Raw genomic sequence first — 113,898 nt, forward strand, 5'->3', positions numbered from 1 at the left:
CGTTACTCTAAAAATCGAAATCTGACATCTAGAATCGAATGCATTGATTACTTGTGAATAAAAATCATCATAAATTAATAAATTCGATTGACAAATGTTTCAAATCCGTATCGATTAATACTAAGAGCAATTAACCTAAAGAGTACTTGTATCGAGCGTATACAATTTACATATATTTGTTTCTCTCTATCTAAAGAAAACGTCGTATGAAAGAATGAGACAGCTTTAGACAACAAGCTACGTTTCAACATAGTCATGGCACCATTTTTACTATAGGTACGTATTTAGATAGATAGAAGGTGATAGTGATGGGATGTGCTTCAATCGATAAAATCGTGAATGTATTTTGCATTTACGGTTTCGTGAAATAATAAATAATAAAAAAACAAAACTTATAATTAATTTCAGTTGAATACATTATTTGTTTAATCCTACGTATATAATAAATGCGAAATTATGTGAGAAGGGATGTTACTCTTTCACTGCGGAACCGATTACAATGAAATTTTGTACATACACACATATAGGTTAGGTTTTATCCCGGAAATCCCACGTGAACGGGAACTGTGCAGGATTTTCTTTAAAAACGCGGGCGGAAAGTTAGTACATTATAAAAGAAATTTTAAAACTTGAAATGTAATTTAAAATAAAGAAGGAAATGATGATAAAGTTAAAGGAGTGAGGAGAAAGGCACAGTCAGCATGAAGGAATCATGCAGCATTTTAACAAGTTAATAAAAGGACAGTCTTAATGAAAACATTTTCCTAACATCCTACCATGGACGAATATAATCTAGATCTAATCTAATCTAATCTAATCTAATCTAATCTAGATATTTATTGGGTCCATGATCCTACTAATAAATCGAAAGTTTGTGAGGATGGATGTTTGTTACTCTTTCACGCGAATACTACTAAACCGATTACAATGAAATTTGGAAAAATTACTTTTGATCCCGTAAATCCAACAGGAATGGGAACTATGCGGGTTTTTCTTTGAAAACGCATGTATATTAAGTATGTATTTCAATAGTAGTTTCTCATCTATGAGAACTGTCATTTAATCAACCGTTTAATTTTCACATAGTTACACATTTAAAGTAGGTAACTTATGTGTAAAAAATTTCAAAATTAAAATTCACTCTCTTTAATCAAATGTATTTATTATCTACAGGAACAAAAAAAAAACGTAAGCGTAAGATTGCACAATTCTTCTAGAGTATCCATCTTGATAACACGTAGGCTCGAAATGCAGTGAACACAATATTGCAAATTGTGGCGGCGTCCAATCAACTCATGTCTCACGTTTTATACCCATTTTTTATTTAGCTCTGGAAATCTAAAACAAAATGAATTTATTAATAATCTGAAAGAGAAATTAATAAACAACAAACGAAAACTAAAACACATAGTGCAAATAAAACAACCACGTGGTATGTTTTATTTTCCTGCGGTAAAAAATTTACATCTATTATTTGCAACAACAACTACATATAAATCTGATTTATGAAACAAAATAAATAAATCAACGTTAATATGAAATAGATTTTTTGTCATAAATCGATAATATACGCTAGATGTGTTACAACACTACGGTGGTAAACAAAATGCCAAACGTGATATTATTGTGACGTTTTTTAAAAATTATTTCATTATTTTATATTCCACAACCCCATAAAGTGGGTAAATGTTACAGTTACAACATAAAATTACAAAAAAGCGCTTGATAAAACCTTCAAATAGGTTTAAAACATAAATATTTATCAATTTGCTGAAAATCACTTACCGATGGAAAGATATTTTTACATTGTTTTTATCCAAAACTCCCATTCGACTAGTGATAGCCGGTTGCTAAACATACAATAGTTATTTTAGCACACTGACAAATAAAAAGAAACACTGTACACTTTATATTTTCTAAATATTTCGTTAAAAACACTTGACGCACTGAGCCCACCAGCTGGTTGGAAAACAAACTGGCTGTTTTCCAATTACAGAGCATAATGCGACTCAGTGGCGCACAATGCCGAATTATGCTGATGCTTAATTGGAACGTGAAACGCAACAGCAGGTTGCGCTAAGTTCAGTGTTGAAAAAAAAATATTCATAGAGTTAGCAACAACCTCATTAATGTGTAAATAAAGTGGTATACATAATAATTAGTTGAAAACTATTTACGGTTATTATAAGTAATTTGGATTTTGATTATTTCATTAACATTTTTTTCAATGTTTTTACCTTCATCCATACTTATATTTATTTTTTTAACACAATTTGAATTAACTTTGATTATATCGAAAAAACTACAATGAAACGAAAGCTTTAAATTTTTTTCCAACAATTAATGATAAATCGATTGCACGCATCAATTCACGCGCATTAATTTTAAGAGTGCTCGATTGTGCGAAGCGTTGCTGTAGTTGGAACACTCAACGTTAAGCATTATGCCGCATAATGCGCTCTAGTGCTGTAATTGGAAAACGGGGACTGACTGCCGGCGCGCTACGTTTGAAGACAGTGCAGATACTCTATCGCTATCTCAATCTGGCTTATGCTGTTATTGACTAAGAGTAAGTAGATTAGAAAATATGTATTTTGTTCTGTCTTAATATAAGAACTCTATAGGTTAATTGCTCTTAGGATTAATACACTTTAATCGATGTTTTTAAGCAAGTTACCTCTCTTCGAAGATAAAATTGATAGACGTCAAATGTTGCCTATTAAATTGGCTCGACTATAATACCACGTTTTCTCTTACCGTTACCGTATGTTTTCTATCTGCAATATTCACATTTTTCTACACGTGTGACGTGTCTACCTTTTTTTTGATTTTGATTATCAATCTTATTATACTATTGTGACTTTGACAGACTTGACATGAAAATGGTTAAAATTTGACATTGACAATTGACACTTCTTTTTCTAAGTTGCTTTCTGCCGTAGGTTGGTGTTATTGTGATTACACTAAATAATTTTGAAATATCAATGAAATCTATTATTATTTGATGTGTTAATTGATTGAAAACCTTAAATACAGTGCTTGTTTATATTTTTTTGTTTATATTTTGTTTTCAGGACTTGTATCCTATCTCATAAAATATGGCAAAGTCAAAGAACCACACAAATCATAACCAAAGTGAGTAAATAATTTACTTAGTTAATTTTTAGCTTCATCGATAATTGATATATAATTCAACATATAATACACCACACGAAATCTTCTTTCAGACCGCAAGGCTCACCGTAATGGTATCAAAAAGCCTACTAAGTTCAGACATGAATCAACTCTTGGTGTAAGTATCTACGTTATTTACTTATGATGTGATATAATATCATATTTTATTCTAGCTTTTAATTGAAGGATCTACTTGTTATGTGTGTATGTTCATGCTCAGTAATTTGAGTTTACATATTTTGTAAACATTAAATAAAGCATTTATTTACCTATCATGTTTTCAAGTTGGGTCTTTCAACTGTTATGGTCTTGTATAGAACGATGGTTTTTTATTTACAAAGCAGAAATGTGAATTCAGTAAATTTTTGCACATGATAGAAAATTGTTGTACTTATATCAAAATAGGAGCAATGCATCACAATTACATATTATAATATCCTTTGGATATGTTAATAACCTAAAAGTTAATTGTTAATGATAACAATTATAATATTCAATATTATATTATTAATATTATTTTGGTTGCATACAAGATAAAATTTAGGAAAAGCTACAAATTGATTGAATTTTTGCTGTGTTTTTGCATAAAATAGCTTATCCACCCATCACTTGATGGATTTTTCTTTTATAAGCATTTATAAGCAAAGTCATGTATTAATAAAATATACTTGTTATACATTATAGTATTCTATAGAAATAAAGAAGAAACAAGAATGTAATTACACGACAAAGAAAACTCATTTATTAATATTATTTACAGATGGACCCCAAATTCTTGAGGAATCAAAGGTTTTGCAAAAAGGGTAACCTTAAACCAGCAAAACAATTGGCACGCGCAGCTGAACGCAAAGCTACCAGAGAAGCAAAAGCCAAGAAATGAATTTAGTATGTAAGAAAATAAAAAATTAAACTCATCTCATAGTTTCATTTACCTGTTCTGAGATAAATGTTAAATGAGACAAGGTAATAGACAGTTCACATTGGTGAATATTATATTATAGTCGAGCCAATTTAATAGGCAACATTTGACGTCTATCAATTTTATCTTCGTAGAGAGGTAACCTGCTTAAAAACATCGATTAAAGTGAATTAATCGATACGGATTTGAAACATTTGTCAATCGAATTTATTAATTTATGATGATGATTTTTATTCACAAGTAATCAATGCATTCGATTCTAGATGTCAGATTTCGATTTTTAGAGTAACGTCTCTGGTATTTAAAAAGAAAAAAGGTTTATTGACACAAAATTGTAGCGACGTCAGTTCTTCAATTCAGAAATTGTTTAATATGTTTAGTATGGTTTATCAGTAAAATGAAATCTTAAAATTACTTGTATCGGTTATTATTATTTTAAATATGTAATCATAATTGAAAAAAGTTAAGCAGTTCTAACAAAACGAAATATCATGTTATTCAGTGTTATTCTATGTCGTCGTTACTAGGTTGAATTTTGTTGAACCGTCAAATATTGCCTATTATAATGGCTCTACTGGGCTCTACTATAGATTTGGTGTTATACCAATCTTTACCAATTGACAAGTTGATTTTAATGTTGCCGGGATGTAACTTGACAACTTTTTAGCAAAGTGAGGAAAGCATGTAAAAAGTACTGAAACTTGACGCAAACTTCCCTCACTACACCAACAACTTGTCAAGTGGTCCCAGCTTGAACAAAAGAAAAGGTTGATAAACTTCCATATTTCAAAGCTTTTTTTGGGAATTACATTTCTAAAATTATTATTTTATATTATGGTATTCCATTATGTAACAATTATTGTGAAAATAAAGAAATAAGGCAACTCAGTAATATCACTAAATATTATAAAATAGTTCTCTGCCTGCTCCGACTGTCTGTTCACAATAAACTGAAAAATTATGTACTGCACCAATTTTCACAAATGGATAGGGTGATCTCCAGGATGGTGGTAGTACATGCCTTAGGTAGATACATAGTTTGTTGAATTTTACTGTGTAAACGATTTTAACGAAAAAGCTGTCCCCTTTGACATGTAAAATACTAGCTATCCGCCTAGCTAGGCTAGCTGGAATATACTTAGGAACTACATAATTTTAGTACGTTATTTTTGTCTGCAAGAGGTCTGGAGATAGGAGGCTTGGGAGACAAGGGTAGATTTATAATTTTAGTACGTTATTTTTGTCTGCAAGAGGTCTGGAGATAGGAGGCTTGAGAGACAAGGGTAGATTTATACGTAGGTACTTAATATCATGTTACCATAAACACCGTAAGTTATAATTTTCAATTTTCATACTGTATAATAGATCAAGAGCCCACGACGGCCAGACTTTCCTTTCTTTAGGAAAGTTGAAAGTTTCTCTGTATATTATGTCTCCGATACATGCTCTAAGTCCGATACAGATTAGAACGACTAGCGATTATCAAGTCTGGGTTGTGGTTACCTACTTTAGCAGGAAACAGGTAGTAGAGGTCTTAGTAGAGGTGTATAAAATTGTACCTAACTTTCATTATACTTTAAAAGCTAGATTTTATATATGTTACTTGGAAACTTATAAAAAGATGTTACCTCAAGAGCCGTACAGTTTTCATGGTTCTTACATCTTGCCAGACACATTTAAAAAATAACTAACATATCATCAAATTAACGCTACTACCTAAAAGTGTATCAAATATGAAATAACCCACTAAAACATTCGTTCCAGCCTTTTAGGACGTCCACCGCAGGACATAGGCCTCCCCCAAAGATTTCCATAACGACCACTCCCCTCCACTTTGATCAGGTCGTCTGTCCACCTCGTTGAAGGCCGTCCCACACTGCGACGTGTACGTGGTCGCCATTCGAGAACCTTTTTGCCCCAACGGCCATCGGTTCTGCGGGCTATATGCCCAGCCCAACGCCACTTCAACTTACTAATACGGTGGGCTATGTCGGTGACTTTAGTTCTTTTACGGATCTCCTCATTTCTGATTCGATCACGCAAAGAAACCCCAAGCATAGCCCGTTCCATAGCTCGTTGAGCGACGCGAAGCTTGTGCACCATGCCCGCGGTTAGGGACCACATCTCATCCGTATCCGTAAGTCAACACACACTGCCCGAAGACTTTCGTCTTCCGGCACTGAGGGATTTTGGACGAAAAGATGTTGCGAAGTTTCCCGAACGCTGCCCAGCCGAGTCGGATTCGACGATTGACCTCTTTCCCGAAATTGGACTTACCTAATTGGACGGTTTGTCCCAGGCTGTGGTCCCAGGTAAACGTATTCGTCAACAATTTCGAGAATAGAGTTTCCAACTGATACCGGAGTGGGCACAACATGGACATTTGACATGATTTTCGCCTTGTCCATGTTCATGCTAAGGCCCACTTGTTGTGAAACTCTGTAGAGGTCACAGGTATTAAAAATAATAGTATAATAAGTTATTACTTATCTTTTACGGGGACTTATGTTGATGGAATTTCATGTATCTCGATGACACAATAACAAAGTCATCGAGATACGTGGAATTCCATCGACATAAGTCCCCTTAAAAGATAAATAATAACTTTATTAAATATATTATACTATTATTTTTTAGTCATTTATTATAGTAAACTAATGTTTTTAGTGGGTTATTTCATATTTGATACACTTTTAGGTAGTAACGTTAATTTGATGATATATTAGTTATTTTTTAAATGTGTCTGGCAAGATGTAAGAACCTAAGGTAAGAACCATGAAAACTGACCGGCTCTTGAGGTAACATCTTTTTATAAGTCTCTGTAACATAGGTATATAAAATTTAGCTTTTAAAGTATAATGAAAATTAGGTACTTACTTACAATTTTATACACCTTTTACTACCTGTTTCCTGCCAAGGTAACCACAACCCAGACTTGATACCTAATCGCTAGTCGTTCTAATCTGTATCGGAGACATATACAGAGAAACTTTCAACTTTCCTAAAGAAAGGAAAGTCTGGCCGTCGTGGGCGCTTAGATTATAACCACAGTGTAGGTATAACTGAATAATACAGTTTTTTAATTTGATATTTTTGGTTTTATGTTATTCAAATGCAAAAAAAGCTTATCACTACATAGTAGTAGGTAAGCTAGTAAATTTATAAAGAATCCTACCATAAAAAAACAAAAATATCAAATTCAACAAAAAAAGGTCGTGTTCGCTCGTTACAATATTTTATTCACTGAAAAGTGTTTCGTCTCGGTAGTCGGTTGAGAATTGAGATGGTTTTGTTGCTATTTACCTAATCATCTTAAGCGCCTTATTCACGGTCCATTTGGACGTACGTCCCGCCAAGGTCATACACGATGCACGACGCAAAACGACCGTGAATAGTATTGACGTACGTCAATAATTATTATTATTATGTTGCTGGATGTGCACGATCAATTTTTCGTCCAGCGAGCACCCCCACCACCGCGAACGTCGTGCACATCGTGCATGCTCGATCGTGAATAGGCTTGCTGTACAGCAGTGAGCAGATTTGTCATGCTTGATGCGCGCATAGCGGCCTTGAGCTGACGTACAGCGGGGATGGACCGTGAATGTGCGTCGTGCATCGTGTATGACCTTGGCGGGACGTACGTCCAAATGGACCGTGAATAAGGCGCTTTAGGCACAAAACTGAAAAAATAGAATAAATTCGATCGCTCTTAACGGCCGAGTTTGTTAAGCATCCGCCCCGGATTTGAGCGAAAGGATGCGAGTTCGAGTCCCGCCTCATGATCGAATTTTTTCTATTCTTTATAAAATAATACAGTTTTTAATTTTTATCGTAATTTCTTACGTCCTAAATGCATGCTTTCGCCTTAGCTTTCGCTTTTAAGTCTTAAGAAAAAAATAACGATACATTATTCGTGAGATAGGTAGCCTTTTTTTTTTAATAGTGGGGAAATGTTCCAAAGATACCCACGGCCCCCGGGGAAGGAGCCGTGGGTTATTTCGGATTCTTACCGACTAAAACCCCACTGTGTTCCGTCGAGCCGCTTTAATGATGGGGCCGCGGGTATTGGTTAGAATTCTTCCGCGACCAGGTATTAGGTAGCCCAGGGTAATGCAATCAAACAAAATTCAGGTTCACCTTATCTACCATTTCTAGACGTCAATGATCGGTAGAGTCATGAAATGTTAACCATTTACCGTTGTGAAACCTCTCGCTCAGACCATTTTTGGATAGCTTTCGCGTATAGGGCTGTGGTATAGGGAAAACCACAGGGAACGCATCGCTAAGTGAAGGGTAATAGATTACATTTTTTCGAAACAAATATTTTTTTGTTGCACTGTCTAGTTATTAGAACCTTCCTATTTTTTACTTTTTGTATGTTGCAACTATAAATAACGTTATACCACATAATTATGGTAACATTAGAGTAGCAAATTAGGGGAAAAACATAGGTCAAAATCAATATCCGTTAATTCATAAGAAAATATGAACCGTAATGTGATAATTACAGAGTTTCTTTTTCGGTACGTATTTAATTTGGTACCATATTATATATATCTAGATATCATACATAAGTGACGTGTAATCATAATTACAAAAGGTTAAAGGACAAAGGTACTCTTTGTGGTAATCAAACATGGAGTAGGTACTGCAGGAAGTGATATAGTTGTTTTATTCATTATTGTTTGAATTTTCTGTTTGTTCTGAAACTTATAGCTTTTTATCAATACAAACAAGATATTATTTATCAATCAGAATCAATATTTATCACCTTATCATAAAAAGTAAGTAATTAATTATGTTTAATGTGTTTTCATTTGCTAATGATCTTACATGTAAAAACATATAAAAAAAGCTAAAATTCATTCATTAATAACATTTTCCATTTGACTGCATTCGTGTTTTAAGTTAAAACTATCTTTTGTTTAAAAATTTAATATTAACGTAGTTTAGTTGAAAACTAGTGTTGAAAGTGGTAGATATACCTAATATCTTATATTCAATTTTATTTTAAGAAAAAACAATGGAGGCTCCTCAGTGCCCCGTGTGTGTTCAGGCTATGACTGTGCCAATATTCCAATGCCAGTCCGGGCACAGCTTATGTAATACCTGCACCAGTAAGTTAACTCCACCGATATGTCCCATGTGTAGACAAACCATGACTCAAATGAGAAACTGGCAATTAGAAGACTTGGTGGCACAGGTACTTAAGATTTTATTGTATTATATATTTTTATTTTTTATATTCATATTATTTATATGATATATGAATATGAGTTAAAGTAGGTAGGTAAGTGTCTTGAGAACTCTTGAAGTGCTTGGATGATTTGAAATCATCAAATAACGACACAATTATTTTTAAACAAATAAAATGTTACAGGAATGAATGTAATGTAGTTTATCTTAATATTTTCCTTGTATTATCATTGCAATGTAAATTTGTTCAAATTATTTTGTATGGATATTAAAATGTATTATATCAATATTTACAGTCAGTTACACCATGTCCAAACAAGAATAAGGGTTGCATCATAAGATCAACAAAGAAAGACATGGAGGAACATCTAAAGGAGTGTATTTTCAGGATGCTTGATTGTCCACTTGGCAAAACATTTGGAACCTGTTCATGGTCTGGTAAGTTAAGTCTTTATCGGTTTTATCCTATTTTGTTTACTTCAGTTTTAATATGTTTTTATGTACAACGTTACATGCCATGCCTTAAGGCTTAATAGTATCCTGAATGTCTTTTGTTGCTAATAAATAGTATAAAAAAATCGAATTTTTCTTTTTTAGGAAAACACAAGGATTTAATGAACCACTTCCAAGAGTCTCACCCTCAAAACTGTGATAAAAAGCCAAATTCAGATATAACTTTTGAAAAAATTTCTACTACCTCTGATTATCGATTCCTATATTTGCTCCAACAGAACAAACAAGTATTTATTTTATCATTCAAAATTGACACTGTTCAAAAACTTGCTTATTGGTTGGTGCAATATTTGGGAACTAAAAGTGCAGCTATGCAAAATATTTATGAGATACATATTACAAGTTTGCAAAATGTAAAACGAAAGGTGGTGTTTGCTGATCACTGCTTCAGTGATTCATTGGATGTCAATGATGTTTTTCGTCAAGCCAAATGTGCTGTAATGCCCCTAATAATGTTGAATCATTTTATTGGAAATTCCAAATTGGTATTTCGCTGTTTGATTAAACGTAGAAGTAGTGAACCAGAGCCTTTGGTTAGTCAAAAACCAAATTTCATGAAAGGTAGATCTTTAAGTCAAACTAGACCGGGGCCTTCACAAGGTAGACCAAAACCTAATACTTATCATCAAACTAGACCGGGACCTTCACACGGTGGACCAAAACCTAATACTTATCATCAAGCTGGACCGGGACCTTCACACGGTGGACCAAAACATAATACTTATCAAGGAAAGCAGATATAACCACAAGGGAAACCTATTTATAATTTTTTCCTTCTGCCTTCTAATGAGCCATTTATTTTCTTCATCCTAAAGACTAAGTTAACTACATAGTAGGATGATAATATATACCAGAAGTTTTGTTATAACTTTGTACTAAGTATATACTTAGTAACTAGACTGCCTAGCCTCCTTGGTAAAATGGTTAACGCCTAAGCGTATCCGAGGGGTCTGGGTTCGATTCACGTTGAAGATGTACGCATAATGCATCTGACCCATACCCCACTAGGAGACATGGGACTTCACTTCACTTCTGTAGGATTAATAATTAAGTAATAAGGATTATGCATGGAAATCTGAAATTAAGCAGGCGATTATGTTCCTCTATATTTTTTGTTTTAAATTGTAAAATAAATTAAATCATAATTAAGTATTGTGTGTATGTATGTAGGTAATCAATAAAGCTGTAATCAATAAGATTTTGTTTAAGTTTTCGTATCTACTTCTGGTCCCTCATTCTATATTGGCTTAATTAATATAAGTTATACATACCTACATAAAATAAAATCTTAGGAAAGTCAAAACAGTACATACATTATAGATAGGGAGGCGAGGTAGCTAAATGGCGTAATTAAACGGCGCCGTCGAGACTTATCAAAATCGATAGATAAAATAATTTCGAAAAGAAAAGCTTCTATGGTAAAAACCATTTTAGCGGTGGGTTTGGCGTGTACGGATTTTCAAAAATGTAAAAAAAAAACAGTTACTTGGGCATTCTCGAGCGCGTCAGATATTCATACTACGTATGCCCCAAGTGCCTCTGATAACAACGGTATACTAATCTGCCGGTTTGCGCGGTGGGGCTAGGCATATTAATTCGTCAAAAATGCACAAAAAAAAATTTACTCGAGCGCGTCAGATTTTCGGAAGGGGTGTTAAGTAGGCCCCAAGGAAACTCCCCTTAAAAAAACTGACGATTTCGGCGTGACGATAAGTTATGATGAATTTTTGAAAATGCAGAAAAAAAAAATCCTTTTGAAATACTCGAGCGCGTCAGATTTTCATAGGGGAGGTTTATCTCGGTCTCCTGAAAGCATATTTTCTTAATCTGACAAAAATGTTGGTGGGTTCTCTTAATCTGACCGAAAAAGGTTTGAGAGTTTCTTTTTTTTAATCATCGTTATTTCATATCAATTTTTCTTAACACCCTCAGTTTTCGTGATATACTCAAAAAACCGGGAGTTTGAGTTTTTATGAATTATGATGCTTCAAGTCAAAAAGTTTTAACTTTGGACAAAAATGTAAAGAGACCTTTTTTGTGTAAAATAAAATTACCTTTTTTGTTTATTCAAACTTTTTTTTTGTAAAATCTATCGTTCGCGACTTATAATATACTGCAACGCGTTTTTCGGAAGACGAAATGGCTCCTCCAGACTTCCGGTCACGCGGAAACCGGCAGATTTTGTATTTTTAGTAAGTTTTAGATTATATTCTTCAAAATAAAAATAAAAACAATCGCGCTCGAGAATGCCGGATTAACGTTTTTTTTTTACTAGTTCGCGACCCTATAACTTGGCGGCGTCAAGGACTTATCGTCAGATTAGTTAAATTTAGTCTTAAAACACTAAAATCAACCCCCAATATCTTAATCTGACGCGCTCGAGTATTTCAGACTATCGATTTTTTTTTACTAATCTGATCGTCTATCCTGGGCGCGCGTCACTACTTAAAGAGCTAAATAGTTAACAAGGTTGTTCTATTAGGTCTAAGGTATCTCTCATATCTTAAACTGCCACGCTCGAGTATTGCAGAAAATTCCCCTCTTCGCCTCCCTATCTATTACATCTTAGCATTACATATACATTATTATTTTTTAAAGATATTTTACATTTACTTTGGGCGTGATCTACAATTTATGCCGAAGGCAAAAGTAGTTTTTAGAATTTTTGTCTGTTTATCTGTGGCCTAATCTCAAAAAATACAGCATGGGTTTTTATTTCCGATCCGTAGCCACAGAATTATTAAGTTGTGTTGTGATTGAATATGATGTTATAATATAGCTGTTGCTTAATGTGTTGATGATAATCTGTGATGATAATTATATTAATATATCCGAACATTAGTCGACCTACACCGGCGCGGCGGCGTGTTAATAGAATAAGACCAATAATTTTATGATAAATTTAGTGTATTAAAAAATGTATTAAAAATGGGTTGACTGGGAAAATCCTGGACGGGATATTTTTTATTAATTACATATTAAAAAATCTTTTATTTTCATTTTTTATTAATTGCAGTTTCGAGTTAATAAAACAATTTTGTAATAAAACAGCGCTGACATAATTTTTTTTCATCATCCTATCAATGGTCCGTGAGCCAGGAACAGATTTTATGACCAAGTTCCTCTCAAGCGGTAATTAGGTAGGTAATAAAATGCATCAAAGTATAGTATTATGAAGCCTCGTGAACGTCAGCTGGAGCTCGGTTGGGGGGAAGAGTTGTAGCCCCACGCACGTAGGAAAAAAAATACATTCATTCATTTCCTCTCAGCTAAATATTTGTCAAATTGTAGTAACCCAATATCTCAACGAAAAAAATAATCAGCTGGCAACATGGTGTATACGTCAGATTGTCAATGTCATTTGTCAATTATTGTCTTATTGTGTCAACTGTCATAGTAGCTGAAGTACAAAATACAAATAAAATTTCAGAAAGTTTATTGAAAAATGTTATTTATATTATAATAGTTTAATCGATGTATATATAATATTTAAATTATAGAATGATTTATCGACTAATGATACATTAAGAATAAAATATATAATGGATACTATAAACAATGTTATATGTGATTACAGTATATTAAAAGGCGATCCAGAATTTTTGATTTCCTTAATTAATAAATACGTTTTAGTGGATGTTCTTAAAAATGTAACATTTGCAGGATATGTGTTAGCTATTGATCCAGAGCAATATAGGTATACAATACTATTGTTACTAATTTTGAAGTACCTACTATATTGAGTTGATTGTTCATCCTTTCATTTGATTCACTATTTAATGTTGAAAAAACCACCATGAATGTGTGATAAAACCACCATGTGCGTTCCTTTGTAAAATATATAATAATAATTCACAAACAATGATCAATTCAATAGTTGTTTTCGTAATTTTTAGCAAAGAGGCTCATATTATGATATGGTTTTACATAATAATATCATCATCATCAGCCCATATACGTTCCCACTGCTGGGACACGGGCCTCCTATGAGGGTACAGGCCATAATCCACCACGCTGGCCAAGTGCGGGTTGGCGGATGACACATGTCGTCGAACTTTTTTAATTCTTCGACATGTCGGTTTCCTCACGATGTTTTCCTTCACCGTTCGAGCAGTGGTGGCTCAGTGGTGAGACCTCGAACTTCGAATCGATAAGTCCGTGGTTCGAGACCAGGCGAGCGCGCAGGAAATAAATTGATTTTTCAATTTATCTGCGCATGTTGTAACATCACCACTGCTCGAACGGTGAAGGAAAGCATAATAATATGTGTTTTACATATTATATCAAAAGCATTTATTTTCAGTATTGTTTTATTGGTATTACATGGAGATTCATATAGAAGAGTGCTTATACCAGGACATGCAGTATCAAACATCACAGAAAGTACTCCATCAGACATCAAACCTTTGCTTAACACAACCCATATAAACACAGAAAATGTATCAGGAAGAAAACTAAGGATTATATCTTGGTTCAAAAAGAACTTACTGCCAGTGAATGAGTCTGGTGATAATATTACCCTTGGAAATGCTACTATTTTACCACCCTATGGGCCAATGGATATTTGCACAGATAATCCAATAGTAGCCAATCAAGTACGAGGTATCATTATGAAAATGCCTGTTGATTATGCACCTGTATGAAATGTATAAAATTTTCATTGTACCCTGAATTATTTTGATATGAATAAATTGGTGTTATGTAAATATCATATTCATTTTAATAATCATATTCCACAAATAAATTTATTTAAGGCCAAGCCAAAAGTCAAAACACAGAGGGAATACCGCAACCAATTTTATAGAGATATGCTTAGGATTCTAACCATACAATCACAGAAATTCTTGAAGCATCATTATTACGAAAATAATTATTAGGTATATCATTGGCCAAGAACTTTAAAACTGATATTAATTTTATTCTTTAATTATTTAAGTTTAAACTGTTTATTATGTTGATTTCGCGACGTACAATGGGACATACATATTTAACAAAATCAATCAAGTACTGATGTACCTACTAAGTACCTTGATTTATTTGTTTTCATTCGTCATTAATATTTTATAATTTTATAATAAAATATTATAAAGGCGAAAGTAACTCTGTCTGTCTATCTGTTACCAATTTGCATGAAAATTTGGTATAGAGATATTTTAATACCCGAGAAATTACTTACATAGGCTACTTTTTATCCCGGGACATAGAATAGGTTTTATTCCGGAAATCCCACGGGAACGGGAACTATGCGGGTTCTGCGCGGGCGATGCCGCGGGTGGAAAGCTAGTGTTTTATATTAAAGGGGAAACATTAGAAAGTCTAGATTATTTTTGTCCACTTGATTTGACAATGCTTTGTACTAGGTAGCATAATCTGTGGCGTAGAAATTACTATACACACACATATGAAAAGATAATACGAATGACGTCATGATGCGTCGTAAGGTCGTAACTCGTATGATTGTAAATTTCAGTAGGTATACGTACCAAACCTACTTGCGGCAATAGACTTCTCTGTCTTCAGCATAATTTTGTGACATTCGTATTTAAACGACGGCCACCGATAAACGTGTATCATATTTCAATGCATAATAATAACATTGTTTTGTACAGAGTATTAAAAAATAAATTGCACAGTTTTTTTTAAGTATAGTAAATTTACAAAAATGAATTATTAAATTATTAGTCATTAATAATTTGGAAAAATGGGCTCTACATCAGTATCAATAAATAGAAAAGTGCAATATTTAGCGGGCATAAGCGGTAAGTGGCGGCTTTGCGATTGGCGGCAAATACGAATGTTATTGAGGAACTAATGTGAGTGCCATTATTTGTTTTGTTCTCAGTATCCTTCGCGTTTACATTTACCGGGGCTGCATTATCATGGCCATCGCCCGCAATTCCAAAGTTCAGAAATGGAGAATCAAATATTCAAATTACTGACGTAAGTTAACTAAGTAGGTACAGGTACGCGATTTGAAAAAAAAAAAGTTTTTTTTGTTTTCACATTTCAAACGTTTAGAATGATTACTGCATGCTTTCTAATATTTATTCAATTAGGTAAATAATATTACAATAAATATGGAGTTCCAACTTTTCTAACTTTCTGAATTAATAGACTTAGAGACATTATGTACGTATTTTAGGAGCAAAGTTCATGGGTGGTCGCTCTCTGTCCTCTTGGAGCTCTACCTGGTTGTTATCTTGGACAGATTTTATGTGAGGGAATTGGGCGACGACGGACTGCGCTTGCGGCGCTTTTACCAGGATTTTTAGGTGCAGTACGTTGATTCGTGATTTTAATACATTCTAGTTGCCATACCTTATAAAATGATCATCGCTACATTTATTCAAATTAACTCCTATACTAGAGTCGATTAGTTAAAAATAATCCTGAAAAAGTTACCAATTTTAATGCTTGACAAAATTCAAAATGCTGAGAAATTCAAATTTCGTGAAAGTAGTTAGTTACTGCATACTTACATAAATTTTGCAGAAACTATTCGAAGTTCGAACTATAATTTTGCACTGAAAATTTGAAGGCGACAGTACCATTTCCTCGCAATCAGCACATTAACAACGCCTAAAAGTGTCCTTTTATGTACCTATCTAATGTTCAGAATCACTGACATTATGTTGTGTGAAGATTAAATTGATTATACCTACATTTACAGCTCCTACTGCTATTTACTAAGATGCCGTGGATTATGTGCATAGCAAGAATAACGATTGGAATTGCAAATGGAATCACAGCCGTGGTAAAGAAACATTTCAAAATACGTAACTAACTAACGTAACGGCACCAGTCTTGTACAGATTAAGGAAAAAATTCAAGTTTTTTGCAAATTTCTCATAGGTTTTTTAATTTTATTGGATATTGTTTTTGAATACCTTTAGTTCAATGTTAGTTTAACATAACCATTGTTAGAAAAAAGATTACAATGCATAAATAATGAAGTTATTAATAAATTAAAAAACCACTTTTTTGCACCAGTGTTGGACAGTTAAAATCTAATGATGGACACCCAGTTTTGGACAACATCCAGTTATGAACACCCATTTATGGACTGTACCTAAAGTTGTTTCTCCAGTTATTTACACTTGGAGAAGACTTATAGTTATCAATAAAATGTTGCAAATGATGATTGGAATACAATAAATCTGGGATGTATTTATAAAAAATAGTATTTATTAATTATTTTGCATACTTATAATATTTTAAACAGTCTTAATTTCCATTTTATAGGAAAAAATTGGACAAATGCATCGTTAAATAAGAGTTGTGTCTGTTAAGAAAAAACAATATGGGTTTTCTATGATTACTCAATAAGTCAGGGATGAAAAATATAACTAAAAAAAGTACTGCCACACATCCATCCATTTTGGGAACTCTTCTTCTTCGTCGTATCACTCTAGTCAGAGTGAAGGGTGGTCAACATGAGGTTTGAAGGGTAGATGTTACCCGCTTCACGATGTTCCACCATATCTCTCTGTTTCCTGGCATTCCGCTACACTCGTGAAGTGAACCGCCAATAGCAGCCTTAATCTGATCGATCCATCGACATGGATTCCAAATTGTAGCACGAGGCAAAAAGCTTCTTTTAAACTGTTGTCAAGATAGTTTAGCAGCAGACAGTGGTCTTGGAAATTGGAATGGATCGCTATCCAAACAGTTCATCAGAGATGATAGATGCGTTACAATGCGCTTGTGGATGCGATTTATCTACGCAGTGATAGAGGATGAAGCGAGAACGAGTCGCACAGCAGATAATGACCCATTGTTCTAAAATATATTCTTCATGTTCAGATATATATTATGTTGTTGGACCCATTGAGCAGACCTTAGGACTTTTAACTGATAGTTTATTGTGCAAAATTATTCTTGGCACTTCAAATCCTTCAGCGGCTTTTGTTACTTTATCCCCATTATTAAGGGCATTGATTGCATTACCAATTTGTCGGGGAGTTTAATTTTAACAAAAAATATCAATGTCCATTATAGGAACCAAAGCAAATCCAGTCATGGACAATTGTTGTACAATATTGGAACCCTGTGTTCGAAATGGTCGTGATAGGTATATTATTAATCAGAAAGAAAAGACAATATAGAAAAGCGCATGTAATTAATATCTTAAAAAAAAGTTTAGTTTCGACATTTGTCCATAAATGGATATATCCATAGAATTAAATCCAGTTATGGACACTGACGAATTTTATTTAAACAACTTAACCTATCATGATACTAAATCGTGTAATATTTCGTACACTTAACTACTATAAATAAAAGTAATGTCAAATTTTGCTAAGATTTATACAAAAATTCTTAAAAACAAAATTGTGTCCTCACTTCCTTAACGATTTCCTTAGTAAAAACGGACTTCTTAGAAACGAGTCGCAGCAACTAAACACAAAGTTATGCCATCTTCAAACATTTTGTCCGAATAAGACGAAGTGTCGTATTTTGATAGTTTATGAACCAAACTTTTATTTTAAGTATTGCCAAATTATATAACGTTTATTTTGGTCTTATTATTTAAATTTTATATTTATTTTGTCCATTACTGGATGCTTGTCCACCACTGGTGCCGTTACCTTAATACTTACTTAGAACATTACTTTTATGATATTTTTTGACAAGTATTTCACTTACTTTGGGACCTACTGTCGTAATATATTATAATTATTGTAAAACATAAAATGGACAAATAAATTTATTTCATTTCATTTCAATTACTCTTATACCTACGCAAAAACATTTATTCAGATTTATATACCTAAAATTACAAATTTATAGATCATCACAATCTGAATTAGTTCATAGGTTTATTTTCACTCGGGTGCCATTCTATTGAAGATGAGAGAAGTCGCAAGTCCTAGTTACATCCAAACAAACATCCATATTTTACTTTAATAAAATACGGATGTTTGTTTATAGCTATCCTTGCGTCGTGTACATCATTTGATTAAGATGCAGATAAATTACAGGTGACAATGGTATATTTAACAGAAATAGCTGATAAAGAGATCAGGGGCGCTCTGGGAATGCTGACTCAAGTGATGATTAATGGGGGAAATCTCGTTATGTACGGAGTGGGTCCCTTCGTGTCATATACAGCACTTAACTCCATACTTCTCTCGTTGTCGGTTATATATGCCCTGCTGTGTCTCTGGATACCAGAGTCGCCATACTATCATTTGAAAGACGGGAGAATAGATGCTGCGAAGAAAGTATTCATGGTTATTAAAGGCACTAAAGATGAAGCGGTATGTATCGTACTCGTAATTATGTTCATCTAATAAACTTTAATGATGCCTATCTGAGAGTATCTAGATATAGATGTATGTAGGGATGTGTAGAGTACATAAAGTTTTGAGTCTTCGTTTTAAGATAATAATGAATAAAAATATATATTATAATATATAATATACCTATATTACCTATAAAGGCGAAAGTTTGTATGGATGTATGGATGTTTGTTACTCTTTCACGTAAAAACTACTGAACCGATTACAATGAAATTTAGCACACATATAGAGGGTAACTTGGATTAACACATAGGATAGTTTTTATCCCGGAAATCCCACGGGAACGGGAACTATGCGGGTTTTCCTTTGCAAACGCGGGTGAAGCCGCGGGTGGAAATCTAGTACCTAATGAATAAATTATAATTTCTAGTGGGCAAATGAACAATTGGCTATTATGAGGCAACATGTGCAAGAAAGTATGGAAAATAAAACAACTGCAAAAGAGCTTTTGACTAATTTACGATACCGAAAAGCACTGTATATTGTTGCAGGTATAATATTTCAAATTTTGATTAATCTATAAATTTATAATAATCTTGATCTTCTTTTAAAAATTATAGGAAAATACTAACTAAACATGGAAGAGTTATATGAAGGACTAAATGTACGTATAATTTTGAATAATAAAACTATGACCTTTAGTCTTAAACGTAGAAAGATAGAAAAATATAAACGTACCAAGTGTTTATCAAGAGATTTCGTTATATCCATATTACATTGATACTTTGTATTATAGATAAATATCGTATATAAGTATTGCTATCTTTATTTGCTAACCTTCACTAATATTTAGTTTTGTAGTGTATATTCTTGTTATATGTAATTTTTTTTTAATTACTGATTTGCAAACGATGCATTTTTTTCAATGTTCAATTTTATAACAAATATTTTGAGCAATTATTAGGAAATCAATTAATTATAATCAATTATTACGTTTAGTTTATTTGTCGAAAAGAGCTTTTTTCAAACATTGAAATATACATATGGAGACGACACCGCCTACATCATTTATGTTCCGCTCAACATACGCCATATGGCGTAACTGCACGCTCATTTTTTATTTGTTTTAAAGTGAACCACATCAAATATGCCTTCGTGTGTGTTACGATATTGCAAAAATAATAAATATAATACAAATAATAGGGAAAAGTGCAAAGGAATAACTTTCATCGGTAATACCTAACTATGTAGATAATAATTTTTAAAAATTCGTTAGAGCAAAAAAATGGCGCACAGATTTTGTTCGTGGTGTCTCCTCCATACGTAGTAATATTATCTCAATGTTTTCAAATGATTCTTTAAAAATTCAAATACAGCTAACAATGGTAGTTACCACCTGATTTTTTATTATTAAATGCTCAAAAGTTTTGTTTGTGTAGAAAATTTAAAGCACTACCTGTACAATATACCTACATACCTAGTAATGTAAATTATAATTACCTACCTACTTAAAATTGCATTTACATACTTAAATTCTACAAACAAAATGTGCCAATGAAATTAGTTTTGTATTAGTGGTAACTACTTTTGAAGATATAAAAAATAATAAATAGTACGGATTTTTTACAGCATTATTAAAAAATACATTAATTTTACCAACTTTTTGACATACGGTATCTGTAGATAGGTATTAATTTATTAAAAATTGTCCTAATAGGTCTAAAGATCCTACAGTACATGACGGGCCAGTGTGCGATTCAAGCGTACTTGGAGCCTATATTCCGTCAGAGTAGTTCTGTGTCCGGGCCCTATGTGAGCATCGTGTATGGCTTAGTCCAGTTCGGAGCAGGTAAGACGTCGTTTATACACTAGCTGCTCCGCGGGGTTTCACCCCCGTGATTCCCGTTGGTCGTAGCGTGATGATATATAGCCTATAGCCTTCCTCGATAAATGAGCTATCTAACACTGAAAGAATTTTTCAAATCGGACCAGTAGTTCCCGAGATTAGCGCGTTCAAACAAACAAACAAACTGTTCAGCTTTATAATATTATTAGTATAGATGTATTTGCGTGATACATAAGATATATATAAAAAAATATATAGATATATAAAATTTACTTAAGACAATAAGTTAATGAATAATGAAGTCGTTAGTATGTACGCATATTAGCAATGAATAATATAAGTATCTAGATGCAGATACTATTATTAGTTACATTATCCTTATACCTAGTTACCGAAATAAAACTCGACGTTCTTGAGAGTTGAGCTTAACTACTATATTATTATATCTTTGTTTTAAATGTTTGTATATACAAACGCTAACTACCTTATTTATGACTTTTATCAAATATTACATAGGGACAAGGCGCTGGTAGTATTCAATGTCTAGAGATAATAATTTATTGCGTATGGAACAAATATTAAGTAATAGAAACGCGGGAAATATGTTATATACGTCATTACATCGTCATTATAATTAAAGTGTTCAAATGTCACTTGAAAAAATGAGAAATAACAAAAATAGGTACTTAGTTAACTACCTAAAATAAAAATTACAATTACCGCACACTAAGCCGCACACGTACGATATCTGTATACCTAGTTAGTTATAATAAAAATAACTCGCCAAATGTGTTGATCGCCAAAAGCGGCGATATTACATTATATATTATATTATATATTTGTATTATTATAACTCAAGAGCGGCTCGATCAATTCGGCAAATTTTTTTAGCGATTTTGTCAAGGCACAAGACAGAGAAAACACCAAAATGGGACAATACGGCCTAATAACGTTTCCTGGGTCAGCTAATTATAGTTATAATCATATTCAATTTTTATAAAACGCCATAGGTTCCTATTATTGATACTTATCGATTGAAACTATTCATGAGCTATGGAGCTGCAATAATATACGATGTGTAGGAGTTTTATATAGCTGACGATAGTGCAGTGAACTTAATGCTTATATAAATAATTATTATTTGTTATCTTAATACTGTCTAGCGCAGTCTGGAGCTATCGTTGTATAATCTATACCTACATATAATAAATCTGTAGAAGGGTCAATTCTGTACATTGAAAATATTGAAAAAATAAATAGCAGGGGGTGTTACTGGATCGATACCAAACCCAAATATGTGAATAAAAATTTTTTTGTCTGTCTGTCTGTCTGTATGTGAAGACATCACGTGAAAACTTACGGTTCGATTTCGATAAAACTTGGTATAATTATACCTTATTATCCTGGACGTAAAATAGGATACTTTTTATCCTGGAAAAATACGTAGAAAAAAAAAATCTTAATTTTTCAGTTTTATCCATAGACGTTGTTCTGTAGAACCGCGAACACACGTTGGGTATTATTATAGGCCTAGCCGTATTTGGGTCCAATAGATATTTATAAGATGTTATTGTCAGAGTTACTCAAAATGGAGAAATAAACCACCAACGCGAAGACCGACATCCGCGCGGACGGAGTCGCGGGCGGAAGCTAGTATTTTATAAATTGCTTTTCTTTAAATGTAAATTCGTATCATATAAGCAGCCACGTGATTAAAATAAACAATCATTTTAAAAATCAATATGCAAATACAAAACCTGAGTTTGGTAATTAAAGTTTTTCAAATAACCTAATACCTATTAACTACAAATTTACTTCTGTGTACAGGTATTGGCGCAACATTTCTAACTGGATACTTCGGTCGCAGAATTTTAATGTTGATATCCAGTACGGGGGTTGCACTCTCTCTGACCGCTGTTGGAATATATTTCTTTTTACAAGACGCTTATCACCTTTCACCGGAGAAATTGACATCGATATCTGCATTGCCTCTAGTTGGTGTGATGGGTTTCAATATATTGTACAGTGTCGGTTTGGGTAACTTGCCCTATATTCTACAAGCAGAACTATTCCCTATAAACGTCAAAACCGTTGCATCAAGCTTAGCCACTATGATAGCATGTATAATGAACTTCCTCGTCACGAAATCGTATCAAGGCATCAAAGATGTGTTCGGACATTACACGGTTTTTTGGTCATTCGCTAGTATCGCATATTTTGGTATATTTTTCATATACTTTTTTGTGCCAGAGACAAAAGGAAAAACTTTGGAAGAAGTTCAAGATAATATGAAGAAGGAGGCGGTTGAATTAGAATTATTGAACAAAGATGATATTGTCAAAGCCAAAGAATAATAAAAAATGTATTATTGTAAGTTATGTGATTAAAAATTCAGATGTTTTTCGATGTTTTACTTTTGTACTATTCACGTATGCCTTCACATAAATTACGTAATACATGAAGAGCATAATTCTGATTTTGGAAACAATCTCGTATGTATATTGTACCAGATATTTGGATTAAAAAAAATTAGAGAATTATGTAACTAATGACATATTTTATAAATAAATACCAAAATCAGTTAGGTACGTTTTTTTTGCCTTAGATTTTTATTGCTATGTTTCACCCGCGCGCATAAATCAGTTACTTCCTTTTAATCCTAATGTTCCTGAGGGAATATCGGCATAAAAAATAGTCTAAGTTACTCCTCATAGCAACAGCTATCTGCTAGTGATGAGTCTCATCAAAATCGGTCGAGCCGTTCCTGAGAATAGCCGGAACAAACAGACAGACAAAAATTTGTAGAAAAACAATATTTCGGTATATGTACAGGTCCTTCCATATATGTATACATTTAGTAAACTCAAACACTAATTTATTCAATAAGACCTCTTTTAGAAGCACTTTCACTACATTACATATTTACCAATGTAAAAATAGTTTTTTCCATATTAAAAACAGACACTCCAATTTTATTATTGGTAAAGATTGTGCTCATAGTACAGAGCTTTACTACCAAAACTGCGTTGGACACGTGATCAACTAAACAAACGTAAATAAAAAACGCACACTGTGACCGAAACGATTTATTATCCAGAATAAAAATATGTAATACATAATACAACGTATTTATTGGCGACTACAGAGTTGAAGTTAATATTAAATTCTCTTCGAGTTCCCGTACGAGTACAGAGGGGCGAAGGGTGTGTCGGCGGGTTCGTCGCCGCTCTCTTCTGACGCGTCAGACTCGAACGTGTTGTCCGGAATGTCGTACAGACGGATCAGAGGCTTGTTCGGGTCCTTCATTATCAGATATTTGCCTGGAAAATTACATACAGTATACATATCAGATAAAGACTTTTAATACGTTTTTATTAGCTTTACCTGAATATAACCGACTCCTCTAGACTCGATTTTGAACTACTTAAAACGGACAGATTTAATTCTTACTCTGACCATTTATCAAGGATCAGTGAAAATACAACCATTTCATGAGTTTAAGCGTGTTTTTCATTTTTACCTATAATTATTATCTTGTTAATGAATGATCTATAATATTATATAGCTAATAAAGGAATAAAACAACGTACACACCTGCGCAGATCTTGCTTATTTTCTATTTTGGTAACTCAAACAGTAATTTTTATTATTTAATTGACGTTACTGAGTGTATGCCAAAATATATAAATAGATGCTATCATATATTGTATGCTAAAGGTTGCATTATGAAGGCAACAAGTTAGATATACAAAATACTTGACTGTGAAACATAATAAAAGAACAACCTGTAAAAAGAAGAAAATAAGCAAGCAACTTTATGACGCCGGAGGTGGGGACACACTCACTATGCATTTGATCATGTGATCTGGACATTTAAACATTTTCATGATACATCTCTATGACATATCAATGAAATAGCACAGTATGCTAACTCGTGCGGCTTGAACTGCTGCGTGCCGCGAGTTGGACATTGCCATGGAACGTTCTAGAACATTCTCGAACACTCACCGTCCTTCTGCTTCATGCATATGTCGATGATGCAGCGGAGGATGCCCCACGCGTTGTCCATGGACAGGTTGATCTGCGCCGCGAACTCGTGCGGTTTGAACTGCTGCGTGCCGCGAGTTGGACATTGCCATGGAACGTTCTAGAACATTCTCGAACACTCACCGTCCTTCTGCTTCATGCATATGTCGATGATGCAGCGGAGGATGCCCCACGCGTTGTCCATGGACAGGTTGATCTGCGCCGCGAACTCGTGCGGCTTGAACTGCTGCGTGCCGAGTATCACGTGCCGCGAGTTGTCGCGCACTTGGATACGGGACACGTAACCGAACTTGATCTGGTCCGAGCCGGCGAGCAGCGCCTGCAATTATACAAGACATTATACAATACAGTTTAGGATTTTTTTAACGGATTTTCACCGCACTCTACGGATTTATGGTACTCATTCCCATGATTCGGGCTTTAAAAAATGCCAGATTTGTAGAAAGCTTAATAAATTATATATTATTATTTATTACTATACAATTCAGAATTTTTTTAACAGATTTTAAACGTACTCTACGTATATATGTAACTCATTCCGAGGATAAGAAGGCTTAATAAATTTCTAGAAAGCTTATTAAATTATATAATAACACTATCAAGCAAGAATAGGGACGGACAGACAACGAAAGCGAATTTGTTTTATACCATGCATTGATTCATTGTAATTACCACCTTATTTAGCAGTAATGTTCAAAGTCTGTCTCTGTGAGTCTAGTATTAAAAAAAAATCCTACCTGAACGGTCCACTTAGCGAGCTTGCACGAGTTGTTTCTCAGCTCGTTAGCGAGTACAGCACCACGCTGTGTGTCGAGCTTCTGCCGCCATTCCACGCCATTAGCGAGCTTGGAGTCCCACTCGTTGAGCGCCTTGATCGTCAGGAACTGGGTCTCGTTCTGCGGCCCTTGCAGCACTGCATCGTGCTCGCAACGGGCTACTAGTACCTGGAGAATTAGAAGATTTTAGACCCAATTTCCATGGCATGCTAAGTCAATGACAGTGTAGTACAGTGATAACTGACGGATAATCTACGCAGATATCCTATTAATATTATAAACTAGCGGTCCGCCCCGGCTTCGCCCGTGGTACATATTCACGTTTTCTCTACATAAGAACCATCCTCGTACTTCAAGGAATATAATAAAAAAATTATTTAATTAGTTCATTAATTATTAGTTCTAAAGTTATGCGCTTACCAATGCATTTTGGGATTCATTTTTATATTATAGATGCGAAAGTTTATAGGTTAGTTTGTTACTCCTTCACGCTATAACTGATGAACCGATTTTCATGAAACACACACATATATTAACTTGGATTAACACATTGAAAACGAGGGCGAAGCCGCGGGCGGAATGCTAGCTTAGCTAATTACATATGGGAAGGCTGAAAATTTTAGTTATGGAAATAATTGGTGTGCGCTAAAATCAGCCCCTAAAAAATAAAAATTTATGTAGATCGGCCAAATGTCTGTTCAATCAATAAATAAATTAAAACTAATTTAATTTGAAATTTAGTTAAATAGCATTCAAATGCTTAACACGAGTCAGGATTCGAAACTGCATCTTTCACCATACTGGAGTAACGTCTGCCCTCTCAGCCACTTTATTTATAATTACAATTTATATTAAAAAAACAATGAAATTGGTTGTTTGTAAAGTAGGTTTACGATCGAGATGTTAACGAGATAACGTCTTATGATGAGATGAGACGCTCGAGATGAGACGGGAGATCGGTCCGTCTCTCTCTCGTTATACCTGCGATCGCGCTCGTGAGGTTTTGGTGTGACACAAGTTTCTGAACATATCACCCGACTAAAACGATTTTAAAGACGTTATCACGTCAATAAAAATAAAAAACAAAAAGTTTAATTATAATGTACTCACAACACCATTGTTAAGGTTCCACTTGCGGTAGCGGTAGCCGACGGAGGCCACCTCACCTTCCTCCTCCTCAGACACGAACGGGTTTGGCTCCGAGAATTTGAACTTGGGCTCGGTGGGTCCGGACTTCAACACCTGAGAAATTTATTTTATTATTTATTTACATCACATAGAACTTAAATTATCAAATAATAATTAACAATGAATAAAGGAATCACAATTCAATCGCTACTAACTTAAACCAGTAAATAACAGACACAGATTGATCATTCATCATCATCATCATCATCATCATCAGCCCATATACGTTCCCACTGCTGGGACACGGGCCTCCTATGAGGGTACAGGCCATAATCCACCGCGCTGGCCAAGTGCGTGTTGGCGGATGACACATGTCGTCGAACTTTTTAATTCTTCGACATGTCGGTTTCCTCACGATGTTTTCCTTCACCGTTCGAGCAGTGGTGATGTTACAACATGCGCAGATAAATTGAAAAATCAATTTATTTTCTACGCGCTCGCCTGGTCTCAAACCACGGACTTATCGATTCGAAGTCTAAGGTCTCACCACTGAGCCACCACTGCTCTGCTGCTGATTGATCATTAATTCCACAAAATATGCAAATATTAATAACAATTGGGTACTTTTTTAATATTTCACATAAAAAGTGAAGCTTTTGCTGCGTGCATGCCCACTGCACACATTATTCAATTGAAAACTATTATAGCATAAGAATAGAAAAAATTCGATCACGAGGCGGGACTCGAACCCGCATCCTTTCGCGCCATTCCGGGGCGGATGCCTGACCAATTCAGCCACTCGTGACCCGCCAGAGCAATCGAATTTATTCTATTCTTTCAGTTTTATGTGTCTTAGGGACACACCGCGAGCCAAGCATTTGAATGCCATAAAAATGCCACAAAAATATCAATTTCAAACTATTATAGCAGTTCTATTATACATTCCTCATTTGTACAAACACTATATTATAATACTGAACAACATTGAATATGAGTTTACACTAAAAGATCATGATGATGTTATAAATGCACTATAACTAAACATACCTGTTGACTAAAGTTATGGTTGATGAACGTGGCTTCAAGCGCCAAGTTCCTGGGCGAGTTGATGGAGTTGCCATCGTCCGCGGGCGGCTCTATTGACGTCTCGTTGACGGTCAGCAGGTCGAACTCGGTGTTGTCGCGCTTGTCCAGGAACAACTTGTCGCCTGGAGGAAAGTGAATTGTTTTTATCGGTTTACTAGCTTTCAGCCCGCGGCTTCGCCAACACACTTATTTCATATTTGCTAAATAAGAATACTTTGTAATTTTAACTTTTACATGTTTGATTTTGCGAAAATCTATTGTCCTTACGCATGTATAATCCCATAAAAACTCGTTTAAATAGCTTTGTTTTCAAAAATTAACAGAAAAAATACAGACGCGGTCACTTTTTGCATATTACTGTATAGATATGGATAACATACCAATCTTCTCCATAACAATATCCCACGAGTAATTGGAGCGGGTGCAGCACATGATCGTCGCGAGGATGGTGTCGGTGGCATACACCGTGCCCACCGTCTTGCTGAGGCGACGGATCACTGGGTCGTCCGTGGTCGTGACCTGACAATAATAATTATGAATATATAAATAAATAAATAATATTTCAGGACAATTTTCACACACGGCACGAGCTGATCCCATACTGAGCTTTTGTTTGTGTTATGGAAACGAATTGGCTGATAAACATTCATATATAATTTTAAATAAATACTTATACAGACAATCAACACCCAGACACAGAGCAAACATCTATGTTTATCACACAAATATTTGTCCCAGGTGGGAATCAAACCCACAACTTTGGCTTGGAAGGCAGAGTCACTACCAACTAAGCCAACCGGTCAGTTGAATATAATTTTGAACCGGTTGTAAAATCCGATTTTAATATTATATATGTATGCTTTTTCAGGTATGTAATGGTGATTTGAAGAAGGCTGATTGATTTTATCCAAATGCGAAAATTACAATTTTCGTTTCCATTAAACTATATGAAGAAATATATTTCTTATCACCATAAAAATTCTAAAACATGTATATTTTTAAGAATTTTTCTAAATTTGAATCAAAACATCCTTGGTACATAAAACATTTAATGATATAAATTTACACAATATTCAAGATATAACTTACAGTATGGAAAATCCTGTCAATACGCTGCAGCGGCTTTTCGTGTTTCACATTAACACGATCATATGTCTTGTCGTAGTACTCCAAAGTACCACAGCATGCAATGTCTTCACCTATAGATAACAATTATAATTGTCATATAATTAATAAAAAAAGACGTGTGGCACTCGGGGACTGCCGCGGTAAAACTATTGCATAGCATGCCTTCAAGCCACACCCTTGAGCCCGTCGGAGTGGGGAGCGTGAGGTTTTTTCGTTACGGAATTTCTCGATTCGGTCCCCGCGCTCAAAGCCCGTGATAGAAGCTATGCAATAGCTTAAAAATGTACATTGCATTTGTTTTAACATACTTCTGGTACTGTCTTTTATATATTTATATACACAGGTTTATTATGTAAATGTAAACAAAAAAGAGTTCATAAATTGAGAGTTAGAATATTACAAAATTCTTGATATTAATAAAGCTTACATTTTTGCTATATCAGTTAAAGAACTATTTAAAATTTATAGTACGCATTGGAGAAATCCAGTGTGTTGTATTCATTTAAAACAAAATCTTTATAAGAGTTGAGACATTTAACACAAAATCTAACAGATTCATTACTTTTGTATTTGTGTTAGTGAGATTAAAAGAAATTTACCTTCTTTAATTCCCGGCAAAGACAGTTTAGCAAGCCGAGGGAAGTCCATGTCTTCAATGGTCACCCATGTGGGTCGTACAGTGACAGAAGCATCACGGATTTTCATGGGAGCACCACGCTGGCCCCATCTCTTGCCTAGCTTGCGATCTCTTTGTTGCTAAAAAAGTTGCACTTGTTGTTCAATAGATAGTAAACAATAAAATGATGTCTTTTACAGGCATTAACTAACTTTTTGCATAATTTTTGTGGTATTATTTTTTTTTAATTATCAGTATAGATAATGTGAAGTAAAGAAGAAAAAAACTTTAATATGAAACCTAATCTTTAGTAATTTTCAAAAGTGGATGTTAACAATATCATACAATAAAATGGTTGTGCAAAAATGTGCAGTAATCAAGTATCTAAATTATGTGGCAGTTATTCAAAGAATAAATCGATTGAACAATACAATAATGTATTACTTATTTGTAAACAAATATTTTTACAGCTGATTTCAGTATTTCTTTCTTATGATTGGGATAAATCCTTACTTTGCTCAAAGTAGTCATGCCACCAGGAGTACGCGCGCCTCTGGCCCCGCGTCCCCTCTGTCCCCTGGCACGTCCACGCTGATACGGTGGTTTCTGCACTCGCGTAGTATCAACCAGGTGGAATGTACTCTCATCTTCATCGTGGAAGTACGCGTATGACGAACCAGCGCCGAACTGAGACGCATACTTATCTGAAACGACGCAGACGGTAAATCTTTCGTTTCATCAAGAGAGTTACGTTCACTTAGCATAACCTATAAATACGGATGTATTTTATCAATTGCATAAACGTAGTGCACTTAGGAACATAAATCTTTACTTACTCTGGTATTTCTTGTCCTGGACAACAGTCCAGTCACTGATTTTGCCCAATCTATCGCCTTTACTAAACGGCTGATAGGGCATGTCACGGAATTGCTCCGGCATCTCGCAAGGACCCCATCCTGTAGGGTTATCTTGTATTACGGGTGCAACAAACCGTATCGGCTCCTCGGCCGGTAATACGTGCTCTGACATCACGACTTTTAGTAAAACAATTTGGTATAATTGTTATTTTCATCTACAAATAAACTAAATCTGGCTGTGGCAGTGATGCCACACGACACTTTACGCGTGAAAGGAAAGAACAGACACAGATTATGTCATTCGAATTTCGATGTCATGTTCTTGTCAAGTCAGAATTTTAACAGGGTTGCTATAACAAAATTATTAAGCTAATATTTTTTTTTATGATAATTATATTTTTATATTTTAGCAACACTATAACATTTTTATTACAATTCGTATATGAACAATGTGAAAAGAAAACCTTTCAGGATTATTTTAAGCGATTTATTTCCAATATTTTCTGATTAACGTACGTTTCTATAAACAAAAAGACGAGTGGCACTCGGGGACTGCCACAAGGCGCTTTTTGCGTCGTGCATCGTGTATGCAGTATGACATTGAGTATGACCTTGGCGGGACGTACAGCCTAATGGACCGTGAATAAGGCGCTTTAAATTACATAGCATCTTATCATGCCTTCAAGCCACACCTCCGTGCCTGTCAGAGTGGGGAGCGTGAGGTTTTTTCGTTACAAAATTTCTAGATTCTGTCCCCACGCTCAAGGCCCGCGAAAGAAGCTATGCAATAACTTAAAATCTCCATAATCTTCAGAAATCAGACTTCATGGGTGGAAAAAGTCGCTTGAGAGTAGGTACTGAGACTGACGTACTGACAATACTCGAGTAAACAGCTGATTTATTATTATTTTATCTGTGTACAATGAGTAATGACATTTATTACTTGCTCTGTGGTGCGAACTGCGAGACAGAAAACTTCAAAGTTCAAAGTTTAAAATGTGATTCAAATTTGAAATTTGTTTTGAGTTGTAAGTGAAACAAATATACCTAATTTTATTAATCTCTGTTGTGATCCAATAATTAATAACAAGAATTTATGAAATATGGAAGAATTCGATGATGAATACAATCATAGCTTAGGACGATTTTATTTAAGTTTTTTTATAAAGTACAAGTATTTTCATTTTATAGTATTAGCAAATGAGTAGGTTAAAATATAAGTTTTAGTCTGCTTTTGCTTAAGTAAGCAGTATACAGTTTAAATTTATTTGAGATATTATTTATGTGTTATAATATATTTATTTTTTAATGATAGAATGTACCTATCTATTAAATTATATAAAACACAGAAGAGAAAGGAACCTATATAGTACCTATATAATAATATGTAGAGTCCTAGGTAACCTAACTAATAAAAGATCAACAAAACAAAAGCTAAAAAAAGTCTGTTACCTACTGGACTTTTATAAGAAAAATGCCTTATAGTGGTTGAAAATGGGAATAGGAAATTTGTTTTTGAGAATTACAGCAAACACTTAGAATAAAAATGTAATGTAAATTGTGTGCATGTTCTGTTAATGGCAAATAAAAAATATTAAAGATTTACATTATGTATTTGCACATTTGGAGGAGAGAAATGCACATATAAGATATGATTCTTATTTAATAAAATATAGCCTGTTACATCACGCATAATTTAGTTTTCTTTGATGAAACCATTTTTAGTGTATAATAACAGATAGCTTTGGAGCTTAGCTAATGATCAAAATGAAATGCTTAAAATAATGTAGGTGATAATATCCAAGTTCTCATTTAAGTACCTACTAATGTTTAAAGCATTGAAATATTTTGGTAGGCACAAGTCACACATACAATGACACTATTCATACACACTTATAAACTTGCATAGGAGAAATTAAATCTAGGAAATTAATCTATAGGGAAGGAGACATAAAAAAGAAAGATAAAAAAAAGAGGTAAGAGTCAATGTTTGCTGATCAGAGAAAGGAATTTGAATTTATGCATATCGCACACTTAAAACATAAGTGGCACTATACAAAAAAATTCATTTTTGAGTTAAGTACCTATGCAGTCAAAAGGCATAAAACGAAACGCTCCTAACGCAAAGATCCCGGTAGGTAGCTCTAATGCGTCAAATTTTTGCTAGATGTCGCTAGTGTCACTTATGAATTTGTCACAATTTGTCCGGTCGGTAATTGATAAACCGGCACTATGCCATTTCGCGTCAAGTCTCCGGTGGGAATCCTTGTCGAGGTGAGTCCAAAACTGGCACTTCGTGTAAAGTGCCACTTATTTAATTAATTTGCTTTCGAATATTTATAGTGACTAAATGCATAAGTGGCAGTTTGAATATAATGCCAGTTATTTAATAAGTTTAGTGTGGATTTTGTTTTTATACGAATTCAATAACGGGCATTTTCTTTAAAGAGCCATTTAATCAATAAATATGCTTTTAAATTTTCGCTGTGCGCAATTACATTAGTGTCAGCATGTCTGGTTCATTACATACAAAACAGGATTAATGCCATCCGACTACCAATAGATGCCGCTAAGTGTATCATTTTAACCAGCAAAAAATAAAATTAGATTTAATTGCAATTTCATTGCTTTTTATAATTTTTTACATACTTTTGTAAATGGAACCTACCTATTTAATTTCATTTTCGCTCGATTTTAACTAATTTTACAGAAAAGTTTATATTCAAAACAACGCCATCTCATGAAACTACTATAAACAAGTTATTCTCCTCCGATTTGGCGATGCTAAACGAATAATAGATGGCACTACAGACTTTTTACGTTACTTTTCACGTTTTTAACACAGACTAATAATAATATCACAGACCACAGACTAATAATAATATACTACGTTTTTAATACATAGTCTCATTGCCTTTGCCACCTATAAAAATATTGTAAATGGGTTAAAGCCGTTATTAATTATTACAAACTGCGTTCCTGTAGCGGCCTATATTAGTCACATTTAATTATATATAAATTATAAATAAATATTAAAGGACAATATTACACAAATCGACCTAGTCCCACAGTAATCTCAATTAAGGCTTATGTCGTGGGTACTAGACGACGATAAATATAATATCACAGACTAATAATAATATACTACGTATACAAATAATAAAATATTTTATAAATACATATATAGATAACACCCAGACCCAAAAACAAATAATCAAGAACATCACACAAATATTTGCCCTGACCGGGGATCGAACCCGGGACCGTCGCGTCGGCTCAGTAGGCAGTTACTTTACAACTGCGCCAACCGCGTCGTTAAGAATATCAAGAAATCATCATTAATGATAATAAATCGAAACTAAAGTTAAATACCTACCTACGTCATCTTGTTTTATTTTCTAAATAATCCTATCAGATTACCTTTATATGAAGTATGAACCAAAAAGTTTTGAGATTTAAACCGTAGAAAAGGTTTTGAATGATCCTTTGCGTTTTTTTTCTTTATGCGCCTAAAATTAAATATTTCGACATCGATTCCCATAAGAATGAAGTATTTTTAACAGACTACAAAAAAAAGGAGGAGGTTATCAATTCGGCCGGTATATTTTTTTTTTATGTATGTACACCGATTACTCCGAGGTTTCTGAACCGATTTACGTGATTCTTTTTTTGTTCGATGCGGGATGGTGTCGAATTGGTCCCATAAAAATTTTATTCGGATAGGCCCAGTAGTTTTTATTTTATGAGCATTTTTGTCTGTAGGTATTTGTAAATTTTGCAAGTGCAAGTTTGAAGTCGGTTGTTTTTAACGCAGTTATCACTTGTCCCGTTATAAAAAGTAGCCTATGTTCATCAGGTAGGTATAATTTTTGCTTCGAATGATGAAAGAATTTTTCAAATCAGTCCAGTAGTTTCGGATCCTATCCAATACAAACAAACAAACAATCAAATCATTTCTGTTTTGTAGATAAATACGAAAGTTACTCCGTCATAGTAGGACAAAATAGTGGGACCACGAGAAAATAGGTATTCCAGCACGCGTCTGAACCGACTTTGACGGAAATTTCGATATATGTACATACCTACGTTGAAAAAGGACATCTCAATTTTGTTGCATAAATAGGATTCAAGGGGTAGGAACAGGCATTGAATAAGGCACACGGTTGAAGCCGCAGAATGAAAGTTGGTAATTTATAAGATTAATTATTTATTGTAAAATAAACTACTTCATTTTACTTAAACATATTCTATTTATCATTCATTGACTTATCATAAACTTTTGAGTCTAGTACCTAGTTAAGTACCTATTATGTGAAAATTTTGAAAAAAATGTTTTCTTTAGGAAATTATTAGCATTAATTGATTACCTTGTCTTGTCATTAATTTATTTACCTACTTGGTAATAATCGGTCGAACACTTGTTTAAAGTTTATTTTCCTTGTCCTTTCCAGGTAATCTAAATTATTAAATTTTTACGGCGTTTGGACTAAGTTGTCTTAAATTTAATGTATTATATATAATTTAAGTGTTTAAAGTCTATTTTCCTAGGCTAAAATGCCTAACGATTGTAGTTGCCGTGTGGTAATAAGTGAACTCTTATGCTATATTCAGTGTAAGATTGATGTAATTGACGAAGTCAGTTTGCTTCAAATTTGTGAGGGCCAGTTTACCGAAGAAGAAATTGACAGTGCAAGGGCGATTTTAACAGATAACTCGCTCACCCGTCGTGGAGTACGAAAAGGTGACAACAAAAATAAAAGAAACCTGCAAGATATTGTAAAAATCCTCAAAGAAACTGATCCAGCGACTCTGCCTGTTTTCGTTGCCCGCAACATTAATAGACTTCCACCCGTAACATTTGATCACGTGGATGTAACCAGCCTCCTAAAGGACATAGTCCTCCTAAAAAAGGAGATCATTCACATCAAAAGTGATTGTGCGAAACAATCGGACGTCGATTCACTACGTAAAGAGATAAATCAACACATTGAACGCTCGAAACTTCCAACTACCAACGTGAGCGGGGAGCGGCCTGAGGGGGACGAGGTGCATCACTTGCCGGTGGCGCAGGCGCAGCGCGCCGCGGCCGCCGCTGCCGTGCCCGCTCCACTCAGTCAGATAAGGAGTGCTACGAGTAACGACGTGTGTATGACTAGGAAGCGTTTAGCGGGACGAACAGCTGATTCGTTACGCGCGCCTAACTGTGTAACTAATAAGCAAGAGGGTTTAATAAAGGAAAGCTCTGATAGGGATTTTGTACCGGTCACATATAAAAAGAAAAAAAAACAGGAACAGGGAGGGTCGTGCTGTAGTTCAGGAACAAGATTCTATTATCCAAGCCGCACCGAGAACCTTCTGTTTGTACGTTTCTCGCTTAGATATATCGTCAACTAACGATAAGCTCGCAGACTACATCAAATCAAAAGGTGAAAGCGCGGTGTCTATTGAACGTATTGAACCGTATAAAGAAACCTCTTTTGCTTCCTTTAAGGTAACAATTTTGTCTCATAAAAAGAATACGTTTTTAAATTCCGACTTTTGGCCGATTGGCATTGTTTTTAGACCTTATTGGCTTAAGAATAATAGTACATAATTAGAATATAATTTTAAAGCTATATAAAACGTTATTCAAATCAAAATGAAATTTGTTAGTTTCAATTGTCAATCACTTAAAAGGAGCATTGATCAAGTAAGATCATTATGCGATGAATATGATGTAATAGCGTTACAAGAAACCTGGCTACTGCCCCACGAGCTTCCTTTGTTATCTAACATACATCCTGATTTTTCAGCGCACGGTACCTCCGCAGTAGATACGTCTGCGGGGATTTTAATCGGTAGACCTTATGGGGGCGTAGCCTTGCTTTGGAGAGCCTCTCTGTTTTATAATGTTGATGTTTTTACATGTAATGACTCACGAGTATGCGCCATTAAGTTTCAACATAATGGTTACTGTCATATGTATTTTTCGGTTTATATGCCTCAAAATAATATTGTAATTTTGCCTTATTTTACTGATATTTTAGGCTCAATACATAGTTTAATTGAAAGTAACTCTGTTAATGTGGCTGTTGTATTGGGAGATTACAATGCGAATTTAAATACTTTATTTAACAATGAATTAATTGATTTTTGTGCTGATCACAATCTTATATGTGCAGATATGTGTTTTCTAAAGAATTTGGATAATGTTTTTACTTATGTTAGTTACTCACACGGTTCATGTAGTTGGCTTGATCATTGCATCGTCACCCCGCTCGCGTGGACGGCTTTAACTAATGTTTACATAATTAAAGATGTATTTTGGTCGGATCACAGGCCCTTAGTACTAGAATTAGACTTCGATATAATTGCTGTAAAGAGGTGCTCTGTTCTCGCGAACGGGTCTTTGAACCGAGTTGTTTGGGGTAGGAGAAGCAGTTACGAGGTTGAGACCTATAGATCATTATGTAATAAGTATTTGTCTGCTCTTGACTGGAATCGTTTGCGTTCGCTCGCTAGGTGTAATCCATGTTCGTGTCATGTGCATAAGGATAGTTTGGAACTTATTTACAATGAATTCGTAATGTCGTTGCAATCGGCCGCTGTGGAGGCGCGTTCTCGACACAGGTATAAGGGGAATAAAGGGTGTCCTAAGAAAACACCTGGATGGAATCAATTTGTAAAATCGGCTCATGATGATGCTAGACGCTGTTTGATGAATTGGTTTGAGGCTGGATCTCCTCATTCTGGTGCGCTTTATGATAGCATGAAAAAGAGTAGGTCGGTTTTTAAGGGACGGTTAAAATGGTGCCAGAACAATAAAGAAAAGATATTACTAGATAAAATAAGTAGTACTTGTAGAGAAAAACAGTTTTGTAAGTTCTGGGAGCAAGCGGGTAAATTAACGAATACTAAGATTGGAACACCATTTTCAATTGATGGTGAATCAGATAAACAAAAAATTACGGATATTTTTAAAAGTAAATTTATGCTTGGTTCTACTAGTCACACGCTTCTCAATGCGAATAGAAATAGCAATAGTATTGACGATTCCTTTTCTTATTTATCGGACCTATCTTCTATTCATATAGATGAAAAAACAGTTTACGACACGCTTAGAAAAATGCATTTGGGTAAATCTTGTGGTCATGATCACATTGCCGTAGAACATTTACGTTTCGGTGGTCCTTGGGTGGTAGTCTTTTTATCAGTTTTCATAAACGCCTGTATAAAACACGCATATTTGCCTTCTGCTTTAACAAAATGTGTTGTAACGCCCGTGATTAAAAGTAAAACTATGAGCGCAATGTCGAGTTCGAATTATAGGCCCATTTCTATCGCGACAACTTGCGCTAAACTAGTAGATTCGATTGTTCTAAATATTATTTCTAAATACATTTCGATAAACGATGCTCAATTTGGATTTAAAAAGCAAAGTTCAACTGATTTAGCTATTTACTCCTTGAAACAGACTGTAAATTACTACGTTACGCGACGGACTAAGGTTTATGCTTGTTTTTTGGACCTTAGTCGTGCTTTCGATCGTGTAAATTATGATATCCTATGGAGGAAGCTGGAAGAAGCGCGGGTGCCACCTGCTATCATTGGCTTGCTTAAAACGTGGTACACTACACAAAAAAATGTCGTTCGCTGGGGAAACTCTTGCTCAGATGAGTTTGTACTGTCATGTGGGCTTAGACAGGGAGGTCTGACCTCTCCTCTCTTATTTAATATGTATGTTAATCAGTTGATCGAGGAGCTCAGCCAGACCGGTGTCGGCTGCTACATCGATGGTATTTGTATGAATAACCTCAGCTATGCTGATGACATGGTCTTGCTGAGCCCCTCGGTTGGCGCGCTCCGTAAGCTCCTCACCATCTGTGAAAATTATGCAGAAAGGCATCACCTTGTCTATAACGTAGATAAATCGGTTGCTATGCTTTTTGGCGCAACCTCTAGGGATATCCACCTGCCTGTTTATCTGTATAATCAGCCGCTCAAATTTGTTAATTCTTTCCGCTACCTGGGACATATAGTTTCGTTTGATCTGACAGATGACCTCGATATAGACAGAGAGAGGCGTTCTCTGGCTGCGCGTGCTAACATGATCGGTAGAAAATTTAATAAGTGCGAAAGAGATGCAAAAATATTACTGTTCAAAGCTTATTGCACCGCTCTATATACTCCACAACTGTGGACAAGGTATAAAAAAGAAAATTATCGAATTTTTAGGGTACAATACAATGATTCGTTCCGAATTTTATTCAAACTACCGCGTTGGTGTAGCGCGTCTAGCATGTTCGCGGAAGCCCGCGTGCCGGTTCTCGATGCATTGATCAGGCATCGGGTTGCTAGATTTAGGAATATTCTTTTTACTTCTAGTAACTCGATTATAAATGCTTTAACGAATTTTGGTAGCAGCATCTTGGCATTTTATGCCCGACTTCTGCGTTAATATTATGATTTTTAAATTGATTCTTTTTTGTATTATTTCAATAACTGTGTAATGTAATGTAACTCTTGTATTTTATTTTTGTCTAACGGATCTTAGTCGTCCATTAATGTACATAATAATTCAATAAAGGATATTTTATTTATTTATTTATTTATTTATTATTTACAGTAGGTAATTAATTAATTTCGGCTTGAACAGACAAGGCCATTAGGTGAAGCGAGATTGCCAAATATGGGTGATCTGTAGATATACATAATCCACAAGGAAGCATCACATTTGCTGTAGCTTCATGGGTAGGTGAACGAAGTGCCTTAGGGTCAACTCACACCAAACCGAAATGTGTGAAATAAATCATTTTATAGTACACATTTCCTAGGAAATCTATACATTTCCTAACTAACAATCGGAAATGTAAAACATCTAAGATATTGGAAGGTACGCGGGACGAGGGGTATGTATGTCGCAATCGGATTGTATAATCCGCCGAATTACAAACGGCCGGCATTTTGTAATATGCCAAAAATTCGTAATCAGAATTTTTTGGTTTGGATAAGGGGGTGAGTTAGATTAAGTTCGTGTTTTTAAAACTATACAGAAATAGGAGCCCCACTTCGTGGGGCTCCGTCGGCTCGCGACCGTCTTTTTGTAGAATTTTTGAAAAAGACGAATTTCGGCATATTACAAAATGCCGGCCGTTTGTAATACGGCGGATTATACAATCCGACTGCGACATGTACACGGGGTCAGCAGGACGAGGGGACTGATTACTTACCAAATGAAAATTTGATTTGATTGAATATAAGTTGATTTAAGAAATGTTAATTAGTAAGATAATATGAACATAATATTGTTATTAGCCGGGGCGGACTGCTAGTTTATTATAAAAAATTGGTCTCATTCTATTATCACGCCGTTGCATTTCGACTTATATTCGGATCGCGCGATTCGGGCGCGATTCGGGCGCTATTACGGATTTTTACAAAAACACGCTGTTTTTCGGTACCATTTTAACTTAAAGCAATTACACGTGAGAACATAGTAATATTCAGCTCTACGTTCATCTTATAAAAATTGTACGACGTTATACAAAATTGTCGCTGAAATACGATTTTCCCAGCACAATAATCGCATAAAATGCAAAAAAATGGGGTCTAAAACGGTACCATTTTAAGAAAAGTAAAAGCCTAATCTATCTTCTTACCTATACATTATTGAGGGATATATAGTCCTTTATAGATTATGATATTTTTTTTGTATCTAAATCAAAATTTTATTTCAATTATTAGCTAAATTAAAAATACTTGTCGATTTCTTCATACATTTTGCTCTCGCGGGTCGTCAGACCGCGCTCAGAAGTGCTCTTGGAAGGACGGGTGTATCGCTCCTCGTCCCAAAAATAAAAACGAATAAGAAAAAGATTATTGTGCGTGCACTGTCGTTTTCGTGATTTGAAATATTTGATACTTTATAAGTAAGAGTAAACTGTATAAGTTTCATATTCAAATTATTTGTAATTTAAAATTATGTTTTAAAAATTACGTTGACTGAGATCCCCTTTTTTATGGGTTGTTGAACGGATTGGTGGGGTAAAGCAATTTGACAAAACTTAAATCCAAAATGGCGCCGACGAAAATTTTACATCTTTTCGTCATGGATGTCATTTTCATGGTTTTTGGGGTAGCTATTAACGAATATGAGGTCAAAACTAAAATCCAAGATGGCGCCGACAAAAAATTTACATCTTTTCGTCATGGGTGTCATTTTCATGGTTTTTGGGGTAGCTATTAAACAATATGAGGTCAAAATTAAAATCCAAGATGGCGCCGACGAAAATTTTACATATTTTCGTCATGGGTGTCATTTTCATGGTTATTGAGGTATCTATTAACGAATATGAGGTCAACATTATAATCCAAGATGGCGCCGACGAAACTTTTACATCTTTTCGTCATTGGTGTCATTTTCATGGTTTTTGGGGTAGCTATTAACGAATATGAGGTCAAAACTAAAATCCAAGATGGCGCCGACGAAAAATTGGACATATTTTCGTCATGGGTGTCATTTTTGTGGTTTTAGGTGTGTCTCTTTAAATGATGTATCTCTTTAAAATTATTTTTAAGACTGTCCCACTCACACTCTGTATAGGTTATAGCTTTGCATACGCTAAGTACGTAAAAAATACTTATAAAATGCCAGGTGTATCTTTTTTTTCAATTAGATTAATTCATAAAACTCTTTGTGTACACCCCGTAAATGCAAGAGTTTTGACCTCATATTGGTTAATAGCTACCCCAAAAACCATGAAAATGACACCCATGACGAAAAGATGTAAAATTTTCGTCGGCGCCATTTTGGATTTCAGTTTTGACCTCATATTCGTTAATAGCTACCCCAAAAACCATGAAAATGACACCCATGACGAAAAGATGTAAAAGTTTCGTCGGCGCCATCTTGGATTATAATGTTGACCTCATATTCGTTAATAGATACCCCAATAACCATGAAAATGACACCCATGACGAAAATATGTAAAATTTTCGTCGGCGCCATCTTGGATTTTAATTTTGACCTCATATTGTTTAATAGCTACCCCAAAAACCATGAAAATGACACCCATGACGAAAAGATGTAAATTTTTTGTCGGCGCCATCTTGGATTTTAGTTTTGACCTCATATTCGTTAATAGCTACCACAAAAACCATGAAAATGACACCCATGACGAAAAGATGTAAATTTTTTGTCGGCGCCATCTTGGATTTTAGTTTTGACTTCATATTCGTTAATAGTTACCCCAAAAACCATGAAAATGACACCCATCACGAAAAAAAGTCAAATTTTCATCAGCGCCATCTTGGATTATAGTTTTGACCTCATATTCGTTAATAGCTACCCCAAAAACCATGAAAATGACACCCATGACGAAAAAATGTCAAATTTTTCGTCGGAGCCATCTTGGATTTTAGTTTTGACCTCATATTGATTAATAGCTACCCCAAAAACCATGAAAATGACACCCATGACGAAAAGATGTAAAATTTTCGTCGGCGCCATCTTGGATTTTAGTTTTGACCTCGGGTAATAGCTTCCCCAAAAACCATCCACATTTGCAAAATATGTGTTTGCTCCTTAGGAAAAGTTCAGATTTCCTAGGTAATGTGACGAATCTAATTTATTTAATTCGGACCGTAACTCGGAATAACATACATATAACATACATAAATATTTTCTAAGAATTGTATACAATGCCGGATTTAATACATTGCCGGTAACATAATAATATGTATGATAATTCTTAAAAAAGTACATATTATTTTAAACATTTCTTAAAAAGCTTCTAAGTAGATATTGCATACAATTCCTAGAGGTTTTGTAAAACACACACCTTTTTTAAAGTTAGTTACTACTTACTAACATACTTATCACAATAATTGTACCTACCTAGTTACTAATCTTCTCTTCTTAATATATATAAATCTCGTGTCACAATGTTTGTCCTCAATGGACTCCTAAACTACTTAACCGATTATAATAAAATTCGCACACCATGTGCAATTCAATCCAACTTGAGAGATAGGATAGTTTAAACATGTAGGTACCACGGGCGAAGCCGGGGCGGACCGCTAGTAAAAGTATAAAAATGAATTTTTAAAATTCGTAATAAATTAAAAATAATATCAAGTATGAAGATGGTCTATAAAATGGAATGCGCTATGTTTACGTGAGCGTGATTTTTTTTTTTTTTTTTGTAAGGTGTTTCTCAATGTTAGCCAGAAGGGCTACTACATTTTAACGCGGACGCGGGGGTGAACTGAAGGTTCACCCTGGTAGCGACATGCACAAGGGCGTCCCCCCTTGACGGGGACCACGAACCTCGGCTTGAGCTGTCGCTTGAGTGGAGGAGGCCAGAAGGGCCCTAATCGGACGGGGTGAGCGTGATGTTCCCGCGAACCACGTGGCGACGTTAGATACCTAAATTTAACGCAGATTTGTGACAGCGTCCTTAAACCACTAGGATTTATATACAATTCCTTGATTTCATACATTTCTGGTAACATATACATAATTTCATTTTATTTATTTACATTAAATATATACATAATTACATACTGATATTATATCTACCAACTACCTATATTACATGTTTTAACTGATGTATTTATTTATTAGTATCTATCATATTAATAGAAATATATCTTTCACATAATATACTCATGTTAAATTATCATTATATACAATTCTAGACTGAAACTCCAATAGTCACTTGGGGTCACTGAAAATCAGTGGTGGTAAGGTATTAATCACATTGCCATCATATACTGAGTTGGCTCCATTTATCAGGTCACTCACTGCCACATTACAGTTCTTAGGAATAAGATTATTTTTATTTAATTATTTTTCTTTTTATTTCTTTTTGTTTTTCCTTTGTTTATAAATGTATCTCGTGTTGTGATCTTGACAATAAATGTGTTTTATTTATTTATTTATTTAATGTCTCTTACTGCATGCTTTTCATGCAGTTGTCCGCACCATATGTATTGTGGTCTTTGTCCATACACACTTTCTCCAAAGCCCTGCTTTGGTCATGTTTCATGTATAAGCTCCTGTATAGTAGTAAAATTTAATCAAATATTTAATTCTTATTTCTTGAAATTTGGTATAGTATTTTTTGTGTGATACAAATCAAAACCAAGAGTCAGGTTAGGTAGACTACAATTTACAAAACTGGCAGGGTTGCCATGCAATGGTTGGTGGTTAATGAAACACTTGACTCGACTGTAAGCTTGTATTGAACTGCTTAAACTGTAGAACAACAGGACTATATATTCTAGACGCACACATACAATAGATTACACACTACACTGTAAACTGTAGAATTAATAATAAAGACATAGTTCATTATATTTTGTAGTCTTTGATTATTTATACAACAGACTAGAAATAAATACTATGTATGCGATTATACCTATTCTAGCCATCCATTTTCGTGTTCCTTAAAATTAAGTACAAGTTATTAGTCAAAGGGCAACTTATTGTGCCCTTGCCCGTAATGCACTCATAATTTCAAGTTGAATGTTTGTCATTCTTTATATACCAAACACAGTCACGGCCACGGCGCTCATTCCATTTTACTGGTATTAAAACAGATGAAATCCTTCATGATCCCATATCCTTCTTAGTAGCAAATGTAGAAATCCCTTTCTTGTGTCTACTACCTATGTTTTTGTGGAGAATCGTATTATTATTTACATTTGGGATGGATTAATTCTTCTCCTCTCTTGAACAAATTTGTTATTGCGAACGTAAGCAATAAGTCTGTAATAAAACAATCTTATATTGGGTTACAAATCCATAAACCAATCATTAAAAATCATGTTTGTAAAAATTTATGTTCTGAGAAAATATCAGTTTACCATAATATAAAGCTTATTTTCTGCCTGTAGATTCTACATAACCTCACAGTCCATCCATAAACCATATTTAGCACTTATTTTTAAAATATTAGGCAACAATTAAAAACGAAAACAAACAAAGCTTCTCGTTTTGGTTTTGACAGAATCTCGTAAATAAACTGAACTAAATACCAGTCATAATAATGTACTCTGTGACTAAATAAGTCAGTTTACTTTGTTTATTTAAAAATTCGAGTAGGTATTTATTATTATGTTGATTGACACTTGACGCCACAGACTTGAAAATAAAAGGTACGTGTACATATATTTACATTAGTGCCATCTAGTAGCTCTGGAAGGAAAAGAACTTCAAGTCTGTGTTTAACGTGCCATCTAGTGTGTTAAAAGCAAAAGACCAAGAGATATAATCGAACATGTAGTACGTTTTTTCCCCACTGGCGCTTTAATTGCGCAAATTCATAGTGCAACTTTTTTTGTATGGAGTGAACCGTCTGTTGTATACGTAGTATATTATTATTAGTCTGTGGTGTCAGTTATATTATGTTAACTTTAATTAGGATTTTGTTTTTATACGAATTTAATAATAAAAAAGGCATTTTGTTTAAGGCTTTTTGTATTATACTATCATGGATCCGAAAAGAAGTAGATGTAGAAGTATAATAGAATTATCAACTCAGAACAATCAAAGAAAAAAAGAAAATGATGACGATGATGGATCTCAAATTACTAAGCATGCTTCTAAAAGAAATTCCGATATTGTTGAACCGCTTTCAACAATGAGTGCGTCCGATTTGAACATCATGAGAAGTTCATCCTTTAAGCTCTTATCACAACCAAACTAACACTGACGATGGTGACTTTTTTCTCGCCTCAGACGATGACAGAACATACTTTCCAATTTCCATCAAAGAAAAAATGCAGGAGATCAAACTCAAACTCGTCGTCCTCATCTTCGTCCTCAAGCACATCATCCAGCTTCAGCTTTGTCTATACAAAGGCCATAACCTAACCCAACTAATTACTCAAAGTACTATAGACACACGTAATAATTTCGACCCTTCTAATCCAGATGACGAAACAGAGAACCCAAAATGTAAAGTAAAAGGAATGACTAAATGCCAACCTCTTTAAAAATTGATGACATTTCCTTCACTCAGATTGTTGAAGTTTCTAATAAATAATAATCATCAAAGAAGTGATCATCTTCCTGCTGATTCGAATCTTAAAAGTGGTCTTGCTCCGAATGATGGTTATCTTGTCGCCTTTTCCAGCCCTGCTGATAACGTCGAAATCATACATTTTAATACAAATGACACAGGAACGATGAACGATACTGCAAAAGAAGCTCCAGTTCAGTAAGTTGATGCAATTACAAGAAAACGAAAAATAATAAGATCGTTACATACTACAAATATTGTGAAGATACTAAGAAATACAGGCAAAAAATATGTTTCAAACTCAAAACGTTTTCCCAGCTAAAATGATTAAGCAACCTTGTGGAAGTACATGTCGTCTGAAAATCGCAGATAGAATTTCTGAAGAGTCACGAAAACTTATTTTTTACTTAACAGAGATAAAGCCCAGATATAAATATAAAAAGATTAACTCCAATAGAAAACCGAAGAAGGTTAACGAAGTTACTGCAAGATTTTTACTGACTCATGATAATTAAACCTGCGTATCAAACGCTGATTTTTACGTAACTTCAACAGTTCCTACTTCGAAAGAATTTGACCTTATAGCAGATTAATTGAAATACCTCTAATAATTACTGTACTGATTAGTAAGTAGTAAGAACAAGATTTTAATGTTAACACTAGAGCGCTCGCGCCTAAAATTTTCCTTGAGTGCACGCGTGGGTTACATATGTCACCCATTACGACGCACTTTTTTTTCATAAAAATCGTAGTTTAAAGAGTAAACGAAGTACTTATTTATGAATCAACTTTATTTTTAAGTGATGAAACAAAAAAAATATCAATATTTTCTCATTTTACTTAAATTATGAGCTAAACATAAACGTCTGTGAAAAGTAACTAATTTTTTACTTATTGTGATCAATCAGTTGTTTTTACTTTGGAAACTACAAATTTGATAAAAATAATCATCTAATTATACAGTTTAGGAATAATTTGTTCTTATCCAATAAAATTTTATTTTCAATAAAAAATAAGTATGTCCTAGCACTCGAATATGAGTATTTTATTTGGATTTAAGTTACGATTATATATTAATAATTTCTTAAAAGTATAAATTTATCATAAGAGCAGTAAAAAATAAAAGGGGTATACTTGATTTTCACTCGTAATTGTATGATTTCAAAAACTTCCTAGAACGCTCGCGCGGGGGACATGCGTCACCCATGTACTTTTATATTTTCGCAGAGTACACTTCGTTGCACCAAGGAAGCTGTCACGCTGCTAAAATGTCCGGTGATTGATAGTCGGGGAATACCTGAGACAACAACACTCAAGCACGATTCTTTAAAAAAATATTTAGCAATATAATACACTGGGTGACCTATGTCCCCCGCGCGTGCGCTCTAGTGTTAATGTTATTTATGACAATACTTTTATCTAGATTCAAACAGACTTGTTAATTATGAATATGTGTGGTAATTTTGACCGAAAACTATGAGCATGTGCCAAATAAATATAATTCTTTATTATTTTAGTAATTCTACTGTTTTATTTCTCTCTTTGTTATTATTACAATGTAGGGAAAATAACATTTTAGGGCGGCCGTACACGGACCGCTCGAGCAGCTGTTAACGGCTGAGCGCCGTACACGGACGGCTCGAGCGGTCGGCGTCAACTGCTCGAGCCGTCGGTTGTTGACCGCTCGAGCCGTCGCTATCAACCGCTCGAGCGGTTGATTTTTTTGACTAGTCAAGTCATTGATTTTCAAGGGAGGAGCGAGCCGACGACGGCTCTAGCGCAGTTAACGGCTCGAGCAGTCAGTGTATGCCTCACGACCGCTCGCAAGCCGTCAACGGCACGGTGGAATTTCGTCATGCAGTTGACGGCTTGAAGCGGTCGCGACGGCTCGAGCCGTCACGTGTACGGCGGTGAATGAATGCCTATAGTTCACCGCGCGGTCGCGGCTTCAAGCGGTCGGTCTCAACTGCTTGAAGCGGTCCGTGTACGGCCGCCCTTAGAGGTCATTAAGCAAAAAGTTTTGAATAACTAGAAAACTATAACCGACACTATACTAAACATTTTTTTTAAATGTTTCTCCATTAATAAATAATCAATAATTTTATTGTTTGCCACTGGATACTGAAACAGCGTTAGTTAAACTGTTATTTTAATCCGATCACGAATCTATATTTGTATTTTTTTTAGTTTCATATCACCCATTCAATTTTTAAAAAATCTTAAAACGGCCGTACTGTAAAATTAACATTTTCGTTTAGTGCCATTTATGTTTTAAGGGTGCGATATGTCGTGGTCATATCGTAGATTTGATCATTTCATGATATGAGTGGCCATTTCACGAAATGGTCGTCATCCACATTTGGCCAGATCGTATAAAATATAAAGAGTCCATAAAATATTAAAAAATTTCAGAATAACTATATTCTAAAAACTTGTTTAATGTCATTTAAGTTAGTGCCGCGGCCGCGGCAGCGGCCGGCGAATGCCAGAAGCGAATCGTTTTTGCAATAGAAAACAATTAGGTTAGGTTAGGTTACACTTTGATAAACAACGCACGAGCCGAGCGAGCAAAGCGAGCGTGCCGCGGCAGCGGCCGGCGAGTGCCAGAAGCGGATCGCTTTTTAAAAAACAAAATAATTATAATAATATAGTAGTAGTTTCTTAAATTATTTTATTTAAGTCGCATTTTTTCTTAAATACATATAAGATATCCACATTTTCCATAGTACATAGTACCTCTTCGTCGTAAATTCTTTGCTATGACTTTCTTCATAATATTATTATTAAACGAATTATGAAGTTTTTAACTGCGAATAATTTAATTTTCGCCAGCGGCCGCCATCTTATCACATAAACACAGAGCTTGCAGCGCCTCTACCAACGATTAATGTAACTATTTTACGATATGATCAAATAATTTTGGTCATTTCATGAAAAAACCGTGCGTTAATTGGTCATATCGTGAAACGATTTCTTATCATTGATCTGCCCAAACCACATCATGATGTGGCCAAACTAAATTGGCCATTTCACGATATGCGACCATTTCGTGAAATGGCCACTCATATCATGAAATGATCAAATCTACGATATGACCACGACACATACATGGGCGTAGCTAGCCATGGGCTCAAGGTGGGGCAACAATAAAAAATAATATTATGTAACTAGCAACTGTATGTACCAAGTATGTACCCAAAGTTATATCCAGGTCTTCAAATGCCGGCGGCCGTACCGCCGGCATTTGCGAAGGCATTTGTGAAGGCATTCGCGAAGGCACTCGCGAAGGCATTTGCGAAGGCATTTGCGAAGGCATTTGCGAAGGCATTCGCGAAGGCATTCGCGAAGGCATTTGCGAAGGCATTCGCGAAGGCATTTGCGATGGCATTCGCGAAGGCATTGGCGAAGGCATTCGCGAAGGCATTTGCGAAGGCATTCGCGAAGGCATTTGCGAAGGCATTCGCGAAGGCATTTGCGAAGGCATTCGCGATGGCATTCGCGAAGGCATTTGCGAAGGCATTGGCGAAGTCATTCGCGAAGGCATTTGCGAAGGCATTCGCGATGGCATTTGCTAAGGCATTTGCGAAGGCATTTGCGAAGGCATTCGCGATGGCATTCGCGAAGGCATTTGCGAAGGCATTGGCGAAGTCATTCGCGAAGGCATTTGCGAAGGCATTCGCGATGGCATTCGCGAAGGCATTTGCGAAGGCATTCGCGATGGCATTCGCGAAGGCATTTGCGAAGGCATTTGCGAAGGCATTCGCGAAGGCATTTGCAAAGGCATTCGCGAATGCATTTTTTCTAGTGTAGGCACTAGAAAAAAAAAGTGTAAAGTAAAAAGTATCAGTGAGTTGTAGAACGTGTAACACAACAAAAGTGAAATTGGATAAGTTAGTGGGGTAACTAATTGGGGTACTATACTCATTTTTCTTACAGTTCATGTAACATAGAAGCCTCAGCTATTTTATTTTTTCGTGTGTAATTCGTTATTCGAATTATTCTTATTCAAAACACCTTATTGTTCACCTACCACACCACGAAATAGATCCAAAAATCTTCAGCCGTTTAGTCGCTGGGCATATGACACTTGTTAGTTGTTAGTCAGTCAATTTAGAGGTAAATAATACTAATTATAAAGGTCGCATTTTCTGTGTCGCCTGTCGACTTTCGAGAATCGAGTGTGGAATTTCTTACGGATATTAAGCTTAGTAGTTAGTAGGTACTTCAATTTTTATAATGGTTAGGTATCTACCTACCTTCCAGGTCAAAGCTAGAGTGGGGCAAGCGCCCCACCCTGCCCCACCGTGGCTACGCCCATGTATGCATATTTGATGATACAATGAAATTATATAGGTAGTATCTGAAGTTGTCCATAGTATAAGAATTTATAAAAAGAAAACTATAAAAAGGAAGAAAAGCTCTTTCATGAAAGGAAAGCATCCTAGGCAAGCAAGACAAGTATGCAGTCCACCAATATGATTTGAAATGAAATGAAATGAAATGAAAATGAAATGAAATGAAATGAAATGAAATGAAATGAAATGAAATGAAAATGAAATGAAATGAAATGAAATGAAATGAAATGAAATGAAATGAAATGAAATGAAAATGAAATCATTTATTAGGTACACCACATTGACACATAAAACATAAGTAACAAAATTAAAAAAAAAAAAAGAAAGAACAGAACGCAAAACAGAGAAAATAATAATAAATTTGTGTGGCGACCTAAATGGTGAGGCCCTCAGCATATGTCATGCCGACATGGTCGGCATAACGCTGGTTTTCAGTGCCCCCCACAAGACAACAGGGCAGAAGCCCAAAGTGTCCCGTAACCGTGACTATTACTAATAATACCTATACAGGAAAAATAATAAATAGATACTAAATAGAAACAAAAATCCTCTACAGAATTATACATATGAACATATAAAAACAAAAAAATTATAATAATAATAAATAAAAATAAAGAGAAATATATATATATATATTTGAAAATACATATAAAATAACATAATAAATAAATAAATAAATGTATATTAGCCCTATATACAACGCAACTAGGCTTGTTTGACGAATTCGCTTGTTTGACGAATTTCTCTGCTCTATTGTTGCCTCCTTTCTTACGATTAAAAAAGCCTCATCATCAGAGTTGAGAATTTTTTAATTCTTACACAGGATCCATCTCCATTTATCCAATCTTTCTGAAAACATAAAAATGTCACTAAAATCGGTTCATCACTTTAGGAGGAGTTCAGTGACAAACACACACACACAGAAGAAATATATTTATAAAATAATTATGTAATATGTATACTAATAGGTACTAATATTATTTTAATTATAATACTAATACCTATCTGTAGCATATACCTATATACATAGTTACTAGATATTCTATATTTTATGTATCTATTTTTTATTTCTCAGATTTCCTTCCATTACCTAGCTATTCGAAATACTATACTTTGCAAATTTGGTCAGTATAAACAAACTGCTTAGGCCTGCCTTGATACATGTTGATACTAATATTATTACAACCAACATTGTAATAAGCAAATTCTCATTGACTTGTTACGCGTCGATTGATGTTGACGCTTATTATTCAAATATTAAGTATTAAAATAGTATAAACGTAACGGTTTTTAGTAGATAAAATATCTCGTATTACATATTTTGTGTTTAATTCTGTACTAAGTAAGTGTATAATGTATATAATATTATATAAATTCTATTATATAAACTTGATGACGTTTATTTCGTTTCTCGTTTTACGATCTTCCTATTATTATGTGTTCTTTCGATAATTTTTCTGTATATTTTAGAAAATGGTGGTAGGAAGGCGATTACAATATTTGGTGGCTAGTGCAGGTGGGTAATATTAATTATAATATATTAATATTTATAGAATTTTCTTTGCGTTATTTCCTCAAAATTTAAAAATTAAAATTAACGAACTTCCGACCCTACATGGCACCGGCACGGGCGGCTCCTTTTGACTGATTTTCATTAGGCATATATAAGAATATTCGCAATTTTAATTCATCTTTCTACCCAAAAAAAAAATCAAAATCGGTTCATCCATACGGGCGCTGCAGTGATGCCACAGACGGACAGCCGACAGAGAGAAATGACATTGGTATAACTGCAAGACAATAAAATTATAGACAATACCTACTTATTAAAAATGTCTTATTAAATTCTGGATAAGGTATGCTTTTTTTAGGAGTGCGATATTATGTATAATCATTTAGCCACCGTCTTTGCTTATGCCATAGGTACATAAGTATTCGCTTCATACTTAACATTTATTTATTTGTTCTCAAATTATTAATTTCCTAATTGGATACTGATTGACCTATACTTATTCCTAGAGAGAAGACGACCTAGCGAGTTGAATTGGATGAATGGATGGGATGGATAAGTTTACTTTTTTACCCAACGATATAATATAAGAAGTATTCTATCGTTGTTTTGACCGGTACGAACCCAGGACCTTCCCGTAGTACCTACTAATTCATAGAAAACTGCTATAAACATAATATACAGATAATTATTATAATTTCAGTGTCACTGGCCACCGCCACTTTGGGCATGTCTTCAGTATGGTCTACGCCCGTGATACACAAACTACAAAATAACGAAACTAATATAGAAATGAGTGACGTAAGTCTATTGTTCATATCTTTCCCTTATACAGATATTGATTTAACGTTCTAATGACTATTGTTTCGTCTATATATATTATATTATTTAAATATTCTTTTAGCTAGGCCTCTGTCGAATAATTATATTGTTTGGATAGTATTAACTGCTCATTCGTGTTCTGATTTATTTATTTACAAGTAAGATTAAGTAGTGACGCACTAAAAGTTATAAAAAAAAAAATAATAATAATCCAACCATGAAAAATATCTAATGATGATAGGAATCCGTATACACGTACATTTATATAATTAACAAAAAAGATTGTATTCTAGCCACTTTGTCAGAATTATTATCTAAGGGTTCCTTATTAAAACGCATGTCGTAAAAAATAATATATGTACATGTATGTTTTGGTAAAAGCACTGGCTTCATTTCTTATCACTATAAACTATCGGTTTGAATTCCGGAAATAGTCCATTATCTTAAAAAACCCTATCTAAGTTATTTAATGTCATGTCCCTTATTGTAACTATTTTTAGAATATTATGGTTCCCAGTTACTAAGCATTTAAAATCTTTAGCTAGCGAAATTGGGTAATTCCCCTCATATATTCTTAGAAGCATATACCTATGGTATGCAAAATGGTAAACATTATCCGTTATCGTTGCAACTTGCAATGTAAATAATATGTTTGTATTTAGAATTATTAGGTGTTATTATAAGATTAAACAATGTAGCATAATATGTATAGAAGAACATAGTTGCAGATAATATAAGACAGGGATAAAATACTTTTATGCGTCAATACGTCGCGTCGCAGCGTAAAAGTGGGTGTTGATCTTGGTTCAAATCTCAATATCAATAATTAATTAACATTTGCGATCGCGTAAATCAGCTTTAACGACCGAAAGGATTGGAATAAAATTACACTCTTATCAATTTTCCTGTTTGGGAACATCTTCTCATTTTATATTGGGCACTGGTTTTTCTGTCTGTCCTTAGCATTAACCCTATATTTCATTCTCTTAAATAATCTTCGTTCATTCTTTCATTTTGTTCAATCGTCTTCTTTGCAATAATGTCTTATGTCTTCACATCTTTTTTCTTTAATCAATTCATTGTAATGGGTGTTATAATGATTGCTAGAATATGGGACATGTCTACATAAATTTGTTTCTCGATTAAAATTTAATAGATATATTAGGCTTTTAGAATAAAAAGGTCAGTTTAAATGCCCGTGCAGCGTTGGGTAAATCATTAATTGAAAAATTAGCACCTTATTTTGCACCATTAAAAAACTCTGCCTAATACCACAGCTAATACATTCGAAAGCAGAGTTTCGCTGATGACATTTTTTAGCGTGATTGTGAGTCTAAATGTTTGTGGTACATCAATAGATTTAGGATTTATTTTGTTTCCAGAATCAAGTATCATGGATGCTGAGCTTGTCTCCCGTGGGGTTTATGTTTGGAAGTCTTGTAACCAGATTCCTTTGCGATCGATTCGGGAGGCGCAGCACTTTGCTGTTTAGTGCCTTGCCTATTGCTACGGGAACTGTGAGTCAAAATTCGTTTTTAAAACTTCAGAGAAGTTAGTTTTTGTAGTGATTATGAGCTAGTAGTCGAGTAGCTTTTTTATGTCATTGATATTTCTTTTTTTGTAAGAAATTTTTACTTGAGTAACGTAACGTAAGTAAACTTGCTTAAGTATTATGTTTTTGTTTTCACAGATTATCGCAGCAACGGTAAACCAAGCGTGGATGTTGCTAGTTATGAAATTAATGTGGGGTTTTGGAACTGGAATGATATCGATGGTATTATTTTTTCTTTGTAACTTTGAAGATTTATGGCCGCTTTCACAACTTCTGGATATCTTCTGTTTAGCGTATTACCAGTTGGAATTATATAAAATGACTGAAAATATACTTAAAAAATTGACACATAGTCTGTTAGCTACCTATATCTGATATAGTATCCGCAAGCGGTGATTCTTTAGGCATAAAAAAACATACGAACAGTACTTTGTGGCCTGTAAAAGTTATAGGCTGTCTCCATGTCTATTTTAAAACTAGTTTAAATTATCCCCAGGTAGTAACCATATATATAGCCGAGATAGCTGACAAAGAGATTCGAGGTCGTCTGTCAGTTGGTACCCGATTTATGTTCAACTTTGGCGGTCTACTCATGATGTGCATTGGGGCATATGCGACATACGAAGTTATGAATTACTCGCTTTTAGTAATGCCTGTGTTATATTTTACGGCGTGTTTGTGTATACCGGAATCCCCGTATTACTATCTGAAGGAGGGCAAAGAGGATGCCGCTAAGAAAGAGTTGTTGAGACTGCGGGGGAGAGAGGATGTGAGTTTATTTGTACATGCATAGTGATTAGTGTATACACTATACAGTGTCTCTGACTTAGTATACTATGATCAAAGGAACGTATTTTACGGCTTTTCAAACGCTGATATGTAAAAAATACTCATAATATCTTTAACGCTTTTTTTCTGTTTGATACAGTCTTAAAACCCTAATTTCTGACGGGCAACTCTCCGACCTTTGCCATCCGCACGCGCGCTTGCGTTAAAGATTAGGTTTCATAGACACAATGCCTGCATTAGCGAAGCAGTACAAAAAAATATCAAATCGGATTTTTGTATTTCTTTCGTAATGTATTTTTACGTAATCAGCGCATGTAAAACTGTAAGTGCCATTGAGCAGCCGCATACGGGACACTGATATGATAAAAAATCTGTACTTACATATAAATCAAGTTAAATGTCTATTTGTAACGTCGAAATTTTTTATTGAATGTACATAATTTATCTATTCATTTTGATAAAAGATTAGTACTCACAGAATGAAACGAGAATTTATTTATACTTAGATATTAAATAAATACTTTTTTTTTTAAACTATTTAATTGAAACAAAATATTAAAAGAAACCTAACTTAAACATTTTCAGGGTCTCGAAGAGGAATTAGAAAGTATGAAATGTCATGTCCAGAGAGAGATGCGTAATTCAAGTTCAACTATAGAACTCTTTAGAGGGAGACAATATAGAAAAGCTATCATTATTGTTTTTGGTGAGAAAATAATTTTCTTTAAACCATTTAAAAGCGCCATCTTGTTCTAAACAAACCAAGCTTGTCTATGGCTATACAATTCGTGAATAAAATAAAAACTGGTTTTTTAAACTGAAACTAAAAAATTAAAGAGTTGAATTAGCAATTGAATAACCACAGTAAAAGAACTAATTATAAAGTCCTCCTCTATAATTGCACTTTTTATAATGTGATGATATCTTATAAAATCTAAGTCTAAGTGTCTAAAAATGTTTTTTTTTTCAGGATTAAAATTTGCTCAAATAATGACAGGGACGCAAACGGTCCAGCAATACTTGACAGTTATTATGAAAGAGAGTAAAATAAACATGGCCGTTCCAACGATGATGATAATTTACGGAGCTGTTAAATTTATTGTTGGTGAGATTTTAATGTATCAATAATTAATGACAAAAAATCTGTCCGAAAACACAAATTTGAATGAAATTAAGTTAAAAAACGTTGATGTATTTTTAACCCAGATTCAAAAATACTTTTTTTTTCAAATATATTATCTATCCCGAAAACTTATTTCAAAGTTTTCGGAATTCGAGAATGGATGATTATAAGTTATCTTCTGTTTCAAGAGCGGACAAAAACACAACATAAACAAACTGTATGCAACAGGTTAATTTGTCCTTCCACAGGTGTGATGTCATCATTCTTGGCAGACCGAGTTGGACGCCGACCGCTTCTTATTTACTCTTTTTTCGGATACAGCGTCTCTTCAGCCATTATTGGTTTTTACTTTTTGAGTCTCGAAGTACTTTCCATCGACCATGATTCTCTTAGACCATATAGTTTCGTAACGTTCTTTTGTATTTTAGCCTCTAACGTCGTATCCACTATTGGTTTTAATTCCATCATGGGAGTAGTCCAAGGTGAAGCCTTCCCCTTAAATGTTAAGGCCGTCGCAATTACAGTCCTAAATATCTATGGAGGAGTACTAGGATTCCTTGTGACGAAACTTTTCAAAAAAATTAAAGATCTTTCTGGGCTTTGTGGTGTTTTTTGGGTGTACGCCTCGATAGCTTTGGTCGGGTCTATTTTTGCCTATATCACTGTTCCTGAAACAAAGGGTAAAAGTTTAAGAGAAATTCAAGCTATGCTTCAGGGTGAGGTATATTACGCGAATGGAGAAGAATTGAAAACTATGAATGACAAAAGAGTTGAAAATGATGATAGAAATAGGGGAGATGAGGAAGTGATGGCTTCAGGAGAGCGAAAATCGTTACAAAGTGCTAATGCTTGATTTAGATACTTTTTACATTTGTTAATTATATAGCTTTACCGTGTAGCGTTCTATTTGAGGTGCTCTTCTAAGACTATTTAGATATATGTAATACTACCTATACGTATTCGATAAATGGTTTCTTAAATTATGATTATATTTGTTATTACTGTCTATAATATGGTAATTATATTTTAGGTTGTTTAAACTTTGTATCTTAGTGAAATTAATGTGGTAAACTTAATTTTATATTAAAGGCAACAACTACACTTATGTAGATATAATATGTGTAAGGAACTTTTCTTAATATTTTTTTTATAATTCTTATAAAGTACAGTAGGATAAGAAGAATAATAAAATTATTCTTTTGAAAACCTCAAATATTTAGGATAAGATTGACAAAATAAACATGATCTCAGGATTGATGATATTTTTTGTATTTTGATGTTTTATTACATTTGAAACATGTCTTGATTTTTCTTGAATGAGGCTCAAATATTGATTCTAAAAAATTGAAGAAGTTTATAATATAATAATACTAGCTTACCGCCCGCGGCTTCGCCCGCTTTCTCTAAAACGATTTGAGATTTAAACTATCCTATCTCTCAAGTTGGATCGAACTGCACATGGTGTGCGAATTTTATTATAATCGGTTAAGTGGTTTAGGAGTCCATTGAGGACCAACATTGTGACACGAGATTTATATATATTAAGATAGCTCCTTGTTTCTTTATTCAATTTTATAGTTTTTATGATGTATTCCAAAATACCATAGGTATCAAACCTGTTGTATTCTACCAGCATGGTATACGCTATTAGGGTAAGACCATGGTAAGACTTACTTTAGTGCCAATGAAGCTAAGATTTCACATATTAAGTACTGAAGATAAAATCCCGATTCACGAAATTATATTCTCCCGTAATATTAAAGTTTACTTTAATTTGTTTAAAAATATTGTATCAGAGAACTTATAAAAATAATTTGATTTCACATTAAGTATTTCTGACGTTGTTGTTGATGATATAAAATTATGATGTTGTACCTAGTTGTAAAATACTGACATTTATTTTTAGCATTTGTATGTATATCCACCGAATTACATATTTTTGTAAGAAGTAAGAATTGTATACTTAATCATATTTTGTACCAAAAATAATTATTAAAAATATTTTGAACTTTTGAATTTGTTTTTTTTTTTAATAAAACTCATCTTAATTTATAATAAAGCATTTTAAGGATTTTAATAGATACAAAAGAATGTTCCAAACCCCAGAGAATTTGCGTCCGTATGTCATAAGTGTCACTATCTGTCTCGCTCACACTTTATGGAATGTCTCTCTCCATCTTATTTAAACCACGCTGTGGTCACAGATACATACAGTAAGGAAACTTCATACAAAATGTTCGAAATGGCTCCCCCCCCCATCAAGCCTGTTTTCGAGGGTATTGAGGGGGATCGATAGTAGCGGGTGACACATCCACAGATTTTGAATGACAAAGATACATAGTATAGAAAAAAGTTTAAAGTGATGTCATTTCATATTCAATAAATATCGATTGTTTCAGTTTGTAGCCCTTTCAATAAATATATTTGTAAATACCGTATCTGACTACAAGTTAAAAAGAGACTATTTTTTAATTTCTATAGATATGGCAGTATGAGTTTTAAATTATGTTGACATATTTTCTACCAAAATGAATAGCTACAAATAGTACCTATTATAGTAGGGGAGCCCAGGATGCTAAATGTGGATTTACTCGAGCGTCACGGGAACCTATTAGAATTGGTAGATTAGACCATAGCGAGAAAAAAAGGTCCTATAATGTTTTCACTTTTAGCGGTGGGGAAGGGTTTTTTGATTTTTTTTTAATTTAAAAAAGAAAAAAATTGGCTTGGAAATACTCAAGCGCGTTAGATATTGATATTTTGCATGCTCCAGGACGTCACTGAAAAATAGTATACGTTAATCTGACGATTTAAGTGGCGATTTAATCGCTATGAAGAAAGGGTAAAAAATTAAAGTAATATTATTAGAGCGCGTCAGATTAATATATGGGGGGGTTAATTACAATATAAGAAGTCCCCATTTCGCTAATCTGACGATTCGAGCTCAACCTTAGGGAATTATGGATTATTCAAATTTTCCAGCGGGGCCCCTGAGCGCACCCACCAACCATAACTGCTCATATTGACTAGAGGTACTAATGAATAGCTAAGGTACCGTCCCTTATAGTAATCTGACGCGCTCGAGTAAATCCCAAAATCCCCTCTTGGGCTCCCCTACTATTAGGAGTCCAGTCTGTTTAAAGATCGCATCTATTTTTTACGCAATCTAGAAGAGCACGAAAATATAAAAAAAAGGAAACCTTAAAAAAATCTTGTTTAAATTTATGTGCATAATTACGTAAATATTAGGCAAGAAAAAGATAGATTTTAAAATTATTGTATTTTTATCGATACGTGGCGTCTCCACTTTGTAAAGCACTAAGCCTGTCAAACTATTTTCTTTTTCTTCCTAAAACAAAAAGGTAGAGGTTCTATGCTCATATAATAATAATTTTAACTTAGATTACAAAATAAAAGACAGATGGAGCGTTGCCGAACTAAACCGAATAAAGGCCGCTGCATACGTGACGGGAAAATACCTCGGACGGGACGTGAGCGGGACGGGCACGTGATTGCCACGTTCAAAACGGGAACGTGGTGCTAACGCATACGTACCGTGGCATTGATTCGGATCTAACGTGCTAGTGTTGTGAACAACGAAAGATGGATTTTTCAATTCAAGAATTGGCTTTAATTATTATTTATTTTTTTATTAATTATTTATTTATTAATTTAAACTAAACAATACTGTTTTTGATTTATAAGCTTAAGATGTTTCATTTTTATATTTTTGGTAATAATGCCGCCATAAAACAAAAATATTATGCAGCACTAAAATTATTTTGGCATTTTAAACATAAAATACGTAATTCAGAACACGATGAAGTGTCACAGGAATCATCATAGGTGAAAAGGACTAAGTATAGTTAGGAATACCACAATATATACATTAAATAACACTAACCGTTTTCACTGTATGACAATTTCACAGCAATTTTACGCCATAAATAATTTTTATACTTTGTGTCTAAATATTGTGGGTTCGCTATACTATACAACGCTGGATATGAGCGAACACATTCGATCAGTTTTTCGTCGTCCATTTTCGATACTTGGAAGGCGTCACTATTAATCTCTCCGGCACGAACGGAGCGACTGTGCATACGTAGCGAAATCACGGACGGGACGGGGCACGTGCGGGACGGGACGTGCTAAACATCGTCGGCGACGATATTTTTCCCGTCCACGTTCCCGTCCCGTCGATGTTCCCGTGACATATGCGTATTTGGATACATTTTGTAGGCAACGATGTTTCCAAAACTTCCCGTCACGTCCCGTCCGGGTAAAATCCCGTCACGTATGCAGCGGCCTTAATTTATCGTCATTTTCAATAAAGCTATGTGTGCTGTCATTTCGCCGCTGCACTGTACGTACACGGTGCTTCTGTATGCGTGTAATGTTGCCAGATATTGAAAAATTTCCCAAATTTTTCCCCGACTACGGAAAAAAGAGGGTTATGTTTTTCGAGTTTATGGATGAATATTTCTTTGACACGCCCTGCAGTATAAACCGTTGGACCGATTTTGAGTTGTGAGGTTTCATTGCAATGATCTGAATTATTATGTTAGTGGCGGTAGTGACGTAGGCTATATACATAAATGAGAAGTCAAGTTTTAATTTTTATTTAAATTCTTTTATTACATAAAGACGTACCTGCCTACTAAAGTTATATATGGACAAAATAATTGTATTCAATTTTTTATTAAATAAATTACATAAAAAAAGTTTCAATATTAACTATAATAATTATATATTATTTTTTATTTTTCATAATATATGAATACGAATAGCGGTAGTTTTTAGTCGAGAATACGGGACATTTTATTTTCATCATATCCATCATGGAGTTCACATAAATTAAATCGCTAGCGAAAACGACTATGACGTTTTTAAGCTTTATAAAAGTAACAAAATATTGTATTACGCTTATTAAAATAATCTAATAATTATCATGAACCTTTAGTGCACTATACAAATAATCACATTCACGATCGAAAAATCCAACAGCATTATACCCTGAAGATCTTTTAACCATTTTACCGTTTTACCAATAAAAATGGCAAATTCATTTTCAAAATACTGGCAACATACGTTGAAGTTTTGTATTCCTTCATATCTGTAAAATTATTATTCGTATTAAAGAAATAAATTAGCCAAATTATCTACAGAAAACCTGTGAAACGATGTTTTATCTTTTTTTTTGTTTTCGGGAACAAATTTTACAGCGTTTTATTATCACAAGACGGCATTTTTTTACTTAAATTGCAAACCCTTTTTGACGTATTGCATGACACTATAAGCGCTATAGCACTGGTGCAGCGACGTATTTGTTTTTGATTTCGTATTTTCTTTGACAAGGGCGACGGGCGGTTGTCATGCTCCATCTGTACTTTATTTTGTAATCTAAGAATTTTAATTTATTTTTGCATATCTTGTGTTTTTTAATTTAATTTAATTTATTGTTTTAAAAATAATTTAGTAGGTATACCTACCCATACCTACCTATACAAGTATTGTAAATTCAGGTTTAAAATAATTATTGAATATATGTATAATACAAATATCAAGCGTTATAAATAATTTAGGTACATTAAATAGCCTTCGGCGTCCATAACAAAACTAGATTTCGAAATATAGCACTGATAAAAACGTATTTACTTTTACAAGCTGTATTAATTCGGATTGTTTCTTCTTGTAAATTCATATTTAGGCCATTTTTGTATTTTAATGGATTTTAATCTCCAAATTACCACAAAATCAACTGTACACAAAAAAAAGGAAACAGAAATATACAGGCCGAATTGATAACCTTCTCCTTTATTTTTCAAGTCGGTTAAATATCAAAAAGTAACAGCCCTATAGCTATACGTCATAATTTTATGGGGGGGGGCTTAGTTTCCTAACTGTATGTACGTAGTATCTGTCAACTGTGATAGCTATTAGGAACGCTTTGGGTACACTAGAATAGTTTTTTTAAATTTAAAAAGAAATTTTTAAAAACAGACTTTGTTTAAGGGTTTGGTCTAGTAGTGCAAACAAATGCATCCTGTCATCCTATATGTAAATAATACAAATGTACTAAGGGAAAGTTGCTCCACTTAATTTTTAAAAATTAAATCATTCGTATGCATAATTTAATATTCGTAATAAGTACCTAAAATGACAATTTGAAACAATTTTCGTGAAAATTACACCGGGTGATTCTTTTTATCAGTACACAAAATTTGCGAATACGTTCCATCAAATTTTGTATATCATAAAAAAAATGTAATGTTTGTGTAAAAAATTATAAAATAGAAAAATGCGCAAAAGATATTTATTTTTGACTAGCTTCCGCCCGCGACTCCGTCCGCGTGGATGTCGGTGTTCGCGTGGATGGTTTATTTCTCCATTTTGAACTGGGAAGACGTTTCTCACTAAATTAATATTAGACGATTATGATTCACTCCAGTCCAAACAGCAAATAAGCAGGCTTCTGCTTCTGCAACGTTTAGTTGTCCCTGAATTTGGAAAAAATAGTCATGTTTCTTATTTATGACAAAAGTGTTATTTTTTTGCATTGTATTTCAAATATTAAATTTTTTATTTTTAACCGCATCTTCCGCATTCATGTATTTGGCCGGAATTAGACATTTAACTTCTACTTACTAGTCCCATTTTCCCTTCTTGATATGGGAATGTATAAAGTAATTTTTTTAGATATTTCTCGTTATACTTTTAAAAAGTTATAATTGTCATTTTGCTCATTAGGTAAAGTAATTTCGATATCAGTTTTAAGTTTTTTGATACCTGCAATAATAACGTCATAATCGCCTGCATATACTTATCGATTACACCCTGTATACAATCCACCATCCACATTCATAATGTTTTCCTGTCCTCCTCTCCTTTACATTTTAAATGAGTAAATCTGCTACCACTGAAGGATGTTTCATTGTGATCAGCAAATTTTCACCACTGTTGTCGATTATTTGTTTTTCATTTTTAATCAGCAATTGGGAATCATCAGTTTTATTTTTTGCAGATTGGTGATGTACCCTAACAATACGTCGAAAAGGGAAAGCATCAACGAATTATCGTTTTCGTCCTCTTTTTTTATTCTTCGCGTCTCTGTTACTTGTGTTTGTTTAGTTCTCAACACCTATTGAATTTTCTATGTTATTGTGATCTTCCATTACATCTGAGTTTTGATGATGTGATGATAATCCATTCGTTTTAATATTGGTACTTAGAGGTCTAAACTAGAAATGGTAGACTAAATTTGTCAGCGCGTCTGTAAAATCAGAATATAAAACCAACATCCTGTATTTAAGTTACAAAATTAATAATCAAATAACATGCCGCTACGTTCAAAATGACTAGAAGAAAAAATTAAAACACCTCGACATATTTGGAATTTTGGAGTAAACAAATCATTTTTCCCGTATGTCCCAAGTTCAAGTTCTCAATACAAGTTTATATTATGTTTCGTATTTCTCAAACGAAAAATAAACATTTTTGGAACTTCAAAAAAAAATTATATTATAAGAAAATTTATGAGCTTACTTTAGTTTTAAAGAAATATACATCCCTTTACTGACACCCCGTAAAATAACGAAATTTTTGCCAATCACCTTTGGTTTCATTAACTTTATGTTCGAAGATAATTTTTTTTCTAGTAGTTACACGCATATTTTTTTCGTTTATTTTCCATATCGAAATCAAATGTTTAAAAATACGAATATTTGCACAAAACTAAGATAAAAATAATCAATTAACAAAAATATTAAATTTAATGAAGTAGAGCAACTTTCACTTCGGTATGAAGGAAAATCGAGCGTAGAGCACACGTCAGAACGCTCCGGCCCAAAGAGCGCGACTAAAGAAATTCACTAGGATTTTTCCTACTTATTTTAAACATTTTTTTTAATATTTAAAGAATTATCAAAATTCAAAAAAAATTTTTTAAAGGTTTAATACTCATTCAACTCGAATAAATTAATGGAAAAAATAACTTTTAGCAGTATATATCAATAGTTTTTGTAAGGCAAAAAATGGGAAATTTAATGAATTTATAACTTTCTAATTAGGAAAATCATAAGTTTTTCGGCAATTGTATTCAGCAGATTTTAATAACGACTATATAAGGATAATAATGCGCTGATCAAATTGTATAAATTGTAATCGGTTGCAACGTAGTGAGTGCACAAACTTAGCTCGAAATGTCTTTGGGGGAAAGAGACTTATCTTGAAGGCCTGATTAAGGTAACATAAAGTAACTTTATAAATGTGAAAAAATTCATGCGCATTGCGTATATAACACTAATTGATAAACAAGAAAAAAAAATTCAGTTTATCATTTCAATAGCCGGGAAAAAATTGTCAAATAACTTGTTGAAAACGCAATTTTGCTAGACTGCAGCCAAAAATTTTTTTATGGCCGATCTAAGATATAATGCAGTAAGTGTTATACCACGTTAGAATCCTTATTAAATGCACTAACTTGTAAAGCTACCTGCCAAACTGGACTAGTACATTTTTTTTTCAGGACGATCAGTTGAAGTAGTGCGAAAAATTAATTTTGAAAACTTGGTACGGTATAAAATGACATCTTCCTACAAGTTGGAGTGATCGTTACAGGGTTTAGGATCACAGGTTACATAAAGCACTATTAGGGATGACGTAAGAGAAAAAAAAATTGGCAAAAAATAAATATTTGTAACAACAGGAATGAAAAAAACTGTCACATGGTGTACATTTTCTGGAATTAAATAAAAAAATCCATAGCTTCAAAAATACATGACTTAAATATTTTTTTTTTAATTTTTCTAATAACTGGTGTGGCATTACCTTTCAGAAAATTTCGGCTTGACGTCGACTTATGGGACACCTGTATATGTATTCTAATTTCTAAGCATACCTACTTGTTCATATTATTATCTCGGCGAAAGTTTGTGCGGCTGGATGTTTGTTACTAGAATAACACATAATTTATACAAATACTTTAATATCGTCCGCGGGTGAAACCGCGCGGCACATCTAGTATTATAAAAGGAGCGTCTAAGGTATTTATTCCAACGATTTTCCTGTTACGGTTGTTTTGGTGCAGATGTGAAAACCTGTTATGAATGAAATACCTACGCATTTCTTATATTGTTTTGTTTCTTATAGGTAATCGACGTATCGTCGGTATAGTTTTCATCCAATTATTGTATACCTACTGAATGAAAAAACAATAGTAGTTTTATATATTCTCATTGCATTATTTTTTTTAGTGTTACCTATGTGAACTTTTAAACAAGAATTTTTTTGATACTTCGCAAAATGAAGTTATATGTAAGTATGAACTTTTTACGCCGTTTCGCTTTTATACCAGGAAAATATGTACTTTATTAGCATAACTATTGTATATGTGGAGAATCCATAAAGAAAATAGTGTACTGTATAAACATTGTAAGAAATCATGAAGATCGATCACTTTATTCCTTCTTGCTTCTTTAAAATAGTTTTCTTCTTATTTTACTTGTTCTGTTTTTTAAAAGTGATGTGGAACAAGGAGGATGTTCCCAATTCGACGATTTTTTTTTGGGTATAATAGAATAGCTAATCTACACAGAACCTCTACAAATCGATCAATCCGTTTCGTAATAAATGAGAAGAGATAGTGCCTAATTTATATAGGTACGAAATAATAATTTGTTTATGTGTCTTCGGCGCGTGGAACATAGTTATTGTGTGTTAAAATTATTTTATAAAATACAATTCAAATTAAAGTACAATTATTTCCAAAATTATTATAATTATCTACTTATTTCTTCTTTGTCGATGTTTAACTTAACTTACTTCCTTATAAGATACATTAATGCTTAGTACACTATTTGGGCTGCAGCTTCATTCCGGTATACCTATTTGAAGTGACGTAACTCTCTTCTAAGACCTAGGCCTTTAGACAAACGTACATAACGCCATGGAATAGAAACTGCTAACGCTAATTATTGACATAAGCTCATGACATTTTGGTAATGGTTCGGTCACACTACCAACGACGAAGACGAAATTTGTTCAAAATCAATATTTAAATCTCTCGTCATTCTAGTACTCGGAAATAAAAAATTTCGAGGTCAATTAATAAAAAAATAGGGTTTTTTTGCGATTTTCGCTGAGACGATAAGTTTATCATACAATCACCTGAACCAAAATTGTAGATCATCTAATTATCTATAAAAAATGTTAAATACATTTTTTTCCAGGAGCCTCCGTTTCTATGAAAAACCTGTTTGTTTATTCATTGATCTCAAAAAAAATGTTTCCAAACACCAATATGACAGGAAATTCTTAAATGTCATTTTAATTATGTTTTGCACAATTTTATTTAATTGCGCCTGGTTGAAAATTTTGTTCGTGGTCGTCATTGTCGTTGGTAGGGTGACCGAATTTGGACCGAATCCTTAGGCAAAACATCGTACGCTTATGTCAATTTCTATCGATAGCGTATTCTATTCCTTGGCGTTTTGACATTTGTCTCGGCCTGCTAAACCTTCTTAAGAGGGCCGTGTTCCAGCAGTGGGCTAGTGGGGATATAATAAGATGGACTAGTTATCTATGAATATTTATAATGTAAAATCCCGGACATATCTAAATTGTATATTATTATTATGACTAATTTGTAATCTGTGTATTGGAAAATTGTAATGTATGTGACATGATTAATGTAATTTAAATATAATATTGTATTGCAATACCTGCATAATGTTTCAAAAATGTAAAATGTATTAGTATGCAATAAATTACTTGAATTTGAATCTGATGATAATGATGATGATGAACTTCCTACACCCATACTAAATAATAATAATTAATATGGTTGTGATTTATATAATGCAGGTAATGGAAGACCGAAGATACACGCAATATGCTGTTACAAGCGCTCGTAAGTAATTTTATGGTCATATCGTTGGATAGGTGCAAATAAAATAAAATATATTACTTATATTTATTCTTTATGCCATTTTTTTGTAAACATACGATGATTATAATATACTTCCGTCGTCGCTGGGGTAGCTTGTACTAGAATATAAATGACCCCTTTACAGTTTTTGAGTCCAATCCCATCCTATCCAATTACTATTCCAATTATATCTTGTTCTCATCATAGACAATCATAAAATAAACAATTTTGTAGATAGGTACTATTTTTTATATTTCAGTGGCATTAGTTACTACTACATCGGGTTTAGCATCAGGGTGGTTTACTCCAATGATGTCACCGCTTGTTATAAAACATCGGACATCTATCGACGTGGATGGTGCAAGTATATATAGTGCAAGTATATATAATTCTTCATTTAATCTGTCATTGATTTGTTATTTCGTTTAAAAAGTACTTACACACAATTACTTACAAACAAACAAATCAAATGACCAAATTTACCCCGGCAACTGTCGAAAAATAAAAATAAATTCCGACTTTGTGGACCACCATTTTTGTACGGCATCTGTGTCATACTATTTCTATATTGCTTTTAATCCATTATTCCGCAACGGCGTACAAAAATCATGGAGACAAGGGGAGAAAATCTCTACCTGAACTTTCGAATTATCATCTGCACTCAGGTGGACAGCTTACAAGTGACGTCATTGTGCTGAATCTTATTATTTTATGCTCTTATATCGTTCTAGATAGGTCACCTGGTGGGTCAAATGACCCATAATTTTTTCAACGCGGGCCTGTAGTCTATTAGAACACTTCATAATATAATCTGCCAAGTGAAATATAGCACGCGTTTAATTACACATATAAAGTAGGACTGAAATGCAAGCGTAAATTCAGGCTTCAATTTCTTGGAACCATTACGGAAACATTAATAAATAAGTGCATTTATCAGGTGCAGGTACAAAGTAAAGTTTTGGTAGCACATTGTTGGTAGTGCATATAAGTAATAACATTCCTAATTTCCTTACTATTAGTAGTGTGATCATTTGATTTAATAATAGGTACTTATTAAGAATTAATTTTATATGTTTGGGATATTTTGATTAACTTTCCAATTTTGTCCCTTGCAAATATTTAAATATAGAAATCTTTTCTAATACCAGCTTTTATGATTGAATTAGGTATTGACAAATATATAAACTTATCTAAATTTTGAACCATTTTAGTTAAAAATCAGATTAGTTACCATAACGGAATGGCGAATAAAAATATGTAAATTTTATCATAAACTATAATTTCAGCTTGACACATGGTTGTGGTGGATATCATTTCTACCATCACCTGGATATATGTTTGGGAGTTTGCTAACACTTTTTGTTTGTGATCGCTTTGGCAGGCGACCGACTGTGTTATTCAGTGCTCTATTTTTTCTTATTGCAATGGTAAGTGAAGATAATTGCAAGAGCAAATAAATTATCCTTAATCTAGAATAAATGCGATAAATTTCATTTTCATTTGGTTCAGTACAATTTCAATTTAGTTGCTGCCTAATTTTTGCCTTCTTGTTAAGTTCTGACTTATAAATTCTTTGTATTTTTATTATCAACATAATATTCTTTAATCATATACTGATGTGTATTATTTATTAATTAAAACCTAAACCATCTCGAATCTCATGAGTTCGCTTGCAGAAAGTTCGTTTAGAACGAAACACGTATAAGAGGATTATCTTTTCAGATATTTTCTGCAGCAGCGAATAAAGCTTGGATGCTGTGTTTTGCGGTGTTTCTTTGGGGCATCGGTTCGGGTATAGTATCCGTTGTATGTGATTTTTATACTCAAGTTAATATTTCTTACCTTCAGCTGTATCAATTTCAATTGTAAATTCTGTGGATTTTTTCATGACAATTGTTACACAATTTCGACTTACGCGCTTTATGAAGACGCTTTTTCTCTCTCATATAATCAGTTCACATTGCCGGGTATAACTGGCAAGTTATAAAATATATTGATTGGCGCATGAGATTCTAAATTTAAATTTGAAAATTCTCCATAGCTTTTTTTTCTTTGTAAATGAACGTTGAAAAATATTTACCAACTATAAATTTTTTTCTCAGGTAATAATAGTGTATGTGTCAGAAATAGCAGATCAAGGTATTAGAGGCAGGCTCATTGGTGTGACCAGTTTTATGGGCTATATCGGGAGCCTGTTCATCGTCGGTATTGGTTCTCTGGTATCTTACAAGGCCTTTAATTACTGGCTCCCACTTATGCCAGTACTATATTTTGCAGCTTGCTATTCTATCCCTGAGTCTCCGTATTATCTTATAAGGAAAGATAAAATTGAGGAAGCGAGGGATGCGTTGATGAGATTACGTGGTGACTGTTCTGATGTAGTGAGTAAGATTTGATTGCTTTTTTAGTAAATGAAACTTTTGTATTAAATGTTAATGTTATGAACAAAAATGTTAAAATATTTTGTGCGAATTTGTTTGAACCAATGCAATTCGAAATCGAAGTTACGTATTATGTGGCCGCTTGTGATATCAATTTACCTAAAATGTTAAATAGTTTTAAATAAGCTACTTTCGTATAATTATTATTTAGCAAAACAATATTTCTTTCAAATTGCATTAGTAGGGAGATATTTTTTCTTTAATTTTTCCAAAATTGCTCATACATTTTTTTTTACTTTATAGGGACAAGAGCTTGAAAGAATGATATCTCACGTTAAAAAGGAAATGCAACATTCAACGTCGATTTTCGAACTCTTCAGAAGAATAATTTACGTTAAAGCTATTGTAATTGTTTTTGGTAAGACATTGCACGTTTTTGTAATTGTAAAATTTATATTATGAATTTTGTTTTTTTTTCTTGTTTAGTTTCGTTAATATCTGTTAGAGTAACAAAACTGTCATCTTGTATCCATTAATAAATACATATAATGTTTCTTGACTTGATTTATAGATTAAAATATTTTTAATAATTTCAGGTTTTAAATTACTTCAGCAAATATCAGGAACGGTATCATATTACCATTTTTACTCTCGAATACTTGGCGAGAGTACGTTTTCTATTTCAATGGAAAACTTGATAATTATAGTTTTGGGTGTTCAGGCTGTTGCGGGTAAGTTTATTTCAAATCAAATTTATATATTATTAAGTGATAAACTATTCCAAAATCATAATAATGCAACGAACCGATATTTGCCCAAAATTTACTGCCTACAACAATAAATAGCTTTTGAAAGTATCCGTATTTCACGAAGAACATGGGCAGCTTAGTAGCCCGTCAAATTATTTACGATTTAAAATAAATTAATCTGTTCCACGATTAACATAATTTATATATTTTTTAAATAATTACATACCTACGTCTCACACACATTTTAATTACAGGTATCCTTGCAGCAATTCTAGTCGATTCGCTGGGACGGCGACGTCTGCTCATTTGTTCGTTCATTGGTGCAAGTATTAGTATCGCAATCACTGCAGCATACTTCTTCATTCGTGACACAATCCCCGTCAGCCAGATTCTTAAAAGCATCGCTGATGGGCCGTTATTTTCGATTCTTCTATTCGTCTTTTTCGCTGAAGTCGGTTTAAATTCGATTGAGGTAGTGTTAAAGGCTGAAATGTTCCCTATAAATGTGAGAATTACTGCCATAGTCGCGTCAAACCTTTTTGGATCTATTAGTATTCCTATTAACCAATTGTATTACATTGCCGAATATGCTATAGGCATTGCTGGTTGTATGGGCGTGTATGCTTTGGTAGCCTTAATTGGCGTGATTTTTACATATTTTATGCTCCCCGAAACTAATGGTAAGAGTTTGAGCGAAATTCAAGATTTACTCCAGGGTAAAAAGAATAAAAATCAAGAAATTACGAATATAGATGGAATAATAGAAATTTGATTGTTATACGTATTCATAAAGTATTCATATACTACATTAAGTCTAGATAGTTATTAATCAAATTTAATTATTATAACAGATGACTGCAAATATATTTGTATTGAAAATTAAAATAAATATATGAATTCCATTTTATTAAGAGGTTTTATTTTTACTAATTCAATTCTTTCTCCTAATAAAGATGTTGGGAATTGGTTCGACTTGGTTCGATTTCAAATATGTTGCCACGTAACAATTAGCAACAAAAATATTATAACAGTTAGAATTTATTTCTTATTTTATTTTTTTATTTGCTTAATTAACTGTGGCACAAAACTTTATGTTTCGTGTCTATGGCATAAGCATAACATGCAAGAAGCTTATATCTAAATAACATGATATTCATTTTTTTTTTGAAGAGAAATAAAACTACACGCAGCAATATATTTCTTGGGGTACATTCGAAGACACATTAAAAAGTTGTTTCAAACATATAATGGTTTGTCTTTTAAACTAATTTCCAATAAATGGTTCCTTGAAAACGTACAGCCAAGCTTGCAATTTCCGTTCGTTTTAGACTTTTATTTAATATTTACGATCCCTTTAAATTGCAATTTTATTTAGTTTGAGAATAACTAATATGTAGCCATTGAGATAATATTAATATGGAGCAGACACCACGAACAAAATCTGTGCGCCAAGCGCGGCGGCGCGGGGCGCGCGAATGACGGCTAGACTGTCATAGATTATGCGATGTCACTGACTCACCGCTATAGAGGCGACACTTTGTTTTATTCTGTCTATTTTATTGGGTGCCACTCCTTACATGCACGTTGACTTGAAATTTTCTTTGTACTTACTTAATATTTATTTTAGGTATAAACTGACTTTACTACGCGGGGCTAACAATATCTGGCATATAATATAGGATGATGTAAATAGTGACGTTTTAGGTTCAGTCAGGGCTATGGGAAGTTTTATTCCTTACAAATTGAGCCTTTTTTAGAAAAAAAATAATTTTTCCCTTTCTTCACGGCCCAGACATGGAAACCTTGAATAGAAAAAATATTAATTACTTATCTCTGAACTAGCGGTCCGCCCCGGCTTCGCCCGTGGCACATATTTCGCAATAAAAAGTAGCCTATGTTCTTTCTCAGGGTCTTAAGATTGTCTGTGCCAAAGAAGAATGCCCATGAAAGTATGGACCACAGTACAGTGTTGCGTCAATGCCAGAGTGGTTTTGGAGGGTTCTTCGATATTCAAAAGATTTTTACCAATTGATTTTTTTGTGATAAAAACAGGGGTTTTCAAGATATTGAGAAAAAATGTGAAATAACCTCAAAACTTAAATAACCCCGATTTAGTTAGGTTTATGTGTGATTTAGGTAACATTTTATCGTCCAAAGGTTATTTTTCGATTAACATATATTTTAATCTATGCGTAGAGCTTATGCTTTCAGACAAAGTCTATCTGTTCATCGGCTAGTGTAGGTAGGCACCAGAAATCTTCCGGGACGGATTTCAAGAAAACCTAAATATATACTTAAAAAATGCCAATTGAGTTTTTATTCGGTTTACATGTTGTTGTTGTTGTTTGAATCATTTTTTCACTACATATTCGAAGAAAGAAACAAATAAGAAATAACTGGTTACCTACCAAGCTATGTCATAATAATATTTTTTTTATATATACATATTTATATTATTTTACTTCACTATCTTTGTTAAAACAACCTACAGTGTATAAACAATACCTTAAAGAGTGATTTTATGTTAATTGATTTTTTTTGTAATTCAATGAAAACAATAATCGATATTAATACATTTAGCTATTTACCATAGTAAATGTAATAAGTAACCGCTTGGTTACCGTGGTAACCGGTAATGGACACTAAATCTATAATAATGGATCTAAACAATTACATGTCTTATTAGATTTTACAAAACATTCCCTGTTCAAAATATATTTTCCGATGGTAAGAAGGCCTCTAAATTGCCGAGATTTTTTTTAATAGTATTGTTGTCTTGATGCATGAGAAAAACCAGTACCAAAAATGGGCATTCTCCTTTCATCAAAATCGGTCCAGTAGTTTATGAGCCTATTAATTAGAATCAAACAAACAAACAAAGTTTTCCTCTTTATAATATTAGTGCAGATAAATAAATAATAATTCAATTATACGTTCAAGTCAGTAGCTTATACAATATCAATTAAAAACTTGATTATAATCAATTAACAAAAAAAAATTGGTGATTGAGTAATTGATTTTCATATTTCATGATTTCACCTTTTTTCAATTAACAACCAGTCTATGCTTTTCTAAATATGTAAAATTATTATTATAAACTATAAAAATATACGCCAGCAATTATTACTAACAACACTTATTTCATGCCCAATGTCATATCTTAAATTTTTAATCTATGACAAAATGTCGCCCGCCAAAAATTTTGCTCTAACTAAGTTTTAAAAATTATTATCTAGTTACTAAACTGATGAAAAGTTATTCCTTTGCACTTTTCCGTATTCTTTGTATTATTTGTGCAATATCGTAACACACACGTAGGCATATTTGATGCGTTTCACTTTAAAACAAATAAAAAATGAGCGTGACGTTCGCGCCAATGAGCGAGCAAGCGACTGAGTGCAGTTACGCCACATGACGTATGTTGAGTGGAACATAAGTGATGTAGGCGGTATCGTCTCCATATTAATATTATCTCAATGTATGTAGCTAATTGTGTGGTTTGAATATAAATAATTGATAGTTTTCATGCTCAATGACATTAAACAAAAGTAAAACAAATGAATGGTTTCAATTTGAAATTTGTTAACTTTAAATTATTTAAATCATGATGATTCATGATCACAAAACCAAAGTCTTTTTATAATATTTTTGGGAAAGACGTTTACCTACTTTTTCCTTTAATTGAGATCAATTCAGCCAGCAACAATAACGGTAACATAGATGAATGTCTATCGGTACCAAAATAATATTTAAAGTAATTGGTATTAAATTCAAAACAATTGTTTATCTGTATCTAAATGTACAGACGTAGAAATATAGTCTGGCGGGACCAAATAAGCTTCTTGGGCGGGACTCACCGCTCACGACACATTATGTATTTTCGCTTTAGTGCATATAATTTCACGTCGTAGAGATAAATCTTGATAGTACAAAGTTTGCTAAGCAAATTAAAATCAATCAATCAAATCAATTTTCAATTTCAAATTTTATCAAATTTTATTATTTTAATATTGGACCAATTAATTTAATTTATTTTATTTTATCGATTTTAATGTTTTGTATGTAGAAATTTTGCAATTTAATTTTTATTTGATTTTTATTTATTACTTTATTTTATTTTGACTTATTGATTTTTTATTTGAAACTGAATGTTCTTGTATGGGAAATACTCCTGAAATAAATCAATTTTATTTTATTTTATATTTTTTAAGCTCTAAATTGAGAGGGTTCAGAGTTGTAGACCATTCACACACGACGCTGATATTGCCTGAAGCTCTTCGTAATTATTGATCAAGCTCAAGCCATTGTTGCTACCTATAATGCTACTTAAGAGCGCAATTTTAGTTCCAACATTTGGGAAAAGATGTATTCCGTTATGTATTAAATTATTATTATATCGTATTATTATTATAGAAAATCGTTTTGCTCTTCAAATATTCGAGGCAAGACGTGTTTGAAAGGCAATACAAAATAAACATTACCCTATTTAAATGTGATTTTCCCGGGACACAAAAAATTAGTATCATAGTTTAATTTCAATTGGATACTAAATAATAATGCTATTATATACAGCTTCTTAATTATAGGTACTTATTTCTTTTATGTTTTCTTTCACATAGTAAATTGTTTATGTCGTAATAAAACAATTTGATTTCACAATAAGTCTTAAGATTTAACAAATTCAAATGATGAAATTCTTTACAACCTGCACAGGTTTCTCGCGTTTTTATTAGCTGGGGAACTCTAAAAACGTTGGTTGAACTAATGTAGCTAACAGCCGGTCGTCTTAATCCGGGATCTTGCGGCGGCTTGGTAAACACTAATCTTCGCCAACGTTGCTTCTGCCATAGATTATTATTGCAGCCCTTCTCTTTTGGTTCATTTTTGAAAATAATTTTTAATATACCAGCGATCCTCCCCGAGGTTGTGTATGTTAACTTTCCTCTTTAAGCACTCTATCTGTTAAAAAATCCCGAATTTTAAAATCAAGGGAGTAGTAACTTTTTTAGTGATATAATGAAGTAAGGCGAAGAGGATTTATAATATCTACAGATAATGCTTATTGCTCATCACAATAAATGGACTGTTCATTGTTCAACACAAAAATAATAATTTACTATTCGAATATGGTTACTATAAAATATTATACTAGATATTATTGTATTTCATGTGTTTGTGTCTTCTGTATCTTCAGTCTTCACACATTATTTTTAAAATTGTGAGAGAGGAACAATAATATGTCTAAGACTCTACTAGTTACATATAAACAGGACTTTTAGTATAGATATATTATACCTATGTCAAATCCATTACACGTAGTCGTCCACGGGTAAATAATGAATGGAATTGTTAATTAATAGAAGCTCTAATGATCACTACGGTGAATTGGTCATACATATTTCATGAATGTTGACAGAATGTACAATAATAATAACTAATTCATGTTACCGTGGTTCCTTGACATAATAATCTCTTTGTAAAATTAAAGGCCTTTAGTGAGGATCAAAGTAAAACTCAACAGGGCCTAGCTTTGAGTTCCTCGCAAATTAATTGACGAGTGTCTATTAATAATTGACTATTGTAAATCTGTAATACTTATATACTCAATTTTCCATTGTTTCCAATTGATATAACAAGGTAGGGTGAAATAAATCGACTTATTCGTATTATTGTTTCGGCTTACGAAGGAATCGCTGGAATTGTTTCATAAAAAGTGAGGTTATGAGAAAGTTTTTCACAACTTTCAAAAGATAAGTGTTTGGTTTTTTTCTTATTTATTGACAAAGATTATTTATTTTATCTTTATATATTCCATTTAGTAAAAGTATTTAATAAATAATTAAACCAAAGCACTTCTTTTAACACAATATAAATATAATCAAATGCGATCGATATTTGTTTTTTCCAAGCCACTACTTGTTACGGAAATAAAATGACAAGTGATTTAGTAAAGAAGAACATACTTATGAAGAAAAGGAAGAATGTAATGATGATTAGTGCTTCAATTATTTTGCAAAATGTTCTTTGTACATACAAGTAAAATGCATTCATCGTTCATGTATACATATTATTGAACTTATAACAATGTAATCTATGGACCAATAGTTTGTTTATTCTGTACATGTAGTCAGAAACTTGAATACAGTTCAAATCCATTTATAACAAAATACTCTATTGTGGGTGCACAAATATCATTTTGTCATATCTAGAACTTAATCTATGACCAGAAAGAAATGGGGACTCTTTCCTGAGTTATTTCCCGAAGCACTCGTTTGGAATAAATAAACATCGCTCTGATACAGACGAGACGTAATTCCCTTATCGAGGCCACCGCTAATCGATATCTTTATTAAATGCTACTATTTGCACAGTGAAATATACCTATGGATTCCTTGACAAATCCCTCATTGAATATGGTGAGGCGTACGGATTAACGGTCTTAAAGTGTGGGTGATAAGAATCATAAAGCTATATGTCGGGTTTTGGACAAATAGAGTATAATAAACCCACGCTCTAGCTCTAGGACAATTTGTGCTTACGTAGGCTACGTAATACTTTAGTCCGTTACGTTAACGTTAATTAAAGTTATCGGAGAAATAAATGATCAAAGAGAATTAAAAGTATATTGATAACTCGTATATTGAAGGTTTAAATAAAATTATTCATAGAATTTTCCTAAGCTCATTGACTTCATAATTTTGATGATAGACTTTATGAATGTACTAGTTTACCGTCCGCGGCTTCGCCCGCTTTATCTAAAACCTAATAAATTACATACTAAAACCTTCCTCTTGAATCACTCTATCTATTAAAAAAAACCGCATCAAAATCCGTTGCGTAGTTTTAAAGATTTAAGCATACAAAGAGACATAGGGACAGAGAAAGCGACTTTCTTTTATACTATATGTAGTGATAATGATAATAAAAATTTTCGCAGAAGTAGTAATAAAATGGGTAAGTCTCTTTATCCATGTGATATTTAGTATGTAAGGTTCAACAATAATATCAAATGTCTTACAAGCCACTATTTACGACTAGAGCTATTGTTTCTCAAATAAATAACAGACAACTAAACCACTGATTTGTGCTTTTGAATTGGCATTTCTTGCAACGGTTTAATTATTATTAACGCAATAGTTAATTTCGTAAACAACTATTTTATCGATCATGTCAAAGGAAAAAAAAAATATTTTAGTAAAATATCAAATTACCTGTATTATGCTCTTCATATTTGTTTCTCCCAAGGGCAAATGATTTCTCTTCATGGGCCAGATGGTGATTCTTTGTCGAAGTGGGATTTGAAAACCCGTAAAGAAAATACATTTCCCCTTTTAATTCCTAACCTAAACCATTTAACCTCACAATCGTATAGATTTAAGCATAGTCGCTATTTAAAAGGGATTTAAGGGTATTTACAGTAGCGAAATGCACAAACATGAACGCAAATGTCTTTTCAACTGTGCCGATTCGGTACTACGGCTATAACATTCAGAGGTTTGTCGAATCTACGGGAGAAAATGATAGCTATTTAAAGTCGCTCAGAAAATACCCATTGGAGATAAGCGGTAATTGCTGACGATTATTGGGGAACGGCAAAATTTTCCAGAGCATTCTAAATTTTAATGGGCCATAGTGAAAGGGTGTTTATTCTTTTTTGCTTGTAGTATTTGTTGTATAACAAACAAACAAAATATAACGTCTTTGTAGTCTGTTTAATTTTGAATTCTCTATTGAAACATAATTAATTCTAGCAGTTATTTATTAAAAACACACTACAAAGCATTGTTTATTATTCAATAGCAGTCCGCCCTGGCTTCGCCCGTGCTATATGTTTTATCTCCTTAGAACCATCACCATACTTCAAGGAATAAGTATTATAAAAAAAGAATCAACGAAATCGGTTCAGCCGTTCTCGAGCTATGCGCTTAAAAACACATTTTGTGATTCATTTTTATATTATAGAAGATTAATATTTAAGCTAACCAAATTGAGAAATACAAATACATCAATAATATCAGCACCAAACATAAAAATTGCGACAAAACATTTCACCCTCTTCACAATAGCACGTAACTTTGTAGGGAATTCCGTTATTTGTCAACTTTTGACATACAATTAAGTAAGTGTCACGGACAATAATTAGGTTATATTAATTGTGTAGCGCAGCCTTAACTAATTGTAGCAGTGTCACCATGGTCGTTTCTCACCGAACTAGCGGGAAATGGAATAAAAGAATTTGCGCGTAAATAGAAAACATGCATAAGAACGACTTAGTTGCATTATACCACAAACTGACTTGTACCTTAAAAAAAACAAATAAAAAGATGTGTGGTTTTATGAAACCACGGTAAAAGTGAAACTTTTTTTCACACTATAGACATTTAACTAAAAATTATCGTATTTGTACGATAATTATCGTACGTATCGTGCGTCACGCGACATGCGCTACAAAGACCAAAAAGTTTGAGGCGATGTAATAAAAGTTTCACTTTAACACGTGCGTGACGTGAATTTTATGCACAGTAGTATTTAAAAGTAAAACAAAAAAGCTGTTTTTATAGCAAAACATATTTAGAGGTATTATAGCAAACATACTATCTGCTAATGATGAGTATGAAATAAATTTTAAAACTAATTCCGTTGAAATCAAAAGCATTGTATACCTACTTTCGAACCTTGTTTATTAAATAACTCCATCGCTCGTTTCATATAACAAACACAAAGTTTGTTGAGAACTCACTTACATAAAAGCCATTGTATTCATCTTTCATAATAATTCGTGAGATAAATGCGATAAACGTTTCCTTACACAAGGAAATGGACCCTCCATTTCCTGACGTGGAATTGTAAACATGTAGCGGACTCATTAGAATTTAGAGATATAACGGCTTGTCTTTTGATTGTTTTCCAATATATTATTAACAAATTAAATGACATCATTTATTAGATACTAACTTACCGCCCGCGGCTTCGCCCGCTTTGTCTAAAATCTAATAAATTATATACTAAAACCTTCCTCTTGAATCACTCTATCTATTAAAAAAACCGCATTAACCCATTGACCACCGAGCGACCCGATCGGGCAACGACACAATAGATTTTCTATTGTGTGATTCCGGGGGCTAGGGCTTAAAATCCGTTGCGTAGTTTTAAAGCTTTAAGCATACAAAGGGACATAGAGACAGAGAAACCGACTTTGTTTTATACTATGTAGTGATATTACCCCATTTTTTGAGCGTTGAGATTAAAATTTCAAGATAGCGCCTTGGCAATACCGTCACATTATGGAGTTAGGCGACGATTTTGGTATCTTTGAATCTTGCTAAAGAAGTTTCACTTCTAACACGTGTGCTCAGCGCACATGGTCTTTTTTCATAAAACGTCGATCTGCAAAGAAATTATAAAACAAAACGCTTATTTTACTGCGATTCTATAACTTCCAATTAAGTTAGTGAAGTTGACACCAAGTTAAATCTATCTCCAAGAATCGAGCCATTGTTTCAATTGATTTTCAATTAACCAACGATCCTAGAGCCGACTGGCTTTCTAATTACGTAGGTCGGATCTAGACAGACTGAAATTAATTGAAGGTTTTATCTTGGTTTCGTGATTGTACATTTTGTATACTCAGTTAAGGAGTTGAGTGTCGGCGCTCCATTGAGATTGTTTGAGAGGTTAAATTGAATTCAAATGCTCTCGATTGAATTGAAGGCGCATTGTACAATAGAACGTTATAGTTACTTGGTAGGTAACTATTTAGTAGTCTGTGGTTATAGTTAGGTGTGCAATACGCATATTTTGTGATCTGTGATGATAAATTTGGCGAGGTGTATGTGATTATAAATATTACAATGATATTTGTTGTGAAAAAGGGGCGTGGGTTGAAAAGTACGGAGGAAGATCAATAAAACATTGACTCGGAATCGGCTAAAATTCGTCTTTGTATGTTGTTATGTTTTGGGTTATAAAGCGTACCCATATTCGTATAGGTAATGATATTCCCTCAATTTTTTGCAGATTTTATATTATGATAAGAAATCACTAGGTAGCAATTGAGATTGGCATAGCAACAATCTACACATTATGTTTGTATTTTATCTACGTGTACACCGTTAAAACGATTGTACAATATTCAAGTTTAGTTCCAAGTAACTAATATTATATTATACATTATTGTATTCAACTAAGCCTTGTATAACACAATAAGTAAATTATGGTGAATGTATCGAATTGTTCGCCTAAATTGTATCTATTCATAAGTATATTGATTATTATTATTGAATTAATCGTTATCCTCATATTCATTTGAAACGTAAGTATTCTTGTTTAGATCATTTTGTAAACATGGATTGTTATTATTATTGTTTACTTTTTAAAAAATCAGAAAAACATCTCTAGTATTTAAAAATGAATCAAAATGTAGTGTATGCTTATGTTGTGCTAACTATGTGCTATGTGTTGTGTTGTGTTGTGGAAACATAATTTTTATCCGCTTTGCCAATACTTACCCTAGATTCTGAATTTCTTAGCTTTACATTTTTAAGGTTATACCTATCTGATTGCTATTATAGCTAATATTTGTATAATAATTTCCTTGTCGTTGTATTTTACGATCGCAACATTGTATAAAAACTTCTATTCATCCTTTGTGTGAATACACAATGAAGAATCTTTTGTTGCGAGGTATGATAATTAAATACAAATTAACCACGGCCTGCTTGTTTGCCCACTATTTGTCTTTTGTGAAATTTATTAAGATTTATTATGAGTGATGAATGTTCATACAAATTGTGAATAGAAATTATGTTCCTTTTTCCTAACTTTATATTTTGTATTTAGTCGAGCTTTTTGAAACATAATATGGTATCCTGGTATCAGTAATTTTGATACATTCTTTAGGAATAATATGAAATATGCAATATGCATATGGAGAAATAGCTGCGCCGTTTACACCCGCGGACGAACTAAATCTCATGTGTAATCCAAATCCGTTCCGTAGTTTTTCTTGAAAGAGTTACAAAAATCCATCTTCACAAACTTTCGCGTTAATAATAATTATTATTGGGATATTGAAGTTGTGTGAAAATTATCACTCTCATCAAAATATGGCATATAATTCATGATTAGCAGCTATTAAGTGACACGTTTAAATACGGTTCATTTTATAAGCATATTATACTGCGACTAATTAACAACAAATGTTGCCAGTAGCGTCTGTAATGATTTGTTACATATATGTATTTAAGTATGTTTAATTAATAGTATTCCAAACACATTTTATTGAAGGTAACCTGAATAAAGTGCGTTTATATGATCTTGCATTAAAAAATCGCGGAAAATTTCCCTAGAGGTGTAAAAAATTGGTGTAGAAAAGCAGTGAGAGAAAATAAAATTTTTGCAATTCAGAACTTAAACGACATACTGTCAAATATTTCACGTTTTTCATACGTCAACGGCCATGTTTAAAAAAATTGCAACAAGGAAGTTTCAGTGTTGTTTTCGTTCGAACGTAAATCATAGAGGGCGTTAATATTTTATCATTGGCGTAGGACGTCAAACGCGTTGTATATTACACGCTCGTGTGTAAGTGGCTTTATGTTTTATGGGTGCCTGCTTGCTCTGCGGTCGGTCTTGCTTTGGCTTTGGTTCACACATAACGCTCGACTGCACCATTGCTCGACCGAATTGGGTACAAGTAGAGTGTAAACAGAGTATATGGATAATTAATATGCTTGGTTATAAAATTATAAGGAAACATGCATTTAATCAATGTATTTTGTAAGAAAGTAGGGGCATTTCGCTAGAAAATTGGTATAAAAGAGGATACTGGATTTATATAAATAGAAAATGAAAAAAGACTCTTTAATACTCAAGCTAACTAACAAAAATACAATTGCGTATCTGTAGATAATTAAAAATTGGACAATTAAAATTAAGGAAAGTTCTAAAGAAAATTCATGAGGGTTCATGATTCTACGAAGTTCGCCGGGTCAGCTAGTAGATACCTAATGTATAAAATATAGATAACAGACGATGCTTCTGCTGCTTGCTGTTTCATAATTTCCCGTCTACAAAGCTTATCCCTAGGAAATCTTACCAGAATCTTACCAGACTTCACTATAAAAGTGACACCTATATTTGACGTCAATTTAATTATTTATTATGTGTATATAAACGGTAAATAAACGTATGTTTTATTATTAATTACATGGGTAGACTTACATTAAAATAAAACGCCCTTGTAACTTTAGCCTCTTAAAACTTTAAAGGCTTTTACGACTGAAGCGTAGTAAAACCAAAGCAAAACTAAAAAGTGACGCTCGCACGCCGCATTCCTTTGGCTGCAAGCCTCGTGGGCTCTGGTTTTTTGCCAGAATCCGAAATGCCTTCGCGGAAATGTGGTCCGTATGTTCTTAACGAATTTCGCTGAATTTGCACGTAAAATTAGTCATATAACATTTTAATTATATTACTTTGAAATCTGAAAACTTTATTAGATTAGTCGTGAAATTGTATACGCGATAATCGTGAAAGCTTTTTGATGTAAACTATTAATAGCTGAACACGGATAAAGAATTTTGATACTAATTTGTGTTGTTAATTCTTTATTGTCAAGTCTCGAGAGCAGTTTCAATTTTTAGTAGATACATATAGTAGACACATCACAGCCTTTCTGTAGGACTGTAGCCCTTAAGTTTTCGTTTGAGAGCGGAAAGCTGTAATTAATCATCATAAACCATATCCCTAGTTCTTGAAAAATCGAGTGTCCATTTCACCTCATTCCCCCCTCACGGTGCTTTATCATTACGGTCAATACGTCAATTAATTCAATAATGGTTCAAGCAGGAATTTAACGCAGAGCAGGGTAGCTCTGAGAGTGAACGAGGGTCCTCCATATCGACGCGCTTTGATCGACGGAACCCGGTATACTCACATGAGTTAAATATGCGCACGTAATTTTCTTACTACCGGTTCATTAGTCATTGATATAGATTTTTCATTTTCATTTCGTAATCTATAAAAAACAGTGTGGTTGGAAAAGGTTTGGAAATTAAATTTAAAGTTTTATGTAGTTAGTAAGGCTTCTACCAAATATTTTTTTATTGCACTATAATTTTATAATCTCTTAACTAAATTCCTCAAAATTTTTGTGGTTCTTGAGGTATGTTCAAGTATTATATTTCATAACTCGGCCTTTATTTTATAACGAATCAAAGTTCAAAATAGTATTTTTTACCGGTTACTATACTATAGTAGGAATATGTTGATTTCAGTGTCAGTGTTTATAATAAAAAAAGACGGGTTGCACTCCGGGAGTGCCGGCAGAAGTGAAAACTTGATTATTAACATTCAGCATGTTTGATATTTTGGAATGGTATTCGTCTTACGCATGGAATATAAGGGCTAAAAAAAAAAATCCGTCTTACGCTTTTTCGATCAGGCCACGTGTCCTGACGCGAGTTTAAGATTTTATACCCAACGCCGCTAAAGAAGTTTTCACTTCAAAAATTGAAGTGCTTATGCTTATGGCTTCACACGAATGTTTAATCAAAAAGTAGCAAACGTGGTAAAAAAAACTTCTGCTAAAAATTCGCATAATTCCCGCGGAACCCATTTCGCGGAATGCTCTTCACTTATTTTACATGTGAATTTGATGTATGAGTTTTCGATGGACCGGAGTGGTGTAAACAATACGTTTTATTGACACGTTGGTGAGGATTTATTCGCATTCGTGATATCAAAATGGAGATCTTTTCGTGATTTAAATTCGCGCATCGTGTTAACAAATTTTATTGCAAAATTTTGTATACATACATATACGTTACCTTCGACTATTCGAATGTAATTTACATGTAACAACATTACAATAGCACTGAAGAGAACATACAAAATAGTCGATACATTAGTTTAGTATAAGTTTCCAACTTACAATGATTTGAAAACACACATCCTCATCCAAATCTTTATTGTCATATAAAACTCGCATCTATAATTAACATTGAAGAACTAATTAAAGCACATTAACGAGGCTCATATCTCGCATTTCAAGTAGATTTGCTGAGATTCAGAATTAAGACGCGAAGTAAGTCACCTGATTAATTTAGATCGGTGTTCCGTACCTACTCGCGAGTTTGTGATTATATTCGGCATAATCTCTAAATTCGGGGCAGGCTCATTGGATTAGCGAAAATTTCACTTACCTCCCTCAGTAATTACGAACGCTTGAAAATATTAATTATGAAAGCCTCTCATGGCGTCTTTGCATTTGTTACAGTCTTGTTACAGTGGTGGGCGTGTGGAGTTTGTCATCAAAGTATTATGGTCTGAAGTTATGAACACATGAGACTTGTAACTTTGGTTGTGAATATTCCTAAACATAACGGACAATGTCAATTAGTTTTATACGTGTATTTTGTGATGATTATACAAATAGGATATATGATTGAAAAATATTTTTGTTACGTTTAAACAATAATATACATTTTACATGAAAATTTTGTTATATGAACAATATAGCAGAAATAATACGGCTAGATTAATGCAATACAGAATGGCTTTACTACAAAACAGATATGCTGAACTTTGTCTAGCAACTAGGGACTATTTTAATCAAATCCAATCCAGTATTTTAATCAGCTTTTTGCAAAACACTTGAAGTGGAAGTACCTACATGTCACATAATTTATACGATTTTATTCTGGAGAGAAGTAAGTCAAAGTAATCCGATTAAAGCAGCATGATGCTTTATCGGTTTTAACTTCGGAATATTCTTTACGTTAATTACTAAATAGAAGAAAAATATAGCGCTATCTTATTTTATATAATTGTTCTAATACATTATTTAAGATAAATCTTAACGGCAAGGAAAGTTACGGAATTATTAATATATATATAATATATATTAAATAAATGTAAAAATGAAAAGAATGAACTCATCTCTAATCCCTTATCTCCCAAAGGACGAGCTTCATCCAGTTTAATTCCGAGCAAAGCCGAGTATTTATGTAAGCGATTGTAAGATCCCAAGGTCAAAACAACGTTATTATCACCCAGTATTATCTTCGTTAACGGAATCGAAATGAAATCATTAATTTTGTCTGCAATTCAAATTTTCTTTAAGGAGTTGGTTCGCTTGCCGATTAAATTAGCCCGAAATTCGGTAGGCTTAGTTTGTTGAACGTAATTACTCATTTTGTTGTTAATTAAGTTTAAATAATATTTATGTCAATGCGAATAAAGTCCCTAATGAAGGGGTGGTATGTTATAGAACTTCATTTCGACATAATGTTTAAATTTTATGGATTGTCTTTTTGTGTTATTGATAGTAAGTTTTAGTATTGATTGTTGTCAATATATGAAACGTATAAAAAGTTTGTAAGTCGATTTACACTCACAAGCTTTTCATTATTTTGCAAATTATGCTGCCTATTAAAAATTATGTCAGTTTGTGTTATAAAAATTATGTCAGTTGTTTGTTACTTGAGTTGTATACAAATCAATCTATCTATAGAAAATTAATAGTGTAGTAATTATGTATGATTGTATGGGCATGTTCTAACCCGGGATTCGAACTCTCTTGATCGTTTGATCGGACGCTAAAAACTAGACCAACGATACAGTTCCCTAACAAACAATATGAACCACAAACAATAGAAGATTAGTTCCAACCACGTTCCAACACATGTAATATGACCACAACACTTCATAATCTTCGTCAACAGAACTTACTTCCAAGGAATAGACAATAGAAATGTGATTTCTCAAGCGCGATGCTTGAGACTTAACTTGATTACACATACACTAGATATAAAGGACGTTAGAAACAGTATGTCAATTGTTTCTCTAGAAAGTAGAAAATTATACCACGTTATCATGTTTTAAAATGATAAGTATTTTTATAAAGTTTCCATTACACAGCGTGTTTAAATTACATTTCACATTTTCAGCTGACGTGAATAATTTTGAAACAACATTATCGAAATATGTTATTAATTTTTTGTTTACGTGCATTTAATTTGTATTTATATTGCGTAGTTGTAAGTATTTTTAACAGGCTTTGATATCATATTGAGTAAATGTCAACGGTTATATTGAGCAGAAACGTTTCTATCAATAAATATTAGACTTCATGCAATCTCGTTACAATAATTGAATTTTGGATCTCTACAAATGCTCCGACGTAAAAATATCCATTGCTCAGCTTTTGTGGAATTTGATTTGCAATTTGTCGGACGCTTTCAACATTGGTCCACTGCGACCCAACTTTAACTGCATTGTTAAGAAAAATTCCATGTCTACAAAAATAAAATTTGGGTTTGCTTCTATAAAATATGATATAAGATGTGAATCATACGATAAAGTTAAATTAGAGAACAAGAGATACATAGACTTTGAATAGCTTTTATTTACAAAAGTCATTTTATATTGACAGCACAGCTATATCACCTAGGTCCTAGACAATCAGGTCACGGACAAATTCTACTACCTATACCCGTGGCCCTGTCGTTGATGCGGCTTGACGGAACACAGTGGGGTTTTGGTCGGTAGAAATCCGACATAACCCACGGCCTCCGGGGAAGAGGCATCTATGCAAGATTACCATTTAAAAAAAATAAGGTCCTAGACAATCAAAGAGTATAGGAGAACTTAATTACTTATCAAATTCCTATTATTACTTGAATAATATAATAAGATTAAAATAGAAGTACAAAAGAGCATTGCATTAAGAGAAAGGCATTGCAATTCAACAACTTGTATTTAATTTGACTACGTTACGAGAACTGACGTCGGCGACGGCCCCTGAATTAGTTAAGAATCGGTTTACGAGTTGACTCCGGAATTCAGAATATTTCCAACCCATGTAAATGTTTTAAAAGTAAATAATTCGTTTGTTTTATATCCAGATTTAGACATACCTAAAATTAAAATGTTCTTTATCAATTACAAATTATTAAAATTATGTAATTTATACATAGCAGCTTAATTTTCTTACAAGTTACCATTGCCTCTGATTCGATCTGTATATACAATACAATACGAACAATATAATCAATATAATGACAGGAAAAAATATGTACACTTTAAAGATAGAACTTTACCTTTATTAACTTCCCTAATGAACTTATTTCTTACTGCAAAAGACTTTATAGAATATCGCATTACGTTCATAATTTGATAAAAATCATGACATTGCTTCAAAGAAAGTTAGCGGGCTTCAAATAATAAAGCGGAAAATTGAAATTATAAAACAATGTAACGAAATTAATGAAATTTCTTAATTAATAACAAAATGGGAAGACCTTTATCAAGGTGTTCGTAAATTCAGCATAAGTTAAGTGAACAAAATAAAGCCGGTCCCATTGAGGCGAGGTAATTATATTAAAACAGCACAATGTTCAGTGTCCAATAACGAAATAAAATTACGCACCAACAGACCAGTAGACAAAAGCCTTTGCGCTTTTCATTTTGGATTTCAATTGTGAGGAGGTAGCGATTTTAAAACGCTCTTTATAGCGTTTTGGTTCGTAAGTGTATCGTTATACCTGTAAAGATATTATTTCAACAATATTAGATAGATTATCGAGTATGAATTTGTGACGCAGTTCAAAAATTGTTAAGCGGCATTGAGCTATTATTGCTTTAGCGGTTCCGTTGGAGACAGGAGTTCTCCTTTTTAGGCTGATCTTTTTGTAGGTCCTGGAAATTCGTCGGTTTTAAAGGTCGCCAAGGGCAGGCACGAGGCACCCAAATTTGGTGTTTGCCTATTCCGGCTAGAGGAAAACCTTATCCAAATTTGTCAATTGATTAATAAAAGTCTATTATTCTATTACAAAGAAATATTGAAAGTTTTGAAATTAGGCTCGTAACTTTTGCGACACGAGATTAAAATTATTAATGTACTAATTTTATTAATACATTAATAATTTTAGCAGGAATCGATATAACTTCTGGCTTTATTACTCAGAGTAACTAACTAAGTCGTTTTTGCTTTCTAGTAAATAATTCATTTCGATTGTATTTCAGGCAAGCGCTTGTGCCTTAAGCACCACCCTTCCGACTGCCTTTCGCCACGAAATACATTTTAATTGTTTTATAAACGAGGTAGGGCGGGGCTCAATAAAAGCTTATTACAAGTTATAGAGAACGCCTGTGGCGTGTAAACTTTGCACGAACAGACATAACCACTTCGAAATATCTTAAAAGTTACAAATTTAAATATTTTACAAGTTTCTTATTTATGGGAGATAGCGGCGGACTAGGAATTCAGTCTTTTTAAGAAGTATTTCTTTAATGTTAAGTATGTAGTCTAACTTTGAATCAGCGTAGAGACATTATCCTGATTTATTCTTGCTTTTTTAAAGATTACTGTGAACTAGATAACTCCCTAGAATCTAGGAATGCTAATGCATTCAACATCCGATTCATTTATCTATTTTCTTTCTGACTTAACAGACGATTAGCTCTAAGCCTTATTCAGATCCAATTTATAATAATGTTATTGAACTGAAAAAGTAGAAATATTGAGACTGACCTGAATGGGTATTATTTTATGCTGTGTAATATATTATTTCATCTAGTTTTTTCCTTGTATATAAAAAAGTATAAAAATCTTTATTGAAAAAGTATAAAATAATACATTTAAAATTTGGGGAAATTAAAGCCTGTGTTAGTTGGAAACTGTGTTACAGGCTTTAGAATCCCTTCACAATTTTTGTAGAAGGGTTGCCTTTTTCAACAATCCTTTCCAAGCCTTTTTAAATAATTAAATTACAATTTAAACAAAAAAAAAAATATATATATTTTGATACACTATAAATCTTAAACTTAACTTAAATCAGTTTTACCAGTAGGTACATGTACCTACCTCCCAGAGGCTTCTGTGTTTTTTAACGTAAAATCATCGGCGTATAACGGCATTAAATTTTACTTTGTAAAATGTACATTTACGCTAACTCTACAATTTACACAGATACATCTCTAGATGAACCAAAGCAGGTCCCATTTCAAAATAAATGTAAATAAAAGATTCCGGAAGTGCACAATAAAGTGAGTATTTAATGACATCGAGAGCAAGACGGGTTCGGAATAACAATCAAAATACATCACTTTTACGAGCATTTTTACTTCCAATCTCCGAATATTTACGACAAACAATGTTACGACTGTAGTAGTACTGAAGAGGACAAGAACAAATAACGTAAATTGATCTTAAATAAACCGATTACAAAGAGACAGTATATAGCTCTAGCATATATTAGAAAACTTTGAGTAATGAAATAAATGTAATGAAATAATATGTGAAATAACTTTTGAACTCATTACAATAAGACCGAAATATTAAAATACTGGTGTTAGGTTATATTTGGAAATATGAATCTCGTAAAATTTTCAGTTCGAACACACGCATGAAAATTTACTTTAAAAAACTTATTGTACAAATTGTAGGTAAAATGTTTGAATTACCGAGTTAAGCTAATGTATATTATTAACCATAAACTTACTTAGGTTATGTAATATATCATGTAGAAAACTACAAGCACACAAATGACAAATCTTTAAACAACATTTCTCAAAATACTGGGTGTATGTTGAGAAATGTTGTTTAAAGATTTGTCATTTGTACCTACCTACTACCTACGCGCCTTTCCCTCTACAAACATTACATTATACATAGCACTAAAATTATAACAATAGTTTCATCCGAAAAGTTAATAACTCCGCCCGCACCATTGTCACTTATAAACCTTGTTTGAACCGCGAGTCAACCCTTCAGTGATATACGCCCGGGCTTGAGAGACCCTCAAGTTTATACAACACAATAAAAGTAATAAACCCTACTGAGTACACCTCGCCATGTTATTACCATTCTTCGAATACGTTTGGGAAGTAAACACTTGGATTTCTTACTGAGCAAATAGTATTGGGTCGTTATTTATATAACGGAAATTAGTTCTGGTTAAGTATTGGTACTAGTATAGTGTTATGTTATCTGTGGTATTGATTTGATACTTATCTTTTACGCGGCAATCTTGAGTAACATAAATAACGGTATTATGAGATGATTGGTACAGTTTGTTTTTTCTATCGTATTTAATAGATACATAATTAATTTCAAATGCCCAACATAACATTAAAAGTAACACTTATAATTCGTACATCAGAAACTCGTTACGCAAAAATTCGTATTACGATTGTAATTTGCAGACAGATAAAGTTCCGTATGTTATACTTGAATTCTTGATCCTTACATTTAAGGAGTATAAAGTATGTAAGGGAAAAAGTATTCCCGTACGAATAGGTAATAGCTCGGTTACAAGCTCACGGAGTGTTAACGAGGACGCATCTGCATATCGAGCAGAGCGCCAATTCGCTCGGACTATCCCGCGCTAACGATGCAGTTGTTGTATCTGGTTTGTGTTATTGCTCTCTCTTAAATATTTGAAATAACAGGATCATGGCTAAAGCCTAGCTGACGTTTACCATCATGACTCTTTTGGCTAGCAGACGTTTGTTTTAGAGTTGTGAAGCAAGCGATTGCTAGGTGAAAAGTTGGTTAAAGAATTTGTGAATAATATTCGACTCATTGTGATACTCTTTGTTGTGTTGTATAGAGCAACGACTAGAGTATGCAAGTAGTATCAAGAAATATACTTTATATACCTACTGAAAGCAGTTTGTGTTGTTTGTAGAGTATACGAAATAGTATTAAGTTATATAATATTGTTCATATTATACAATTTACAATTTCTAATTCATTAACATAAGAATAAAAACATTAAAAAGTACTTGCAGTTTTCTATTGTATTACTAATAAAGAAAAACGAAACCTCCCAAAACAGGCAAAGCCTCCATATCCTCAGATTGAATGGCAAAATCGACAAAAGCATCTCAATACTAATCGGATTACATCGATCTGGTTTGTAATTCTCACTTCGCAGGCTGTATTGACAATGTCTTTATATCCACGGCCACAGTTTGAACTTCTCTTTGTCAATATACTATACGTGGTCTTCATGAGAGCAGGCAATGAAAGCAAAAAGTTGAATGATGAATAGATGATTGCTCTGTGTCTGGGTATTAATTATATATATAAGTATTTATTTAAAATTATATATATATATATGTTTATCAGCCATCTGGTTTCCAAGCGAAAGCTTAGTATGGGATCAGATCGTGCCGTGTGTAAAAATTGTCCCGATATATTTATTATTTATTATAGTTATTTTAAGAATCCAACTGATCTTTACTTAAAAGCTGAAAGTCTAGTATAATATAGAGACGATTTCTAACTAATATCTGGTGCGCGGTTGCAAGACCTTGGTAAATAAAAACGTTTAGAATTCCAAATTTAGGTTGTTTATTTTTGATGTATTACACGCTTCCCCTGGGTTTATGATTGAAATCTTTACACAAGTACCTAAGTAAATCCGTTGTAGTGGGAATTTTAATTTTTAATTTAATCACAATTAATCTTTAATCAGTTAACCTTGAGAAGATTTTAAGTCTTTAAATATATTCCATATTTATTCACTTATTTATTCATCTTTGACACAGTACAAAACATACCAACACGCACAATATGACACAACTTTCTTAAACGCAGTTTATTCCATTAGATTGTGACATGTAACCTATATTAGAGCGCATGCAGATCGTTCGTAATCGCTTCGTTCTCTCCAATTGCACCTGAACTTCGATAACAAGACATTGTGTAGAAGCCGTTATCGATTTTATTATCACATGCAAAGTTAACACGCTTCTAATTGAATGTTTAGTATGAAAGGTTATGTTATTGTGCTTTTAGAGGATACTTTCTGAAGGATGTGGATGTGTTATTAAAATGTAATTTTACAAGGATGTATTTTAAAAAGTCCTCAGGTTTTTAGGTGGGTTATATTTACAAGTTTATAGAATTTTATTATACTTATGAAATGGATTATGAATTCATTATAACTAAAAAATAAACATTACCTTATAAAGATACGAAAACTAAGTTATTGAATAACGCAAAAGCGGTATAACCTTAAACAAAATGTTTCTTAAAGTAAAATCAATTACCACGAGAAAATTAGAATTCATTATATCAAGAGTGCCTTTTAAACGAGCTTCACTGGAGGGCTTGGAGCTTGGCTATCCAAACATAATAATATTATGTGCGCAGTCAACAGTGATGCCTTATAGTTTTATATGGGCCATTCACATAAGATATTGATGCAGGAATTATTGGTATGAATAATGTAGATTATTATTAGAAATGTGTGCTGACTTAAGGATATGGGATAAAAACATCGATGACTTTCTATACAGGAAAATTCTTTATTTATTACAGTATCAATAATGCTTTAGTTTCATAAGAGCGATGTTATTTAGTCTGTATTAAGGTGGTCATAGTGTTAACAAGATTTTGACGCATATGTATGCTAGAGACAAAGCGTTTTGCTTGCTTTTTTCACACAATACGAGTACCATCTAGATTGCAATTTGCTCGTCAACATGCGTCCGATAGATATTGCGACAGCACGCATGTGTTTGTGGACTTTTTTATGTTTTCTTTATTAGTATTTAGATGGAATTTTTAATATATTAAGACAACGTAATTTAAACCATAGCATACACACATAAATCATTAAAAAAATAAAAATTCTGCCTATTTTGAAACAAGGTTATCTATTTTTAAAATGTCCTTCGCATTTTCGACGTACTTAATACTTTTATTACGACAATAGAGATGTTGCAGTTTGTGCGTTCCCGTGGGATAAAAGTCATAAAGTGATGATAAAATATTACTAATGTCTATAGTACATAAATAAATGATTATAAGGGATGAGTGTCTCATCCATAGCTTCCGCCCTGAGGGAGGACAAACGCGCAAGTAATTTGCTTGAGAGTATATTGTAAGCTCGTTATGGTTTTTCATTTAATTACCGGTGATAATATTTCGTTTGAGAGATAATTATTATCTTTATAGCATTGCGACATAATTTTGAAGTTATATTCGTGTGGAATACGTTGAATAATCATGTATTTTTTTCTTCATCATATTATATTCTTATTTTTCTATATTTTATGGTATATGTTTAGTTGTTAAAGAAACATTTGAAAGTTCTATACTTCCGCAATTTCTAAATTTACCTAATATTGAAAAGTAAAATAATCTTAATATATATAAATCTCGTGTCACAATGTTTGTCCTCAATGGACTCCTAAACCACTTAACCGATTATAATAAAATTCGCACACCATGTGCAGCTCAATCCAACTTGAGAGATAGGATAGTTTAAATCTCAAATCGTTTTAGAGAAAGCGGGCAAAGCCGCGGGCGGTAAGCTAGTATATGTATAAGTATTTAAAGCCGATTACGCCCAAAATTGTGTTCAATAAAAATAAAACACGTCTTTAGTAAATTAAGCTATAAACCATTTCTTTTATATTCATAAAATGCCTAGTTTTTAATAAGCGGAGACGCAGAGTTAATTAGTCTATAAAACTGTAGTAAATCCCCGCATAGTAACAAGCTATTATTTTATACCACGAGATAACTTCTACGCGTAATTTATCGCCGTTGAAAACAATTTTCAAAACAGCCTCCCTCGAGAAACGCTTTATAGTTTCGTGGCTTTTGTCATACGCTAAAGTTACTGCTTTTTAGGTCAACAGACCTCTGGGACTAGAATGTTGTTCCATCTGCAGTATGCAGTTTGTATCGCATCTAAAATGTCCAAGAAGTGCAATTGTATTAGAACTTCCTTATTCAATTTGAATGAAGCAATTTTCTGGAGATTCCTTATCGACTGTTTTAAGCGATTTGTTTCTTGTACTTTAGTTACTTTGAATGAAACGCTTTTAACTTTTTTAAATTTACTATTAAGGGTTTAATATTAGTTTATTAATCTAGATTCTAGATTATTATTTTAAAGGAAAATATTTCTGCTCGTTATATTGTCCAATAAATTTTTCGTTGCGTTGTATTTCCTGTGATGAAATTCCATTGGGATGTCATTTGAAAAAAAAGGAAATATCGGGAGAAATGGCGGGAAAAAATTAATTTCGAGAAAAAATCGTGATACAAAACATTCAGATGTTTTTTCATTAGACAACGGAATAACCTTTTTCGATTACGACATCGCGAATCGCATTGTACCTGAGTAATTGCGAATCCATTGTGATTTGAGAAAAAATTACAAGGAAAATTGCTCAGCAACTGTTTAGATTTTGGCAAGACACCGCGGTTTGTTCCGAGAAATAATGAGGCCACGTTAAATGCGGTTGTAAAGTCCTTATTATGATCTCCATGGCGATGTAATAATTAGGAGGTGAAATATAAGCTTTTACTTAATTTGCTGTGAATTAATCTGGGAATGAGGCACTCGAACGTTCTATTTTCAGCCTGGTACGAGATGGTTTTAGCAGATTCTTAGAACCGGTTTAAAGGGAACTATTTTCATATGAAAAGTCGCATTGCATTTAACGCAATTAAATACAAATAGATCGAATGATATCTTAGTGAATCTGTAAAACACTTAAGAATTAGCGTATTATGTACATAATTATTGAAAAACTGTAATATATGCCTTACAAAATAGTTTCATTAGAATTTCTGAATGCGGTCGACAGTCTAACTTTGATTAGATTATTGCTAATTGCTTTTCAATTATTAATGTACTAGTTCAATAATTCCGAGATAGATCAACCAATTATATTACACTGGGATCGATAATTAATTAATGTGGTAAACGTCAGCGACGTGCGAATTGATGGATGGTCGTTTAATTTAAGATATGTTTGATTAATTATGTTTTATTGGACTCATTTTGTTATTCCCCTCTTTGTTTGAATACATTTAAAGAAAGGCAAATTATTAAATAGCAATAAAGTTTGACAGTTTAAATATGTGTGCTTTCTAAAAATATTCGCGCAATTGGTTAGTCACTGTCACGGTCACTGTTTATAATAATGTATGCAGTCGAATTAAGATGGGTACATTATTATATTGAACTAGCGGTCCACCCCGGCTTCGCCCGTGGTACATGTTTTCTCTACATAAGAACCATCCTCGTACTTCAAGGAATATAATAAAAAAATAATTAACGAAATCGGTTCAGTTGTTCTCGAGTTATGCGCTTACCAACACATTTTGCGATTCATTTTTATATTATAGATTTTCTGTAAACAAGAGTAAAATTAAATTTAAGCTGCGAATAAACTTTTAAATGTTCAATTCAACTTTTTGGTTTGTGTGTCATCCCGATTAAAACGAAATAGAATTGAGGCTGTCGATTTACACGTGGAACGTAATAAAAGCTTTAAAATTTACGATATAATCTATAATTACACGTTCTGTAACCGCAGAGGTCGGTGTGTAAACTTGTGGGCACAAAGTTTAATTGTTCATGGTGTAAATTACAAAGTTCAATTGTTTGTGATCAATCTCAAAGTCCAACAACCTAGCGAGCTTCATCGAAAACTGTTTCAGTACTTTCGAACTGATTAGAGCCATTTATATAATTACACTGGGGATACTAACGTGGCTTGGACTAAATGTGCTTAAACTGAACTATATTACCATTACGTTTAGACCTCTTTGTTATAATATGGTAGTGGATATATTAGCGAGGTGAACGTAATTAATGAAATTGGTCAACTAAATTATATGCCAATTTGTTCAAGACAATGCTATTAAAACTTAGTTTCATACCCAAGTATTAATTATCTACCTTTACGACAAATTACTAAAGCGTTACAACAAGCTATACATAAATAATTTCATTTACGTAGGTATATGAAATTCACAGAAATGTCGGTTAAGGAAGTATTTACCGTAATTTATTTCCTTAAAAGCTACATTGATATCTGCTCCATTGTTGAAATACAATTAACCCTTCACAGCGATGGAACCATAAACAAATTAATTATGTTTGTTTTAATTTATTTGTCTGTAATTTTTAGACGAGAACATGAAAGGATATACGATTCCTTCTCCGTATTAATTAAAACCTCTTCGAGAAACACAATCTCTTAGTTATTTATATTTTCATTAAATGAGCGTTCTAGTTGCGCCAGACGGAACGAAATATGCTATGTTATTTCGAATTTAACATAATCTTTGTGGCAAAATATTTTACATAAGCTCAGTGATGAGCGGTTATTAAGCGCTTCAACCGCTCGCATGAAAATATCATTTTAGTAAACTACACCGCAATATTGCATGTTTTGTATGGTTTATGCATTTGTTCTACAATAGGTAACTATTTTGCATACTGTGTAATGAATGAACTAGATAGCTGCATACGCGCAATAAAAAAAAAACGACGAGTGGCACTCGGGGACTGCCGCGGTAAAGCTATTGCATGCTATCTATGCCTTCAAGCCACACCTCCGCCCGTCGGAGTGGGGAGCGTGAGGTTTTTTCGTCACGGAATTGCTCAATTCGGTCCCCGCGCTCAAGGCCCGCGATAGAAGCTATATATGCAATAGCTTAAAAACTGCTACTAAAAGTGGATCGAAATGTTACTCGTAGCGGAAAATATTTTTACAATAGTCCAGTCAATTGCCAATGAAAACGGTTATGTAAAATTAGAACAGTGTACACGAAGCATACTATTTTAATAAAGATTATGCAGTTTAGGAACAAGAACTAAACAACTTGTCAAAGGGAAATGATTCTTTTACCAATTAGTGTTTAGGTATAATATTGCTCCTGAATTCCAGGATATGAAATTTTATTCCGAAGTAGTTATATAATATACATTCATTTCAAATTAAAAATGGCATATTTTTACCTCAATTGTCATCGTTTCTTCCGGAAAGAAGAATTGTGTTATCCCAAAAAATAATTTCCTGATGCTGACATTTCAGATAAAATGTGATATGCCTAAATGTCACCAAGACTTATTAGATGTTCCCGAAATTTATTGTTACAAAGGTCCTTTTATAAAACTATTTTCCTTGCGTGGATCTTTGGAATTAACTTATATAGATGGAAAATATTTTTATGACGAATAACTTTCAACGAGTATACAAAATAAGAGCTCATTTACTTTATGATAGAATTCTGTTCTGTGATAGAATTCAATTGATTTGTGATGAAAAAAGTTTTCCCTAGAGGCATTTGAGACAGATGGACTTCAAAACTGTCTCAAGGATTAATTAATTGTCTCATTTAGATAGTAAGTATAAACTCAATTTATAACAAAATGCTTTTTATTGTATAGGTAGGTATTTATTATTACTTACTTATGTATTGGTTGTAGAACTTATACAAGAACCCCAATACAATGGGATCTTCTGCTCTACTATATAGATAAAAATTAATGCGCGGTAGTGGTCTGTCTACGCAACTCCTATAACCAAGTCTAAAGGCTAGCAGCCAACTTAGTAGCTATTCCGAAGTTATTTTTTTGTAGTTGACGATCTTTTGTATATTATGAAACGATCCTTTCGACCATTAATTATTAAATCTGTTATAACAATATATTAATTGCGTTCATTTTATTGGTCATCATACATTTTTAGGTTTACCGTCGTTATACCTACATGTGATAAGATACGAATTACCATTCTAATCGACGAAAATTATCATTTAAGTTACCCTTTACACTATGATTAGTTACCTTAAATTACGAGTAGCTTGCATAATGTAAGAAGGAAGTTGAGACATAATTCCTCCAAGTTCAGATTTATTGTAACAGCCGCCGTACCTGCCGCTCGTATCTTTTAACTCTGCCTATTTAAGATGCGGTTCGAGAGAAACCTATTTAACGAAACATTGTACTGTTACAATATCTCTTCATGATTTAAGGCTCTTGAATATTTTAATTGTAGATTTCCAATGTATTACTAATTAAGGTATAATTTTGTACTAAAATACTACATTGGTTGTCTTTGAGGCCGCGTTTGATTATTTTGATAATATTATGATATTTTACTTTAATAATAAGTATGTGAATTGTAATGTAACAGTGTCTTTAATAAATTTCTTTAGTTACGAGTATGTAACATATACATTTTGCATTACTACGATTCCATTATTATTATACTTTAAATAATAAGGAACAATTTTTAACAAGAAAGCGACTGAAAATCGAAGAACTAAATATGAAAAAGGAGTATGCGAACATTCCCAGAAAAAACGTTATCATATCCTAAATTATTGCTTTGCAAAATGACGTAGAAGTAAAGAGATATATTAGCATTTTGTCTGTATTTGCGTTAAGCGTCTATCAGACAGAGAGCTACTCATAAAATATATGATTATTTAATATTATTTATTTATTAACTCTTTAATATACGTAGAAAGAAAATTATGTTACAATTTTATACAAAAACACAATATAATTTATTGGGCGGCCTTATCACTTAGCACTGATCTCTTCCAGACAACCGAGGCAACCATCATAATATTTATAATGTGAGGAGCTATTTGAAAACAGATAATTAAAACATAGTTAAGGGTAGGTACTTGATGGGACAATTCTATACGGTCGAGTGCGAATCGTAGTTGAATCAGGCACTGAACGAGAGAGGTTTTAAGTTGAACGTTTCTTGAAAGCACTTCACAAGGGTCTACACGGTTGCTTTGTTATTTTTAACGATGGCAGGTTCTCAATGCGATATATTATTTTAAATTTGGACATTTTGCACGTCTGGTAATAATTAGTTATTTGTTGGTGATTGGAGAATGCATCTGAACTTGGGAGTGATAAATTGTATCAGAAGATATAGTTTTATGAATTATATTTTTTATTTATTTATAATGAATTGTAATAGCGGCATGAATAGATTAATTTGACGTCTCTTTTACTGTTAATTAACTGACACCAATATCAAAGTTCTACGCGAGGTGGTTAGTAATTTTTGTTTCAGGCAAGGTTACGTCTAAGGAAAATTTTGCAGAAAATATATTTCATTTTATAAGATGCATATTTAAATTATTTCAAGACTAGCGTTATGTTAGACGACACCTTATTCCCAACTGTCTGCACGGATTCATACAAAGTATCGTACGTAATTTATCAATTGGATTCTATCCAACGCTATACATTAAATTCTGGATCGAGGCTTTCCGTTCGTGAGTCTTTCTACTTAGGTAACTTTAAATCGTATTTACTGAAGGGAGGGAAACATGAAAATCATATATGTTTGTAAAAGTTACAATGAAATTGAATTTAATTTTTCTCTTTGTAATTTTTGGAATAAGTCGAGTAAGTATTGAAGAACCCTACATGGAATAAATACAAATATTTATTAATTATAAATTTAATGGTAGGTAGTAATTTAATAGGTAGTAAATAATAACTGTTTCATTTCATTTTAAATATTTTAGTATCCACAAGGATTTGAGTGAGAAATTGTACCTTGGGTCCTAATAAATTTTAATCTAAGACCCGATTTCACCAATATTTTCTAAATCAGAGATTTATTAATCGAGCTTCAAAATAAACATGTATCATAACATCGTTGTCAACTCTTCAGGTCCCAAGAAGGAAATCTAACAGCCGTTTATCAAATCGACCTTTAACTGAGCGACTCACGAATCATTCATTCGTATTTTAAACCGCCCGAAACAAAATGTCATAGTTGACAATGCCATAGTTTCGCACATTAGGGCTATTTGTTCTAGTTGTATAATAATTGTCATGTTTGGTAATTCGACTAAATCGAGATGTTCTGATACAGTATAAAATTTAATAATCATGTAGTAACTTTAACGTTTACTGGTTTATATGTCAAACGATTTGGTCGTTACCATGGTTACAAATGTTTGATGTTATTTGGAGATTGTTTTGTTGTGATTTTTCTTGTGTTATTTTAATTTTATTTTGAGTTGAATAAATACAATAATGTTGAAGAAAAATCGCGGTTCAATTTCACTTGGTAGAAGGTAAACTGGATCTGGTTGAAATTACGAAAAAAAATTCGGAGTCCGAAGGAAAGTGGAGAGATATCTCATACTAGAAGAGCAATTAACAAGAAAAATAAAGACAAAGATAAAAGAAAGCAGTAAATTAATAGTAAATTCTTGTTCGTAATAACCTAGTATCTAGTTGTTATAACCAATTTATTGAATGATGTTGATAGGTACAATCTAAGGGTACAATAAAAATGTTTTATAAAAACACAAGTTTTATTTATTTAGGTAACTAACATGAAAAATTACATATTTCTATAACAATGTCACATTTAAATTAAATTAGGATCATCATCATCGTCAGCCCATATACGTTCTCACTGCTGGGACATGGGATTGGTAGTGCTAACTTAAACTTAAACACGGTAAGGGATCAGGTCATTATCCACCACGCTATCTTATGATATGTCGGTTTCCTCACAATGTTTTTCACCACTGAGCCATCACTGCACTGCACTACAATAAGCAGTTGGTCTGTAGGTGAAACTGATTGATTCCTAAAACAGAATTTAAAATTAAGATAAGTAGGTAGGTACATTTCATAATCATGAGGAGGCCTGAGCCTTACCTGAGTAGTGGTGAAGTTTACATTTGAAGTACCTATATTGGTATTCAATACTAGATTTGACATGACTCACAGGATTATTATGGTTTAATTGAAAATAATACAGTATGCAGGAAGGAACCTTTTATGCACATAAATATAAATATTACCTCACGAGATAGTTTTACTTACAGATCCAACGGTTATTCGAGTTTATCTTCAATTAATTGCAATACTTCCAAAACCGATTGTTTTGATAAACGAAATCTTGTACTAAAATCAACATCATCATATTCTACGAAACAATGACGACCTCTTTATAAATTCTGGGCCGTCGCGTTCGCACTATATAATCCAAATTATACAAATCATCCAACACATCTTCATTTTCAAAAATAAAATAGTATGCAGAGTCCATCTTGACAGCAAGAAAACATCAAATCATTTTTTCTAATCGCTTGTTAAAAATTTAAAGAGCCTCTATGCCAGTAATTAAATATGATGCCGTGTTAAGGAAACTAAACCTCGATTAGGTCATGGTGGGACACTCTCTTACATTGATGTCCCGTTAAAAGAGTTAACAACGTGTTAAACTAACTAACAGAGCTTGGTGAAACTGGGCCTAAGTCTATCAAATTGTATTTTAATCCGACCAGACAATTAACCTTAGATTATGATTTATATGCAAAATCACGTTTATAGAAGATATTGTAAGAAAGATTCTTATTTGTTATCGTTTATTCTTTCCGGGTAATATTTATTACAACTCCACTCGCGATGGCGCTCCCTACTATCCACATTTTATTAACATTCAATTTTCAACCCCAAGAGATCTTCATATACCACGACCTTCGATAGGCAAAGTTTGTTTTAATCGCGTATTGACATGACATTTACCATTACATAAACTATTATGTTTTTTACATTCAAATACGATCGGTTAATTACTTATTTAATTTATATTTTAGGCCGGTTGCAGAGCTTCACTGACCATCAGTGCGTACGTCAGTCGTGCTTGTCATATATTGTATGGAAATACGCGTGCGTATGGGCGGTCTAGCTATGAAAGATTTTATTTCATGAATTTCCATACATATGACAAGCGTGACTGACATAAGCACTGATGGTCGGTGACGCTCTGCAACCGGTCATACTGTTACGTTTGTACGTGTGTTACGTTAACATATTTTTTTTAATTTCAAACAAAAACAATGAGCCCAAAAGACATATGAAATCAAATCCAATTTCAGTAACAAACTGTACTGGCTGAGAAAAGATTTAAGCATTGACAAATCTTCCGCATAAGCCATATAGAAACTAAGAACATTGCGAACGTGTACAAAATATAGAAACCGATTTGTCTATGTCTCCCGTTGGAACTTTTTGCGCGGGGATTTGGAGGAGCTGGCGTTAGCGGCTTATGAATAAGCTTTACAACTAGCGAATGTATTTCTGTGTTAATGTTCTTTTTTACTTTTGTATCAACAAGTTAAGATATTCAGATAGCGCTAAGAACGATTATTGTTATAACACGCTGTTATTATTTATGTTATTAGCTTCACCAGTATAAAGACTCCTTTAGACTCGATTCAGATCCACATTAAACGGTTGATTTAATTCAAGTTTTTACACTTATTAAGAATATAATAACACAATTATTTTATGCAATAGGTATATATTTTATAAAATCGAGCTTTTTAAGCTTTTTTAACTAAATTAAAATTGTTTAATTGTTTTTATATAGGTAACCATCATGTCGCATGTGATAACATGTATGCGACACATCTCCAATTCCTAAAATTAAAAAGTCATATAGTAAATTGAACTGGAGTCGAGGAATATTAGTTTCCCATTTATCAAACATTCAATAAGGAAATGTTTGGGAATATGTGACAAACACATTATCCGAAAGCGACACCGGTCACAACGTGTATATGTATACACGTTGTGACCAGTACCGGTACTGTAATGTGAATATGCATTTATATGATTTTTTTTATTAGGAATTAGATAATTGTACATAAAGCCTTATTTAGTTAATTGATAATTATGTTTAAAACGATTCTTATAACCATTAATAATAGCATATTAACTATGAATTAGATAGAGTTTCATATAAAACTAGCGGAAAAATTTAACTGTCCGAATGGAAAACTAATGGTTCCTTGATTACCTTTACTGGGCGTAAATTACGCTGTAGATGGTTACGGCTTTTCTTTTTAAAAAAGTTTTGTTTAATCTAAGTGAGAAATAGTTTTAAAATTGCTATTTTAATTCAGTTTCTAAATGGAGTTTTCTTTAGAACTAGCTGCTCCGCGCGGTTTCACCCCCGTGGCTCCACTCATGTTGGTCGTAGCGTGATGATATATAGGTAGCCTATAGCCTTCCTCAATAAATTAGCTATCTAACACCGAAATAATTTTTCAAATCGGACCAGTAGTTCCTGAGATTAGCGCGTTCAAATAAACAAACTTTTCAGCTTTATAATATTAGTATAGATAATTGATGTACCTATATAAAATAAACTTAAAACGTAATCACAAAAAAATTATTTAGGTAGGTACTTAATCCAATTATAATTTTTATTGTAATCGACAATGACGATTTTCAATTAATTTATGTATCTCATTATTTTTTTAATTCTACAATCAACCGATGATTTGATTTGAAATCAATAAATACATCTCAATAATTTTAAAAACATCGTTCTTATAGGGCATTGAAACAGTTTTTTTGTATTAGATTTAGAAAAGAAAATGGCGGATAACACTTCATAACATTTACAATACACAACTGCAACAGAACGGTTTCATTAGTAGTTGTTCAAACAGCGCGGACTCCGCTTGTTTATGTTCCATGTTTTGAATTTGGAACAAAAACGTAACTCTTTATAATTTATTCATTTTGTGTACAATTATGGCGGGAAACATTTCAATACGCAGCTGGATAGCCTGAAACAATTTAGCGTTTTGTTTCACGTAAATCTTAATTAGTAGACCGTACATTAACCTGTACAATGTTCTACATTTTTTTTACTACAATTCATAAAGAGAATGAAAGTGTGAATTTTATACCTTTTATACTTTAATTTAAGGTGAGAACCTTAAATTGTTTACATTTAATAAAAATGTTTGGGTTAGATTTTTCGTATTAAGATTTATTAGCTTGATGATAATATAATTTAGCCATTGAGCCTTTATCGATAAACGGGCTATTTAACACTGATATAATTTTTCACATCGAACCCGCAGGTCCTGAGATTAGTGCGTTCAAGCAAACAACAAACTTTTCAGATTTATAATATTAAGATACAGTATAGATTAAACTACATATATTATATACAGACAATGGAAGTGATTACGAATTAATCTAAACATATTAATGTAGTGATATCTACCGTATAATGCTTATTTCCCTAATTGAATAGGAAACAAAGCTGGTATAATTAATCAAAGCAGGCTCGAGTTTCAATCATATAGTCATTACCTTTACCTCTTAGTAGTGTGTTGATGTAACCTCAATGTGGTTGGAGTAATTAAATAATAATAATAAATCAATTATTTTATATTTGTACAGAATCAGCGCAAGAAATCTTCATAATACATATTATATAGCTCTAGAAAGTACACAGCACGAAATAAAACATTTTTCTTGATATAGACTACTTTTCATTTATAAAAATAAGTTACATTAAAATTGATTCCTTTAAAGTTTTTACATAATAAAATAAAATAAAATAAGCCTTTATTGCTGCAAAAACATTACAAACTACTACAAAAAAACTTATACTACTACAAAAAAACTTATACTACTACATGCCGTTGACAATATTCCTTGTATTTTATTCCTATATTATATTGTAGAATATTTTAAACGTTATTAAACTATTTTCACTATTATATTATTACATTAGCTGTTAATCTATATAATCGGCAAACTTGGTTCTTCTATGGCAGCTTGTCTTCCGATAAAGGCCTCCTCTAAGGATTTCCATTTCGTTCTATTTTTAGCTATTCTGATCTATTCCGGGCCAGCTATCTTTTTAATATCGTCTTCCCACCGCTTGAACTGTCTTCCTCTTTTTCGTATACCATCGCGAGGGTACCATTCTGTTATAGTCTTTGTCCATTTTTCTTCCTTATCTCTCAACATATGTCCAGTCCATCTCCATTTGATTATTAGATATAGTTTGTACATTTTTAAATTTAGTTTTACTTTTAATTATATTCAATTTTATTTTTTCTATTCTCCGGACACCAATAACGCTTCTTTCTATTTTGTTTTGACATACATTTAATTTATTTAGTTTTCGATCAGTCAGTGCCCATGTTTGGCAACCATATGTTAAACATGGTAAAATGCATGTGTTGTATACTCTTCTCTTACATTCCAAAGGCATTTGATTGTTTTTCATGACTTCACTTACTTCACTAAGTTTTTACATAATATTCCTTATATGGATTTCCTAAATAACCCGTAACATTTTTAACCAGTAGATATCATTCCGATAACTATGTAGGTACTTTCATAAGTGTGAACTGTGAAGGCCAGTTGAAATTGTAAATTAATAGTGCTTTTTGATGTTTCATATTTTATTTGACTAGGTATTAAAAATTATGCGTTTGAATTCTATAAAGTTTATACTTCTCTGCTTGATGGTTTAAATAATAAAGAAACCGATTTTATTTAAAATTAACTGAATTTAATTTCACCTATAGAAAAACTGAGTAACATAAGGTTTTATTTTACTTTTATGCTAAGTAAACTGTAAAGCTAGGGATTTGCGGTCAATATATTATTTTAGTATAATAACTATTCTCAAGCTTATTAAACCCATATCATAATTAAATAAAATTATAATATATTGTAATTTATTACAACTGACTGATATTTTAAATGGAAAATGTGCCGACCTATTTTACATTCGCGGAGTGCAGAGCGTCTAGGGACTGTCGGGTGATTAATTAAAATCGTGTTTTCTGTGGGCAACATTCTACATTATGAATATAAGGAAAATGCTGAATTAATCGAATTTTTTGCTAAGGAGATTGTAAAATAAATATAATTTGATACTCAACCTTTTGCTCGTAGCGGTTTATAAGTCTATTGGCATTTAAGATTTATTTTAAAAACTCATGACTTGTCCGTAAAAGGGAAACAGAAAGACACTGGATATGATTACAAATCTCATTACAGGGTATCATGTATGTTTCTAACCCAAAACAGTATGAACTATCTCTAACAAAAGAATATTAGTAATAAAAGTAAATCGCGGTTTAAAACCGTTAAAATGTTAAATCGTCTGGTATTTTCCGAGCGATAACGATTCTTTGGATTCGTGAAAAATAAAAAGGCTAACCTGCAATTGGTATCCGAGCCCGTCCAATTAGCTAATGGCTTCGCGGAACACACCTTTTGCGCTTTACAACCGTGACGAGTCAACCGTATGGACTGTTGTAGTGTAAGAGCTGAATATTATATTTTGGTACATACTATTTTTCACTTTAATGAATTGTGTCTGCATGGGGTTATAACATAATATATACTAGTGTTATAACCCCATATTTACATGTCATTTATGATCCGAGTATGATGCATCTCTGCGCGTTTGCATTATTCGATAACCATTGTTATGGTATTTGGTTTTAACGTGCGTTTTCTTCTTTTCCTCAAAAAATATTTTGTGTTCTTATTTATATAATTTGTATTTTTACCACGTTAATAAATGTTCCCAACAATCATTTTTAATACAATATGTTCTTCCCTATACATACAAAGATCATTAAAAATATTATAATAGCAGCAAACTAAATTTTGTATTTATTTAATAAAAATTCTGTGTGTTTAATTGATACTGCAATGTGGTAATAATTTCAATCGATTTCATATAAGCATTAAGCAAACTGTTCATAAAATTGTAATTATAAATGTAGGAATTTTCCACACCATCTCTTACACTACTTTTCACCTCGCCCATACATAAGCTCTATCGTGAGTCAACTGTTTGCATTTTAAGCGAGCCAGCACTTCTGCTTATCTATGAATAAAATAGTTCTAGAAATAAGCAGTTACAGACAAAGTTATTTTATGACTGCGAATACTATTAATGCGTCTGAGTTGCATTTGTATTTCGCTAGACTATTTATAAGGGTTATAGTCTAGAGTGTTGGGACCTTTTCTAAGAAGTTATAGAAGTTCATGGTTTGTAAAATTTTATGGTTTCTATTTGAATATTTCTGTAGCAATGCTTAGGAAATTATGTGTTCATGATAAGTAGTGTTAAGATCTAGCTTGAAAGACGGCAAAAGCGAATGGTTACAAGCTTTTCTGAGCTCTAAGAGCTTCCAATAACACCGACTTCCTAACCCTAGGCCAGTGAAATGCTATTGAAATTGAAAAAAATTAAAAGTTCTTTGGTTCGACATTCAAGCAATGTTTTGTCTGGATCGATAATTTACCGTTCTAACAACCAGACAACAATACTTTAAAATATACCAATTAATTTAATATTAATTAAAACGCTTGGCATATGTACCTACATATAATTATAATCTTTTGTAATCTTTTGAGCCCTGAGCAACGTCAGCAGCCATTATTAATTAGACCAGTTTATTTTTGTGTACAAAATTAAGATTACTTTACAGTTTACGTTCAAATTAGGATCCTTTTATAAATTTACGGAGAGGCCCGTCGCTTACAGTTTGTTGACGTTGGAAATAAAACCTGTTAAGGTGTCTTCACAAGAGCTTCGTTTTGAGCGTAATATTAGGTTTTTTAATGCTATTAATTAAAACAAAAGTTTCAAATCGTATGTAAATGTTTAAGAACCTACGAGAACTATTTTTTTATTTTTTGTAAAGGTTGGAATATTAGAAAATAGGAAAAAGAAATCATACGATCACGGACTTTATCTATTGTAAAATATTTTTATTACTGTTAAAAATTAACATGAAAGAACATCAGGAATTAAGTGAAGAAATAATCTAGGACAAGGTTTTTCTCTTTTTTTTATAACCGCGGTTTTTTATATAAGCTATATGTTAGATACCTAAATTAAAGTGGCACGACACCATGAGAAGCAAGATTGAGCGTTTCATTAAGTTCACTTCGTAGCTTAGTGGAAATGATAAAGCACAATTTTTATCCGTAATATCTCATCCCATCACCTTAATTAACTTAACCTAATATTTTATACAATTTTATCAAGTTTCCTTAACAATATAGGTCAGAAAATAGCGTACATTACGAAAATTCGATAATACACCGTAAAATAAAATATGTTTCCAATGGGATAATAGACCGTACGGATTCGTAATAATGACCACGCGCACGGTATGAATACAAATTGAGTTACGTTCCCGGACAATACATACTGTATTGTCCGGGAACGAGAACGAGAGTTTTGTTATAGAATAAAATATAACCGCGTCACGTATGAAGGGCTTTTAATAGCGTTGATGAAAATGAGCCAAAGTAATACTATTTCCTGTACGACCCTATTAAAAGGGTAGGAAGCGAAAGGGGTTATAATTTACAAAATAGATATGTGTTCAACGACATCATCCGCTTAGCTGCAGGCTTTCATAATAAATAGGCTGATTTTAGGCGCGCGACAATATGTCTAATTATAAGATGCATTTGTGCTAAAAGCTCCCGCTTGTTTAAAGGTACGAACGGAAATTGGTGGTTACGGAGTTTTGGAAGCTATGTTTTTTGTTTCTGTTATAATAAAAGGTACGTGGGTATATTACGTAAGAGAAAATTTAATACACACATTGGTAATTAAATTATCAATTGTGACATTTGGCTTTTTATTATTAGGTAGGTAATTGTTGTCAGATATTTTTTGGTGCCTGATTTATGGTTACGATTTTGGTAAAAGTATATTTGTCTGTATGATTGTTATCAGTTATATTGATTTTTTGATTGATTTACGTTTTTTATAAGCAAATGCAGGTAAGAATTTATTTTCAACCAGACTTTCATGAAAATTCATATAAATGTCACCCACGCATGTTTTCTTTTTCATGGAACCTTAATTCATTTTTAAAATAAGCTATGCATATATGCAACAGGTATAGAAATTAGAAATCTACAATTGGTCCCATTATTATTAATGGAATCTACACATGTACCTAATATTTCAAATTCTCGAAAACATATTCAGATTTATTTATTTCCATACATTATCATAAGAAAATTAAGACCCAAATATCACTAAAACGTGAAAAGATTTAAGAATAAACGAGATAAGTGAATTATGAGTTACGTAACTTGTTATTGCGTGGCTTTGATGAAGTCTGGGAACATCTGACAAAGATTAATACCGATCAGTCACAACGGGAAAGCAAGAATGATTTATTGGCCATAATAATTCCGTTGCTCAGTCTTTTGTATTGAAAAATATATTTATTGCTACTAAATCTTGTTGATATTGCTATAAAAAGTAAAGTTGCACCCTAAACCTTACCTTGTAATTGGCGTATAGAATTGTAAAATGTTCTATAATTTAATGTATATTTAGCTGTAAGGTACCTTGTACAAATAATTAATTAATAAATAAATAAACATCAGAGCTCAGTTAAAATATTTTGTTAATTAGGTGCTTTTTTGCTTAATTTAGATTTGAAAGCACGCCCTATAAACTAATTCATGATATACATAGCAGTTTTACTATTTTAGTAACTTCTTTGATAGCAAGTTTATTTAAAGTGAACGAGAATAAAAGGACTGGCGTCATTTATATTTTGTTACATGGGGCTGGTGGGTCACTTGATCATAAACAAAAGGAAGGGATAGAAATAAGATAAAGCGCTCAGGTAAACGAAATAGGGCTGGAACTGGTATCTGAAAACATCCCGCTTGCAAATATCAACAGTTCTTTAACTATTTATCGACATTTTTCACGAACTAAGGTCAAGGTATCTATAGCATTTTGTAATTTCGTATGCTATAAGTAATAAAAAAATTTACGTGAGTATTTTTGATACGTCTCCGTTAAAAAAATTCCATTTTTATTTTCGGTAAACTATTTTGGCACATCACTAAATATTTTAAGGAAGCGGCGCGCGGTCAAAATTAATAAAACTAGGACGTTTTAAAACTTTTTTTATGTGCACCGTTCTTGACCAATTAAATACACTGCTCCACGCAGCGTGCACCGTCTGACACCAAACAGTGTGATGCAAATTGGCTGGTCCAATATCACCCAATATCTAGCTGTGTTTTGACAGCCGCTCGTAACGCCCCTCGCCTAACAATGTTTGTGAATCGAGTGTCATGTAGTATGTCAATTACACTGGCGGTTGTTTCGATAATTTTATTACTGGTGTCAATGGAAGGATTTATATGTTGGAGCTGGTAACTGTAGTTGCTATTGTATGTTATGTTTGCTATTGTTGTATGTGTGCTGCGAGTTATGATGCTGTTCTGCGTATTCAGACTTGGATAGGTTATGTTTTCTTAGGTTTCTAAAGAGCTTACAGGGGGAACCTGTGGATATATTATGACGAGTATTTTCTCGCTTAACGCTTATAAATAATGATACGTTTATTCCCAGCAATACTGACATTACCTATATTAAAAAATGTAAACAATATAATGTAACGGTTATCTGCAAAACAATTTAAACTTAATATCGTGTTATTTGTAATCCACAAACAAAATTACGTTATGTTTACATGACGTTCCTATTGAGTTCTGTGTTTCGCAAGTATTGAAAAATGCAAGAGATAAATGAAGTTAGAACGCAATTTACCTATTCATTCGAACTGTTTGATTGTCGCTTTGGCGTAGTCTTTGAAACGACTTAAATGAAACAATGAATACATCGCATTTTAAATCCTTTATTATTTCGTAACCTATTTCTATTTGTATTAGGTATTTATACTTTATCGTTACTTCTTGATGGAAATGGAAATTAAAAATCTAAAACTATAAATCTAAATAGGTACCTAACATCCTTATTTTGTTTTTCATTCTTATAAATGGATATTATCCGTTTAGACGAAGTATTATGTTTTATGTTGTTTATGTTATACATATTTGGATTTAGTTGTATATCTATATTTTAGAGAATGAAGGAAACGAAACGAAACGATGAAGTACTTACAATTTTTATTTGTCAATAACGTACACTACATACCAAAATAAAAAGTCAGTTTCGTTAAAATTGTTTCGCATCAAAATGATTGAAATTAAACAAAATGAGCGTCCTCAATAACACTTTGTTTTACGAGTGCGATAAAATTTTTGATGACTTCATGGCTCTTGTGTCGAAAACATTATTTTTATTGGACGTCGCTTTACAACGGGGGTTAAATCTACATTCAGCAGTAATGGACTCATTATATTGAGATTTTTCTCAGTTCATTGTCAATAAAGTATTTTAATTCAGTATTGTGTAAATACAGAATGTGTGTTTTAAAAAAGTTCCATTGTATTCCTGTATCTAAACTAATATAAGGAGGAAAGGTTTGTATGTATGTATGTATAGTTTTCACGCATAAACTTGGCACAAAAATTGCCAAAAATTTGGCACAGATAATCTTTAGACCCTGAGAAAGAACATAGGCTACCTTTTATTGCGAAATATGAACCACGGGCGAAGCCGGGGCGGACCGCTAGTGTAATATTATGAATATTTATGAAGTAAAAACTCATAAATATTCACTAACAGGTACTGATTGGAGAATTTATATTAATGCCGCTCAAGCTATAGTCTCTTATCAAACCTCCAAATCTATTCCAACATTTCACAAAAGTTCTCAACCACATTTAATTTTATTTCAAGCTCATTATACTTTTACTGGAGACTGGCAATACTTTATATTGTGACAATTTTGAACTTTCCAAACCCACTCAACAAAAATATGCACCCCATAAATAACATTTGTTTACTCCCTTCCTCAATGATCGTTCCATAAAATTTCAAGTTATTTTGATATAGTTTCGCCCCAGTCAATGGTCATTCAGAAAATGGGCTGATGCAGACATAACCCATCCTAAGCAAACATGTTTGAATACAAATATATGTATCTCTGTCATATAGAGTAAATAAAATACTAGATAGTACCCACATCCTTCATTGACGACTTTTTTGAATTATATATTATGTCCTTTAGGGTGCATTTTCACCAGAGATGTGCTACGTTGTTGTGGATGCGTTTGTTATCCACCATATTAATCAATGCATATAGCCTAGCTCTGGTGGAAATGTTTTTAGATAAGATATGTTTTTTAAACGGAAGGGAATGTGTTCTACAGATGCGTTCTATGAATGCGTGCTATGTGCAGAGCGCCTACTATCGATACATCGCACAACTACTTTGCGGCGGCGCATCTTCATAATACATCTTATTCGTACTGCTACATAGCGTAACATGTGTGGAAATGGTCACATAAATGCATAGCATAGGTAGCTATGACATTTTCGTAGTTTAAGTTTGTTTCGTTTAATTTAAGTTTGTTATCAGAAAGCGCATTAAATATTTAAACATTACCTATCATTACATTACATCTACACACAACACACACACGATCATAGATCCTTTGCGACAAAATAAAAAAAATCAGATAATAATATTTATTAATAATAATATTTGTTATACCACCTGTATAATCATGTTATATTTGTCGGGTTACAAAAACTGCTTACGCTTACGACGACTTATAATATTCCTGTTGTTTTTATTCATTTTAAAAATAATCTTGCACTATATTAATATATACCTAAATAATGGATAATAATTATATCACAACAGAAGTAGATAATTCAAATAATATAGAATGTTTTTTGGTTAGTGATACAAATGATTGTCAATCTCTTCTGAAATCTGATATAAGTGATAAGGCTTCTTTTTTTGTTTTGACTGTTAACATCAGAAGCATTAACTGTAATTTTGATTTATTTCTGGCTTTTATTTCTACCCTAGAACTTACTATAGACATTTTTGTTTTAACAGAATGTTGGACTAGTGTTGTAAATCCACCTCCTAATTTGGATAATTATCAAGTTTTTTGGACGAAAAACAGTTTAAATCAAAATGACGGTGTGGTAGTATACGTTCGTCAAGACATCAAAGCCTCGGCTTACGAACCCTTATTTTCGGAGGGGAACTGTTTAGTTGTTAATATTGTACCTGACTATACTATAATATGTTCTTATCGACCTCCGTCATTTAGAAATACATCAAAATTTCTGGAATCGCTTGATAGAACTTTAAAAACTATCTCTTCTAAAAACGTTATATTTACAGGCGACATTAATATTGATACATTGTCTAGTAATTTGGCTACAGTAACACAAACGTATCTGAATCTGTTAGCCATGCATGGCCTAAATCAAGGAATTAATGTACCAACAAGATTGACATCGTGTCTCGATCACTTCATGATCAAATGCCAAAATGTTTGGAAAACATTTGTTTTTGAACAAATGCTCACCGACCATTCACCTATTCTGCTATGTATTACTGGAGTAAATATTAAAAGATGCTTTGCGGAAAACAAAACGTACCATAAAACAACTATAGATTTTATGGGTATGGAAAAATCATTATCAGAGGAAACATGGCAGGAGTTATATAATATAATTAGTGATGCAAATGTTGCTGCTGATTTGATGATTCAAAAACTCTCGTCCTTTATGAATCAAAATACGCAAACAAAAATAGTAAACAGGAAGCTTCAACCTTTGAAACCTTGGATTACTATAGGTGTAGTTAGGTCGATAAGGAAGAGAAACAAACTACACATGAAGGTCAAAAAGGCACCAGATAATATAAATCTTAGAAATAGGTACACTAAATATAGAAATGTCTGCAATAGTATCATAAAATCACTTAAAAGGGAATATTATAAGGATCAACTTCTCAAAAGTAAAGGAAATATAAAAAAAACATGGCAAGTAATTAAAGATGTCTGCAATTTGTCAAAACGAAAGGATCCTTCTAGAGAACTTCTACAAACAGATAACAACCCAATTGGGTCATTGAATAATGTAAACGCTTATTTTACCTCTGTTGGTAGCACGCTGGCGAATCTTACTCTGCAAAAATTAAACACGACACAATATGAACTTTCTGCACACTGTAAAAAATCAAATTCACCACTCAATTCCATGTCGTTTCTCCCCACTGACCCAGTTGAAGTGAGAAATGTTATTCTAAGCCTAAAACCTCATAGCGCACCCGGCTGGGATAATATTCCCGCTAATATACTTATAAAATTTGTGAATTTTCTTGCCGAACCCTTTTGTTTTTTGTGCAATTTGAGTCTGGAAACTGGAGTGTTTCCATCAGCCTTTAAAAAAGCTATTGTAAGCCCAATTTTTAAAAATGGAGATAAAACCAATCCATCAAATTATAGACCCATTTCTTTAATTTCAACGCTATCTAAAATCCTAGAGAAACTTGTGAAAAAAAGACTAATGAGGTTTTTGGAGAGCAACAATGTTCTCAGTGTCAACCAGTTTGGCTTTAGAGAAAGAACTTCAACTGAAGATGCAGTCTTGTCGCTGAGTTCAAAAATTGTTCAATATCTAGACAATGGGTATAAGTGTTTGGGTGTATTTCTCGATCTGCAAAAGGCGTTCGACACAGTATCCATTCCCATCCTTCTGAAAAAGCTGGAGAATGTAGGCATAAGGGGAATCACGCTTGATTGGTTTTCTGACTACTTATTGGGGAGACGGCAGTCAGTA

The 113,898-nt window shown here is 33.1% G+C and overlaps 7 protein-coding genes and 1 long non-coding RNA gene across 14 annotated transcripts; 6 read left to right on the forward strand and 2 right to left on the reverse strand.

Moving 5' to 3' along the window:
- Positions 1–2,869: 2,869 nt before the first annotated feature.
- Positions 2,870–4,088, forward strand: LOC123695850 (60S ribosomal protein L29). The gene is made up of 4 exons (XM_045641794.1): positions 2,870–2,942; positions 3,075–3,135; positions 3,228–3,292; positions 3,935–4,088. Exons 2-4 carry the CDS (start codon positions 3,099–3,101, stop codon positions 4,052–4,054), a joined length of 222 nt encoding a protein of 73 aa, XP_045497750.1. The 5' UTR covers positions 2,870–2,942; positions 3,075–3,098; the 3' UTR covers positions 4,055–4,088.
- Positions 4,089–8,716: 4,628 nt separating this feature from the next.
- Positions 8,717–10,588, forward strand: LOC123695753 (E3 ubiquitin-protein ligase Siah1-like). 2 transcript variants are annotated; one of them, XM_045641671.1, is made up of 4 exons: positions 8,717–8,880; positions 9,112–9,299; positions 9,589–9,730; positions 9,890–10,588. In XM_045641671.1, the coding sequence occupies exons 2-4, from the start codon at positions 9,120–9,122 to the stop codon at positions 10,546–10,548; spliced, it is 981 nt and encodes a 326-aa protein (XP_045497627.1). In that variant the 5' UTR covers positions 8,717–8,880; positions 9,112–9,119; the 3' UTR covers positions 10,549–10,588. The 2 variants fall into 2 exon arrangements, with proteins under 2 accessions (XP_045497627.1, XP_045497626.1); XM_045641670.1 differs by having other exon boundaries at positions 8,717–8,866; positions 9,108–9,299.
- Positions 10,589–13,227: 2,639 nt separating this feature from the next.
- On the forward strand, positions 13,228–14,513 carry LOC123695483 (gem-associated protein 6-like). The gene is made up of 2 exons (XM_045641343.1): positions 13,228–13,502; positions 14,109–14,513. The coding sequence occupies exons 1-2, from the start codon at positions 13,348–13,350 to the stop codon at positions 14,446–14,448; spliced, it is 495 nt and encodes a 164-aa protein (XP_045497299.1). The 5' UTR covers positions 13,228–13,347; the 3' UTR covers positions 14,449–14,513.
- A 795-nt stretch (positions 14,514–15,308) lies between these two features.
- LOC123695610 (facilitated trehalose transporter Tret1-like) lies at positions 15,309–23,293 on the forward strand. Its single transcript, XM_045641511.1, has 8 exons — positions 15,309–15,564; positions 15,648–15,745; positions 15,948–16,082; positions 16,476–16,559; positions 18,787–19,065; positions 19,478–19,598; positions 20,765–20,896; positions 22,721–23,293. The coding sequence occupies exons 1-8, from the start codon at positions 15,507–15,509 to the stop codon at positions 23,245–23,247; spliced, it is 1,434 nt and encodes a 477-aa protein (XP_045497467.1). The 5' UTR covers positions 15,309–15,506; the 3' UTR covers positions 23,248–23,293.
- A 670-nt stretch (positions 23,294–23,963) lies between these two features.
- Positions 23,964–30,829, reverse strand: LOC123695614 (eukaryotic translation initiation factor 3 subunit D). 3 transcript variants are annotated; one of them, XM_045641517.1, is made up of 11 exons: positions 30,511–30,829; positions 30,188–30,378; positions 29,658–29,814; positions 29,020–29,129; positions 28,311–28,449; positions 27,892–28,052; positions 26,827–26,958; positions 25,678–25,884; positions 25,137–25,259; positions 24,902–24,974; positions 23,964–24,213 (listed from the first exon to the last, which is right to left on the reverse strand). In XM_045641517.1, the coding sequence occupies exons 1-11, from the start codon at positions 30,701–30,703 to the stop codon at positions 24,053–24,055; spliced, it is 1,647 nt and encodes a 548-aa protein (XP_045497473.1). In that variant the 5' UTR covers positions 30,704–30,829; the 3' UTR covers positions 23,964–24,052. The 3 variants fall into 3 exon arrangements, 2 of the variants coding, with proteins under 2 accessions (XP_045497473.1, XP_045497474.1); XM_045641518.1 differs by lacking the exon at positions 24,902–24,974 and having other exon boundaries at positions 25,064–25,259; XR_006751953.1 differs by having other exon boundaries at positions 24,137–24,213; positions 24,902–25,259.
- A 12,908-nt stretch (positions 30,830–43,737) lies between these two features.
- LOC123695371 lies at positions 43,738–44,600 on the reverse strand. Its single transcript, XR_006751926.1, has 2 exons — positions 44,380–44,600; positions 43,738–44,281 (listed from the first exon to the last, which is right to left on the reverse strand). It is a non-coding gene; the product is annotated as an uncharacterized LOC123695371 (long non-coding RNA).
- Positions 44,601–50,961: 6,361 nt separating this feature from the next.
- LOC123695372 (facilitated trehalose transporter Tret1-like) lies at positions 50,962–57,135 on the forward strand. The gene is made up of 9 exons (XM_045641198.1): positions 50,962–51,233; positions 51,362–51,407; positions 52,105–52,202; positions 53,606–53,740; positions 53,914–53,997; positions 54,272–54,544; positions 55,150–55,270; positions 55,535–55,669; positions 55,936–57,135. The coding sequence occupies exons 2-9, from the start codon at positions 51,365–51,367 to the stop codon at positions 56,538–56,540; spliced, it is 1,494 nt and encodes a 497-aa protein (XP_045497154.1). The 5' UTR covers positions 50,962–51,233; positions 51,362–51,364; the 3' UTR covers positions 56,541–57,135.
- Positions 57,136–64,553: 7,418 nt separating this feature from the next.
- LOC123695734 (facilitated trehalose transporter Tret1-like) lies at positions 64,554–70,651 on the forward strand. Of its 4 annotated transcripts, none has more exons than XM_045641646.1 (10): positions 64,554–64,731; positions 64,838–65,002; positions 66,551–66,596; positions 66,874–66,974; positions 67,901–68,041; positions 68,337–68,420; positions 68,717–68,995; positions 69,299–69,413; positions 69,592–69,726; positions 69,999–70,651. In XM_045641646.1, the coding sequence occupies exons 2-10, from the start codon at positions 64,991–64,993 to the stop codon at positions 70,514–70,516; spliced, it is 1,431 nt and encodes a 476-aa protein (XP_045497602.1). In that variant the 5' UTR covers positions 64,554–64,731; positions 64,838–64,990; the 3' UTR covers positions 70,517–70,651. The 4 variants fall into 4 exon arrangements, with proteins under 4 accessions (XP_045497602.1, XP_045497600.1, XP_045497601.1 ...); XM_045641644.1 differs by having other exon boundaries at positions 64,581–64,731; positions 66,874–66,989; XM_045641645.1 differs by lacking the exon at positions 64,554–64,731 and having other exon boundaries at positions 64,844–64,855; positions 64,942–65,002; positions 66,874–66,989.
- The last annotated feature ends 43,247 nt before the right edge of the window (positions 70,652–113,898 follow it).

Source organism: Colias croceus, chromosome 11 (genome assembly GCF_905220415.1).
Source record: "Colias croceus chromosome 11, ilColCroc2.1".
In the NCBI taxonomy this organism is placed as follows: domain Eukaryota; kingdom Metazoa; phylum Arthropoda; class Insecta; order Lepidoptera; family Pieridae; genus Colias; species Colias croceus.

Excerpts from the sequence above, each read along its gene's own strand:
- LOC123695483 (XM_045641343.1), top strand. The coding sequence starts at position 13,348 with ATGGATACTATAAACAATGTTATATGTGATTACAGTATATTAAAAGGC. Across the intron at positions 13,503-14,108 it reads ATTGATCCAGAGCAATATAG|TATTGTTTTATTGGTATTAC; the intron begins GTATACAATACT and ends ATTTATTTTCAG.
- LOC123695734 (XM_045641644.1), top strand. Across the intron at positions 66,597-66,873 it reads ATATGCTGTTACAAGCGCTC|TGGCATTAGTTACTACTACA; the intron begins GTAAGTAATTTT and ends TTTATATTTCAG. Across the intron at positions 69,727-69,998 it reads GGGTGTTCAGGCTGTTGCGG|GTATCCTTGCAGCAATTCTA; the intron begins GTAAGTTTATTT and ends TTTTAATTACAG.
- LOC123695753 (XM_045641671.1), top strand. The coding sequence starts at position 9,120 with ATGGAGGCTCCTCAGTGCCCCGTGTGTGTTCAGGCTATGACTGTGCCA. Across the intron at positions 9,300-9,588 it reads TAGAAGACTTGGTGGCACAG|TCAGTTACACCATGTCCAAA; the intron begins GTACTTAAGATT and ends CAATATTTACAG. Across the intron at positions 9,731-9,889 it reads TGGAACCTGTTCATGGTCTG|GAAAACACAAGGATTTAATG; the intron begins GTAAGTTAAGTC and ends TTTCTTTTTTAG.
- LOC123695610 (XM_045641511.1), top strand. The coding sequence starts at position 15,507 with ATGGGCTCTACATCAGTATCAATAAATAGAAAAGTGCAATATTTAGCG. Across the intron at positions 16,083-16,475 it reads TACCAGGATTTTTAGGTGCA|CTCCTACTGCTATTTACTAA; the intron begins GTACGTTGATTC and ends CTACATTTACAG. Across the intron at positions 19,066-19,477 it reads AAGGCACTAAAGATGAAGCG|TGGGCAAATGAACAATTGGC; the intron begins GTATGTATCGTA and ends TATAATTTCTAG.
- LOC123695372 (XM_045641198.1), top strand. The coding sequence starts at position 51,365 with ATGGTGGTAGGAAGGCGATTACAATATTTGGTGGCTAGTGCAG. Across the intron at positions 54,545-55,149 it reads GACTGCGGGGGAGAGAGGAT|GGTCTCGAAGAGGAATTAGA; the intron begins GTGAGTTTATTT and ends AAACATTTTCAG. Across the intron at positions 55,271-55,534 it reads AGCTATCATTATTGTTTTTG|GATTAAAATTTGCTCAAATA; the intron begins GTGAGAAAATAA and ends TTTTTTTTTCAG.
- LOC123695850 (XM_045641794.1), top strand. The coding sequence starts at position 3,099 with ATGGCAAAGTCAAAGAACCACACAAATCATAACCAAA. Across the intron at positions 3,136-3,227 it reads CCACACAAATCATAACCAAA|ACCGCAAGGCTCACCGTAAT; the intron begins GTGAGTAAATAA and ends ATCTTCTTTCAG. Across the intron at positions 3,293-3,934 it reads GACATGAATCAACTCTTGGT|ATGGACCCCAAATTCTTGAG; the intron begins GTAAGTATCTAC and ends TATTATTTACAG.
- LOC123695614 (XM_045641517.1), bottom strand. The coding sequence starts at position 30,703 with ATGTCAGAGCACGTATTACCGGCCGAGGAGCCGATACGGTTTGTTGCA. Across the intron at positions 29,815-30,187 it reads GCATGACTACTTTGAGCAAA|CAACAAAGAGATCGCAAGCT; the intron begins GTAAGGATTTAT and ends CAACTTTTTTAG. Across the intron at positions 26,959-27,891 it reads ACCATAACTTTAGTCAACAG|GTGTTGAAGTCCGGACCCAC; the intron begins GTATGTTTAGTT and ends TAAATTTCTCAG.